A 144179-nucleotide genomic window follows, 5' to 3' on the forward strand; every position below is an offset into this window, starting at 1 on the left:
CCACGTGGTTTAGCTTTTGCTGGACACCGCATTGTGTTAATGCCATGTCTCTTCTCATCCCAGGGAACCTCAAGTGCTTTTGACTGGAGGTGGAATTCACAATTACGTGTTGCTGTGTACGATGTTCCTTCATAGCCAGTCCATAAACTACCACCTCTGTAATCAAGCTTATAGCGAGTTGCACCCACGTTGCGCTCCTAGCACCCAAGTGCAAACAGACACTGCATGTCAGGTAGTAGAGGAGCAAGTCTGCCATCATAGCAAGATGTGGTGTGGTCAATTATTCTTTACATCATTTGCAACTGTTGCTTCAATTCTGTGCTGGCATCCTCCCAGCAAATGTACAAAGCGTACAGAGCAGGACTTGCTCATCAGATGATTAACGTGCTGGCGGTAGGCGCTCTGCCCAGGCATCTTTTCCATGATACTTGTTCCGTACCAGTAATTGAAAATAAGCATGTGTGATTAAGTTAGATTCATCAGGTGATTCAATAGGATAGACTGGACCTTTCGTTTTTCATGTTAGGCTTTCTTTACTGTGTCATTTGCTTCTTTCAGGAAATTTGGGTTTAGGGGAAGGGCTTTATTGCTTGCTTGCTCAGCTCCAGTCATCGGCGCCATCACAACAGACGCTGGGTGAGCACATGCTGGAGATTTAAATGCCAGTGAGGTATTTACTCCCAGGCAGGACTTTCTCTCTATGGACTAATGCCTTTCCACATCTTTTTAGGCTTAAGATTTCAAATAGCCTAGTGAACACGCACACACACACTCCTCTGGTACTTGCATGGTGCGGCATCCCATTTTACTTGATGACCAAGTTGCTTATTGATGGGCAAGATCGCGGCTGCTTTGACTGCTGCAGTACCTCTTGTACAGAGCCTGGTCAGTGCGTGCTGCCCTCGTGGTTTTAAAACACTGCCACCAATTACTGACCGATAGAGAGGATATTTGAGGTAAGAAGCTATTTACCTTTCAATACAAGCCGGTATGGATTCACTGCTGCCTGCCAAATCCCTATCAGATAGGTTTCAGTCTGCTAAATGAGAAGAAATCTTTGGTTCTTTAAGTGATTCAAAGATAAATGCTGCCTGTCCTTACCTTTAGATTGAGAACTGCTGTCTGTGATGTTATCCTTGTACATTTATTTCATCAGCAAACTGCTTTTATGCTGGTATTCTTTGGAGTATATTTGTAAGAGAAAACTTAACAAATACAAGAACTAACTTGGGGCAAAGCCCAGGGGATGTGGAGTGGTGGCTCCTCTGATCTTTGACCTTGCCTCTAGGGCCTCTAGGTACTGCAGGAGTATGGTGACTACTGTCTAGCTCTTACTGCTACGTATTTATTATTTATGGATGCTGTAACAGTATGCAAGTAGTGTACTTGTTCATAAGTACATTCTGAAGTACTTTAAAAAAAATGCTCTCTTAAATTACAATAAAAAATAAAAATAAAAATAAGAGACTGCAATCTTTAACCACAAATGCTTGTGTTGGAAGTCATGACAAATGATAAATATTACTCTGGATTCTCTGATCAATAGTATTTTCAGAACTTCTGAAGACCTTAAAACAACACAAAGCTCTGAGAAGTTGAAAATTGCAGTGTAACTGCTGAAGAACAGTTTTGCAGAGCTCCTGTTATGGCTTGCTTGCTTTTCTATAAATGTCTTGAGTTACTCCAAAGTGGGGTGTACTTCACAGAAAGACTGTGTGATAGTTGCAAGTGAGTAAAATGTTACAATAGGTTCCAGGGTGTTGTATAGCCAAGGGATTCAAGTCCACAGCCTCACTTCATGCACTGCCTCCATCACTTGGGTGAGGGGAGCAGCACCTGGGTCCATCCAGCCCACTAGGAAGCCTGGTTTCTGCATATTTGGCAGAAGGGACAGCAGGAATCTTTGGGCCAAAGAGGAAATTCTGGCAGTTCTGCATTCTCTCAAGACACCAACTTTGGCAGGGGGTGTTTGAATATTTTCCACTGGCAACTTAAGAGAGTTTGAAGAAAATGAGGTTCTGGATTCAGTACTTGTGAAGTTTTTGGTTTTTTTTTTTCTTTTTTTTTTCTTCCAGTTCTTGGTTGCTTACATAAACCAAGAGTGTTGGAAATATTCCAGTTAAACAAACAAACAAAAAAATCCTCTCGTTGGATTTCTTCAGAAAACGAGGCTTTATGTAGCAGGTAGTTGCTGTACTGAAAGCTTCCCTTTTCCCCCCTTAGCTGTCTTGAACAACTGTGCATGCCTCTGTGCTGCTGCTGCGTGATTCTCTCACTGAATGAAGAATGCTGCATGTATTCAGGAAATAATTTCCTGCTGTGAGATGTCACTGGGGCATTTGAATTGATTTATCTTACAGTCTGACATGCCTAATAGCAGCCTAATAACTCTTAGCAGGCTCAGCAGTGGCAGTGCTTCACATATAATGCTCTCAAAGCATCGCTGCAAAACTGGATGTTCTGGTTACAGTAAGATGTGGAAGTTGTTTTCAGTATGCTGAAAGGATTAGCTCTCATTAACTTTTTCCTCCAGCTTAATAATAAAAATACAAGGAGAAACTCCAGTTTTGTATTTTATGATACATACAATGTGTACTGTGCACTCCTAACCAGAGCTTGTGGCTGTGAGAGATGGAGAATTTACTGTTATAAAATAACTTTGTTAGGTTTTATACTGAGCTATTCTTTTCTGTGACCAGAGTTTAATAATAAATAAATTAAAAAAAAAAATAAAAGGATTTTTATATAAATCTGGCTTTTGTTTTTTATTTCAAATTCAGGTAAGAAGTACAAATATTTTCTTGCACAAACAACAGTTTTTTCTAGGCACATTTTCCCTTAGTTCAGTGAGAATTTTCACTAGCTAAGGACACTCCCTGGGGTTACAGAGTCCTTAACAGTTCACTTACTGTGTAGACCTCACTTTGCACTTAGAAATTCAGAGAAGAATAGAAAAATCAGAGCTGAAAGCTTTCATTTTTTCTATACATATATATATATATTTTTAAAGACTTCGCAATAATGGTGTAATCACTTCAGTAAGACCCCAGGACACCTGATGGCAGTGTATTCTGAACTTGTGCAGTGTTGGCTGTGGCAGATTCCTTACTGAGCAAAAACCTGCTTTGTGCTGCAATGACTGCAAAGATTTTTATTTTATTTCTTGATTTCTACCATTTTATTAAATATGGTTTTGATAAGGGCTCAGATAGGAGATTGTATGTGCATGACTTGCAGCTCAGACTCTCTTCAATGGCTGTGGCTGCGCCAGACCTGCAGAATACAACTGCGGCACAGCAAGAAGAAACAGTCGGCATAAATCATCTGTCTCACAGGTCTCCAGCTCTTCTGGATCTGGAAGGCCTCATCTAAAGCCCACTGAGTGCTGGAGAGGTGCTGATGTATGAAAACCCTTGCACTGTCAGTAACTGAACCATTTGGACAACAGTTTGAATGCTAAATGGTGCAAGCCTGTATTTTTTATATTTAGACTCACGTTACCTTGCAACAGCAGGGTTAGATCATTTTTAGCACCTACTTCAGACAATTTCTCATCCTCTCAACACCTTGAGTCCTTGGCTTTTTGAGCGTGTGCTCTGTCCATCAGCTACCAGGGAGCAGCACTGGGATCTCGACCTTCATTGCAAATATCAACATGTCATTGCTCAATACACATTAAATAAAAGGAATTTGTTTACTTACTTGTAAGGTGTTCTGTCCAGTATTTTAGCAGCTGTCTGGGGCTTGTGTAGGTATTTTAATCTGCTGAAAATATTGCTTCTATTTTCTTCACATCGTATCTTGATGCATACTATCCATGGAGGGCAGGAGCTTGTGCTGAGTTGTGAACAGATGCACAAAGCAAGGATGCTGAAAATAATACATTGGTTTGGCCTGATAGATGACTTAGGGCTCTGATCTCGATTTAAATTTTGGTGTAGTAATTCTGGCAGCACAGCACCTTGAAGCAATGGGCTTCTTATTTTGTTTGTTAGTTTGTTAGTTTGTGTTGCACAGTGCCTTCCCTGCTGAGAAAAGCTCCATTTGTAAGCAGAGTGCTTGACACAAAAGTTACCCGGCAAAATTTATGCCCTGATAAGCAGTGCATTCTGGATCTGAATTCAGGATAAAACACAGCTCTTTCCTGTGGCCAAAGTTCTTGATTTAAAAGGTAATAATCACAAAAAGCAAAATATCATTACACTCAACACAACTGTGTCATCTCTTTCTTCAGTATTGAGGAACAAGGTAAGTCCATGAACTGTGTTCACTGAGCTTGGTACTTACTGTTTTCTTTATGCCCTCTGCTACTTTAGTAGCAGAAGTGGCCAAATAAAGAGATTTCTTAATTATTGCTCACTAATACTCTTTATTCTAAAAAAAACAGTGTCTTGGGTTTTAAAGCCCCAGATGGCACTTGTTTCTCTTTATTGTTTAGATAAAATACCCAGCAGAGTTGTCATTGTGTCCAGCAGAAGGTAAAAGAATTAAACATCATAAAAGTCTTTGACCTTGACCCACTTATAAAATGATGACATTCTCACCACTGGTCTCATCCTTAGGTCTAGCTACTTTTGGTCTTATTGGAATGACTGAACAACAATTTAAATAAGTGAATAAATAAAAATAACAGGTGCTGAATTTCCATTATGGGTGATTTCATAGGGAAAGAGAAAATCGCAACAGCTGGAGACTCAGTTGACTTGCAAAATATTTTCTAGGTGGCAGGTTTTGTACAGTCTGTGAACTATTAACAGATTGCACCATGTGGGGACAGACATATCTTAGTGGAGGTACACCCAGCTTGATGATGAATATCACTGCAGTGTTTTCTTAGGAAAATTTGGAGCCTTTCCCAACTGCTGGTGTTTTCTAAGGAAGAGCTAAATAATGTTCTGGCATCAACAGACAGGGCGTTTCTGCAGCTCCACCTCCTTGGCTTTAAAAATTTAACTGATGGGCAGCCTTAGGGTGACTTTTCTAGTGCCCACCTATCACGAAAAGCTTCTCTACATCAGTCGAAGACCTCTTTCAAGTGTTTGGTTTAGTTTGTTGTTTTGTTTTTCTTTGTTTTTACCTTAAGAGAAAGAAGACTGAAAGACAAGCCCTGTAGTTTATCTGGGGTGGCTATCGTGCTGTGTAGCAGCAGGAGCTGTGCGTGTTTTCCAGCAGCTACAGGCAAGGATGAGCGGACTGAACAAGTTTTGAGCAGACACCCTCTCTGCAGCGTAGTGTCATGTCTTAACAATAGCGTTATCCCTCTTGGCAGCTCTATAAAGTGAGGAGATTTATTAAACAATAAAAAGTGGGGTAGATAATTTGTGTTAGCTCTTCATTAAATTTTATTATAATTTAAAAAAAAACACCAACCATTTACAAAGTGGTTGAAATACTCGGTGTGCAACCAGAAATAAGACTTGCAAGGACTTGGGTGGCGATGACTCTGCCTTTTGATCTTGTTCCTTCTGCAGCCACAGAGAACAAACCCAGCACAGCATACCTGTGAAGCTCCATGGCTTGCACCGTTAAGGCTTTTGCAGTTTCTGCTCTTCAACAAGAGACCTAATCAGTTTCTGCAGCATGAAACAGGAATGTAACTGATTGAAAACCCCAAAGCCCACCATCTTGTTCATTATTAATAAAATCTTACAGGAAAAAGAAGAAAAAGAAAAAAAAAAGCTTTTTTAATTTGGGATGTAATTAGGTTGCATCATAAAAGTTTCTTGGTAAGCTTCTTCTAACAAACAGCTGAAGAGCAGTCGTGGAAATATTCAGAACTGCATGAAATAGAGCTAAAATGATTTTGCCCAAAAAGCTTTTAATTTACACTGCAGTTGGGTTGACCTTAAAATGAGAAGTGTTTACTTTCTTTATGTGTATCTATATATACACACCCAGACACTCACATTCTTGAAACTATTACATTGCACTTTTTGTTTTGCCAATCCTTTTGTTTTGAAACATACCACACTTTAGGGTGCATATATACAGGCTATTTTATGTATTTCTGATGTTAAAATGAACTTAATCTGCTGCTGTGTTGTTCCCGCATTGTTCTGCAGCTCCTGCGTTGTACAGAAACCAAAATCTTCCTGGTCTTACTGAGGAGCATTTCCAGATACATCACTTTAGTTATTGGTGTGTAGGCTGTGAAGCCTTTGTTGGCCACACAAAGATGACTCCTTGTTAGCTTTGACCATCTCTAAGCCATGCGAGGGAAATGTTCATACTGATGTGTGACTTCAAGGCACGTCAAGTCCGGCACTGGCCATCAGCTGTTTTTACAGGGGGGTTGCTTACTTGATTCCCAGATCCCAGCCTCATCCTCCACTCGCTCCCATTGCTTATGGAAGGGCTTGGCCAACCTGCAGGAAGACCTGCCAAAGCATCACCGAGCGACGAGGAAACACAAACAGATCTGGTCTTGGTGTCACACAGGTTCCCTCTGGAGAGCATCGTGCAACCCAGGCCGGCCCCTCACCTGCTGACAGATGAGCCTTATCTCCTCCACCATCCTTCCCATGTTCTAATTTTGCGTTGCTCCGCTGGTGACTCAGTCTATTAAATGGGCGTCGTATTTTATGACAAACCTGAGCTGATTAATTACATGCTGTTAGGCAAAAAAATGCAGGGCAGATGTGGAGGGGGGAGTGACGCAATGGAAGTACAAACAGAAAAGTTGTCACTTCTGGAAAGAGAGGAAAAGGAATGAAAGAGCCGTGACGTGAACTTAACCAGCAGAGCAGCTTCGCTGAATGCATCGGTGGCTTGAGGCGTCTGTGCTAACTTAAAAAAAAAAAAAAAAAAAAGGTAATGCTTTTTGGAGAAGAGCCTAAAGGTTCTCCAAAGGGTGAGTGACTGATTTGGCAGCAGGGAAGCAGCGTGGGAAGGCAGAGGGCATGGAAGATAGGTGTTCTGCAGCTCCCTGCATGGCCACGAAATGGGTGCCTACACCTGGAGGTCCTCCACGGCCGGGGTGGTAAATCTGCAGCCTGCCTTGGGAGCAGCGCTAAATCTTTGCATCCTAACTGGAAAACAGCAAAAGCGCCCGGGAAACTGACAGCTTGCTGAGGGCTGGGTGTCTCACCTCTCGCCCGTGGGGAGGGAGGACGTGACTCCAGCCCTCCGCAGGGAGCAGGCACCAGGAAAAGCCAGCCCGAGCGCGATGAGTAACGCCCGGGAGGAGGGCGACGTCCCGCTGCCAGCCCGACTGCTCGGGACATGGGGTGGCAACGCCTCTCTTTCGAAAGAAGGCTCCACAGATGCCCCCCACCCTCACCAAATAGCCCTTTTAAAGCAGTGGATCCAAGGCAAAGAGCGAGCGATACGCTATTAACAAGTCCGGCATGTCAGTAGACGAGAACGTGAGTCACTCGAGCAGCCTTTTGCAAAAGAAGGCGGCAGGTATCTCATGAAAATGACCTTGGGTGGTAGCTCACTCTCTTTGAAGTGCTGGCTAAGCCATTTTTTTTTTAATTAATTAATTTATTTTTGCTATAGTTGTTTGTGCTTGAGATCATGCAGAAATGAACATTTCTGCTTGTTCCATAAAGCAGACGGCCTGTCCATCACTGCAGCCGGCACATCCCTGTTAGTTGATGCCATGGGAAACTCTATGAAGTCTGTTGAGTAAGCAAAGGGGAAAAAAGTCCTCTGATCCACCAGAACCAGGGACTTGCTTGCTCTCTGGAGAGGCCACGCAAGAATCCTATAGTGTAGATAAATACTCCCAGAAGGTGTCTGAAAAGCCATGGCTATGTGTGAATTGGCTCACTAGGAAACCACTTTCAGCATTTGCTGACGGTTAGGAAAAGTCTTCCTGCAGTCCCACGCTGTCTTGTAGGTGTTTCCGAGCGCTGGCCAAAAACCATCCAGAAATGATCCAGATTTTGAACACATCATTAGTAAACTGAGGTGACTCATCACTTTTAAAATAGCAGTATTATCACTTCTTACTTCACCGGGGAGCTCAAGATCCTTTGTATCAAAGGGGCTAAGAAGGAAAGTCATCAGGCTACTCCTTGAGCAGTAGCACTGCAACGCGGCATTAATGGAGAAGCTTCTAAGCAGCTAGAAAATCCTTGGATTAGGGAATATAAGACTAAAACTGGTCACACACTTTCTGGAGACTTTTACTTTGGGAAATTAAATCTGTTCCTTGCAAGAGTAACTTCTATCACATATCCTCTCTCGCACCCATCTTTCAGCATTTTCTTTTTAAGTCCCCGTGTTCTAAGGTGAAACTTGCCCGTGCGCCCTGCCGTGGGAGCAAGAGCAGCACCCTGACTCGCGACAGGGGAGAGCAAGCCGTGGCACCACCCAGCTGGGCTTTTGCAACAAAGGAAAAAAAAACACATTATTTTTTGCAATAATATAATTATGTCTTGTATCTCATCCTGTAGCCCATTCTAGCCTCTTTTTCATACTTCCACCTATCTTCCCACTTAATATACCTAATTTTTGCACAGGGTCAGGGACGACTTGGCTCGAGAGGTCCTTCTGGAGCCTTCTGCTCAGATCGGGGCCGATTCCAAATGAAAGCAAAGCTCCTCAGATAACCCCTACCCATTTCTGAAGATGTGTCCTCACCTAATGCTCACCCCTGGGAAGCCTGGGCAAAGCAGGGACAGGGCCGGGGAGGCAGGAGGTGTGCCAGCTCCTGTTAGACAGGGCAGGCTGTGGAGGAGCAGAGGTAGGAGGTTACACAGAGGATCTGGGGCTCAACTGGCCCTTCTTGTACCTATAATGTATATTCAGTGTTGAATCATGATGGACAGTGAGCGGCTGGCAGGAAATACTGGTGATTCCCAGTGAAAGCAAAACCACTGTGTGATTCAGAAACTGAAGCTTCAGAGGTGACCAACGATTGGCATAAGAATAACGTCAGAGGTCCAGCCTCAGAAACCACAGCCAAAACCTCCCTAAGAAAAGACATCATTAAAAAGGGAGGTGAACCAGTGATATATGACCAGGAGGGATCCAGAAACCTCTTAAACCATCAGAGGCACTGTATCATTACTAAATATCCAGCAGGCCACCAAGTCCTGTACTCCAGGAGAGAAATGAGAATTTGCAAAAGGGCAAAATCTGATGGCCTTCCCCGAAAATCAGTGGGCAGCAGCCACAGGAACACCCTATGAAGGAGACGGAGGAGAAGAGGTAAAGAAAGGTAAATGTTTAAATGTTTCTGTAATATATTTAGAAAGAAGCAGGATGGTATATTCAATTCAAGCAAAATGAGAGAAAAATCATATATGTGACATAATAGAAATTTTTAGTGAAGATATTAAAACTATTTATCACATAAGCATGTTTAATTCTTGCTACATACTCAGGAGATCTGGAAGGTCTGCCTAGGAGATAATCGGCCCACTTATCTTCATTGAGAATACATCCAGGTGTACAAGGAAAATTCTTGAAGCCTTACAGAGTATTAACACCAGGCCACTGTTAAAAGGGCATAAAGATGAGCCTGGTAATTGTGAGACGTGTAGTCTGACATCAACCCGAGGCAAAATGATGAGACTGCTGATAGGGGGATTCGGCTCATAAATGGCAGGAACAGAAACGGATGCTGCTCGATGGGATGGAGAGGAGCAAGGCATGGGATTCTTGACTGCAGGTCTGCACTCGGTGTAGACAGATATTGGTTCTTCCACAAATCTGCTGGCTCAGCACCATGCAACACTTCAGCAAAAACATTATCGGTGAGGCATGTCAGAGATGGCTGCCTTAACGAGCCGGTGGCTGGCAGAGCTGAAGAAGTGGCTGTGTCAGGAGGGGTATCACTGGTGCAAGGCCCCTCCTCAGGTGTCTGCTAGTCGCTGCTGGTCACTGTTTCCTTCTGTGGCCTGGGAGAAAATCTGGAATCGCTGCTGACCCCGACGTCTGGGTGCTGGCAGTGCCACAGGGGCTACCCTGTGCTGCACACAGCTAGGCCCATCCACCAGGCTAGCGGCACCTCAGCAGCATCGTAATTAAGGAAGGGCAGAAAGCACTGGATGGGCAGAGGAGGATGGGAAGGGTGAGTAATAACGGAGGGAGAACCAAGGTCAGAGAAGGAGGAGGACGCTGGAAGGAAGAGGCATGTTGGGTGCTGCAGATACCCACTGCAGACTGTGTGTGTGCCCAGGGTTTTCCTGAAGGACGGCGTCCTGTGGGAGGGACCCCACGTGGAGCAGGGGCAGAGAGGGACCGTGAGGGAGCGGCGGAGACGAAGCATCAGGGATTGACCGCAGCCCCCATTCCCTGTTCCCCTGCGCTGCTCTGGGGGAAGATGAAGAGCACTTGGGAGTGAAGCTGAGTCTGGAAAACGGGGAAAGGAAAGTTGACGTTTTAATGTTTTAATGTCACTTCCTAAATCTATTTTAGGTGGTAAGAAATTATTTTTCCCCAGGTCAAGTCGGTTTTGCCTCTGATGGTGACTGGTAAGTTACCTTATCGCCCTGTCTTTCTCTTGACACAAGTGTTTTTTCATCCCGTTTTCACCCCCTGTCTTGCTGAGGAGGGGAAGCAAGGGAGCGGCTGGGAGGGAGCTGGGCTGTTTGTGAAGGCTCCCACGTACAGTTTGTGGGAGGCAAAGAGCTTGAATGCATTAGCTAATAAGAAAAAGAGGTGATTAATAACACCAATTTATAAAGAGTGAGGAGGATGTGTCCCTGCTCCTCCCAGGCGCCATAATTTCCAGCCTGTCCTTGGCAACTGTAAGTCAAGGGCCCAGTGCCAGCCCAAACTACTCCAAAACCTGAAGATGGATGCTAGTGGCAGACTGATCTTGCCTTACAGGTATTTTCCCCTTGTGTGTTACCATATCTACCAGTTCAAAAAACAAGCAGTTTCTCTCTAAGTATTGATTTTTAATCTTGTTTGCCCTTCATATTTGATTTCACTAAAGAGAAGGAGCTCTTGTCTTTGCAACTTTTAGTATGCGCTGTACTTACTGTAATCCATCCCCTGTGTATCTTAACTATAAATACAAGGTTTTCCAGAGAGCTGCTGCTAACTCTCGAGAGACCAATAAAGGGCTGAGATATATTTTCCAAAAATATCCACTAGAGGGTACTCAATGACCTTCCAGTGAAGAGAGGTTTGTATTCCAGCGGCTGCAGGAGGAGAGCCGAAAGAAAATGTCACTGACAGTTGCATTAACAATAGCAGGGAACAGCACGGTACCCGCAGGCAGGATCTGAGGTGACAGAAGTGTTGGACTATCTCAAATCCAGCACGAACATCTCTGTACCACCTCTCCAAGCCGACAGATGGAAACGGGACAATTTATATTCCCGGTGGGTTTTGGTGGCCCCTTCCCCAGAACAGGAGCTGGCGTTCAGTCCCGCTGCATGTCAGGGCTGGCCGGGGTTGGGGCCCCAAGTCATTCATGACAGACAGTACACCACTGTTTTTTTTTTTCCCCTTTTTTTCCCACTTTCACTGTCTGACCTTCAAGAGGAGAAGCTTTGGGGGTGACCTCAGTGCCAGCAGGTTTGACACAGCTAAGGTTTTCTAAAAACATGCATTTTTTATACTGCTGGCCATTGAGACGGTTGATATTGGAGTATAAGCAACCCTCTCATAAAACAACAGTGATCATTGTTCCATGGGCAATCTATTTTTATTGTGCTAATCATTCGTGATTATTTTAAATGGGCGGCTGATGAATGTCCTTTGTAGGCAGCTTAGAAAATGAGGTGATTTTAACATGCAGCTAAGTCACATACATCCACGGAGGCTTTATAAACCTGAAGAATTCCCTAGTCATGAATTTCTGTTCATATTATTATTCCAGGCTTTTATTTCCCCATTAAATGCTACAAAGGGCATGTAAAATGCTAGGAATGGTCTCGAAAAAGCTGTCCCTGAAAGGATATGCCATTCATCTTTTGCCTTCTACTTTCAAAAAATCAATAATAAGCATCTTATTTCAGGGTTGAAAGAGAAGATTTTTACTATCCAGCAGGACATCTGAGTTATTGACCTTGAACGCTAATCAGTATGTTTGAACGTTCTCACCAGGTTTAGAGCCGAAGCTACAAAAAACCTAATTAAATCAGCAGGGGGCACGATTTCTTCAAAATATCACAGGATTATCGGAGCCGTGTGCTGGGTTTTCTTTCTGTTACACAGCTCAGGGCTGCTCACCAATACTGTTTTTAAAGATCTAATGGCATTTTTCTCACTTAACCTGTTCTGTCCAATGCCTTGAAGTCAGGTCTCACGTTAGGGTCTGCTGTGGGGTTCCGAACAGCCTTTGGGGGCAGTGGTTTGCCACCTGGGCTGACAGGCCCTCCCTGAGTTGGCCCACGATGGGGAAACCTCAGGTGTTATGTGCTGTTCATGGTCCCGCAATGGGACCAGTAGGCCAGGCTTCAGGGCGAGGATGTCACTGTAGCCATCCTGGAGTCCTTTTTTTCTTGTTTCCCTGGATGTCCCCATTTCCCTGGAGTGGCTTGAGCCTTGTTGTCCTAGCCATTAACCCACAGTGTGCAGAAGAAGTGTGTGATCACATCTGCCCAAGACAGAGAACAGTGGGCACCATGACCAAAGGTCCTAGAGGATAGCAGGAAGCTTACTGGCACCCCAAAATCCTTTTTAGCAAGAAGTAAAAAGGAAGCCAAAAGTGAGATAAACACAAACTGGCATGCAACATCTAGGAAAAGAGGTGTCACATTTGGAGACTGCAAGAAGAAAATCTGAGGGTTATTGCAGCAACACAGGAACCGCCACACCACAGGGTGCCCTAGGAAAGACCAGTGGAAGGCCCACCTAGCTCAGAGCCCTGGAGACAGTTGCTCTGTAGGGAAGGTGTATCAAAGAGGGCATGCTGAGGTGTGGTGCTTTTACTCAGCTGAGCAGCAGAGCTCCACCACAACTGCTTTCACACTCCCCCTCCTCAATGGGAAAGGGGAAGAAAATACAATGGAAAGGGCTCAAGGGTTGAGATAAGGGCAGGGAGGTCACTCAATAATTATTGTGATGGGCAAAACAGACTCAGCATAGGGAGATTAGAGAAATTTATTACCTATTACTAACAAACTAGAGCAGTGAGAAACAAAACAAAAACAAACAAGCAAACAAAAGTAAAAACACCTTTCCCCCATCCGCCCTCTTCCACCTCCTCCCCCCGAGCAGCGCAGAGGAACAGGAATGGGGGCTGCGGTCAGTCCCTGATGCTTCATCTCCACCACTCCTTCACGGAGTGTCTTTTTAAATATTTTGGGTCACTACCCTCCCATTTGGGTCTAGCTTTGGCTTTCTATCTTGTACCAGATCTCAAACCTTGAAAAGCTCTTTTTTTTTTTTTTTTTTTTTTTTCCCCTAAAAACTTATCTTTAAGTGGTAGGCACTCAAGCAATCCAGCAACACCTGCTGTCCTGGGAGGCACTGGCACTCATACATCACCTGCCTAAAAGAGACCCTGCCTGAAGCTTATTCCTGCTCACAGGTAGGAGTTAACTCCTTGGTGAACCTAAGAGCTTAATGTGGAACTGCTAAATAGAATAAAAAAGCAGATAGGATTACAAGGATTTCCCCTGAAATTTCTCTAGGTCCCTCTCTCCTCTTAATCTCTGGCACCTTACTCAGGCTTTCGGCATAACACATACTGTTGGCTCTGGTAGCCTTTGCAGGCCACCAGGTATCTAGGCACAGCCAAACAGCCATTTCCAGTACATGGGCTATATTGTTGTTGGAGTCTCCTGCGAGGAGTACACCACTGGGGAGAACACATCAGAGGACTGGAGATAATGGTGGCAAAAATAACCAACATTGATTATGAGCACAGACAAGGGAGCACGATAAGTACTTGCTGCTAGAAGATGTGGTGTGGATCTTAAGGAGAGTTCTCAAACCCAAAAATGCTGACATTGAAGATCCTCCAGTAGCTTCTCTGGGAAGGCTTTTTATTTTTTCCATGTTTAGCTTGTTCCAAGTAATGTCCCATTACAAATGTCCTCCTCAAATATTCCTGCAGACTGGGTTCAAAAATACAGGATAAGGAACAGATTTGGTTAAGGGTAACTGCATGTGAAAATAATTTATTCCCTTTCAGTTTGGGATAATGCAGTTTTCCCACTTCTCTAATGCACCAGCTGGGTGAATTCACCATTCCTTCACCAGTTATACCATCTCCTTTTCTTGTTTTTCACCTATAGAACAGGCAGAATAAACGCAGTTATGTGCTGAAGGTGGCCCTTGGGATGGTGCTCTGAGGTGGGGAGCAGTCAGGTCTGAGTGTCCACAGTGCTATGGAGACAAGACAAAAGATCGGGATTTTTTTTTAATTATTATTATTATTTTTAATATGTTTAGTGTGTTACCTTATGTACCTGATCCAAAAGCTCAAGTTATTTTCATTCTGAATTTTTATTAAAGCTCCACCTCAGGTTCTTGGAAAGTTCAAGATTCCCTTCTGTCATTGATCATTAGAGAAGGGGATTTTCTCCTTGGCATCAATGATAGATCACAGATGTGGGGGCTAGATCCACTATGTTTGCTTTGTCTTGCTATAAAAGGTCCCAGTTAAACCACAACTGAGTAAGTAAATCAAAGTTCAGAGCGCAGCATAACTGCAAACACATGGTTCGTCATGGTTTATAAAACAGCATGTTGGTTATTTTAATAATTCCACAGTGTCTTTTTGTTTCAACCAAATCCCCTGCCTTCACTTCAGCACACTTTCTAGGCCTCTAATTAGGTGCCTTTGATCCAGCCACTAGTAACCTTTCATGTGCACCTGCCCCCTCCCAGCTTTTAGGTACTTCAGAAAACAAACTGGGAACGGGTCTGCTTGGGCTTCACTGCACAAGCACGAGTGACAATACGATATTCCAGCTTCTGCTGAGATGAAACCAGGAGGAGACCTGCACTCTAAAACAGACTTCCCAGAAGATAAGTGCTTTAGCTTTGCTGGTTCCCCAGTGAATATGCAGGTGTGGATTAAAGGCCACCCACCTTCTTCTGCTCTCCAGAATAAATTATGCACCCTGAAGTGGGTGCGTGTTACTATGGCTGCCAGTTGCTGGAAAACCTTGGCTGATGCATTTAAAAAGAGCTATTAAATGCTGAAAATAAAATAAAATAAAATAAAATAAAATAAAATAAAATAAAATAAAATAAAATAAAATAAAATAAAATAAAATAGGTAAATGATTATTTTCCAGATGAGAAATATTTTACAGCCATATTTAATGAAAAGACAAAGGTGATAGGATCCAGGCTGCAAATTTCTCTTTGTCGGATCCAACCTCCCCCACCATGCACATGCAAATCTCCTACTGCACACACACATGCTGAAGACTTCCTTGGTTTGGACACATAGGCCTCTGTGTCTCTGAATTCATGCATCTCAACCAGTGGCTATGAAACAAGGACTATGTAGTTGCTCTTGGTAGATTTTGGCCATTTTCTTGCACCCAGGGCATTGCGGTTTCTTCTCTGAGCTGGTTTCTACCAAAAGCTGAAAGCAGAGCCTTGCTGTCCCCGGCCACGGCGGCTCTGTGTTGGCGCCTCCCCCAGCAGACTGCCAGGGGGACAACGTACCTCTGCAATAGGATTGGCAGGTCCATTTGGGACTCGCAGCCCACCGCGACACAGGACAACTGTCTACAGCCTAGTTCAGTTGTTCTTTCGAGGAAAAACAAAAGGCCACAGCTGTGCTTGCAAACCTGCCTGGTACCTGGCTTTGACACACACACACACACACACACACATATATATATATACACATAGATACATATCATATAACCCAGCTACCCTCTGGAAGAGGGATGCTGTATCCAAGCTGTCTTCTGGGATCAGCAGGGATTAGCCAGGCCGTTTCCCAAGCAGTGTCCGTGCTACCTGGCCCAGGCTCCAACAAGCCTGTTGAGCTGGATCAAACTCCAGACTTCACTTGGCAGGGCTCACACATCTCTCTTCCGTCTTGAAATTAATTTGGGTCATCTTGCTTACATCTACTGCATGTCCATCCTTAATATTCAGGTAGAAGATGTCATGAGCCTTTTTCGCATTGTTTGTAGGCATCACCGCAGTCCATGATGGATGTGTCTGAGCCAACCATTCAGCACCTCAAGACAAGAGCTCTGAGAGGTGTGGGTGTTACCAGCACCTCTACTGCAGGATGGTGGCTTCCCTGAGTGCCCCGTGCACTCAGAGCAGGTCTAACAGCAGCTCTTCTCCACTTGTGTCCTGGTGCAAAGCTGCTGCTGGAGCTGGAAATGAGCAGGAGAGGCAGCAGGGCAAGCAGGGGAGCCGGAAGGGCCACGTCTCTCAGGGGCTCCCCTTTTGGTTTTGGTGAGCCGCAGGTGAACGCCATCCCCTCAGATACATTTTGTCCCATTGTTAAAAACTGAAGCCTGCTCAAATGGCACTCAACTTATCATATGCACCCTTTGGGCTGAATTTCTGAAGCAAAACAAGTGATATTACAGCAGGGATGGGTTTCTCGGTTTACTAGATTATGTCGTCATATTGATGTATGAACAGCCGGGAACGCATCTGTCTTGATTTACTCATTATGAGTGGGCAATACTCTCTTTGTTTTCCAACTTCTCAGCAATGCAGGCCGTTAATTAAAATGTATGGCTCTCCCAAGTGCTATTTTAATTGTATTTCAATTCCAACTTAAAAGGCCGACAAATAACAAAGCTGGGTATTATGTACACTTCGAAATGCTGAGACTCACAGGGGGAACAGACAGCTCCTGCAATCAGTTTGTTCTCCCACACTGCCCAGTTCCTGAGAGTGCCATTTGCTTGATTAACGAGTTTTATTTTTTTTTCTGTAAAAAATCAACAATTTTAATATAATTTTCTATCAGAATCTCTTTGTGGCTTACTTGTGAACTAAGGAGAAAGTTCCTCAGTCCCTGTCCCTCGTGCTGGTGGCACCAGAGTGCACAGCATGCTCGATCCATTTCACATCACTATATCGCATGCCCTTCTCCTCCTCCCACACAGACTCTCCTGGCTGTTTTTTCCCACCATCCTTTCTCCCTTCTCTCATCCTCGTCTGGTGTGCCACCTCTGCAGGGAGATGACTGGTGGGCCTTGGATGTCGCTGTCACCTCACATACCCTCTTCCAGTGGGACCCCATGCCCACCTGCTTGTCTCGTTCCCACTCTGCATTTATCTGACCTTCCTTCCTCAGTCAGGACCAGGGCTTTCTCTGGATAGAGAGGTAAGGCACTTATGCTCCATCCTGTTTCTGAAGGTCATAGAGGATGCAGGTACACGTGCATTCAAAGGTAGTTTCAAGTCAACATACGTGCCTGTATTTTCAGGAACTGTACTTATAGCAGAAGTTTCTTGTTCTGTATTCATATTCATACCTTCCCAAACATACCTTACATGTGCCGAGTGTAGCACACAACTGCCCACTGATATCACATCCATATATATGAAAATTAGAGTTCTTAAATTATCATTGTAGAGGAGATGTTTTCCTTTGTTCACTGTTAGCCTCAGAGTGGCCCATTTGGATGCAGTTCACTCTGCTCTCTCATAAATTTTATACTACTCCAAGGAATATATAGATTAGTCTTGTGTTTAAGAGTGCAGCTGGTATCAAAAAACTATGAGCAGATGAAGAGAGACCATTGACTTTGACAAGAAGAGTTTGCATTATTCACATGTGAGCAGCTGAAACAGGCTGTGTTTGATGCCTGCCGTAACATCCCATTACTGAACGTCAGACATGCTTATCACATATGAGCTGTGAGGTTAGTAGATTTCATGCCAAGACCCTGAAATTCTCACTCTGGGACTTCTCATTTCTGGCTGAACTTTCAAGTATTACCATTTTGGCAGACACGATTATTAATTTTTAAAAAATCCAATAGCAACAGTTGCTTCTTTAACTTACACTGCACAATAACTTTGCTGCCTATTTCATGACTTGTTTCATAATATTTGGTCCAATCTGACACCTGTGCCAAACACCAAACCTCATCTTCTTCAGTGGAGGACAGCACTCCCGATTTAGACAGCAGCAGACTTCTGATTTATTGAGATTTCCTCTCCCTCTTTTTAACCAAGATGAACAAGAGTTGGCTAGTACAGAGAAGAGCATATCTTTTCACTTACTAGGCAGTCTACATTTGCCTAATATTCTTTTAAATATTTTAATTAGATGAGTGGGAGGGGGAAACTTGGTCTCATTAATCGGTACACTGAAAATGTTCATGGATAAGCTCCTGAGGGAAGAATTGAGGGATATGGGTTATTTTAAGCAGCGCTTGTCAGTCTATGCAGCACTGAAAATGCTTCTGATCTACAACAGTTGACAAATAAAAATTTGAGCAATTATGTGAAGCCAAGGAAGTCTATTCTGTGCTGAATTACAAATCACCCTACATGGATAGGTGCAAGGGAGCAATTGCACTGGCAGTAAAAGTCCAAACAAGTCTACTCACATAACAACAACAAATCCAACTTTTTTTTTTTCTCCCCTCAGACCCACATCAATATGAGAAAAGGAAAATCTTGGAATGTTTAATTCATTATCATGCATTTAAAATGTATTAAACACCCTGGGAGCCCTAAGAACTTAAAACCCATGCTATTTTAAACAAATTAAAGATGGTTCTGAATAAATATTAATTTCCCTTTCACATATTGCCTCTTAGCTCAGTAACGTGTCATCCCAAACCCTTTACCCAGAATAAACGCCTAGTGAAGTGTGTGCCTGGGCAGACTTGGTTGTGTCAGTCAAATACTGACATGGGGTACGGTTGAGTTGCTTGAGCCTATAGTAAATAAATGCATAGGCTTGCCAAAAGCGCATTTTAGGGCAGCAATTACCCACAATTTATCAGCTGGTTTAATGAAGACACCAGATATACTACCCACCAGGTTACAATTTGACAAAGGTTCCCTTTGATGGCTCCCATCCTCCCCAGTCTCTCAGCAATCCCAGACCCATATCACCTCCTCAGTTCTGCCTCAACAGTTTATTATTTATTCAGACAATGACTACAGAGTTACCTATAACACCCTGGGATGCTGCTATTTGGCGCTTTCTGTATCCATGCCAGGGAATGTGCCTACATTTAAATGTGGTGGGCGATCACCTGCTAGCATTTGGTCCAATACTCTGGCTACATTTTTTTTCTACCACTATAGACATGTCCATTGAATTTCTGAGTGAAATAAATAAGAAATTAATTAAAAGATTGAAAGGAAGACTGAAAGTATAATTAAGGTCCAAGCCACAAGATGGGAGTATTGCAATCACCTCAATAAATGCAAAAATGCAAAAACGGTTTTCTGGTGGAATAACACAAGCTCTAGAAGGAGTCCAGACCCATTTCTAAGGATACCTGGTCTGTCACCGGGTCCTGGCGTCCTGGTGAGGTGGTCTCTGTGATACCCTCCCATTTACACTAGCACATTTGTGCTGGCCCTCACCGTTGGCTCTTCAGCACTTTGACCTCTTCCCTATTGTTCAAGTGATCCTCCAGATTCCAACCCACAGGAGTCCATGCTGGAGGTTTTCACAGCTGTAACTTCAAGACTGATTTAGAGCAACTCAGGAGAGGATATTTTGGATGTGTCTGTAGCAAGGAGCAAGTTTGGGCCAGCTTTTCTTCTGACTGAGATCAGGACACCCTGCTATTGCCAATTGGAAAGAGCTACCCATCTCTGTGGAGCTGATGGAGATGAGCCAGATCTGGGAGCCCCTGGGAAACTCTCCCTCTTTCCCACAGAAAGAGTGACCTGGAAACATGTGATCTCCAGCAGAATGTCTGCACTGCAACAGCACGCTGGGACCCCATCCCTGGAGGTGTTCAAGGCCAGGCTGGATGAGGCTTTGAGCAACCTGGTCTGGTTGGAGGTGTCCCTGCCCATGGCAGGGGGGTTGGAACTGGGTGGTCTTTAAGATCCTTTTCAACCCAAACCATACTGCAATTCTATGATTTTATGATTCTATGACCTGGACACTTTGGACCCAGGAGCGGAGCTCTGCCCTCCTCACACCTTGGGCAGGAGCCCCCTCCTCATCTGACATCAGTGCTGCGGGTAAGGGAGACCTCTTTTAAGGCTGTGGTGCTGTATTTTACCTGTTTGCTTCTTTTGAATATCCACACACCTCAGGTCCATAATGCAGCTATCAAAACATGTCGCTATACTGAAATGAGCTCCTCCAGGGAAAACAAATAATGACACTTTCAAAACAGTTGCTTAGATCTTTTCTCGAGACTAACCCATCTCTATTCCCAAAAGATTCTTGGGGAATCTTATTTTTTTAAGCTTCCAAAGCTTGTTATGCTTGCTTGGCAGTGATAAAATGGAGAATGAAACCACAGCTGAAATATTTGGTCAGATGAGTTTCTATGAACTACAGTTTTGATGACAAATGAGAAGGTTGATGCTTAATTTAAAATTCATGGATTTCAGCAAAGTGCTGCATTTCTACTTATATGGCAAGGATTTGTTACAAAGAAGTACTTGCAACCTCCAACAGCCTTGCCAAAAATCTCTGTCAGAGCCTATCTGTATGCACAGCTATTTTATTAATAAGGACATACGGGACAGGCGTGTTTAGGGACACCGGATTTGTGAGAGTTGCCGTACACATTGGACAAAAGATCCCTGCCCTTAGGACAAACTACGGACACTGGGGAGCTGAAGGTGACTGCGAGACAGTTTAAAGTGACAAGAAAAGGAGAAGCCATATTTTATGGCTGCAAATGGTGTAAACTCTGGATTTAGAGACATCCTGATACTGTAGTTGTGACCCTGAAATCAAGCTGAGGATTTGGAAGAGAATAACATGTTCGGAGAATGAGAGGATTTTGCAGGGTATGTTTTATTTATTTGAAGTTTCATTGCTCAGAGCTTATCCCCAAAGCAATCTAACATGCCATGGAGTAACAGTCCAAGAATGCTGATCTTTAACTCCATTGAAAATCACAATGTAGAGAACAGAGGTAACATCTTAAGGGGTATTTTGTTACTTTTATTCTAATGGATCCCCCAAAATGACATGAAAGATCTTAGAGAAGTTGCAACTATAATTCTCCAAGTTTACTTTAGCAGCTATACAAGCCAGGTTAGTGATATCACCTCAAAAGCCAACCAGCTTGACTCAGTGTTAAAATAGTGGCAATATATGTTCAGAAAAGAAGAAAAAAGAAAGAAAGGAAAAAAAGAAAACAAACACTAAAACATTTTAAAGGTATTGATTATGCAATGCAAGTTGTTTGTATATAAACTATGTTAAGGGAGAAAATTTGAAACACCTGGAAGGGACAAAGATGTAATTATTGTTGGTGGCAGCTACTGCATATCCTGAGAGAAGGCAAGAAGACAAAAAAAAAGTTAAATGAGATGCTGTGCTGTTCTATTGCTCTTTCTCCCAGCATGACAAACCCATATATATAAATAAGCAGCTGGTGACCCCCCCCCCCCATATCCCTTCCCCCCAAAAAACAAGTAAACAGATTTTTCCAACTAGCAGGAAGATGATGTGAAATAATTATAATGTCTGTAATCTAGGAATGAGCAAAAACACCAATTACCATAGCAAGACACTTCATATGCCATCTTTTGGGAAATATTGCATTTCTAAATAATGCCATCTAATTAGAATCTGACTGTAACTGAGCATCTATACACATAAAACTAAATATTTTAAAGAAATACAGTGGCTGGGGTCCAAATGTGCAAGGATACATAAAGTGAGGATGTGGGCACGATTCTGGTAAGCGGAGCTTTACAGGGCACTGCGGTTTTGCTGATTTCAGGGTTGCTGCTGTCCATTTGCAGTGTCCTTCCAGCTGCACCTCATGTGTACTCTGCTGACAGAGCAAAGGAGATCGTCTCTGATGGCTAATAAAACAAGATGAATCTTGTTCGGGATGAAGCAGATGTCGTCTCCTGCCACCAGCAATCTAATTCACTGCTCTGATGTTTGTGATTGTTGCAGGTAAGTGCTGCAGGAGCTACGAGGAGGATGGAGATGTCCCCATGGGTTTCGTTACAGTGCTGAGCCCCATGGTACCAAAACCAGTGCTCCCAGTCCAGACTGGAGAACACCCACCTAGAGCATCTTCCCCAGACTTGCATTAGCACAGGATCTTGCCAAAAGAGGTGATCCATAGCCTACATTTGCCTGAGCGAAGTTCACCAGAGCTTCCTCCTCGCTCCTCCTCCTCCCTGCCCTGTGACCGTGCCCAGGGCTGGCTGCTGGTGGGTGCCTGTTTGCCTTGGTCACGCTGGGCCCCAGGAGGGCCAGAAATGAGGGCAGTAGCACCTCTACGCTGCTGCAGGCATGTCGTGGAGATAAGTTAATTAGTGATTGTGCTGCAGACACATTATGAGATAACGACAGCCATGGGAGAAAAAAAGTATTAGGAAATTAGTATTTTGGCAGAGTGTTTGGTTAGCATGAAGTAAATAAAGCCTGGGGCAACACATTTGATGAGGAGGAGGTGCTGGAGGAGCACAGCAAGGTCCAGCGCTGGGATTTTCTGCATTCCCCATCACACCAGGGCCATGATGCAGTCTACGGAAATGAGAGGGGGAAATTTCAGACCTCTTCCTTTACCTATTGTTTGCTGAACAGGTTGAGGGTAGAAAGTCAGTGTAGAAATTTCAGCGTAGAAATGCATTTCTGTGACAAAGAGAGCTTGCGGTGAGCTACCAGCACACAAACACCTTCACCACCACCTCCAGCTGGACTTAAATGCAACAGATCAATGTGCACAAGGAGTGCTGAGAGTAATAACACAATCCCATCAGTATCCATACAGCCAGCTCGTGCTATCCATGATGGAAAATAAATAGCACCTGGGTATAAAAATCACCTCCTTGGCAGAATGGAGGTAAAATTTCCATTCATCACATTTCAAAACAGCCTAATCACACACTACGTACATAATATCCATAAAGGAAAGGCTTTCTCAACATAAAGATGATTAATAATAGGCAGGAATGTGTTATGTATTTTCCCACTGATGGGAAACAACTATTTAGGTGCAAACATAAATACTGCGGTCGTATAATGAAGTGTTTGCATTAATCTACCAAACAATTTCTTTTTATTCCAGCAGGGATTAGTGCCATTAAGACATAAAGGAAACACAGTTCTGCCTTATCCACCTGATGAATGGAAGAGAGGGAAGGAGCAGTACCTGCAGTGCAGGTGTTAATGCTGTCAGGGTCTGCAGCCTGGAGACCACAGGTCGTGGGGAGCCCTGAGCACCCCAAGGCCCTGCCCCAGGGGAGGGGGAAGCCCTCACCCACCCCTGCTTCCCCCTTCCCCACTCCTGGGGGAGCCTGGCACTGCTAAGCTGCTCAAGGCTTTATCTCCTGACTCATCCGCAGGAGGATTTTCAAACCCGGCATCTCCTGCCTGTTGTGCCGGCAAGGTCCAACTGACCCGAGAGCTTTTTTCAGAGCCTGTCTGCTGAGCCAAGCAGAAGGCCCAGGTGCTCACCCGAAGTACACAGGTATTTTTTTAAAACCCATGTCAATCTGAAAATCTTGTCCTTGAAAAATACCAGGTCCCCTGGGTCACTCACTGGGGTGCAGATCCCCATCCAGGGGTGCTCTGCCATGCACGAGTGACCACGGACACGAGAGGTGTCTGATGGGGGGCCAGCTGGGTGCCCCTGGCATCGTCATTCAGACTATCCCATGAGAGAGAAATTCTACGGTATACGTCCTCGCAAGTAAGGCAGCTTATGTACTTACCTTATCTCATCCCTCTCATTTACTACTTACGTTCTGCTTTGCAAGCAGCTGTGTTCTGGGATGCTCTTGGGGCTGTTTCCCGCCAAGGAGTCCGTGCACACGATGGGTGCAGCATGCCCCTGAAGGGCAGGGTGCTGGGGGGTGCGTGCCCCAGCTCCAGCACCTCCCCGTGGGCTTAGCCCTTACCCCTGGGAGCTGCCACTGGTCCTGGTCCAGAGGAGATACCTGGCAGAGGTGGTCCATTGGGTAGTTTAGAGGATAGTTTGAAGGCGTCATTTACATTTTCATATGCACATTTCTGGACAGAAATATTACCCCAAAGTAGGCAGCAGATGGCAGGGTTTAAGTGGGACTTTGAAGCTGTAGATGGGAAAATAAAATCAGTTAAGTCAGAGGCTCTTTTTTCCCCCATGTTAACTAATGATTCTCATAAGCAAGGGTCAGGGGATGGCAGAGACTGTGAGTATCACACAAGTCCAGATTGCTCACACAAACCACTGGGTATTATTTAAATAATGCTCAGGAACAGTACACAGTTGTTCCAAAATTCATGTCAGAAGTAAACAGCCTTTAATGTTGCTGTGCTGCCCTGGCAACTGGCTGTGGGAAGCGGCACCATCCTTAACCTATTCGACAGTGAAGCTTAGGGGCGCTGGCTCATAAGAACTGCTGTGACTTGCAATTCTGCCTTTTGCATCACCAAGCCTCCTGCTAATTCAAAGGGCTCAGCAGGACAAACAAGGCAGGTTGGTAAGGATATATGTAAAAATAGCAGCAAGCGTTGCCTACTCTTATTTCCAGCACTCCCCGTTCCCCTGTTTGACTCTCAGAAGAGGAAAGACACTGTGATGAAAAACGGCTGCTACCAGGCACCACACCTGCAGCTAAAATACATAGCACCTCACATTGCAACAACAGGGTTGTGTTGAGCCCCCAAACCCAGTGCTGCCCTCCAGGAAGCTCAAGGATGCACCTCGCTCTGCCACCGCATCCCTGAAGAGAGGATGGGACCATGGAGGCCACTGAGCCTCCCTCTGCTGCATCAGCCCCCACGTTGGTGTAGGAAGACCAGGGGACCCTGGAAGGGACAGGACTGTCCTGTAATTCCCAACCCCCCAAATTTTAAAAGTTACCTTATAATGCGGTTCACTGTTATGGAAACAAAAATAGTTCCAGGCCTGTTGCTTCTTTCACACAACCATGTCATCCAACACTTCTAATTTTCCATCAGCAGAAGGAAGGATGGGGTTAGTCCTGGTTATTAATTTTATGTTATATTTGTTGTACCAAAAACATATTTAAAGAAGAGCTTCTATAAAATGTCTATATGCAAAGAGCTCCATTTAACCGTGTCTGAAAAAACTGCTGAAAGAAAGCAATAAAAATACATTACAGTCTTTCAAGAGGTCAGCACTGTGACTGCCAGTGTTTTTGAGGAGTATAAGGATGTATAGCCAAAGTCTTACTTTCCAAAACCTCTCTGTGATCCAGAAACAGATTGTTCCTTCTAGCCTATTGGGTAGAAAGTGTTGACTATTTTGTTGATGTGGCTCGTGGAAGCACTAGAAGGATTGCCCTCCCATGGCCAGGGATTCCTTCAGCACTTTATAGGCACCTGTGCCTGTAACAGGTACTGTAGATGAGGGGGCTGGAAAAAGAAGATTTTGAGTATCAGAAGGTTCAGGTAAGAATGTTCCTGGATAGGTTTTATTATCAGTATAGTCTGTCAGAATAAACTTCACAAATGAAGGAGAGAAAGGGGTGTGAAGACAGCCCAAGACCCCTATTCCCCATGTCCTTGAAAGCATAGACATACCGGATATGATTTTCAACTCATCATGAATCAGTTTGGTACAAAACAGTATCTTTTGGTTTGGCACATAAACTTGTTCCTAACAAGGGCTCACATAAGCATTGCCTAACTACAAGTAGATGCAGCTTATTTATAGATATTGGCCCTTCAGACGATGAGCACACCTCTACCACCTGCTTTTGGGACACACTGATTTCTGTAGCATCGTCTTTGCTAATAACACCTAGCACCACTTCGGGGGTTCACCACTTTGATAATGGGAGAAAATGTTCACTATTTCACCCACCAGGCCTGTCCCAGAGGCATTTCACAGCACACCAGATGCTCTGAGCCCCTGAAAGAAACCACTGTAGGAGTGCCCAGTGTCCTGTAGGAGACCACCCTTCCTGAACTCAGTTCTCGTTGTTGTCCAAAGAGGACTTGAACCCACAGGGGTGCATTGGCTCCTTGGCAGATGCTCAGACCTGGAGGTTATTCCAAACTGGACTGCCCAAAACTATCATCCTAGCTGAATATTGCACACAGGGTCATAGCTTCCAGTGCTACCTCCAGAAGTATCTCCAACAGTAATTTAAGTGAGATATGAAACACAGATCCTCAGCATCTTGGCCACTCAGCTAAGGTATCATGCCTTATGTCTCCTCCTTAGCTAGAACAGATTTGCTAATCAAGGAAGAAGCAAACAGCTAATGTTTATCATGCAAACAAAATTGCACATGCTATTACACTGCTTTCCAAATCTGCTCTTATATGTATTTTGATTAATTCTGCTTCCCTGTAATTTGAAAATTAGAGCTGAGATATGGAACTTATCCAAAAGAAAGAGAAAAAAATATGGGCTATGCACAGAGGATGTAGTGTTATTACAGCTGAAGCCAAAGAATCTTCACCAATTCATTCACCAATGACAGGACGTGCAGAAATGGCACAAAGCTGCACCAGGGCAGGTTCATACTGGGCATTAGGAAAAAAATCTTTACTATGAGGGTGGTCAAACACTGAAAAAAGGCTTCCTACAGAGGTGAGTGATGCCCCGTGCCTGTCAGCGTTCAAGAGATGTTCAAATAATGCCCTCACTAATATGCTTTAACTTTTGGTTAGCCCTGAAATGGTCAGGCAGTTGGACTTGGTGATCTTTGTAGGTCCCTGCCAACTGAGCTATTCTAATTCTAAATTCGTTGGTAAATGCAGCAAGGTTTGGGTACATGTCTTCCAAGCTAAAGAAGGCTAACTGTTCTCTACAATTCTCTGATCTTAATTTTACTTCCCTGACTAGAAAAGAAAACAGGAGAATTCAAAAATGCATCTAAAATCACAGTGAAATGCGATACAGATTTCCTTTAGGGTTGATCAGGGAAAATAGCTGAAATAAAAGCATTTGGAATGGGAATGAAGATTGGTGTTGGAATAAGCACTGCAGAGTAAACTTTTTTTTGTACCTGCCTCAGAACTAAGACACTTTACTTGAAATAGCATACTTTTACGTTGTCTTTCAAGGAAAAGCAGGCTCCAGCATTGCCATTTCTTTGTGATTGTACTAAGAATCCCTCACAGGAGCAAATCACCCAGAGAAGCAAGGTAACTGTTTTCCAGCAGAGATAACGTGCTAATAGAGCAGAGCTTTCAGTGAAACGCTGAGCACAGGTTGTATCCTCTGGTTTTATGAAAGATACCTTTCAATCACGCAGCTTACTTTCATGCTGCTTTATCTGTAGCAGTCAACTAAAAATCATGCAAAATGGATTAGAAGAATGGCACAGGTTCCATCTGAGAAGTTACTTTTTGAGTTACTTGCCAAGAAATGGAAGATTGAAGAAACTGTAAATGATGATTGGATTTAAGATTTGTAAGCTGCAATTATAAAAGATGAATGCCCTTAGGAAAGTGGGTCACCAGGGGAGTAGGAGGGGTCTGTGCCACAGGCAGGTCTGTAAGTTACTGAGAAAAGGGTGGATTAGGCATGCTGGAGGGTGGGTTAAATAGTCTTCCAAGAGCAAATTTTTGTAGCTGTATATTCATAACCTTCCTCAATTGCAATAAATCTTAATATGTCACTGGAAATAAAAAGTAACAAAATATAATTTAATTTAGTCACCCAGGATCTGGTACCTGATCATTTAGGTATCTTTGGCACTCAGTTTTGAGAGACGGGACTGAGCCAAAACTTTTTTGCTTTGCAAGAGACTCACAGTAGCAGAAGCAGAGGTCCTGGAGGTCAGCCTGTGCTGGGACGTGGCCGTATTCTACCTCCATGCAGAGTGTAGGCCAGTCATTTCACCTCTGTGCTTCTCGGATGTAAGGTGGTCAAATATAAATTGTGAATAATATTGAAACATAATTCTTAAACACAGCTTTCCTGCTACATGCTGTGTTAAGCACGAAGTATCTTTTCCGTGCTGTTGAGGGGCAGAACTCACAATTCTCTTTCCCATCCAGCCATTATCACCTGAAGGAAGGAATTAGATGCCTAAACTCCCTCCACAGTGTGGTTTTTGTTTGTTTGTTTTTGTTTTAGGTGATATAAAGCAAGATATAAAGATGTCTTGCTTATAAGATATAAGATATAAAACACAGTATCATTTTTTTAGGTGATATAACAATGGTTATGGAGAACACGTGACAGAGAGGAGACAGAGGATTAGAAGAAACGCAAGGGTAGACGTAATAATATGAGCTCTCATTAGATAGTATTTCTGTTCTTGTGTGTCCACTGATTTAAATTTCTGCTGCAACTTTCTAAAATACATAATTTGGGCATCTGACTTCATGCATCTCCTACCGCAGTGCATGTTCTTGGCCAATCCCCTCTGGTAAACCATTTCGTGATCAACTTTCATCTACCATTCAGCTTTGAGTGACATTTTTATTCAGAAAATGAGATCTTAGGATATAAAACGTTTTATGGAATTTTCACTATCTTACATTTTGTATTAAATTGCTGTATTTTCTTAGCTAATTGAATAAATTGGGCAAGGCTAAATAAATTTCAACATTCTTTAAAGATGTCCAGATTGATTATCCTGTATCTACTTTAGAGTAATTAGTCTTCCACACTGTGCTATTAGCAGTTAATTCTTATCTTGATACAGAAAATCGATCCAACTCTAAAGTAAAGTTTGTTTAATTTAGAACTTGAAGTGAACAATCGTTTTTTAGAATATATATATAGTACAGAAACTCCTTTACGTTTTGAGAAAAGGTGTCAGACAGACCTGCTTTTCTACAGCATTCTCCATTTTGAAATGCAATCAGTGGCACCCACTTTTGGGATACTTTTGGCTTTAGTAAACAATAAAAACAAACAAAACAAAACAAAAAAAAACATGTTGAATGACATTTCTTCCTGATGCCAGGGAAGTGAAGTACAAGTATCTGAATCATAGAACCACAGAATGTTTTGGGTTGGAAGCGACCTTAGGGCCCACTTAGTTCCAACCCCCACTGCCATGGGCAGGAACACCTCCCACCAGACCAGGTTGCCCAAAGCTCCAAGGCCCATGGCCTTGAACACCTCCACGGATGGAGCATCCACAGCTTCTCTAAGCAACCTGTTCCACCACCCTCATAATGGAGAATTTATTCCTAGAATTTGATCTAAACCTATCCTTTTAAGTTACTGTTGCTCCTTATTCTGTCACTACACTCCCTGACAAAGAGTCCCTCCTCAGCTTTCCTGTAAGCCCCCTTTAAGTACTGGAAGGCCGCTGTAAGGTCTCCCTGGAGCCTTCTCTTCTCCAGGCTGAACCACCCCAACCCCCTCAGCCTCTCTTCACAGGAGAGATGCTCCAGCCCTTTTAACAGGCCCATGTCCCTCTTGTGCTGGTGGCCCTAGAGCTGAACGCAGCACTCCATGTGGGGTCTCATGAGAGTAGAGTAGAAGAGGAGAATCACTTCCCTCACCCTGCTGGCCACACTTCTTTTGATGCTGCCCAGGATACGGTTGGCCTTCTTTGCTGCAAGAGCACATTGCCAGCTCACGTCCAATTTTTCATCTACCAATATCCCGAAGTACTTCTCCACATGGCTGTTCTCCATGTATTCATCCCTCAGACTGTATTGACATTTTGGATTGCCCTGACTGAGGTACAGCACTTTGTACTTGGCCTTGTTTAACTTCATGAGGTTTACATGGGTGAAGATTAGTGAAATCAAGCTGGAAATATAAATTTGATAAACAGTCTCATGAATTCTAGAAAAGAAGTGAAAATACAAACATTACTGGAGAAATTATATTAAAAAATAAACATCTATTTACAGCTTTTTGGAGCAAAAAAATATTGAAATGAAGCTGTTAGCAGAATTCAAATGAACCAGCCTCATAGACAGACAATGCTTTCTTCTCAGTGGATATTTAGGAAGAACATTACTAAACAAGCCAAAACTGTGGGCTGTCTGCAAGCTAAGGCATATTTATCGCATCAGGACTTAGAAACCAGCATATCAGAATACTGGAACCTCTAGAGACAAAAATAAATGACTAAAAAGAACTAATCCATATGCTTCTGTTCAAGTGTGAATCTTAAACTAACTCTGGGTCAGTATACAGCTGGTAAAATCAGAGATTCCCATCATGCTGGGTAAAAGAAAATCTGTGACAAGTCTTAATGAGGACCCTCTGGGGATTGCGTGGAATACATACTTGTGATGTTTGGTCCATCACAGGCCCCTCACCAGAGAAGTACCAAAGGACTATGTGCCATCTCTCAGTGCCCAAAGAATAGTGACGGCACGATTTGTTTGCCCACATGGTAGTGCCTCGTATCACTCAAGATGTTGTAGGCTTTCTGAGATTCTGTGGGGTGCTGTTGGCAGTGGCCCAGGACATAGGCAGGTGGGTGCCTGGGGCATCCTATCACACCAGACACCTCTGTGTGAGCAACCAAGCCAAGGCCAAGCTGTCCCATCAAGCCAGAATACCACAAACTTGAGGAGAAATATAAAAATCTGTATTTTCAGAGAAGTGAGGATTCCTTAGGAGAAAACCTGGTAGGTGGTTTTAAAAAGGGGGTGTCTCAAAAGGCAGCAAGGCAGTCTTCTCTACTTTGCTTCTCAAAAGGTTTCTGTGTTTCTCTTGAGAAGCCACTGAAAGAATAGAGCCCAATGAAAGGAATGCAATTTTGGAATGGCCAGAGGCCTGTTTAAACATCAGAAATCATAGCAGATGGCTGGTCCCGCATACTGAGATGTATTGAATCTCTCTGATGGATGCATGTCTAGTTTTTCCTCGGGGAGACCTGTAAGGAGCTGTGCTCTGTGTCAATGTCTGGGCAAGTCATCAGAGAGGGAACAGATGAAGTTTGCTACTGGCATAAATAATTCAATCAATTTCCAAAGGTGAATGGATAAGACACAGGAATGTTTTTAAATTGGGAATGGAGTGCAATTCTTGAAAAACGAATAAATCTTGCCCAAATCTTTACCAAATCCAGCTTAAAAACAAACAGAAATTCAGGCATTCCTGGGTCCCAACATATGGAACTCTATCCTCGTTTTCCACTTCCCACGCATGCTGATTTCTTATTTCTGTGCGAGATGAGAAATGGAGTATGATTTCATTTCACAGGAGCATTATTATTTTTTTTTTCTTAAGATAAACTGAGAGATTTGGTAGGGTAAAGACTTAACAACAATCCTTCAAAATATAAGTTTTGTGGCTACTTCATCACCCTCTGAAGAAGTAGGTGACCTCCAAAGTCATAATTGCATAATAGACTGTCTTTATGCAAAGCTGGATTAAGTCATTCTTGCTTGAACCTAAAACCACTTGTCTGTGCCAATATTCCCTTTTTCCAATTCATGTTCTGTCCCCAGTTCTTCCATTATTCACTGAGGTCCAAATTGTAAATGTGAGATGAGGGAGAGCTAAAAATAAGCCTTATAGCAACACTGCTGAAGTGGCAACAAACTGTAGTGCCTGGGGGCTGGATGAATAAACCAAGGAGGTGAACAAATGGCCTCAGGCAAAGGCATTCGGGTGGGAATTTCTCAAGCTAGCATCACAGCAAAAATAAATGCATCTTGTACAAAACTCTGTGAGACAGCAAAAAACTCTAAAACTCCCTTCAAGAGCTGCAGCAATGTGGAGGTCATCATCACACGGTCAGGGCAACACAGGGACGCAAACATATCTGAGGGTTTTATTCTACTGATCTCCCTCAAGTGTGAAGTTCATGCCTCTGTAATAATGTGTGTCCACATAGAAAATGTATAACAAAGATAACTGCAAGAATATATTTATATTTACATTTTCACAGGGAAAACAAAGCAAACAAACAAAAAGCAACAAGACAAAACATCACTTCAAATCCAGAAAAAAAAAAAAAAGTTCAAGTAGGCAAATATTTCTGCTGAGTACTTCCTATCCATTCTGAGCAACTTCACAAAAAAATGAAGGTACACATGAAGGAAGAAATTCCAATTTTTCTCATCTTCTCTTTCTTTTCCCATAGGGAGAAAAAAAAAAGAAAAAAAAAGTATTAGGCATAAATGATGATAACATGAACTTGGAGCCTTTAAACTTGCAACAGCTTGCTTCTTCTGCAAAATCTTCTAAATGAGTGAGGAATCATCCCAAACAGTCATGTACAAATATCTGCCCACAGTACGGTGCCGACTTAAAATGTAATGTGGAGGATGTCAGTAACAGAAAAATGATTATAGAAAATGATGCAGAATTACTGAAAACAAGTAAAAGATTTTGATACCATTAAACGCAGGTGGTCTCTGTGGGAATACAATCCAGATGGAAAGGGAAGTGGTCAACTGAACCCTTCCAGCTCTGAATCTGGTGAGGGACATAACAAAAACCATAAATGGCTTTTTAAAGTGTATCAACAGCAAAAGCAATACTAGGGTAAATGCAGGCCTTCTGATGAGTGGGACAAGAGAGTTGGTGACAAAAGGCATGGAAAAAGCTGAGGTCAATGCCTTCTTTCCTTGGTCTTTATGGGTAAAACCAGCCTTTAGCAGTCCCATGTCCTTGAGACCATAGAGAAAGTCTGGAGCAGACCTCTGCGGAGGAGAATCAGGCTAGAGACTGGGCATGCACAGCTCCGTGGGACCTGATGGGATATACCCACCAGTGTTGAGGACATTGTTGAGGACATTGGCCAATGTCATGGCAATGCCACTCTTGATTATCTTTGGAAGGTTATGGCAACCGGAGAGTTTCCTGAGGACTGGAAGAGAACAAATATTACTCCTGTCTTTAAAAAGGGCAAGAAAGAGGGTCCAGGGAACTACAGGTCAGTCAGCCTCACCGCGATCCCTGAGAAGGTGATCGAAAAAGATAGGACACTCAATGTCTTCTCTTCCCTGAATTTTTCTGATAAAACAGGAATCCCTGGGATTGAATGTGGCTACCTCCTGGAAAAGGAAGTATGAAAGACCAGGTAAATTGTGCCAATAGCATACATATCTGAGGTATAAATAAATATTTAAAATAAGGAAACGAAAGATTGAATAGTGTCAGATTTCAGTGATAACTTGAACAAGTATACAATAATATCGTATCGCACTCCATTTTCAAGAGGTGTAAGTCTATACCCCCCACAAGCCAGCCAGTCCCCTTGAATCGGATCATACTCACATTGATATATATTTTTAAAGTCTAAATATAATATAAAGTGCATTTGTGCTTCAACACATTACGGGCTACGAAGATGGTGAAGGGCCTAGAGGGGAAGACGTACAAGGAGCGGCTGAGGTCCCTTGGCCTGTTCAGCCTGGAAAAGAGGAGGCTGAGGGGAGACCTCACCATGGTCTACAGCTTCCTCACGAGCGGGAGTGGAGGGGCAGGTGCTGACCTATTCTCTTTAGTGACCAGCAATAGGACCTGAGGGAATGGTGTCAAGCTGCGACAGGAGAGGTTCAGGCTGGACATCAGGAAGAGGTTCTTCACTGAGAGGGTTGTCACGCACTGGAACAGGCTCCCCAGGGACGTAGTCACAGCACAAAGGCTGCTGGAGTTCAAGAAGCATTTGGACTGTGCACTTAGTCATATGGTCTGAATATTTGGGTAGACCCGTGTGGTGGCAAGAGTTGGACTCGATGATCCTTGTCGGTCCCTTCCAACTTGGGACATTGTATGAGTCTATGATTAAATGAGAACCATGGAAAAGAAACTGAATTCAGTGTTATTAGTACTGCTGGAAAATGCACCTTTTTCCTGAAACAATGATTTGCTTTTAGCTGATTTTGTCAACCTCTTCAAGTTAACAGCAGATTACTATCATCTACTCAGATTTCCTCTCAGCTCTTACACAGGCAAAAGAACACCCGTATCCGGCTAATGCACCAGTAGCAGCTCTGAGCAGGGTCAGCATGCCTCCTTTGCATGGCGTGAGACCCTCCAAAAGTTGTGTGGACTGAAATGACCCCCGTGGCAAGGTCAGAAAGAACTCGTCTGCCTGATTCCAGACCAGCTTAACCAGTAAGAAGATTACAGGCGTGCTTGGAGAGTTTCTGATTGCTTAACCCAATGAGAGCCTTGCAGTATTTTGGGGTTGATGCACAAGACTGCAGAGACCTTTGCATTGCTGATAAGATGGTGTGGAGTGCCGAATCACTGTCTGCCGGAGCAGAAGGTAAATGGGAAACCATGCAGTGTTATTAGTTTACCAGCCAGCTCATAAACGATGAATTCTACTTTGTGAGTTTCTAAAAGCATCCATGTTTCACCATCATTCATCGTAAAGAGGAAAACCCAAGTTAACTATGTACCTCTTGACAAGTATTTCATCTTAACTGAACATGCATTAAGAAGTGCCTGTTGAATGAGAAGATGGCTTTTCAGCAACAAAAAGGACATTCAAAAACCTCATGCATTTTTTTTAATTTTTATTTTTAGAATAGGTGATGTTATATTTTTCTAGGATATTTACTTTTCAGACTGGGTGATAGCGCTATGATTTTCCAGTGACTGACTGCAGTTTTATTTATCTATTCAGGAGCCTGAAAGGTCTAATGTTATCTGGCAGATAACACAGTGGTCATTTCCATTCCAGCTTGCCCAAACACTTGAGACTCTCCTGCTTCCCCTCAGCAGCTCTGGTCTCCCTGTTCTCAGCTTTCTTTCAACTCTATGTCCCAGCCTCGTCTAACAGAAACTGCCTGCCTCCGTCCTGTTGATGACAAATGGCTCCTGCCCTGAAATAAAGAACTATATAACGTGGCTGTACTGCTGATCAGTTTGGTTTTTGTGGGGATGTTTTAACACTGGGCTGTGTGGCCTACCGCTGCCTCAAGGACCAACTCTCCCCATCAGGTCACTGGCTTGATTAACCATCACCATACTGATAAACCAATTACCTGACCAATAAACTAATTAAATAAGAGCACAGCACTTTTGACAATTTATGGTTCTATCATTCTTCACACTGGTACATATGATTTCCGAGCTAGAGTTTATCACCTTCATATTTGTTCTCTAAACACAACCACAATTGGATCCCAGCTCTGCCACCCCTCCCTGTGCCCTCCCATGCCATGGGTTCTGCCGTTCAGTCCCACCTCTCTACCCTCCCACACAAGTCTTTTGGACTTAGACCCGATGGAGAGTCCAGCAGATTATCCAAGGGGTTTCCTCCAGTGTCCCAATAGGCTTGGAATATGCCCGTCAGCTTCAGTGCTACCTGTAGGTGTCCATGATCGTATCATGAAACGTCCCCCTGTTTGTTGATCAATGGCTGATTTCATGTCTTTTTCTCCATTTTTTTCATTCCTTGTCTCTTTTTCACCTTTACTTTCCTTTCTCCACCCAGTCTCCTCCCCAAATATCAACACAGTTACCCCTATTTTGCTGTATCCATTTCTAAGTTCAGTATTTCTGATGTTATTACCTATGCAATCTCAACATTACATGGCATTAATGATCTGGTTTCCTAGTCACAGGTGCTCTTGCAAGGCTCCACTCCCCAAGAGAACCTCCAAATTCCCCTTAACTTATCTGGTTTCACACTGGTTACCTCGAATGCTTTCTGAGACACAGCACCCTACTTTAGCCTTGGTGCCTCTGCTTGGCTCCAGTCAAGTTCAAGCACTGTCTTTTCTCATATGCAAACCAGCTGTGTGACAAAGCTCACCCTGCAGCATGTTTTTCTCACTCTTGTGCTCACAGTGCATCCTGCTCTCCTGTAGCTGCTTCATCACAAACTATTGCCATGGACATGTTCTTGAGACACCACCCCGCTTCCTGCAGATGCGCCATGGTCCCCATCCATGGACATCGGCACAGGTGCTGCAGCACAGGTAGGGCAACGGGGTAGGTAGAACCTCCTGTTGATGGGAAACTACACAAAATGCCTCTGGGCCCTAGATCGGCCTGGAGGTAAGGCTGCTGGAGGGCTTTAACCTGCTCGGAGGTTTTCTGTTGTGTGGATGTTGCTTCATTTCAGGGAGCAAATGCAATTTGTGGAGGGTACACCTCTGAGAAGAACTGGCCAAATCTGGGGTTGGCTAAAGGGAGGAGTAAAAGACAAAACATTTTGCCTCATTACTTGCCATCTGATGGGGGCAATGTAATTTTGCTTTGTAAGGATCTGAAAAAAGTACTTGCTATTTGCAGTTATTTTCCTCAAATGTTGTAAATTATTCATTTTAGCAATTTCAGTAGGAGTACAAGCTTTGGGTGCCCTCCCTCATCCCTGCCGATGAACAATGGCCTTCTTAGAGGGGTGATGCCACTGACTGCAAATTTGAGACAAGCAGTTACATGAAGCTGAAAACAGCATGTTTTTGCCAGGATAGCCAATGGAAGAGCAGAGGAAAATGTAGAAGAAACCTGGGCTTCCTTGGAAATAAAAGTGTACTGAGAAAAACAAAAACAAAAACAAAACAAACAAACAAACAAAAAAAATCAGTGATATTGCATTTCCAGAATGTGGGCAGGCAAAATTTTGTTTGTCAGGTCTTGTGCTTAGGGAGAAGCTTTATTTCCATGCATCATCATTTATAAAACATTTTACAAGGGGAGTTGGCCAGTGGGAAAAGAGTCACTTGTTCTTTTTACTTGATCTTCCTTCCCAACAGTAAAACCAGGTGAAATGGCAGCTCAATAGTACAGCATGAGTGAGTAATGAATTATTTTTTTTTATTTATTCATTTATTTATTTATAATTTGGTATCAATAAAGACTTCATTATTTTCTTGCCTGATCTCCATTTCCATATAGGAAAGATTTTTAAAGGTTATCATTGCCAGTATCGATGTTATTTCTGCTTGCCTCTCCTGCTCTTTCCTTCCTGCTGCTGGTCCTGATGAAGAAGCAGCACCATCCCCAGTAATCTCATCAAAAAGAAGGTCATTCTGTATTGTTCCTAGTTCAGTAATTCACTGTGGTAACAAGACATGGACAATGGCAGTATTTGTAGAGATAGTTAGAAAAAGGAGATTAATTAAAGGTCATTTGAAAAGAAGATGGTCCCATTGCTTTGAAAATAAAATAAAGACCATGCAGCTGTAACCACTCTGGAAGGTTTGCTTCCACTTTTAAAGCAGATGTCTCTGATGTCATTTAATTATGAGTAAACTGGAATAGCTGGATGCTATGGGAAATCCGCTGTAAAGGCAGATGTCAGCCAAATTGTTTCAGTTCGTACAAAGCACTTGTAAACTCCAGAGGGTTATGGCCTCTTTTAGTTAAACCACACAGAGTCTGTAACATACACTGCTTGCTGTTCATTAAATGCTCTTTGTTAAAAGCAGCTTCTCAAGGAATGCTGACATCCGTCTGTTCCCTGGCTCTCTTGTCTTTCCCTCAAGAACATTTCAAGGATGTTCTGCTCTTTTTTGGTAGGTGAATTCAGGCACAACCACATTAGTACTTTACTAGAAACAAGTAGATGTTCAGTCAAACAGAAATTCAGCCTTGTGCAGAGGGATGCATTCATTATGTATTTTTTTGGTGCTGCATTAGGACTTAAAAGCTGGGAATTTTGCTGCTCACCACTGATGCCACAGCTCCTGTCTTGCTTGTGCTCATGCATCGTTTGTTCTGCTGTAAAGATGGTGAAAGTCAGTCATTCCCTGCATTATGGGGAAATATTTCTGCATCTGGCAACGGTGGATTTTGCTGCCCAATACGCTTCCTTCGGCCACCTATGTGTTTTACAGATATTTATTTGAAGAAGATAATGATGCACGGGGCCTATTTATGAATCACCTTTGAGATATAGTTACATCAGTAAAAATAAGTATAAAGTTAAATATTTTCTGAACTTTTTTATTTTTGAACTTCTTTATTTTTATTGACCAATTTTAGTTTGATTACTGTAATGTAAACCTACAGGTTCAGGGAGAATGTTCTGGAGCATACCTGGGACTTTCAGAGTTTAATAAAAGTTTAATAAAAGGCTTTGGCCTTTTATTTTATGATGAAGTAAGTTCTTTTCTCTAAAATATAACCGCTGCTAAACAACCTAAAGCAGACTTTTTCCCATTTACCTCAATCCTCCAAGACATCCCCTTCACAGTGACTGTATTAAAGTTTGGGTCAACTACAGTAGGATAAGAAGAAAGAAAATACTTCCCTGGAGGTCTGGAAACTATGATAGCTGGTACATCAGAGATGAACATGGGATAATGTACAGTAATTAGCTATTTTTCCCATGGAAGACAGGAAATGGGTCCAGGTTTAGGTACCTGAATTCAGGCAGCTGAACTGAGCCTTCCCTAGGACTCTGCTAGCTGTGATGGAACTTTGGTACCTTGCTCACACATAAGAACATGCATTTAGTTATCTTAATGTGGAGCTAAATTACATTCCTGCCTGTTTATCTGTTTTTTAAACTGAATTGAGAATATAAATAAATAAATAAATAAATAAATAAATAAATAAAATTAAAAAAAAACCACCACCACCAACAACAAACCAAGCCAAAACAAACAAACAAAAAAACACAATAAAGCCAAAGGATGCATTCAGTATATGGACTGTAACTAATATCAATAGAGTGGTGGTGTATTTATTCAGTGAGAAAGCCAACTGATGAGGTAGAGGGGTTGAGAAGATATTTACAGAATTGCTATGATCTTGATGACACTGCTAATTTTGAAGGGATGTAACTAATATTTAGATATTTAAATAATTGAAAATGGTGCTGTGGCTATGGTTTGCTTTAAAAAAACTTGTATTTTATGTGGCTTGGGTTGTAAGAAAGCACATTCTTGCTTTTCAGATATGTCCATTAGTTGGCCACTTTGTCCAGCCAAGCAAGTGTGCAAGGATACCACTGCAAGCAAGCTTATGCTGTCTGTGAGTTCTTTGAGTCCCTCGATAAGGAGGGATAACCTTACCCTTCACATTCTGGTGAACTCGTGTCACCCTGTATAATTTCAGTCTGACTGCTCAGAAACTCATCTAGCAGAGGCAACACCTTTTAATGGGCACCTGTCTAATCTCAGCCTAATTTGGTGTCTGACAACAGCTACTCTGAAATTCTCCAAGGGGTTTTTCCCATTTCTGTGTGCGTGTACAAGGAGAGGCAGCTCGTGCCTGCTCTTCCTCCTGTCAGGCGAATAAATAGCTGCTTCCCTGGAGAAACCTCTCCTAGGTACGCAGACACCTCTGTGAAGCATTGTCTCTTGTAAAACTTCTGAAAAACTACATTTATTATTAAAAAAAAAAAAGTGTGGTAAATATTTTGCTCTGAATATCATTGCTAATCTGCATTTTAGCCTTTCTTTAATCTATTTCTAGGCAAAGTAGGGATGAGAGTAAGGCTTTATATAACCCTCATGAAAGCATCTGTCAAGAAATGGGAAAGAAATAAGTACGAGAGACTTGTTAATAAAACAGTAAAAATATCCAGAGACAGAGCATTACAAGGAGGGAGCCTGGCATTCTAATTAAACCATCTGCTTTTCCAATTGATTTCCTGTAGCAACCCGCTTAAGCAACAGGGCGTCCTTGCGAGGCACTGAGCTCAGCTTCCCGGACTCGCGTTGCTCAACCTCCTCCTAAGCATGCAGCCTCCTGTCCGCCAGGCCCGATCGATCCGATGGTGCAAAACAGCCCCAAAACGGTGGCTCACCCTTCCCTGGGATCTCTCTGGAGAAGTGGCTCCTGTTCCAGCGAGCGCTGTCCCCCTGAGGTGGTGGCGCTTCTGCCTTGTCCCCACGTCCCCCTCAGCAGGGCTCGTGAAGCCGTACCCAGCAGCCACAAGTCTGGGGGAGTAGGAAGCAGGGCTGAAGTAACCTTCCTCTTCCATCCACTTCCAAAATATCCCTTGGTCTAAGGACAGCACCCACTGGCTGTTTCGTGCAGTAAAGCCATGTAAGATTTGGAGATTTTGTCCCAGGGCACAAAGGGAAGAATTATGCAATCTCAAAACCTTACGAGAAAGTGACTCCCTGTGCCATCCAGCTCTACAAAAACATCATCATGTGTCCACTCCCCAGTTTATTTTCTACATGTAACAAGCTTTCATTGTAGACAGTTTTATCACTTCTCCACTTGGGCTTGCCTGCAGTTCCCATCATGGTGTGCAGGGTAGGGGGACTGCCGTCATGTGCAACACCACAGGTGTGGGGACGGTGCTCACTGCTCCCGCGTCTCCTTCATCAATCCAACAAAATGCAATAAGCCCCTGGGCATGTCAGCCATTTGGGGCATCTTACAGGTCTTCGGAGGTGCTGCTTGCACAAGCAAGTCTCCAGGAGCCTCCCAGCTGCCAAGGGGGCAGCAGCGGAGGCGGCTGACGAGAGTGTTGCACAGCCGGCGGCACCCAGCATGTTACCTGCCCTCGCTGACCTCAGCCCCGTAAATCCAGAGGGCACAGCTGAAGGCATGGGAAACGCTAATTAAATGCAGAGTTCAATTACAGTCCCTCTAAAAATTTTTATTAGCTCTGTGCGAAACGGGTTACTCATCCTTTTACTATTCTGCTCATGCTCTCCTCATGAGGACACCCTTTTCACGAGTGCTGGAACACAAAGGCATAGGATAATCCACTGATCCCAACAAATCACCCCATTAGGTGCCAGTCTGGCATGACCTGAAGAGGGTGATGAGCTGCTGCACTCATATTCACACACCCTGAACGAAGAGCAGCTCCTTGGCTTCGCGTGACTTCTGATTTGTGTCCTGGTGCAAAGCAACCCTCCCAGCCCAAAGAACTGCAAATAGTCAAAAACGAGCCACCAAAGCTTTCCGGAAATTTCATGAAGTGCTGTTTCAGCCTCTTCGGTTGTTTCCTAATTCTGCAAAAGCTTGGTGCCGGCATAAAACCATGGAGAGGTAGTCTGTCTGTAATAACTTTCATCTTCATCTTAGCTGTGCCAGGAAGAGGAACCTACTGTGAAAATATGTCTCTAAAATTAAAATTAATTTCCCAGGAGCCTCCCTACTTATTTTCTTTAATTTAAAAAGCTGATTTACCTTCCATTAACGGGGGCTTCAGCAATGTGTTCTCTTAATTGTTACAGACATTGTATAGACAGGCGTAAAACACCCAATACAAATAGGCGATGGCAGGACCTCGTAACACCCCCAGCCACTGCTTGAACCAGAGGGACCTCTCCAGCCCCAGAGCCACCTGGTGGCACCATGCTCAACATGTGGTGCAAAGCTTTTTACCTGGATGGTCTTGGTGATGAAACTCACCCTTTGTGGCAGCATGGAAGCAGACAGTCTTTAAAACCAAGCTGAGGTGCAAATCTCCGAATTCATTTTTTGGGGAGACTGGTCGCTGATTTTCCTGTGGTTGATCAGTCATTTGTGACCAGTTTCTTGCTATGTGCTGGTAGGATCAGGTCATTCAAGCTAACAAGGAGTTGCTCTCCCAAAGCTCACTCCTACTCGGAGGTGCTTTCTGCAGCTCCTGACTCAAGATGCCTCTGCTCTGTAGGGTGTTGGCTAACGCTTAGTGAGAGGTGTTTTCTCATAGGTGGTGCTTTGAAATGGCAATTGATTATCCCAGGAAGAAGATAATCAAGGTGTTCCTTACATTTGCATCCACCAAATATCCCCAAACTAACTTCTCACCTACTTTTATTACCTCTCATCTGGTGACGCCAAGTGAATGTGAAGGGAGGTAAACAGGGTAGACCACCAGCACAGGGGTTGTATCTGAAGACACGACCAAGCGTGAAGCAAGGAGAGGCTGGAAAATCCACTAATAAATGTGCTGGAAGTTCACTTAGGGGATTCAGCCGTGACAAGGGAGGTCAGAACAAGCAGAACCAGAGCAATTTTGCAGCTAGCGCAGTGGCTTTGGCCTGACATGCGGGAAGACAGGACCGCACCAGGAGCTGGGGGAGAGGCAGCAGTGAGAGCTGGCAAAGGAGCGGGGAGGGGGAGAGCCTGAGCCCCGTGCAGCAAGAGCAGACGGGGTTTGGCTGCTGAAGGAAAGGAGACAGATTTTGAGGAAAGAGAAATAACTTTTAAAAAGATTGCTGGCTACTTAAGATCTTTCCAAGAGCTTTATTTTACTCCTGCAGCTGGTGTAAGTTCAAGGAGCGCATCCCCGTCTATCGATTTTTCTGACACCTTGAATTAATCAAAGGTTAAAGTGTGTCAAGAGAATGTTTAATTCATGTATTTAGCAAGTGCAGTCCTTTCATCTGCCCACACAATATGCCCAGGAAATATGCTAAATGGAAGCATTAGCGCAGTCAGAGCTAAAATAAGAAACTGTTAAATGACAAGGCTTCTGCCAAGATGCTGAAAGCAAATATCAACATCGTCTCTGTTTTTGTTTTATCTCCAATTTACGAATTCTGCTAGCTGAAGCAATTAAAGCGCTCATTCCGGAGTAGCTTCATGGTGCTACTATTGTATGGAGAAGAAATCCTCATCCCAGTGCTTTCCCCTGGACATCGGTGGTGCCCGCAGCCCTCCTGCAGGGCCGGATGCTGCCCATTTCCAAATGCCCCGGCACCTCTCAGCCTCCTCCACTTCCAGGAGATTTCCCACGTGCAGGATTCCTATCGGACCACTGATGAGTTTGGGCTGTGCTCATGTGTTTTCTGGCATTGGTGCCAGGGTGCAGGACATCCGGACCGAGCTGCCCACCAGAGGCAGTGAGGGTGGCTCATCTCTTCTAAACAAAAGAAGTGAATAGGAGGCAAGTTGGGTGAGCAGGAGGCGCACGGCTCCTTCCTCCTGCCAAGAGCAGAACTACCTGCGGGGAACCATACATACCCATGGCAGGTAACCCCATGGGTACTTGTGCCTGGTAAGGCACGGCACCGGGGTATCAGCTCCCCGCGGGGCGAGCCAGCGGGGGAAGCCATCCCCAGCCCCCTCGCACAGCCTCGCCGCGCCATCTGGGTGCCAGAAATAATCCCGAAGTCTTCTCCCGCTGCCGCCACCAATATTTAAATCCTTTCACAAAAAGCGCCCGCCTGCAGGTTGCCTTCTGCCAGCTCCGTTTCACGTCTCGGGCTGTGCCAGCCTGGGCATCCCCTCCTGCAGGGGGGTAAAGCCCCAGGGGGACTTCAAGAGCCAGCAGCGAGGCTCTGCCCTGGCGGCAGGCGATGCTAAAGGGCTCTGCAAAGCCAGCAGGGAGGGCCCGGCAGCGGTTGCACGAGGACAGTTTGGGTACATTGGCAGAGGTAGCTGAGTTAGAAAGAGCTGGATGCCTCTCCAGGTATAGCTTTAATTAGGGAGTTTATAATTAAATGATGAAAAATGTATATGTGGACACATCAGTATGCTGCTCGTGCCAGGCTTAAAATTAATTGAGCTTTATTAGTCCTCACATCTGAAAAGCTGATCGGTGCATCATCCGTCTCTGCCTCTTCACACCTACATTCCTCCCTCCCCCCCGTGAAGCACATAAAAAATACGATTGAGAAGAGCTAAAAGGAAAAGATTCAGACCGTTTTCTCTTTGAGGTCCGACCAGTCTTTTCCAACCTAAACGATGATTCTCCAGACACTGTGGCACGGCAGAGCTGTGAGCACCTGGCTGCAGGCCTGGGGGTGTGCAGGGACGGATGCTGCACATGGAGGGACAGGGGCTGGTGTTTGGGTGCTGTGCCATGCAAGTGTGTGGGAAGCGACAGGGCACTGCGCTCCTTGTGGATAAGAAAGAGGCACACGTGTTTACAGGGAGGGAGGAAAATCGGCTGCCCCTGAAGTTATCTTGGAAGCACACACAAAAGCCATCAGCCCTGATAATTACCCTTATCCCACCAGAAGGGTGTAAGCATGTAACTAAGGGAAGAGGAGGAGATGGCTGGCAGCTGCTGGAGGAGCAGGATGGACCAGAAAAGAGCTTCTACCTCCAGTAGACCCCATCTACTCCTGCCCCTTGCCCACAGCCTGTTTTTTCTCTCCTGCACCTGATCCCCCTCTGCGGGTTTCTCTTCCACCAGCACCGGTCTGCACCTTACTCCAGTCAGACAAATGTTGGGTTGGACAGGTGATGGCTGGACCAGATGGTCTCAAAGGTCTTTTCCAACCTTAATGACTCCATGAAAGCTCCAGGTAGGCCCAGGGAAATGAGGCCAAACCTGAGCTTCCATCCATTTGTTTTTTTTGGTTCCCAGGAGACCAACTTGGCCAAGTTTATTTACTGGAGGTCCAGTAATGTGGAGACATCTGGGCTCAGTCCTTGCTTCAGATTAGTTTTACACATCTCAACGTTCATCGATTGTGGTGGATGTGCAAAGAAAGAGTGAGTGCCATTTGGTGAGCATTTTATCTCTCACCACACTTGCTTGCATTCGTTTTGCATCTGAGTTCCTCTGGAGGGAAGAGGAACTATTTCTAAATATAATAAAATAAACTAAACTAACTGCATTATTTCTAAAACACGACTCCTTTGGCTTTTGAATATTGCACAGGGATTTAATGAATCATGACCGGGAGTTCGTGGTTTCCCTGGGAGGTAAGGGGCCTCTCTCAGACACGGATGTGTGCAGCTAGAACTGAAGGGAACGACCGGAAAACACTGCCCAAACACCCCACAGGATCCATCCTTTATTCCCACAGCATTTATCAACTCACCCAAGTACAAACACAGAAGACAAGAAGTCACACTTTTTTTTCTTCTCCCTTCCTGCTGATCCCCTGGGGAGGACCTAGACCCTAACTCCGCAGGTGCCCTGCAGGCCACAGCTCCTGCTAAGCCACCACAGACTGAAGCTGCTCAGCACCATACAGAGCCAGGCTCAGCCTCCGAGGTGCCTGGCTTTGAGGTGCTTTCATCTGCTGACGAACCGGGCTGGCACCAGAGGGAGCTGCAGCTAGAAGAAAGACCTGGATTTTGTCACCATTTCCTGTGGCACAAACAACACCGCCCGAATGTCTTCTCTGAGTAACGTTTTTTATTCGATGAACACGGCTTGAACACATAATTTAAGACTCCACGCGTACACAGTCTGGGATGCAGCGTGCTCCCTCCCCCGCCGAGATACGAAACATTGAGGCTGGGGAGGGGAACACCAGGTCTGCATCTGCCGCGTCACGGGGACATCAGGAATGGTTGGGAGAAGCTCTGAGCACAGGTCTACGCAGGACTGGACGAAGCACGTTAGGAAGAGGCAAAGAAGGGAGTGCGCTGGATCTGCCCGGGCTGAAGGGATGCTCCCAGGAAGCTGTTCTCTGTTTCCCCTCCCAGATCCCTTAGGGAGCGAAGGCCAGGCCGTGCTGCGGGGGGAGCGGTGTGATTTCACGTAAGATGCCACAAGCCAAAGGGCCGGTGTGAGGACCGCTGCTGAGGGTGCTGCAAACGAGACACTTAACCCTGTGTCTGCCACTCCTGCTCGCCGCACAGGGCGGGTACCCGGGGGTCCCTCCTCCTCGCGCCGTGCACGTGAGGATCCAGTGAAACCGGTGGACAAGTCCCCTAAGTCTGACGGGATTTGGCACTAGCTGGTGAAGACCCCGCTCTTACACTGCTGTGAAGCAGTTCTCGTGCCTCAAATCTCAGGCTCCTACTTCGGAAGCACGGTAGTCCAAGAATAACTGGACTCCCTGAATAAACGGCCTGACTGGGGGCAGGGGCAGGGAGGGATGACCAAGAAATCTGCTGAGAGCTTGGCAACTCCATTTCAGTGATGGCACTTGGGCCGCTCAACACCTGAATAAGATGGCTATTTTAAAGCATAAAGATGGATTTAGGGGCTTTTTACTCCATGTCCACTTCCTTGGAAGGTTTGATTATAAACAGTCAATAAAATAATAAAAGAGAGAAAGCCATACTAAGAAAAATCAAGAGTTTAGAAGACTCAGCAAAAACTGTTTCTGCCCTACAAAGCGCGTGTCTTTTGACTCACCAACATCAGTTTACTGCATTATTAAAAAAAATAGTAATAATAGAAACTACCTCTTTCTGAGTTCAAAGTCAAGCACATCTGAGAAGATCCTGCGCTAATCCTGCGCCAGTCCTCCTTCTGGCAAGGCACTATCCAGTGGTGTGTGGCACCAACAAGAACATCTCTGTCAAAGCCACTGGTACAGTGAGCGCGTGGGCGCACATAAGCCCAGGCAGCAACTTTAGCTAGGTACAAAGATTAAAATTTAATTCACACTGCTCTCCCTTCTAAAGAGCGGGGTATGTACAAATCTTAACTAAAAATTGGGATCATTTGGTTCTCAAGCACACCTTTATACCAAGTATTTTACACAACGTTAGGAATATGCTATTTCTTTCAATAAATGGCTCGTTTCCACAGAACTTTTCTGTTACCCGAACATTTCATTATTACAAAACTGGTTAAAAAATTCCAGATCATCTTGTGTAACAAACTAGAACTCTGCTTGGTTTCATTACAAAAATAAGGCTGTTCCACAACAGACACAATTCACGCTCAAGCAACATGTAGACTCTTTTTTTTAAGCTAGCCACGTACAATTCAAAAGCAAACACTCCGTCGGACTTCCACTGCCGATCCATGCGAGCAAGCAGGATGTGCTTGGAGCTAGTGCTGTCCTCCGCACGGCCAATGTCACCCACATGCATGCTCTGAAACACGTCACTGTTGCCCAACAGCTGCAGCAGAACTTGCTCTCCACTGAACTGGAGACTTCAATTTTACGACTATCAAAATTCAAGAGGAGTTTTGTGAAACTAATTTCATCCCTGGAGAAATCAGTGTGATTTTGCCTTCCGCATCAGTAAGCCTGGGATTCCACCCAGGATTACTCCAGCGGATACACTTACCCACTTATGTGAGTTTTTCGAAACTGGGACTTCAGGCAGTTTTCTAAGTTTACAACGTTATCAAGTACATGATAAATCCAGGATGGCTTCTCTGTAATTAACTGCATAATCATGTAAATTTGTATCTGTATTCTTTTTCAAAGTTAAATATTTTTCTTTAACTTTTTTTTTAGGAATATTATATATAACTTGTTAATGTACAGCTCCACCTCCTGTCACATTCCCTTCCTAGAGTGAGGTTCAAGTCTCATCAAAGTATGGGAATGGTGACAAGAATATCACAATAACTTACTACATACAACATACTTCCTAAAAATGCATATACATATACTTGTATACACATACATACACACATATATATGCACATTATCAACTCCCATTAAGGAGTCCTCTAGAGAAGGTGCTCTAACGAAGATTTTGACTAGTAAATGCAACCATGGACTTGAAATCTGTGCGTGCTCTTGCTCCATCTAGTTCCTTTAACTGAGCTGAGGAGGCACCAGAGGATCTGAAGGGAAATTGATCGGTGGATGGACATCTTTTAAAACTTAACATCTCCTTTTTCAAAGCTTTCTTGCCTTTATACTAAAGGGAAAATTCATATAGGTATTCCCTTTATACTAAAGAAAAAAGTCAACTAAGCAGCTTGTAGCTGAGACAACACCAACAGGAAGGTAACCTGTTCTTTACCCCAGAAACTAGTAGTCATGAACACTGCTCATGTCATACCTCTTAGTCTTGAGTCAGCTCTTGTCCAAAATCTGAGAGGCAACAGCTCACCTGTTGTTCAGCATCTTTGGTAGGGACTTGGACGGTGACCTAGCGTGTACCCTCAGCAAATCTGCGAACAAGGCTGAACTTGGGAGAGTGGTTGATAACAGCTGACAAAGCTTCAGTCCAGAGGATCTCAATAGCCATGAAGGCTGGGACAACAGAAACCTCATGAAGTTTGAAAAGGGCAAGTGCAAAGCTCTGTCCTTGGGGGTGGTGAGGCATCAGTAAAGGTTGGGAAGTGACTGACAGAGTAATACCCTTGCTGAAAGGGACTGGGGTTTTGGTGAAAGCCAGGCTGGTCATAAACCAGCAGTGCACTTGCTTCAAAGAGGGGGAAAATGCAGTGGACTATCTCAAGACAAGTGTGGCCTGCAGGCTGAGCAAAGTTGTTATCCCCCTCTACTCAGATGAGGCCACATCCAAAATACTGCGCCCACTTTGGGGACCTTTCTCCAGTTCAAGAGGGATGTGAGGAAACTGGAGAGAGTAGCCCTCTACCACACCAAAGCAGCCAGGTTCCTAAAGCAGAACCTACAAACAGAACTTAATGAAGCTATTCTTGTTTAGTCTGGCACAAGAAGGCTAAGAGGTGATCTAATAATACCCTACAACTATCTTGAGGGCACAAAAAGGATGGTGCCAAACTCTTCCTGTGAGTGACAGAAAATATAGGAAAGGCAACGGCCACAAATTACAACCTGGGAGTGCATGCTTGACACTAGGAGAGTACTGCAGCATCAGCACAGGTTACAAGATCTCCACCTCTGGATGTTTCTAACACACTGCTAAACAACCTCACAACTGACCTCAGCTAGTGTTGGTGTCAGCCCTGTTTTTGACAAGGCTGGACCAGATGATCTCCAGTTGTCCTTTCCAACTAACCTGACTAGGATGCCACGGTTACTCATTTTAATAGAACATGTGATTTGTTACACAGACAGGGCTGCTTTCTGACACTTTTTACAAGCAGCTGGGCTTCCTTCAAGCCACAGTCAGAGGCTTGGCATTGCAAAGAAGCTTTCCCACATAATTGGTTGTCCTTCTGACTTTCTTGTGTCTAATGGTGGAGCTGTGTTTTATTAAAAATTGACTCAAAGTTTTGGCAAAAATTCATTTTAAGACAGTCCAATTACAAAGTTCCAATTTTGGGCGTTAAGTCCTTCTCAGTAAAGAAATACCAATGTAATCTTTAGCTATAAGACCTCTTCTGACCTACCAAGTATAATTCCACCAAGTGTTTTCACCTGCCTTTCACCTTCATTTGGAAAAGGAACCATGTCAAAATATTTCACTTTGGCACCCCCTCCACAATAACAACTGTTTTCAAACAACCAGTTGGAATGTGCATCATGAGGCAAATCAAGGTTTCATGAAAAAGGTTAGCAACCCGTGTTTCTTACAATAAACATGATCTAGCATAAACATAACAATAAATAAATGTATAGCAAAAATACAGCAGTTATTGGCTTGGACTGAGATCTTAAGATCAACGTTTTTTTCCCTCTGAATGATAGCTAGCACAAAAATTCTAATAATCACCAGCACTTTAACTGTCATGACGAGCTAACTTCAACAACAGTAGCTGGAAGGATTAAAAAAGGTAAGGAACCTGACTGTGAGTATACCGATGAATGACAGAGCCCCACACTTCCACTTCGTATCTTTAAACATGTGTCTATTAGAATATCAGTGCCAGCTGCAAAAGCAATCCAAAGACAAAAGTGAAACACCAACAATGAATATTTTAAAAAGGAAGATCAGTAGCCCAGACTTAATCCTATTCCATATACATGTTATTAACTCCATATTGTTGGAGAGCACCGTCTCATGGCAAGCAGACTACTACTAAGGATGCGTGTTTGCTCTATCACAGTGATCCATAAGTGAAGCTGTCGTGTGCTGAAGAACAGGGTCATTCATCCAGAAGATGCGGTTGTTGATAGTTCAGATAGGTTTTTTAGGGTTACGACTCCTATTTAAAAGAAAAATAAGAATAAATAAAAAAAGATCATTAATGCTATGAATACATTTTCATCTTCTGCATCTGTGACTTTCACACATTCACATAGCAGCTAAGGACACATCCCTCTGCAAGAGTACCAGACTGGTGCAGCAACGTGGCCAAGTTTGTACAGACAACCCTCCAGGACTACAGCAGATTCTTTCCAAGGAACACAGATGCACAGAAGTTGCTACTTCTGACTGCAGCAGAACAGCACCTTTTTCTTAGGACTAATTGTTCAAGCACCAAAGCAAGGCAGACTGCAAAAATAACCTGTTTTTGTGGTTCCCTGCTGACTTTCCTTCCTACTCCTCTTCCCCAGGGGATCCAGAAATAAATGAATTGCTGGCAGAAGTAACTCTCTAGATAGCCAAGAACTACCATCTAGGCCTGAAACAGCACTGCTACCCAACATAGCTATACCTACAGTAGCAAAGGGAAAAAAATAATCTCCTACGTGTCTGATCTACTGCCCAAAGGGGCACCATACAGCCTCTTGAACAAGTGTCCAGGATCATTCAGGCTTCCATACGGCAATAAAAGCTCATCTATTTCACTGTCCTCGCAGAAAGATGTTAACTGGCTTAATTTCAAATTCTTTTCTGATTTGCATATATGTATTCTTTAAAATTTAATTCTTATCCAAAAAGTTGCTGCAACTCCTGTCTGCTCCATCATTTCAGCATTTAAAAAAATAATACTGCATAATGAACAAATGCTGTCCTGGTTGGGCCACTAAACCAGGCTGGTCCAGCATGATCGTATTTTGGTGACACAAACTCTGGATATTCCAGTGATTGAGACCCTAGCTCTGTCCTGTTAAGTATGTCAGTTGCTTTCAATTTACTATAATGTGCAGCAAAATGTACTCATTAAACATTATTTACCTGCAGTCTCAACTTACCTCATGTATATGCTTAGTGTCACTTTGCTTTACAAAATGCTTTACGTTGCAATTGTTTCAGTTACCTCATTAACATGATATTGATATGTACGGACAGCTATAGTGCATAGCTGGTCACAGTGAGTTCATTCAGTTCAAGGACAGCTCAGTCTCAATATTTCAAGAATCCCATGAAAAGCCTGCCATATGACACTGACCTTTGATGCTAAATTAGGTTTCAGTCCAAGAAAGGAGAAGACAGTGTTGCTCTCCTTTGATTCAAAAAAGCCATCATAATCCTAGAGGGGAAAAAAAAAAGATGAGAACATTTGTATTCAGGTTTTCCTGCTTGATCTTCCCACATCATGTGTCAGAGTAAAGGGTGATATGCAATAATGCTCAGGAAAATACTGGTACTTACCTGCATTGTCCTATGCAAACCTAACAGCTATTCTAAAAGGTAGTAATATCAGCAACTCTGATGGCAAAGTAAAACATGTAGATGCTTTAATTAAAACACCTTTCACTACTTTATTTGACAGAAAAATATAAACATGGATTTGCATGAACAAGAAATCTATTGTGGGAATATTTTAAAGGTAGTTAAGTGCCAAACAATGCAAGTAAGTTTCCAATGACGTTTTCAACTTGCATTTTAGCACACAAAATACTTACTAACATGGAAACCTCTAAGGAAAAATTCTAAGGCAACTGAACTCCATAGTTCTCCTGTGGTGGAACAGAAGACTTCATTACTACTCTATCCTTTGAAATCAGCAAGCATATCTCAGCCTTGGACAACCACATACTTAAATATAAAATATTACCATAAGGAATCTTGTTTTATAGATTTTTTTTTTTTTAAAAAAGCTTTATTATCACAATTGTCCCCTTTGTGTTTTAACTGCTTAAGAACAGGTTTTGATCTCAAAGTGTTACTACTACTTTTATCAATTTGTTTATTGCACTGGACACTTGCTACTCTTCTATCACCAGATGAGCTGACGGTTTTCGGTTTTGAAGGTGAAACGATGAAAACAGAGCACTGTTTAGCAAATGGATTTGGCACACAGTGAGAAGCCAGGAAGTTACGGATTCTCTTAGTGGTTTGGTAAATATTTCCTCTATGACCACCAGCAAACAATAAAGCACCCAGCTCAGATTCCTTTTCTCCTCCACATAACCATAAAGTGGAAATATTAATCCCTATTTAACCACTTCTGACATGTAAAATACTCTGTAAATGTCGGGAAATTTCAGGTGTGTTCACCATTACATAGCAATTATCCCTAAACATCTAAGATTAGTAGTTATGCTTAACTTAAAAGCATTCGACAAGAGATAATTCTTTAAATACGGACTATGCACATACATGCTTTCAATACAGAACAGTAACAGGTAGTCCCTGTGCCTCCACATACCTTCCACCTGCGTAACAGTTGTTCACAATGCCCCTGACCCCTAAAGTCAGCACTTCTTTGGCTCCTATCCTCTGATCTTGTTGCTTTTTGAGAGCTCATTTCTCATTGTTAAAGTGTAAGGTGCCTTCCCTGAAATTGGATCTCAATTTTCCCCTAGTAGCAACTGCTTTGCCCGCTTGTCTCCTTCCACTTCTGCTTTTGAAAGGAAAGTGTGTGCTTGCAGATAGAGACTTTACCTCCCTCCGTTCTCTATTTTTCCTTCCACCAACCTAAAATAAAAGATCATTCAGACAGAAAATACACAGTCACCATTGCAACTCCCACAAGATCCATTATCATCCCGCAGATGCACAGAATTTCTCTCAAAACCTTTATGGTGCACTAGCCAAAGCCACTTTCCTAGCACTTCCACACTGGCGTACTGTTCCACCGGTGTGAACGCCACTGTCCCAGCAAAGTGTCACTTTGCAGCTGCAGTCAGTCAAATACCTTGAGCCTAGAAAAAGCCATACTTCGTGCTACGTGCTTTCCCAGTCCAAAGTCTATATGAAAGCCATCTGCTCTCAAAGATGCAGAGAGGTCAGCAGAAGCCCGTGGTGTTCATAAGGCCTCAGATGTATTAGCTGACATAACCAGAAGGAGCAAACCTTAAGATGACTTTTTGCCATTGCCTTCTTAAAAGATGGCATGTTGCTTTGCTATACCCGGGTGGCAGGCCAGTATTCCAAGACTTCGTCTACTGCGCCCTTCAATATAGGCTGAGAGAGAGCACATGCACTTCTTCTGTCTGTTTTTCAGTTCCATGTTTTTTTCCAAGCGTGATGCCTAATTTCCAGTGAACGCCACCTACTCACTTTGCTTTACAGGAAGAGTTAAGTTTATTTGCTTTCACTGCCAGGGGAATGAAGCATTTGTAGGAATAAAGCCGCTCTGGAGCAAAGGAAGGTAGAATCTCCTGCAATGATCAGCTGCATGGACAGGAAAACAGGCTGTGCAGACAGATGCCGCTTATCATTATGAGCACAGAACTATCACTATTTCATTTTAAAATGCCAACATGTAAAGATATTAGATGCAGTTTTAAGCTCCCTCTTTGTTAATTTTAGGTGTGGTCCATTCTGCCTAGCTTTGAAATTAAACATACAATTAAACAGAGGAAACAGACATATTTACATCAATTAAAATCATTAAAGGTGATGAACTGATGCTAATTTCTAATTTAACATAAATTCACATATAAACTGAACATAATTAACATAAATTAATTGCCGCAAAGTAAATCCAAATAAAACAGGCAGGCCATAGCAAAAACTGAACCAGTACTGGAAGCAACCCAAACAATGTCATGGGGCTGAAAAGAGAACTACGTGCTCATTAAATACCTAAATGAGTAATAAATTCAGCAATGATGCAGTAGTAAATGAGTAGTAAATTCAGCAATACTGAAGCTCTGCCACAAGGTGTTCAATTAAGCCCTTGATCTCTAAGAACAAGACCTGAAAACTGCACGGCTGCTGTTAAATCTGAGGAAGATGCAGCCTGGCTTTGCTACAGCAGACGAAAAGCCATGAGGGACATGAGCTAGATAAGCAACCACATGTGAAGACAGCGCCTGATCTGAGAAATAACCTTGTTTTTCTCCACTGGGTTCATCTACAGGTGCGTCACACTATTGTGCAGCTGAAGGTAGGGCAGCACTGGACAAGTACAACCCACAGAAGACAGAGAAGAACCCTTCTAGTATCAGGGCAGGTTCAAATTGGTTTAAGCTGCTCATTACAACCCAGCAAACCATAAGCAGCCACCCAGGCAGCTATTGCAAGTATTTCTGCAGCAGCATGGCTCAAGACAGACATCATTTTCAATGCCCACCAAGAGCACCCTTTCCTCTGAAGAACACACGCAGTTCTCCTGAATCCCCTGTGACCTGTTTGTCCCAGCAGTGTCCGAGAGAAGACTCTGCTCGGGTGAGCCATCACCTCACATCACCGTTCTCAAGCTCTGTTTTGTTTCTTAATTAAGAAAAACAGGATAGGGACTCACAACTGGAAAATGGCATGCTAAGAAGCAGAGCTGCATTTCTTGCTCTGACAATGGCTTTGTGACTCTGCACCAGTATCTGTGAACATGTGCTTACCTTAACCTCCGTAAAGTAATCATTAAAAGCTTTCTGCAAGTGCTAGTTATATCAACTTTTACTTCCAGAAGTGCTCATAGTTTTTTTTTCCACATTTTTGCAGACAGGATCAAAGCTGGATTAACTTACTGAAAGAAACCTGAAGGTTAAACAATGAGCTTAACTAAGAGCATGATGGAAAGAGCACAAACCCCAAGCTATTCAGTCATTCCGAAATTCTAACAACCAGAAGAGATGATCAGCTAGAAGAAACTTCCCCCATGCTTTGAAATATCTGCATTACAAAACATACTAAAATGCTATTGACACTGTCATGCTTTAATGCGGGGTGGAGAGAAGCATCTTACTTTTAAATAAAGCAGCAGTAAAATTGCAAATCGAGTTTTCCTGTTAATCGCTGCAATGAAAACATATGATCCCAAAATATTCAAATATGAAAAAAAAAAAATTAAAATGTATAATAGCCCTATAAAATTTGAGGAAAATATACTTTAGTACGGTAGTTTCTTAAGAGATTTTTGAGAAACATGGATCTCTGGTACCACAACCACAAGGACTCATCAATCTTCCTTTGGTGTGTGGTAGGAGTTGGGCACCACTGTCTTTCTGGGTAACACATGCAAGGTGCCCGATGTCCCAAACACATCCCACCTTTGGCCTTACCTTTATAAGCAGAGAAGGTCTTCACAGATCCGGGCCACGTGCAAAGACACTAACTCAATGGGTGGGGATATGAAAATCCTCGTCTCACATAACAAACACCCTACTGCTGACAGAGTGCAGGGGCTGAGGAAGGCAAATGGTGCTGTGCTCAGAGGAAGCTGGGAGCTTCATACACAGGCAGGACCCCAGCCCACTTGCAAGCCAAGAGCTTCCCCTTGAAAAATCTCCACGGGGCACTGCCTCGCGCAGAGGAAGGCCACCACCAACCCCTGCTTATGGCAAGGCAGCGGTCCCCTGGTTCTGCACCAGGTTTCGCTGCCAGCAGCGAGTTACTGCAGTCCCCTTGCCACGGCACCAAGCAGCTCTACCAAGCCCGCAGGCGCTGGGGATTCGCTGGGCCCAGCAGAGCAGCGCCGTCTCGCCCCTGGAGGCGTTGAGAAAGCAGCTGTTAGCCTAAAAATACACGAGTGTGGCAAATTGCCACCCACTGCACCACTTCAAAAGGCAATCCTGCGCACAAACATCATTTTGACCGTGTCGCTTTAAATTATGATCCCTGGTGCCTTCCAGAGCTGCTAATTACACATTATTAACATATAAAATCCTGGCAAACTCGGTAGCTGATTAAGGCTAATAAAACAAAGGGGACAGTGGACATGAATCATCAGTGACGCAGGGATGCTCAATCCCTCTGGAGAAGTTGAAAAGCCACAAAAAAAAAATACAGGTGATAAATCACAAAGATGAAGGTATGAAAGGTTACAGAGAATGATAAATGCCAGTTAGGATAAAAAATACATCTCGGGATGGTTTGAGGGGACAGAGAAGCGACAGAACTATAAATAAGGTGAGTAAAAAGCTATTTCTAATTAGAAAATGCTTCTTAACAGGATACCAACCACCTGACTGCTTTAGACCTGGCTCCTCACCCTTAAAGGCAGCAGCAGCTTGATCACCACGCTGTCTGAGCAAGACACAGCCCCTGTTTTACCAGCAGAATGGTTACAGCATGAAAGGTGCTGTGAGAGCTGCTGGGAACAGCTTAGCTGACCTAAGGAGCTCTCATTTTATGGAAAATAAACACAGCTAACTACTGAAATTTCAACAGCTCACCTTCGGAGCCAAGCAAAATCTTGCTGGCCTTGCATAAAGCAACATAAAGTTCGTCTTTGCTTTCCCTGCTCCTGCTGAGTGGTTCTTAACCAGACCAGAGGCAGACCGTGGCTGAAAAGGTTTTCGGAAGCAAAGTCACCCCAGGTGGTAATGGGAGGAAGGCTGCAAAGCTCGCTGTGGCAGCAGGACGGTCGGAGCTAGATGCAGAGCTCAGTGGGCTCATTGCAGAAGCGTGCTAGGCATGCTAAATGTTTATGTGGCTTTACCAGAAGGCTGCGGTTCATGGAAGAGGAATGTAATAAGAATTATTAAATAAGCTGAAGTGATATACTTGCTTCAGAAAAATAGCTAGAGTCAGAGAGTACTCAATGGAAGTATTTTATATGCCTGACTTCTTTGTAGTCTGTTCTAGGCTCATGCTTATGGCCACTACCAGGACAGATCTGGGCTAGGTGGATCTTCAGCCTCACACAGTTACGGCTATGGGTGTTATCTTAAGTTGTATGTTAAACAAAGTTTTCTAACAATCAGCAAAGTCAAGTGATACTGTTCATTTCATTTTCTGGTAAAAGAAAAATGCATAGCAAGCCTCACACTTACATAGCTTTGTTTTCAAAATCTGAATCCTTGCAGTTTATCCTGAAAATCAAAGATGTGGTTGCTTTGCTCCTCTATACAACCAGATTAATCGAAAGCAGGAGAACTCTCTTAATATCTAGATCATGCAGAAATCCCAACAGCCATCCACTGCCCAAGTGCTACAGTGAGGTAAGAGCAGCTGAGTCTTTGAGATGGTGGACATACATTCTGGGAATCTGGATTTAATGCCTTATGACACAAATGCCTTATGCCATCCTGGCATTTACATGGGTTTTATGCCAATTTATCCAGTAGGAAGCTGCTGGTCCTTGGGAATCCTCCCTTCCTTGGAAATGCCACTTCCAAGGTAGCTCTCCTCCAGCAGCAAGTGCCAAGTTGTTCACAAAGATCAACTTGGCTCCAGTGGTAGCAGGAGCTTGACTGTGATGTGGAGTCTTTAAGTGTGCTGCATGCCTAGTGCTGGCCGACCAGATCGCTGTAGTGATGTGGTTGCAGGCATCGCCATAAATAATTTGGCTCACTGTTTTGTTAAGCAGGTACACTGAGACTTTAGTAAATAAACACTGGCAGTGCTGGGAGAAACTATTTGCTGCACACCAAAGTTAAAACTGCCAGTACTGCAGACCAGCATAAATAATTGTTTGTGCTTCAAGGATAATAACAGAGTGATGACACTGGGTCAAAGTAAACCATTAACACAAAGCAGATTTCATTTACCAGTTAGCAATTATACAGATACTGCCTGCACACTGCTGCAACTCGGAGTAGGAGCACATTTTACCTGATGACATTTCAGACAGTGACTGTGAGTAAAATTCCTCCCAGGAAGTTTCTTTAAAAGAGCAGGCTGGCTTTGTTGGTGTTTGCTTTTAACTCGTAAGAAGAGAAAGAGTGAGCTTGTTAAACATCTCAGACAAATCCTCATTGTTTATCAGGTGCTTGCCACACAAAGAAGCAGAAAAACAAGCAACCTGCCCAAATGCAGCTCGACTGCTTTTTATATAGATTTTAAAAAAAATGTACTAATTATCGTACAGCACTTAAAGAGAAATCTATTGCCATGCTTTTTTAATTTGTTTCTCTTCAGCAATCATTTTTAATGTATGATTACGATCTCTCCATTATTTTAAAAAGGGCAAGGTAATTGCTCTTACAAGAAATAATGGCGAACTCGTAATTTAAATGCACTGAACGAGCACTCTGCTGCTGCCTGAGTTAATGCTGGATGCCAATGAGAACGAGCTGTTAGCATCCTTCCTGAAAAGGGCAGTTGAGTTCGCTGGGACAGATGACATTCATTCACTGATCTGATTAGGATTACAATGGAAAGCCTTACTCAGCACAGCTCTCCTTGAAGAACGAGTGCGTGTGCATGGGTGCGAGCCTGTTTTAATATTACAGATACACAAAAATAAGAAGATCTCGTCTACACGACACAGGACGGCCAAAACATAACACAGCTTTCCATTAGCTAACCTTCTGATAAGATCTCTGGACAGGATTTTTAAAGAGCTTAGGTAATTCATTCCACAAAGCAACCTGCTACTCTTCTCCTAAGGGCTAGATGATTATTTCCCCTCTGTCTTCTGCATTCCTTGCTTGAGAAATGGCTTCATCAGGAAGACAAACAGCTCTATGCCACTGTCCCCACGTCACTCGCATTCAGCCTAGGGTCTGTGGATGCGCAACTGCAAAAGGTGACCAAGAACGATTTCAACAAACAACTTAAACTGACCATATGAGGAAATTCTAGCTCTAATGGAAAAATTAATTTATCAAGAAAGTTTCAGCATAATCACTCATTAATCTAAATAGACAGTATATGATCCTTGAGGAATTCACACTAACTTGTTTCTAGTGAGATTATCCCTCTTCTAAAGGCGGAGTGGGACCACCAAAATGCTGAGTGAGTTGGGTAAGACGTCTGCACAGGTGCAGGGAACCAAATGTAGGCTTGCTGGATACCAGGTTAGCCTCACAACCGCCCTGGCTCCTAAAGACACTACAGCAGGCATGCTATAGATGAATTATGCCATAGTGCTTGAGGATCTAAAGAGACAGAGTTCAAGCTCTGTGTACCTGTACAAGAAGTAAGACAAACTCCCCAACAACAGTCCAGGACAGAAATTCTGGGATGGTTTCTAACCAAGTTTTCTTAGATTCTCTCTTTTCTTTTTTCCTCTAAATGAGTGGTTACTCCTAATGGGTAGTTACTGAATTGCTATTTTACACACATAAAAAAGGAAGAAAAAATATATAGGATTTTTTTTCAAGGATCTTTAAAAAAATAGCAGAAGAGACTGATACTTAACAGTGCAGAGAAATCAGTGCCACAGTAATTCCCTGTGCACTGAACAGTTTCTCAAGAACACTGCACCCCCTTCAGCAGAGTATTTGATTTCTTTCTTGTCTATAGACCTTCACTGATTTGATGGAGTTGATACCCATGTATTACATTTCAGGGAAGGACAACAAATATGTGTCCCTGTCTCTGCTGCTGTGCCCACCAGGCACTCTATCAGTGCTTACTTACCCTAACACTCTAAACCATCTGAGCAGCTTCCAAGAACACAAAAATAAAGAAAGAAGAGTTAGCCTGCTATGTAAATATTTTCCCTTCAGCTCAAACTCCCACCTTAATTTTGGTTGGCCTAAATTTCAGGCAATCTCATATCAGTGGCAGATTTTGTGCATATAAAACTGTCACTGTTTCAGTGTGCTAACTTGAGCTTCGTAAGGTTAAAATTAGAGTGCAGCTTCATGGGGAAGTGGAGATTTTCTATCTTCTGAAAAGATCCAGGATTCACTTCTAGCCTAAGAAGGCTGTGTGTTCACTTGTGGGGATATCAGAGAGAACAGAAGGGGGAGGTGTGAAGTACAGGCCTAATTTCAGACACCACTTTTCCAGCATTTCTTGCTTGCTGCTTTAAGAACTCTCCATGCCCAATATTGGGGCTATTTTACATCCTGTTTGGATACATGCATCTGTGGCTCCTCACCAACCATATGAAGAAGCTAGAGCTCTACCAGGGGGCTGCAATTTCTACTCTCATTTCTACTCCAAAGCCACATACCCAAAATTTAGGCATGTCAGTGCTTGGCATCATGCTACACTCCCTCTGTGAACCTAGCCCTAATGTGCCAGTCCACAGTGACCTCTCCATCTGTCTGGACTTTCCAGAGTCTGTATAAAAAAGCACTTTTATCTTGCACTAAGCAAGATAATTACTTATCCCTTCGCTTTTTAGATAGTGTTTTTAACTTGCAGGACACTGACTAGTTAGTGTTATGGTGTATCCTATCAGCGATTCCTTAGAAAAAAGTCTGAGCAACTCACAAGCTAACTAACTGATCTGATTGTGTAAGATAAATATGCAATGGAAGGTAGAACATTTAGATTTTTTTTCCTGTAACCTTGAAAGCAAAGGATTTAATAGCGTAAACTTAGAAAATGAACGACAGTCTTCATCTTCTCATTTTTGTTGGATCTGGCCGGGACTCAGTTCATTTTTTTCACAGAAACCCCTATGGTGCTGTGTTTTGGATCTGTGACTAAAACAGCCTTGATAACACACCAGTGTTTTGGCTATTGCCCAACAGTGCTTGCACAGCATCAAGGCCTTGTCTGTTTTTTATTCTGCTCCCCAGCATGACCTGCAGTGAGGCTGGGAGGAATTCAGCTGGCCAGAGGGATATTCCACACATGTAACATCATGCTCAGCAATAAATATGTGGGGGGCAGGGGGTTGTCTTCCAAGGTAGCCATTGCTCAGAGACATGCTGGAGATGTCTGCTTTTGGGATGTGGTAAAGGGACCACCTCGCATTACTTGGTCATTTTTCCCCCCCTTACCTTCACTTACTAAAATGTTTCTCCTGACCCACCTGTTGTTCTCACTTCTGCTCTTCCTATTCTCTTCCCTGTCCTGCTTGGTGGTATGGTGTGAACAATGAGCTGTGTGGTTCCTTAGGCACCGACAGCAATCTGTTTTGGCTCCTGAACAGGGACTTCAGAGGTTTCAAGACAGTGAAAGATTTGATAAGTGTGTGCCAGACTGAACTTACAGCTGTTTACCTGTTACTTGCTGCTGGTGGCCACAATGTTGACTTCTCTGTTCTGGATATTGATTTATTTGTTCCCTCACTTGCTCCATTGCTTGCTCCCTTTCTTTCTGTACCTCAAACGCCAGGGGTTGTTAATGTTGCTGTGTGCTGTGTTATCATTTTGCTTTGCCTGGAAGAGCTATAATAAAAGTACTGGCCTTGAGCCTAATCTGGTATTTGGCCCCTGCACTGCTGCCATCCCAGTATTCTGCGAACCATTTTGTGGAGACAATCAGCAGTTAGTCCTTTCTGCTCTTCTCCAGGAGCCACTTTGTGGAGGAATGATGAAAGTCATCTTCTGCTTCCTCCCTTGTTGCGATGGCCCTCCAATTTCTTGAATAACCCTGGGTAACCATACTGCTTGTGTTTGTGCTGATTATGGCTCTTCATAAGGTTAACCAGCCAGCTGGGAATGTCACACAGGAATGTGCCGAGGCAACCAATTCCAGGGCAGCAAGGCGTGTGGGAGAATTTGAGCAGGTACTTAGAGCAGCTTTCACCTCTGATGGTCTGGGACTCCATGCCCAAACAGACATGGAATCCTGCTGAACGGGCAGACCGCGTGAAGGAAGGATGCCCTGATGCTACCAAAGAGACACATCTTCTAGCACTGTGTTGGAGCCTGACCTCTGCTTACCAAGCCACTGTCCAGACCCCTCAAAGAAGCAAGGTGATCTGTGGGTCTGAGGACACGCAAACAGACAAAGTGAGGGCCTGTGGATCTGCAGACACACAGACGCTGTAGCTAAATCAGAGATCTAATCCTCAACTTTAACAGTCACTCTTATAGTCAAGAAGAAACAATGGAAGGATAGGTTAGCTCAGTTAGCAAAGGACAAAACAGCTCCCAGGGAGCAGGAAGAAGACATCACAGACTGGCCAGAAGGCAGCGTTTTCAAAGCATCTACCCAGGGAGGCCAGAGGCCCCACTGTATGATAAATTAGCAAAAAAACTAAAAACAGTATGTTCTGTTTACTGAAGGGTCCTGTCATACTGTGGGAAAGCATCAGAGGTGGAAAGCTGCTGTGTGGAGTCCCACACAACGCATTACCAAAACCATGAAAAGAAAAGGTGAATTGAGTAAGTCTGCAGAAGTAAAAGCTATGCAGAGATTACTGAAAGGGAAAAGTGCCCAGCACTCTATCTCCATACTGACTGTTGGCTAGTGGTAAAAGCCCCGAGGGGCTGCCTGTGCATTGGAAACAGACTAACTGGCAGTGCAGAGGCAGATCCATCTGGGATGCTGCACTGTGGCAAGATATTGGGTGGAGAACCTTGTTGTAAAAGTACGTCATGTAGACAATGGCATGCCCGAGAGCCGTGCCGTGCCGAGGGGAGTTAATCAGGATATATCGGATAAGTGGGGCAAAAGGTATGAAATAAGCAGTGGAGATTTTACTGGCTCTGGCTGGCACAGAGTTAACTTTCATTTATGGCACACACAGGGTGCTGTGTTTTGGATCTGTGACTAAAAGAGTCTTGATAACACACCAGTGTTTTGGCTGTTGCCCAACAGCGCTTGCAGAGCATCAAAGTCTTGTCTGTTTCTCATTGTGCCCTGTTCTCACCCCCCACAACGAGTAGGGCTGGAGGTGGGCAAAGAGTTTGGAAGGGGGCACAGCTGAGAAAGCTGATCCAAACTGCCCAAAAAGATATTACATACCATATAACATCACGCTCAGCAATAAAAGCTGGGAGGGAATGTTCTTCTTTCAAGGTAGCTGTTGCTCAGAGACTGGGTTGGCACTGGTCTGCTTTTGGACACTGTGAGTGATTGCCTTTGCATCACCTGTTCTTTCTCCCCCCACCTTTCCTTCACCTACTAAACTCTCTTTATCTCAACTCACAATTTCTCTTGCTTTTTGCTCTTCGTATTCTCCCCCCAGTTCTGCTGGGTGAGGTAGGGGGGAAGGGGAGATGAGTGAGCAAGAAGCTGTGTGGGTGCTTAGCTGCTGGCAGGGGTCAATGCTCTGCCCTCCATTATTGTACACAAGGACTCCCGTGAAATTCATTTGAAAAATGATAGAGATGGACATTTAATGTAAGATTAAAATGTCAATCTACACTTTAGTAAGGGAGAGAATTAGAATCCTGCTGTCAAAAGGTCACATGATACCTTCTGGTGGAAGAAAAAACAAAGACAAAAAAGGAAAGAAAAGATTTTTAAAGCAATCATCATAGGCTTCTGGATAGACACAAGCTGAGAAATCTATAGTAAATGAGTGGCAGCAAGCCAACAGAACAATGCAACTCTTCAGGTCAGTGTCTCAGTAGTATAAATAGAGGTGAAAATAGACTAGCCTTCCTAACAAGCACTTTTTTCTCCAAATTAGAATAATGCCAATGTCTTAAGGAAAGGGGTTAAAGCTTGGCACATAGCAGAATCGCCAAATGTCACCCTAAAATGACTAAAATTTGATGAGTGCCTTCTTCAGTTCCAAGACTCGGGATTATCTGTGATTTCATTACATGATGAAACTGCTTTAGAAAGAGCTACCCAAAGAAGTATAAACTATTACATGAAACAAAATGTTAACTGAAGGTCTCATATATAGCACATCATTCGATCCCTACATCACCCCTGATTCAGGATTCCTGAATCAAAAACCTTTAGATTGCTAGTCAAACAAAAATTTATTCAGAGATCAAAATATTATCTAGCTCCCACTGAGAAAAATGGCTCTACTTGTCCAGTTTTTGTACCCCTTTCCAATGTATCTCAATTTTACTTTTTCTTAAGCAAAATGTGTGAGTTCCCTCTGTGAACATGCAATAGGCACTGACATTTTCTAACTATTGCATAGCACTAGCTAAAGCAAGAAGTAACTGCAGCAATCTCAGATTTACACTACTGTAAATTAAATGAGGTTCGTGTGTCCGATTTGACTGAAATGTAGACTCTTCTCAAACACTTACAAGGTTGCAGTAATGCCACTAAGATGAAACAACAGACTGTAAAGTCACAAAAGTATGTAAATTATCAGTGACATTGCTATGACATAACACTGGGTTATCAGTAAAGTGATTTGTGTTCTGTGTGCTCACAGCTCTTATCTAGTTTGTTCACATGAAATAAAAAATGGTTCTTGCTGAAAAACAATCCTTACTTTTTTCAAAATCCTATTAGCTAAGCTTGTTACCAAAAAACTGGGGACTGGATGTCAGAAGACTGAGAAAAGGAAAAGAAAGATTAATGATCATATCTGCAATTACATTAACTCAGGAAAATTTCAAGGTCTCGCTCACACTTCAAAACATGGAGTTTGTTAGTACCAGAAGGATCCCTCCTACTGTGGTACAAGAAACATTATTTTGTGAAAAAAAAGGTCATCGTTTTGTGCCTTTTTTCCCCTTATATCTAGTTATACATATTCAAATAGCCGACACCAAGCCTTTTTGGATAGTTACTGAAAACACTGAATACAAACTTCCTCTACAGTGCAGTTACATTCTGAAAATTCATTGTTTCAAATGGTGATGTCCTACCCAGAAAAATGAAGACAGAAGGAACTAAAAAAACCACACCCCAAACATTAATGCTTTTACTAACACAGAAGAAACAGTACGGCTGCAAGCATGACATGGAGGCAGGGCTCTTACATCACAATCTCAAGCATCTTTCTTGAAAGAGAATGAACAAAATAAAGAGTATACTTTGCTTTTGCTTGTCTAGCCCTCATACATTTAGGGAAACAGCAATAGATCTGACCAGACTGTATTGTAACTAATAACATGTAAGCCAAAATAAGTACCTAGGTAGTTTCCTGGTAGCGTGCTGAGACTGTAGAACTGGCAGGCAAAGAAACAGACAGTGTTTGTTAATAGAGCAAATTGGATTAGAAATTGCCTGGACACAGATCAGGCACAATAAGCTACAATTTTCACTAACTCAATGAACAGAAATCTTGGTGGCTATTTTTTAGTTTAAGTTATTTAATAGGGATTTTTTTTTTTAAATGTAGCCAGGATAAACATATGAAAACCTTCACTGTGGAAATCAAAATGGAGACATGATGTGCAATGTCTGCTGACTTCATCTAACTTCTGTGTGATATTCCAACCTCCTTTCCAGTACTTACCTCCTTTGTCTCCTGCCTAACGTTCTGCCTCCAATTTATTACCTGAGAACTTCATTAACTAATGCCGGCAGGTTAAACGGTGAATGTTGGAGATCTGGCACGTACTTTTTCCTTCATCCTAGAAAATACACAGTTTCTTTCAAAGCATGTTTGCTCATTAAAGGTGTTCATGCAGCCAGTGAGGTCTAGTAATAGGATTAACTCCGCTGAAAACAGCTATCAGCTGAGCAGACAGATTAACAAGATCATCTCACATGTTGCATGACATCTTCAGCCGTGCTAATGCCAAACAGCAATTTCTAAGACTAAGTTAAAACATACCATAAAGAAAAGCTGCAGAGATGCAGAAAGGATAAGAAACAACTGCTTAAAAAAATGTATTTCTCAGACAAACTAACATCATACTGAACAATGCAAATATTGTTATTTGCAAGTGAGGAAGCTGCTCCATAAGCGAGTGTTAAAATTCCTTCCATGTCCCAGACACTTTTCTTTAATGGACATTTCTTACCCTGAAGTAGGAAGATATGAATTAAATAACTGAGGTAGAAAGTACACAAGAAAGGCCAATACAAAATATATAGAGGGATGTTAAATATCTTGTTTCAGAAAGCTAATTAGCTGCTGCATCATACTCAATCTGTTTGTTGCAGAGGATCCTGGATCACTCCTTGTGCACTTCCTGCCTTAAGCTACCCACCGCAGTGCAGCTGACAGGTTCTCAGCTGATCTGAATCACCCAGCAGCCACAAGCAGCTTAGCTGCACTGCAGTGGAGTCGGGCAGGGGTAAGTTAGAACCTGCTTGGGTTTCTCTCCATCACGTTGCAGTCAGACACCTCCACAGTGCCCACATTTACTCTGGTCCAGCTACTGTGACCACAGACCCCGACTTCCCTATTTCAACCTCCTACCAAATTCACATACAAACCTTACAAAATTGCTTCCTGATGCATCCACCATGGCAAATCTGTCAACCTCACCAACCTGTCTAGCAGGCACCTCAAACCTGCCTCCTAAAGGATATACAAGTGACACAGCTGGAGCATGAAAGAATGTAGCAAGGCAGAGAGGACCCAGCTCTCATCTTCTGACAGCGTTTTGTTAGGAGTCTAACTTCTGGGAAGATTCTCCCACACTATAAGAGCGCCCAAAAATCAGGGCTGCTGGCTAAGTAGGGAAATAAAACATTCATATGGCACCGTTCTTAATGTATCAGTCAAAGACTACCACTGCAGCTTGCACTAGCAGATGGAGAAGTTATTGCAGCTTACACCATCAGACAAATCAGTCCACCCATCGATCTGCTGTCACATTTACAAGCTCTCAAGCTTACCAGTCTTTCAGCAGAAAAAGAGAAGCCTCAAGCTACTTTTCTTTAGGGAAAAATAAAACTATTCCAAAGTTCAAATAGCAAATAGGTTTTGTTTATCCTAGAGACTCCGGCTGCATAAAGGCTTTCAGAGCATAAATTAAATTTATGCTACAACAGCAACAGAGAGGGAGCTTAATTACAATGGCAATGTAACTCAATCTAGCCAGTGTTCTCATTTACTGTACCAAAAATTTCCTTCTGAATTTTTACACTTGGCCTAGACCCAAGTAGCAGCAAAACCAGAAATCCCCAGATTCCAGTGGCCTTACAAGGGACTTCACCATCAACAGGCTGTACACGAAGCACGTAATACTATGAATTCTTACATCCACAGAGGGAATCCACTAGCTAAAGACAACATACTCGTTTACAGATGATTTAAATTTTCAGTGCAAGATCCTCCTCCCCCAAACTGTCACCATTAACTCAGATACTGCTAAAGAAGCTCAACAGCAGGTTCTGCCTATCTAAGTGGCCAGCAGGGTACACCATGACAGCTACTTACTCCACAGTACCGATCATCGCTGAATATCTGTGGTGGCAGTGGATTGCCTTGTGCAGGCTGCCTGTCCTCAGGAATGTTTTTGTACATCCACTGTCTTTTCTCCTCTGACATTGTGATATCCACTTCTTCAAACTCTATGCGATTGGCTTCCAGAAACCTCACCACATCTTGTTGCCTCTTCTTTATCTAGATGAAGGAAAGAAAAAAGCAAAACAATACATCAGAGAAAGTCCACCATAACCAAGACACATTTACAAATCTGAGTGCATTCCTTCTTCCCTGTCCCATATCCACATGACAGAAAGTCACAAGCTCAGGAAGACAGAGGAGAAAATATTTTTTTCAGTTTTAAATTCACAGCAGTCAAACACTGCTGTTTCTCTACAAGTTGGCAAAGGTTATGCTTCCTTGCTTCATTTTTAGAAGGCTGTCTCTCTAGTTCTACTGTGGGAATACCAGCCTTTACTCTCTAGAAGCAGCTTTTTAAAAATAATCTGTATAGGGCTGTAACAAGTAGGAGGTAAAAGATGTAGCTGGTTTTCAAAATCATTAGGGGCTACATTTCTGAAGTATATAGGCAGCTAGAAATGCAAGGTGAGCAATCTGGCATGTCCCAGAAGAGTCTATGGGTGTCTATAGGAGTCTATCGGTGTCCATTGAGATGAATATGTTGGTACATCTGAGAGGGGAAAAAAAAAAGAAACACACACCACCCCAGCTGCACATATTTTTGTTTTCCTAGACATCTTTTAAAAATGCAGCTCCATGGTTTCCTAAAGAAGGCTCGTTGAATCTTTAATTAAGAGTGTCTGTCTGCATAATACACATGCCTAAAAATAAGCATGATCTCATCTCCTGAAAACTAAATTTGCTGCATGAAAAGGCATTAGGTATATACTAAACGTATGGGGTTTCTGCCCCTCAAAGAGATTATGCTCTTCATGCAAAAGCCCAACAGAAGCAGAAGGCTGGCAGTTTTTAGCTCATTGAAGTTAACTAATGTCAGCTCTTAACAGCTAGCTGGGCTCCAAGCAGATGCAGTCAGGTGAGGACTACATCTGCCTCAAAGAGGATTTTATACCAAGACAGCCACCTTGAAAAAATAAGTATGTGGGGCTGAGGAAAGCTGTACTCATTTGTCTCAATCTACTCTGCATTCACTTCAATCCGTGCTGTATTTTTTGTATCTACTTAATGAAACAAATTCCTTCAGAAAGAAGCTACAAATTACATGCTATACTTCTACAGCTATCATCAACAGCATTATTTGAAGAAAAAAATACAGCTTTAATATTTTTACAGTATTCCTGGAGTGTTGGATCCACACAGTTGCTGATTGGCATAAAGCCCAGGTGGATGAATCATGCCTGTGGGTATCATATGACCTAGATGCTGTTTGGAAATCAGAGGATTTTTAAAGTGCATGTTAGCTGTTCTTGTCGCACAGCCTGTTCTGTCTACCTAAATGCACCACGAAAATACACAACTTTTGGAGGTAATGGCGATGGAATCATTTTTTCCTTGAAAATAAGAGAGTAGCCATCTCAAGAAACTAGAAGGACAAAGGTCTTAACAGATTACTGCCTTTCTGAAGAAATGGGCTGCATAATCATTTTGTGTCTCAGAGGCTTTTTTTTCCTCCCCCCCCTTTTTTTTTTTTAAACATATACTGTATTGGATTTTAGGCATATTGTGAAAGGATCACTTTTTAATGCAGAAGGCTGCTCCTAAAGTTGTTTGCAAATGATACATTATCAACAACAGCAAAATGACTGCATCACCATCATCACTCCTGGTACCAAAACCAACATGACTTTTGCAGCTTCCTTACAAATTACAAACAGGAATTCTGTTGTCAGTGTAGAAATAAAGGACGAAAATATCTTACTCTCTTCTTTTCCAAACTACTACTACTACTACTACTGATAGTAATAATAATAATAATAAAGCTGCAAGAGAGGTCCAAAAGAGACCGTTTTTCTTCCAGTACTCTGTACTGTGGACACAAGTTTAAGTGCCACTCAGCTTTAACCAGATCCCTAATATCTTATCCTTCACACATGAGAATTCTCCCACAAACACATGTTTCTCAATCTCCCCCTTTATTTTTATAAAACTAATTAAGATGTTGAAGGGAAATAAATTGTTCAGGATTTTTTTTGGCCCCCCCCCCCCCCCCCCCTTTTTAGCCAGAAGCTTTGCAATTCTGCACATGACATCTGCATGAGTTATCAGCTGTGGGTGTGCCAGCTGCATAAATTTAAACAAAATGCCCTGAAAATTTTTAGCCAAAAAAGCAACATCTCCTCCTCCTCCCCCTAGTGATTTGATTGAAGTCTGTAAAATGAAGCGAGAGAATCATTTACATTAAAAAATCCTATTAAATTATGCCTTGTTGTTGAAGACTGATGCTCAGAGCATCTGCCACAACAGACGCCAGCTGATTTCTCCCCAAGAAAACCACAGGACCTTTGTCTTTCCATACAACTGGATCTGTGCCGCAGGAGTGCGTCAGCCTCACAATCGTGCCTGCAGCTCGCATTTGTGGTTACTCCGAGCTACAAAACTCCACCGCTCAGCCCAAGGAAACCCACAGCAAAGACGAGATGCTCCAAAGAGCAGTGTCACTTCTTCCCTCCTCACCACACTACACAGAGGACCTGAGCTCCTCTCAAGAGCCCAGTGAAGATCAGTGCATCCTCCTCTGGCAAACTACCAAGGGGGTTACTTTAGCCCTCTCTGTGAAACTTAGGTTTTTACCTTGCTGCTTGCCGGCTTTCCAGAGCTTGACGTAACTAAAAGGAACCTGAGAAGGGTATTCCTACAATCAGAGATACCACGTTCAGAAAAACTCATTTCATGGCTATTCACACATCAATTTGTGACAGCATTTGTATTCTTATATGATAGCCTGCTTTAGCATCAAATTAATTTGCTTTTATTACATCTCAGCATATCAGAAGATGCTGTAAGATAAACCATCAAAATATACATCCATTGTGAAGTCTGAGAGGAAAAAGCACTCCCACTTCATTTTGTATGCCATAACGAGACTGCAGCTTCCATACGCATCCTATTTATCTCATCTCAAGCAGGCCATTCAATGTTGATTTTTTTTTGAAATTTCCTTGTAGTCACGAAAGAATATTAGACATAAATACAAATAGGAATCGAAAATGTCATCTCTTTTTATTAAGCAGCCACACTGCCTAGAAAACAAACTCAGTATCTGCTTACCTGATATGATCCTAATCCATCTCTAACATGGTGAAGAAAACTGAGCTAACAGTCTACTCTTCTGATCCAATGTTTGTCTTCCACATTTTGAGCAGGCTGACTGTTTTCTGAACATCTGTTTTCATGGGTTTACTGTTTTCATTTGGTTTTACTTTTAGTCTGTATTTCTATCCAGAAAAATACGACAAGTAAAACATCCCCAGAGACATCTCCCTTTCATCACAGTACTCGGAGCTGGTTTCCTTATTAGGGTTAAAACCAGCAATAATTCTGATATACAGAACTGCTTAAATGAGTTAATCACTTACTCAGCTCAGGTGATAAAGAAAGTCCACCTCAGCTAAAGCATCCAGGCTTTCTCCCCTAGTTTTCATTTCTTTATCCTGATTGGCAACAGGTAACAGGAGAACACGCTCTCACTGACCACTTCGCAGAAATACTTCAAAGACATCCTCAGGCCAGGCCAGGCAGGACCACTGGGATTATCTGTTCTGACCTTCAGCATCCCTGAATCAATTTCTCTTAGGAGTAAGGAGTTTCCTTCAAATTGTTTTCCCCTAAGCTCCATTCTTTAACTGTTAATGACGGGGAACCTACCTGTCTTGGTAAATTGTTCCCATAGTCAATTAACTGCCCTCACTTACAAGCCCTTCCTGCTTCTACTCAGAATTCACCTCCCCTGCAGTTTTCAGCCACTTAGACTTCAATATCTTTGCCTGTTAGACTGGAAACTCTTCTGCTATAACAATTCTGTTTCCTACACAAATAATATGGGCTCAAGTCACTCCTTAACCATATCCCAGCTAACCTCAACAGTGATCCCTAGTAAAAAGACAATGGTCTTGTCAAAAGACAAAGAGATCCGCAGCTCCTTTATCAGCAGGATAACAAAATGGGGATGTTACCATCACAGATCATGACTACGGTGGACCAGAAATTCAGCAAAATTAGATCATGTCTAAAAATTCCTTGAAAGCTTCTCATCACTTCCAACAGGTTACTTTGCTTTCTTCTCTCTTCCCTCCCTATGATTCCTTAATGTTTTCAGATCTTATGTGCCAGAACTTGCCTAGTGACAGCCTTTGGTGAACCAGAGGAGCATATCGCATCATCTCTTCATTACTAAATGGCAGCAGTATTTCATTATCCTAACCTATTTATACCAAGGTATTCAAGACACTGTACAAATGTCACTAGTCCAGGATCTAATCCAGATGAGATAAATGAATATTACTTCTACCATACTACAGGCAAGGTGATTCAAGTAGCAGTATTAAGAGGAATTGTGCAATGGGCATGATTAAAGAGAACTTCTCTGCCTTGGTTGATTAGCCCAGTTAGTATGAAGGGGACACAGCAGACACGTCCTCAGTTTCACATCTCTTCATGGTGTCAGCAGGCACGTTGCTGAGTGCCTGGTGCCCACAAAGTGGATGGAGGAGGTTGGGCTTCTGCTCTGGGCTCTAACCCTCACCCTCTGGAGCTGAGGCATCCCCTGGGCTTTAGCTCTCCTCCCTGCAAGGCGGGGAACAGCAGCAGGTACTGTTCAGAGCAGGGGCTGGTGAGCAAGATGCGTGGCACTGGCTGTCCTATGGCCTCCTTAGCCTGGAGTTGGAGGGACTGAAAGCCTAACCCGATCTGTCCATTACAGACAGACCCCAAGAACGAATAGCTTTCCTTGTAATACAAAATCCCACCCCAAATAAATTCAGTCCACACACATGCTGAGAACAAGGTCGTACAATGAATGGCTAAGCTGGCTTGCGAGACCATGAACACACTTTAGAAGTCTGATGTTTTAAAAAATGGGTCCATCTAGATGTGTGCCTCTAAAGACAAAGGCAGACCTGCTGGTTCCCCTCCTGCTCTTTGATTCCAGTTACTCTTTTCTGACCCATGCCCTTCCTCCAGAACCACAGCAGTGCCCTCGCTGACTCAGCTGAAAACTGAACGCGTTGCATTTGGCAGGGGCGCCTTTAGGGCAGCGTGACAATGCAGCTATGCAGATCTCGCTGCTGGCTGCCACCGAGGTGGTGCGGCGCTGCTCCCTTCTGCCGAGCAGCTCCTGCAGCTTCCCTTGCACAAGCACAACGCGGGAACCAGGGGAACGAGGGGGAGCATCAGTAACGTCAGCACCCCTACCCGAGCAGTCTGTACCGACAGCAAAACCACACCCCAAGCAAATGGCTCGGCAGAAGCTGAAGCACGACCAGCTACAGGTATCTGAAACGTGAACTGCATAAACAGCATTTGTGTTAGACAAACACAGGCTCCAGCTCACTGCCGCAGCTGATAGCATCAGTTGTGGAGCCTTTGCCTTTTTAAGTCATGAAAATAAAACCAAAGGGATTGCTGCACTGTAAAATCAGATGTACTATAGTTACTGCAGAGGATTACTAATCTTAATTGCTCATATAGATGAGGCTTAACATTGCTCCCAGATACTACGCTGATGAAGAGACGCAAGCCTTCACCACATCAAATGAATACTTCTCTAAACAGCGTTAACTGCAAACCTACACCTACCTGTCTTAGAAAAACGAGGAAGCAACACCTCTTTCCAACACACTACGCAACACCTGCATTCTTTTGCTTGTTTCCACTGTGGTTTTGGTGCTTCTGTACGAAAGCAGAAAACAGTCTCACACACTCACCAGGACTGACACACAAATCCTCCTGGTCTGGTGATGTTTGCAACCTGTGGTGACACAGATGTTCTGCTGAATTTTCTTTCTTTACTTAGCTTAGGGAAGGAAAGCACAACTGAACCTTGACAGTTTTGACTGCAGAGAGGTGGTGGGGCTGTGACAGACTTTTACAAAGCTTCAGATGATTAATTCATTGTTCTGGGCACAGCAAAATACAACTCCACTATGTACACGGGGGGAAGGGAGATGAGAGGCTGTGATGAGGTGGAAAAAGGAAGAAGAGAAGAAAGAGGGAAAAAAATCTGCATTACATAACTATTCCCAACAGCAAAGTAAGTGGCTAGCTGCTGTAGCAAGTACTGCATTACACGTGATAGAAGAGGAATAGTCTGCTCGGAACAGACCTCCCCAGAGCTCACAACACATTCAGCACTTCATCCTGAAGAAAACCTATACATTCGTGTTTCGAAATCTTAAAACTTGACCACAGATCCTTTCAGTCTGAACAGAAATAAAACAGTCCCTGACCAGCAGCCACATGCAGCTTGCGCTGCCCTGGGCTGCAGCTAGCAGCAATCTGCCGCTTGCATACAGAGACATAATTAAGGACACGCCACATGAAATACTCCATCGAACTGGGAGGGCAATCTGTTCAGCTTGATGTGAAGTCAGTCTGCAGATTCCTGGGAACTGCTGAGATGCTGCTTTGCCAGGCAATTTTTACCTCTACCTCTGTGTGGGATACGTATGCTAACTTTGAAAGAGCCTCATATTTACAAAATGCAATTAGAGTTTGAGCCAGGTTTGTTTTTTTAAAGACTCCTCATCACAAGCAGTCAAAGGAAAACATGATTTAGTTTTTCTGTAAAGCCACAGAAGAGAGTGAACTTTGTTCCATACCCAAGGCCTGCTAGCCTCATATTTTCATTGCTAGATGTTGCACTGCAATAAAACACACTTAAATCTACTTCTGTGTATGTTTTTATTGCAAGTTGAAGCAGAAAGTTTGTTATTTAAGATGGTTTGTAAGAAACATTTGTTCTCTGTGCAAGTACCAAGGTAATGCTCAGAAACACGAAGGAGGCTTTAGCAAGTACAACTACACCTATCCCTGCTCAAAACCAGAACAGGTGGAAGTTTGCTTAGGTGGTCTTCTTACTTCAGTAAGCCTGTAATGGAAAACAGACAGACAGAGACTAAACAGAAAAAGGGGGAAGACCAGGACAAGAAGAGAAAGCTCTACAGACATATCAACTACCGGCAGTGCCATGCAGACCACCTTTAAGCTGCATGCAGCTGAGAAAGCCTCTCAAGCCAACTTCTTTTGATTTCTTCTGTGTTTCAGGAAACAAGACTTGCCAGTGATGCATGCAAATAAAGTAACTGATTCTATCATTTTCTTCTTGTAGTTGGAACCACGTCTTCCTGTAGCACTGAAAATCCACTTCACATGTGAGTCTCTGATGGACTGGATGAAGTTAGACGCCGTGAGGTCCAAATCTTGGCTTGTTACTTCTCATCAAAAGAGTAAGAAGCTGGATGTATCTTCTAATTAACAACATGATTCTGTGTTCCATTGCATCAATATGAAATCAAACAGCACTGACTGTAGAAATCAAAAACGACTAAAACAAAACATTGTTTGCTTGTTTTCAAATAATGTTGGGGATCCTAGTGGCTAGCACAAAATGAAAGACACCTTGAGCAGCCCACAAGGTTTTAAGGATTCACAAAGCCTATTCTCAGCAATCAAGAATTTCTCCTCCTGATGGAACCATCCTGCAGGACTAGAATAATTCATTTCAAAAGACTAACAATTCAAACGCGAGCTGGCAGCTAAAATTTTTCAATAGATAGATGTTTTTGTTTGTAGTTTACCATATGTTTCAGAGATTCCAGAGACTGGTTAAAAAGACAGTGTTATTTTCATGCATTTTTCCAACAGACATCTCTCAAAGTTGCCAGAGAATAATTTAAATCTCCTGTTTAGCATTCTACACTTAACTCCTCCTTGTTCTATTCTCTTTTGTCAAATTGGCATATTTATAGCAAGTATTCTGCATCATGAAAACACCCTTTCAACAAGCAATACCTATCTTCCTTTTCAAAATGTGTACATAAATACAAGTATGATAACGGCATTTTCAGCTTTATTCATTCACCTGCTCTTTACTGGTAGGAGAGTTTGACTCCTAACAAAATGCAAGTTTTTCTCTTATCTCCATTTTATTGATTTATATGCTTATTTCCCTTTATTTATGCAAGTTGTTTGATTCTGAAGAATATCCTTTCTTCCCAGTCAAGTCCCAGTTCAGCAAGGTAGTTAAAGTATTGGAAACTCAGTCCTTAGTCCTGCAGTGATGAACCAAAAATTGGTCTTTGAATGTCGCAGCGCCTCCTCCAGAGGCTGGAGAGCAGGGAGCAGTTTGGTGTCTTGCACACAAGTCCAGTACCACTGTGGCTGAAACTCTGCAGGGATTTAGAGGTGTCACTTTATTGATGCGAATCAAGCTTGCTTGGTAGAATTATGATTGGGTAGTGGGAAGAAAAACACAGTAACTACATTCTGTTTATTTTCTTAAAATACATTAAATATTTGGTAGCCAATTAAAGTTCACTGAAATAGCACTAAAGAGATCAGCTTTATAAGCAGGCTTGAGACAGTAAGCAAGTGTTATAACATTCAAATTCTGCAAAGAAAACTAAAAGTTTTGACTTAAAAAAAAAAGTCCCCTAACAAGAAATTCACATACTTCCTATTATGTAATATGTTTATCACCTATGCTTTTAAGATGAAAACACACAATTGTCTTTTTTTTGGTGACATGGTGAGTCAGCAGAGCACTGAAAGTGTTGTGAACTCGTTCTGCGTATTTATCACTCCCGTTGTTTTGTAACAATGAAGAAAGCATTCCCAGCTGTATTTTCAGTATGTACTGCAGACGAGATATAAAAGCAAACCTATTACCACTAAAAAAAATAGGTCATGTTTCTTCCTTCTCATTAGCTTTAAGCACCAAAACCCAGTGGTGCAGGAATATTTATCTATTAGAGCAGCTAAAACCACCCAGCAGCTCACAATAGGTAAAAAGTAATTAGTGTTTTGCCCAGGCAGGGTCTCAGCTCTGTGCACTCCTGGTGCGAGCCCTGCTGGACTCCTCCTGCCCTAGCCACGAGGCTTCTCCCCTGCACCTTGCAGAGGACTCTCTGCAGCACCCAGCTGGCTGTTTGCAACGGAGAGCCACAAGGAGCCACCACCAGAAGAGTGTCCTGACTGCCTGGTAGAGTTTCAGAGACCTTAAGGCAAGCTCCAAGACTATACAGACTTGCTCAGGCTAAAAAACTGCCTAGCCCAGCAGCGACATGCTGGGTTCATGCGGAACCCTGTCCCCACATAAATGCTAAGTCACATCCATTCTTCTTTCACACTGCCACCAACCCCCTTCTGTGAATTTGAGGGAACGATAAGAGCCCTTGGACACAAAAAACAGCCAGCCTTTCCCTACGGAGGATTATGCTCGCATTTATTTGCTTTCCGATCCTGATGGATGAAGGATCAGAGATATTAGGATCCCAAAGTGCTCTAAGTAATTTGAAAAACAAGTTTGTGCACTAAAGCTGTCAATACTTTCGCCCTTCTCTTCTGACAGCTACTATCCATGCAGCACAGATGTGTCATCCTGCCAGCTACAGACATGCATACCCCTGATAATGCACTTTACAGTGACAGCAGGAACAGCAGTACGAGTCACTGACAATTTGTTGTGCTAAGTTTTAAGGATGTTTACAGGTTTTTCCCAACAGTATATGAAATAGCAACAGAAAAATGCATTTGTAGCTTCAGATAAATGTCAGATTTCAGATAAAATTGGACTGTATTACTGCACAGTTCTACCCATATGTTTTTGTAAGACTAGGATGATGGATTTTGTTGATACCAGTCTCTAAACTAGGGCTGACTGCCACCGCTATTATTCAGATCAATAACAAAATTACCTTTGGTCCAACTGAGAGCAGAATGAGGCTTCTAACTTTATTAACAAATGTCAATGTTATTTCTCTTTCAACAAATACAGCTCCATCCTTGTAGCTTATGTCTTCTCACAGCTCCTGCACATTACCTTTGCTTTTATACTTCTGCAGACCCATTTCTGGACAGCCACCTGTATCCCCAAACACAGCTGCCATGTGATTATCATCCCATAAACTGCAGATACACCTCCTGTGAGGCCGACAGGAGTCACCTGCACACAGCTCAAGGTGTCGCTGCACACACCCACGGATTTTCAGGCTCCCCCAGGGCCCCATGCAGGGAACCTTTACTAGAGCACAGTCCTTGCCTCGGGCAAGGCAGCCTCACCGAGTAGGAGGGGACTGCTGGCACATCGGGGCCTCCGAGGCAGCTGCCTTCCCTGAGCAGAGACTGTTAGCTTCCTAGCAGGCTCCTACTGAACAATTTGATCCCATCTAAATCCTTCCAGTGCCACTCCTGTCTCTGCTTCTATATAAACAGATCACTCCAACGGAGATGTTTCGGGAAGATTGTTTGACCTTAGGAGATGCGGATCCAGATGAAAGGTTTAATGCATACTTGTTTTTTCTTTAGGCTAGACAGGGATGATAACTTCACTAGCCCTGCAGCCACATAATGACAGGTTTGAGTTGATGATGCTCTATTGTTCACCGGATCAAAGAAAGCTTTCCTTCAAATAAAAACACAAAACATCTTTTGCTGTTGTCTGAAAAACACAAACCCAATTCCATGATTAAGAAAGCAGTCTTTAATTGATTTGTAATGTTACTATTAAAGTGTTCCAAATAATCACTCAGATTTTAAAAGCACAGATAACACCCAACATCATACTCTGCAACATGTGAAAATATCAGGAAACAAAACAAACTAATTTGTGAACGTTGTGATGGAATTTCCACCATTATATCAGGACGGAATTTTTTTGTCACAATCTCTTGCTCCACGTGGGACCTATCCAGTGAATTCAGAGGACCCACACTACATAGCAGACTGATGAAAAGGATTACAGCCTGCTGTACCTCCTAGAATGTGAAGGTAAACAAAGCTCTGTCTTTGTTAAAGCAGGAAAACCAAAAGCCAACAGGAAGAACTTACCCCTGTGTGTGAAGGACACATACATAATCACAGGCTTCGGTTTGTATTTAACGTGTAGTATAACTTTGTGGTTTCAGGGCTCTGCCTACAAACATGAAGTCTGACAGTAACTCTGCTGGCAAAGTTTGCAGCAGAAGAATCCCATAAAATAGGATGTTCAGAAAGCCAGACACTGCGGCTGTTTAAGGTTTTACTGCAAGCAGCAGCTTGCCACTCCCTTCTTGCCAAAAGTTATCATTTACCCTGCAGCAGCGGCAAAACTGGACATGTCCTCCTGCTTCAGATGCTCGGTTTCACAGGCCAAAGTGTTGCTGGCCCACTTTCAACAGCCACAAAGGCAAACACACAAGGCTGCAACCAAGAGGTTAAAATGCAGGTACCTCTTCTTGAGAGAAGCTCTGCAACAGGAAAGCAGCTTCAGAGTTATCAGCAGTAAGGTCTTAAAGTGCCACTGCTAGCCCTGTTGGAGCTCTCAGATAAAATTCTTCCCAAGGCTGATTACACTGAGGTACCTCTTCCCTAGGTAGGAACAGAGATAGCTATGCCACTGCATGTCCCCGTTAGTCACTACAGTTACATTGGTGGATCGCTTATACAGGTGTGACTGTTTTAATATTTTGGAAACACCTCATAACCTGAAATAGTTTACCTAAACAAAGCCCCTAGGTGTAGACCAGGAATAACAGAGGGCTGAGCAACCATCACAGTCTTTGCATTCTAGTTTACATGGAAGCCAGACACCCATGGTTACTGTGCCATAAGGTCGGGCCATTCGAATAAAGCAGCAGTCATTTTTGACAGGGTTCAGCCAGATGCTGATGTATCTTGAGCTACCAACATGAGACACCCGGATGTTATTTTTTTTTTCTCTCCTGTGGATGCAAAAATTAGCATTTAGTTTTTACTGAGTGATAAGTAGCATCTATCAGCAACTCTGTGGTTAAAAACCATACACACACACAAACTTACATGCAGACATATGGACATACATGCTATATATATACATGCACACCACTACATATGTGTGCGTGCAAAAATACACATCCACATGTGTGTACTTGAATATGAGGCAGATTGATGTATCTGCAAAGGTCCCTCCCAGGCATTGACTTGTACAAGTTTGTTCCCTGCAGTAAACCAAGCAACGTCTTAGAGTTTCCCAAGTTCTCTTAGCAGGAGTGGTGGGGATTAGTTATCCTGAGGTAAAAACAGAACTGCCAACAAAAATCCTGGAACTCTTAACCGCCAGGACAAGCTCTGTCCTACTCAGGGGAGATGGGCGACAACCAAAGGGCATGTTGTTGTTGATGATTAACATGAGTCACTGAACAGCCTGCGTCTCCTAAGAGCTTCTCTTCATAAATTAACTAGCAAGACAGTTAATACCCTTTCTCTGCGTACTTCATAGTGGTGTACAATATTAAATGTAGGTTAAACATACTTGTTTACTAATCTAAAATCCAGTTGTGTTCCTCTTCCACCACTAAAAACAAGTTATTTCTTTCTTCTTGTAAGAAGGTTGCTCATCACTTAGCACCCCAAAAGTACAATATCTGCATGCTTTAGACTCAGCCCATTCTGACTGGTGATAAATAGCTCTTACAGTAGCACACCCGAATAGAAGAACTGCCACAGACTTGGAAGAGAAGAATTAAAAGATTTCATCTCAAGATACTTCAGAGATGGAGGTCTAAAGCCCACGAAAGACAAGGCAGCAGGCTTTGTATTCATGGTATCTCACTGTGAGACACACAGCATTGAGTTGCCTGCGCTATGCCTGTATCCCAGTCACACCTTCCTCCAGTCACAGCACCTGAAGTTCACCAGCAACTTTAAATCATTCCTAGAAACATCAGCCCACACTCTGCTCACCTACATGAGTCCCACCAGAATTAATCCAATGTTTGTTGTCAGACATGAGAGCCAACAGTAACTTACGTTCCTGAGTCAACTCCATCTGCCCATCTGATGGGCACTGACAAAACTACATACAAACCCCTGGAGAAAAGATAGTTTCTTCGATCCCATGGATACTGAGAAACTCAGCACTTCCAGGCTCTTGCAGTTAATTCGAAGCTGTTTCCACTGGCAGCCACGGGTAGGAAACGCTGCCACTGCCTCTACATCTCCCCTCACCCCACCAAGAAGGAAATCCACCAACTTCAGGGACTTGCAAAACATTAATCATCTTCTGTAAAACACATCTAAACGTTAAGCCGGTAAAAAATGCTGCCATACCGGAACATGACCATGGTTTTAGAGACACACAGTAGATTTCAAGTAAGAATAATGTCCAAGGATTACAGCGTTTTCTGTGTTCGTTACTCCTCTTACCAAGCTTTCACACTGAATGCAACGTAGAGATCGCAGTACTTCATCCTAGATTCCCTTCGGAGGCCGGCACTTGAGGTTGCAGCTGAGGAAACCGCTGCCCTTAGCGCATTTGCTAGCAAAGTGTCACAGCCTGGGTTAGCAGCTTAGCGACAATTCTGCACCTCCAACTCGCACTCAGATTGCTAAAGACAAAAGACATCCTGACTTTCTACAATAAAGACCTTCCTTAAACAAGTATTTTTTCCATAAACCCTAATTTATTTATATTCCCCTCTTTGGATAAATGCAAGTCTAAACTGTCTGAAATAATTAAATTGGAAGACACATTGTATAGAAGAGTATCAGCAAGAACCTAACAGACAGCAAGTGAACAATGTTGCATTCTAAACTTAATTTTTGCTTTGATTTTTTATTTTTGATTTTTTTTTGCTAAAATCAAAAGCATTCATATAACAAGCGAAACAGACTTACTCAGCAGTATACTTCATCTTTGACAAGACCACTAGAAACAGAATATTCAATACACCAATTAAATTACAGGGGATTTTTTTAAGCTCTTACAAGTACAAAGAAAGATAATTTACTTTGAATAAATATTGTGCCCTTACAATGGCAAGCTTTGTTTTCTGAGCTTTAGTAACATCAGGTAACTTCAGCTAGAACCCTTTCACATTTACTGGTACATCCCCGTTGTTTCTTGAATTTTACCTTCAGGTCTTGAAATTTTAAAAGTGGGAAAGGATTTGAGAACACAAAAGAGACATGACTTCACAAGAGCCACAGCTATTTGTTTCTGACCTCCCCGTCCTCCAGGACATGTGTTTCCCAGGAAATTAAGTTCTTATCTGGAGGGTGGCCTGTAAATCATGCGACCAGCACTTAGTGGCTGTGGTTTGCACAAGGACAGAGGCTCAGTGGCCCAACACAGCCCTTCCATCAACAACCTGGTTCTTTCAGCTTAACTAGAAGCTTATACCCCGAGGTTCATTTCTCCTTACTGCTAAGAGAGGACACTACGCTGTTTGCAGGCGGTATTAGAGCAAGTCAAAGCTGGAGCCAACGGCAGCATACAGTTTACACCATTTAGAACATTACACACCACTGAAGTCCTGAACTTTTCCACGCAGAAGATACCATTTAGGTTTAATGGTAAGTATGGAAGCCACCTGGCTCAGACAAAAGCTCAGTTGGTCAATGAAAACATTGTCATTAATCTCAACGAGCTTTGGATCATGTCTTACACAAATTTTATGTGCTAGACACCACAACCCAGTAAGTGACTGCAGACCACATGCTTCACACCAGTCCAGCAGTATTTTCCCCATGTAGGCTGTCTTCAAATAAAAGTCTAGACAAGAAGAAAGTATCTGACCTAGGTTTATAGAATAGCTGAAAAAAAAATAACGGGAAAGTAGTTCTGCAATGCCCAAAAGTGAGAGAATTCAGTTCATTGTCCCTTGGCTGAGTGGCCTTTGTAGTGACAAGAAGGCAGACACCCTGCCCGTGGTAAGCTGTGTATGGAAAGCCTGCAGCCTTCAATCTGAAGGTTTCTGGTACCTTTCTGGTACCAAGAGCTCCAATTCAGCCTCACAGAAACAAGCAGCTGCAGCGATCCAATGCGTTAACAGCACGAGAGCTGCCTGCCTTGTTCCTCTGCTGGGATGGGACTCTGCAGGAGCAGTGTTGGCAGAGAATAATGTGACGATGACAACTGTAAATGTGGCAGTTTATATGTCAGCGTACTAGCGCCAGACAACAAGACGAGGACGACTGCAGTATGGCATATGCTTCAGTCCCTGCCTTTCCCCCTTGGTTGTGTCTCCAGAAAACAGGTGAGTTAGGTGCACAAATTGATTTACAGTTCACAGAACAACTTGGAAAATAGAAATAATCTGAAAGCCATTTGTATCAGTAAATTGCATGTAAGTTAGTTGTATTTTTTTTTCTTTGTCTTTAAATTAATGTCATCAAATTCACTTATATGTGATCTCCTTTGATCCCTGGCACTATGACCAGGGTTAGGAAAATGTATTTCCAGGCTTTGATGATATGGCTGGAAGATTAAGGAGAGCACGTCCCCATCAGTGAAGTATGTCCATTCAGGGACTTGCACCCTGACAGTGACATTCTACAGGAAAAAAAATAAATATAAAAAAGGGGCGGAGGCGTTAAAATTACCAAGTTGCCTTTTATTACTCATTTTAGTCTTTCCTGTCCACTTGAGTATATTCAAAACAGAGGGCTAAGTCTGCAATGAGAAAGTCATTATAGTCATTATATAGCTGTCAGAGACATTGGATCAGATGCCTGTACAAAGCGGATCAGTATACAGAGAGTCAAAACCACACGCTCCAAGCAGTCCTCAGGAACCCACTCAGAACAATACTTCCTTTGAAGTTTTATTACAGCTACAATTGCAAACAAAGGTCAGTAACAGTCCTACTGCTGGTAACACTATGTATTCTAATGGGTGTTCTACAAGGTAGCATTGTTTCTGACATAATTTATCTGCCAAGAAGAAATGTAAATATTTGAGAAGCACTCGAGCACACAGGAGTGGTGCAACAGTTAGGTACTGAATACCACATACAGATGTTTGAATTCCACCTGTATTCTTGTGCCCAGGTTCTTGCCGGGCTACCTGCTGAACACACACATTCCTTAAGCTCTCCGAGCCGTTGTTTGGAGGCTCTCAGTTCTCAGGAGGGTGTACCTAGAATTCAGACTTTTCTGGAACACAGATTTGAGCTAGATCCGCAGGGCGTCTTTAGGGAGAAAAACAGCCAAAGCCTTCAGTGCTGACCTCCCTGTTGCAGAATTCAGCCATGACGGAGGCTCTCAGGCTCCCTTTGCTACATGAACCCTGCTGTCAGGACAGACAGAAGCCAGCAAAGCTGAACACGAGCCACTCAACAAGAGGAAAACCGAGGAACAATGCAGGAACTCGTTCTGTCGCTCAAGGGGACTAGACCCAGAAAGTCCCCTGCCCTCTGCTATGGGCGGGATATAACTGCTGAGGTCAAACCCACAGATCCCCAAAATCCCTGATGTATCCTGTAACCAAGCAAGAATGTGAAGGTGTCTATTTTTTCTTCTAGTATCACTGCTTTTGCTACAGCACTACTCTGCAGGTGCATAATCAAAAGCACCATCATTTTGATCATGTGAAGTGACACAGTACAATGGTCATGATCCATAAATCCGACCTTAGGATCCAATTCAACAGGTGTATTCAGAGCATGCTGACAGATGCGAGAAAACACTGTGGTTATACATTTAAAATATTGCTATTTCCCACATAAATATTGCAGGTTTGCTTCTAATTGTAAAGATTATGTTTCATTTCTGAAAAGCTAACTTACCTGCTGCTGTCATCTGGTTTTACAAACTTCTAATACTAAAAATTCATGATACGGTTTATAACTCGCAAAGTTTAATGTTTTATGTCATAGGTAGCTGAATTTCTGTAAGTCACATGCAACAAGGTGAAGAACCCTTCAAATGACTGCCAGAACCAATACAATTTTCACAAAAGGCATTTGTACAACTCAACCTAACCACTTCCAGTTTTGACTGTTGTTCTTTTGGGGTGCAGAGAGGCAAAAAAATCTGTTAGCTGGTGGATACTCTAGAACCAACATATTCTAAGTTAATTCTTCCGCACCCCTCAACAAGAAGCACATTCTTCCTGAGCAGTGCTGAGGAACACTGAGTTTCTCAAGACTGTACAAACAAAGGTGGGGATGAAAGTTGTCCTTATCGCTAGGAGACAAGGTTAGCCATAAAAACATTAGCATTTTATTTGTCTTCAATTACATTATCCAACCAAATAAACACGATTGTGATTGCTTTGGCATTCTGATGTTTTATACCATGGTTTAAAGTAATTCCAGGAAGCAAAAATTCCAACATGTTTGCACTTATACATTGACCTGCATAATATGCTTTAAAAAAAGCAGAACTTTAGTCTCATAAAACCAATATTTGCTATAGAAACAACCTCGCTATAGCTACACCCATCTTATCAAGCTTCCTAGAAAAAAAATAAAAATCCATTATTGTCTTCATTAGCAAGAGTCAATTCTCAACTTCTGATCTTTCAAAAGAAGCCTATTCTTTTCAGATTGATGCTGTTCCTTCCCAAACACATTCTCAAGAAGTCTATGTCTGAGCAATGCTTGCTCTTGTGCATTAAATTGAATTGATTTCAGTTACGTTTTTCACATCTTATGAACACGCAAAAATTTCCATGGGAAGGTTCTGCATCTCTCACAAGTCAGAGCAGATTCTACCCTCTGTTCCATCACTTCAGTAACTTCCCTATATACCTGTTCAGCTTAATCGAGGAAGCTCCAAGGCAATAAATTATTACTAGACAGGAAGAAAGTACAAGTGAAACAGTTGTTTAAAGTTTCTTTATTATCTGAAAGCTCTTCAACGATATTTCCTTTACCTGATCTTCAGTTCTCTGAGTGCAAGAGGTTAGAAGTCCCTCTGGTTAGGTATTTCCAGATAGCTGTAGGAATTCCAGCAAAAAGTTACTCAGCTAATACTACCAGCTTCCTGTCAAAGGTAAATCTAGCTTGAAAACAATGAAAACCATTTAATTGAGTCAATACATATTACAGCTGCACAAGGAAAAGAACAGATTTTTATTGATAGACTGGAAAACGTGAAGTGGATTGAATTACAGTCACCTTGGAATGATTTGGTGAAAAACAAAGACATAAACTATTTCCTGAAAACAGTGAAGCACTGTTGAGGGAGAAAAGTAAAGGCTAATTTTAAAGCAGCCTTTCTCCAGAGCACAAAAGAACACCGTTTGTCTTTATTAAGGAGGAGTAGCAAAGCCTGCCTCCCCAGCCTACAAAGTGCTTGGAATTTGAGACACAGCTTAGCAGCAACAAATAGAAATTCAGGTCAGAAAAAGTAGAAGATGGTAAGTAAGGCTTGTAAAAACATGCCTGGCTGCCTATTCAGAGGCTTCCCATTGTGATTCAATTGGATCTGTCTAATGCATGCTTAAAACAACATGATGTTATTTAGACATGTACACATAAACACAATGCCTCTCCTGACTCAGGAACTTGCCTACAGCATCCCTACAGCGTAAACCCACAGGCCAGCTCCAGTAAGCACTGAAGAGCAATGTTTCCACTCGAGCAATAACTAGGTTTCATTGCCATGGGCTCTTTTAAGCTCATGAGGCATTTATATTTACAAGTTTTATTAAAAATAAAGAATACTACTATTAACCTCTCAGTGGTCTACAAACCTTCGGAGGCGTGGAAGATGTTGCAAGGAAAAGTCTTACCCCAAATGGAAAGAAAGTTCACGTTGTTCTTGGCTGCTCCTTATCCAATATGCTAACTTCTTTTTCTCATTCTCCAGAATCACTCACAAAACACTTTATGTGCTGAACACTTTGAATTTTGTACGACTATCATGTATTTTGATATTTTTTAGTATAAAACAAATTGTACCAAGACACAGGAACAATAAATATTTTAGAAGTTGCCAGGAACAGTTATACTTACAGAAATTGAGGTCTTGGCTGACTATACAATCAGTGTATTTCTCAGGAATGTTACAGCTAGACAGAAGACAGAGTAGTACCTATGAGGGCTACTTATTTCTCTAGACAGGGAAATCATCCTGTCTCATGAACTGCATCCCAAAAAGTGTCTGATAATCTGATATTGTTGTACTGAAGCCTGAAGTAGAAGACAAGGAATTACACAATTCAATCACTTTTTATCTTCCTTCACTTAGTTATTCAGCTTAGTTATTGTTCTTATGCTCAGGAGGATGAAAATAAATTTAAAATTTTTCCTGTTTAGAGATGTGCAAATACATAACTGCCCTTTTCTCCAGACAAGGATTCACACATAACCCGCTGATAACAGTTTGTCATTTTCCTCAATTGCTTAGCCATGATCTATAGACGCAAAGCCCACAGAAAAAAAGCCCCTGTGATGCAACACTGAGCACAGCAGGAACTTAAGTCCATGATGAAGGTTCCTAAATGCTAAGATAACACAGATGAAGAAAAGCAGACAGAGAAGAGATGTCACAGCTCTGATACTGGGTAGCAGTACCTTCAGTCATTCAATTAACTGTTCTTCCCTGGCTAGATCGTACTCAGATGTACTGCTGACTATACAAAAAAATGTCAATTATCGCCAGTATGCAAACTGTTTTTCCTGTTATATATCATCTTCTTGTCAGACCCAGAAAAAAAAAGGCAGCAGATGAACCAGCATGCAAACTAAATTGCTTTTCAACCTCAGATTTGGTTTGTTGGGTTAATAGACAGTGAAGAAGGTTATAGTGCTGCTACTAACGGGGTATGTACCTTACAGGCAGAGACAGGGGAAGGAAAGGGCAGAATCAAAAACTCCAATCAATAACCTATTTGCAGGCTGGTCAGAACAGGAGATACGGTGAGCTAATTATGTGGCCCTTCTCCTCCACCTCCAAGAAAAACGAAATATAAAACTAAACAGTATTGTTTGAAACAGAAGCACGCCAAGCATGAAACAGAAACTAAACCTCGCAATACCAGAGTGCCACAACGAAACCAACTGCCAGTGCAGGGAAGGAGACGTTTCTGTGACGGCTGCTTGGTGCACATGGATTGCAGAGTTCTGAGGACGCTCGGTATTTACTCAGTTGGCTACTGAAATGGATAATTAATTTTTATTAGCTGTAACGCAGCTACTAAGCATCTTGAACACTTCATGCCAAAACATATCAGAGCACATACCTGTCACCATGCCGCTGAACTGAAAACAAATACCACGCAGTAAAGCACTAAAGGAAGCGAACACACATTAAACCTTTAGATGGGAAAAGTGCCACATCCTTCCACAATACAAAATACTGCTGCCTTCGCTGCTGAACCATAAAGAACAGCAATTATATCTAAATCCTTCTGACGTCTCTCATTAGAGAACAAATTTAGTTGAACGCTCATGCTCGGACTGCCTTCACGGAAACAAGAGCTGTCTATTTATATGAAAAATATGGAAACTCACAGGTCACACGCGAAATTAACGCACCAAGAGGAAGCTTGAGGAGGTTCAATTAAGCAGAGGGACACGGTGACGCTTTTCCAAACTGAGTTTGATGGGAGCTGTACCTTTTCCGGAGCTAATAGGAATTCAGTGAGGTGAAGCTCGTCTTCAGGTTCTTATTTATTTCATTTGCCTCTGCCCGCGCCGGGGTCCCCCAGATGCGGGGGAGCTCAGCCCAATTTTAAGGACTTAAAAACCCTTCAGACAGCCCCACGCTTGTCCGCAGGATGAGCCCTCTGCGGGGCTTGCCCCACGGCGATTTACGAACAACTTCGGCAGACCCTCGGGGATGGGGGTGAGCCTGTTTTTCCCCCTAAAATGCACTTACTTTTTCCCCCAAGCGCCCCCTCAACCCGGGGGCATCCAGCCCGGGTTCACAGCCGCCTGTTGACCCCCGGAGACGTTTCGGGGAGCCCGAGGAGCTGCGGGCAACCGCGGGGCAGCGACCCCGGACAGCCATGGGGCGGCATCACCTCAGCCCCCAGCCCCAGAGGCTGAGCCCTCGCCGGGGCAGCCCCACTCCCCTCCTCTCCTCTCCTCTCCTCCCTTCTCGCCCCCACTCACCGCCACCGAGCCCGAGGAGGAGGCGACGAAGACGCGGATCACCATCTTCACCTCATGAGCGGCCACCGCGGGGTCGGGACGAGGCTGCGGGGACGCCGCACCGGCCGAGTGGGGACGGGACGGGACGGGACGGGACAGCGGCTCCGCAGCCGCCCTGCCTCCTCGGGCTGCCGCGGCTCGCAGCCCCCCTGAGGCGAGCCGGCTCCGGCTCCTCGCTGCCCGGCGGCGGGCGGGAACGGCGAGAGGCGGGCAGGTGGCGGCGGCGCGCAGGGGCCGCCGGGCGCTGTAGTTCTGCTGCCCGGCGGTGTGTGGTGTTAGGGAAACGGGGCCGTGTCTGCCCTTTAGGCGGGTTTGATGAATGTCCCCGACACCCTAAGTGCCAAGTGCCGCCATCCGTGTGTGAAAGCCTGCCAAAGAGCTTGCACCGTGCCCCTGATGTGCTGCCTGCTTGTCCGCAGCACCACAGGTGCAAGGTGCATGGTGCACAAGATGCTTAAATTCACCCCTGTGTCAGACAGCCACACCATAATGGTCACCTCTCCATGCCAGGCCATCCCACCTAGCTGCTCCTGGTCCTCCTGCCCCACGTAGGGCTGTCCTCACTGGTCCGCCAAGCCCCACAGACCGCCATTTTCAGGATGAAGGGGCACAAAATGGCGGCTGGGCAAACAGGTGGCATGGCTGCCCTCCTGTCAGGGCAGGCGGCAGGGACAGGGCAGGGGGGGCAGGCCTGCTGGGCACTGCGGGCTCTCCTACACATTTCAGAAGTATTAAACACCATCATGTATTTTCACTCACTGTTATAGGCATACAGCTATCGAGTATTGACAGGGATTAGAACAGATGTTGTTAATCAACAGAATAACCCCAAATCGCCCTTTATCTGTCAGTTCTTCAGTAAGTGACAGAGAGGAATCCCTGCAGCCTTCGTTAGCTTTTGGGTCTGTAAGGGCACAGTTTCTTTTTTAAGTGCTCAAACCCCTATAACTGGTAGACTTCCACGAACTACAGTTGTAACCTTCATCCTCTTAATTCTTTACATATGGCCAGATGGTTACTCATTTCCTGTGATTAAGCTCTCTCCTCCCACGATTTTACCCCAATGGTGAAACTCTTCTAGACCTTTGCATTGTCACTGCATTCAGTAAATTTCCATTTTCCAAGCTAAGCATAGACCATGACTCTTGGCTTTTTGTTTCCTGATCAAACAACCTTGACTGCCAACTATGTTCTTAAAGCTTTATTTACGTTTTAATATTTATCATTTATTTCAGAATATGACATGTTTGTGGGAGTCATGGAATACACCTAACAAGAGCAATAAAGAATAATCAGGATGCTCAGTGTTCATTTTGAGCTTAATTTATATCTTGTAGAAGTCATTGGCAGGCTTTCCCCTGGCTTCACTGTCCTCTGGAACAGAGCTTGATATTGGCATTTAAAGTACAGTCCTGTAATGAGAATTCAGGGACCAATTTTGAAAAGGTTTATAACTATGCATTATTTGCTTTCATGGGAATACTTGCTGAAAACTGAATAAACTGAATCTGAGTAAACTTTGATTCAAAGGGTAACGTTTTCTGTATTGCAATGTAAGTCTTTTGCATTCTTTCTTGCACCATCTTAAGGCATTTAGATTAAATCTTTTCTTACTGTTTTGGTACCATTTTTCTGCTTGTATATTAATCCTACCATTAATTTTATATTTGAGGATTCTATTATTTGACTTCAGTGCCACTGTCTTAATTTGAGTCCAGCTCTCACATTGGCAACAACAAAACAGTGACAGTTAATTGGCAACAACAAAACAATTTACTGCTTAATTGCTGCTGAACAACCAGCAAAATTCTGCAATAGGTGAATCATTATAGGAGTTTTCTGGAAAATCACCATTTCTTTACTTAGTGGGTTTTTTTCCCACTGAAAGATTATTTCTGACAACACATTTTCCTGTCTTTAAGCATTTTTAAGAAGATGAAGTTGTTTACTTTCCACTTACTGCCCTATTTATTTCCTTACTAGAAAATATTATGTTTAATATTATAGTTGGCCACAGTGTTATTATGTGAAATAAATAGAATCAGGGCAACTCAGTACAGCAGGTTATATTTGATTCTGTTACAGCTTTAATATATAGCATCAATTTGTAATATTAGCAACTTCATACTTCTAATATATTTCTTACACATAGCAAAATGGGAATAAAAAAGATAGGGAAGTCTGATTCTGAAAGGTGCTGAACGTCTTTCACTCTGACTAAGCAGAAGAGGATGCTGCACATCTCTCACAGACAACCTTGACACAGTAACATAAACAAACCATGTGGCAAAGTCTGAAATAGAGTGCAATGGCACTAACTGGGAAAAGTACGACATGTAAACAAGAAAATTAAGAAATTCTACTGGGACTGTAAACACTGCAACTAAAGTACTTTTAAGGTTGTTTTCTCTTCCTCTAAGAGTTCTTTACTTTGGCAGCTCCAAAACCTACAAATACAGTTTCCTTTCCCACCTGGAAAAAAAATACCTTTCATTTCATTCTTCTTGAATGTATTACTGAGCTGCATAAGTTCTCAAAAGCTATGGGAAAGAAAAGGTGGTAGGAAAGGTAAAAACCAACACCTGTTAGAAAAATCCAAACCCACTAGTCCATTTCAAATGCCCTAAACTGATCCCCAGCTGGCCAAGCCAATACAAGTTTTCTAGAGTCTCCATTTTGTTCCTGCAGCTCTCAGGTAGATCGGAGATATACAAGTTGTATTCCAATGAATTCCCTTGTAATTCTTAATTTTTGTAGGTCAATTTCTAAAATTTTAGGCTAAAAAAATCTTGCAGATGTAATTTCTCAGGATCAAATTTAATGTGGCATGGGCTGGAAAGCACTGGGAATCCAGATAACTTTCTCATTTCTCTTTTGTTAGTGTTTCTGTATAGACCATACATGCTAAGAAGCTAGTTCTGCCATGGAACTAGTGCAGAAATGCAGACAGTTAGGAAAAAAAAAAAGTCTTACACTGAGAAGTTCAAAATTTCACAGCTTGTAGAGTGGCCTCTTAATTTACATGGGTCCTAAGAAGAAAGCTATTACTTTGTGGAGTGTAAAATGTATTAGACATCACCACATGATATTTTACACTTTCAGATGGTGAATGGGTTAAGGCTGGCTGTCAGGGTTCTGCAGCTGCTGTTGGTAAATGTCCTGAGGCCATAGCTCTAACTCCATTTCTACTGTACAATTCTAATGACTTGAAGACCAAATGGTACAAACATTTAGTTAATATAAGGAATGTGATAAATAAAAGTCATCATTAAAATGATTTATGAGCAGTTTTTCATGTTTACAGGAGGTGCAGAAACACTGCATTCTAAGACCGGAGTTGAAAATGTGAATTTATGAGGGGGTGCAGTTTCTAAAGCTTGTATGGTAAGAATGATTCATTGTTATGCCAGATTTTTATGGAAGATTAAACAGAACTTTACTGCTACTAAGGTAGCAAACAACACACTAAACCAAGGATTGCGGATATGTGAAAGATATGATAAAAGATTATTTGTATAACAAGATGCAACAAGCATAGGAGAGAAATACTGGAGATACTGAGCATTATATTCAGGCCAAAATAAGGGGATAAGAGGGCTTCATCTCTCACTTGGAAGAAACTGTCTGGGACATTTTAGAAGTTTCTGGTTTGTGGATTGTTGGTACTCATCATTTATTTCTGTTGGATCTATGAAAGGTTGTTAAAAATTAGTTCACATATGCTCTGCAATAATCCACATATTTGAAATTTCTAAAGAGGTCTTCAGCAGCTCTTAAAAATTCTAAGTATCACAATATATTGAAAATCACTGCTTTAGAGTGTCATTAAAAGCTTTGAGAATCCTGAGCAATCATCCTTGGTAGAAATGTGACCATCATACTAGGAAGCAGCCAAAGGAGAAGAGAAAGCAAAGTACTCCAGCTGCAATAGGGCTACAGAGTATCATTAGCGGATCTCACACTGCAAACCCCAAGAGAATGTGGATAACTTAAAGCCTCTAAAACATACAAAATGGCCAAGGGAATATGATGTAAGTACAGGATTGTTTCACTTGTCAAGTAACGGCAGCTAATGTGGTGGCTGATGGCCTCTAAATATCCTGGCTAGACACAGCTCCAAAGCATATAAGATGATGTAGCTTGGAGCCAGATTCTGCACATACTTCCTGGAAGCCACTGAATTTTTAAGGTATCAATTTAATCATATAATAAGTCTCCAGGGTACATTTTCTAAGTGGTGCATTAATGCCTGTAGTAGTGTATTGTGCATAATATTATGACTCTGCGTCTACATGTACAACAGGTCAAGCAACGCATAGTCAAGATCACCCTGTCCTTTGCAAAAATGGCTTTGCAGGTTTTGTAAATCACACCAAAGTCTCCCAATAGCAAACTCACACAGGACTCTGTGCTTTCCAGATCCTTAATCATGACCAGATGTTTACATTTGGAGCATTTCACAGCTTTATCCACAGTCAGATTTTAGAGATAATGTCAACAGAATTAAACAGTGTCCCAAGATAATTTTTGTTTTCTTTTGGCTTGAATTACTCTGAAGCTGTTTTTATCATCTAAAGCTACTACAAGGTACAGGTATTAAAGCAGGCACTTGGGAAGGGAGATAGAGCTGGAACAATTTTGAGAAAGGTTTCGATTCTCACTTTCACAAACTTGCGGCACGTTGAGGAAAGCAGAAAGGTATTGCTGTTCTGTTCTTGATTGTTTTTGTACCATCTCTTTATAACCTATAACAAATAACAAAAACAAATCACATAGCTTAGTAAGCCTTCCTTCATGCCATTTAAATCTAAATATACCTAGATAATTCCAAAGGTAAGAGTCCATTCTTTTCAGCTGCTGCCCTTTAGTTAAAGCATTACTAGTTGTTAGTATCTGTGGCTGCTTTGACACTCTGTGAATTCCTAATACTAAGGACCTTTGAAAACAAAACCATTTTCCTGTAAAGTCCATCATCCAGTGTAACTCAGTCGTCTGACTTGCAATAACTCAACCGGAAGGTTAAAACTTCTTCCATACTCTCAAGGTATTAAATCATTCATCATTCCTTAACCTTACAGCTGCATTGCCTGAAATGTAAGAAATGCCAGAGTTCGTTTTGCACTCATGCCTTTAAAGATCCCACTGTTTCTGGAGCTGTCGTCTCTGACAAAGAAGCAGGAGTCCAAGCAGGTGTCACTCAGCGTCCAGCCTTCCACTCCATAAACTCTTCCAGCCCAAGATATTGCAAATAAATCAACAATTTCAAGCCAAACAGGCTTGCAGTTCCTGGTGAAACCAAACTTTCTGAGCAGCTTTCTTTGTTTTCACAATTTAGTGAAAGGCTTTGTCATGATCTCTGCTAACCTGAGTAACCTTCAGTAATCAACGTTACTGCAGTGGTGAGGAATGAAAGCCCATACACGTCTCGATTCCTCATCTGCATTTCCTATAAAACTCAGCAAACACTCCAGGTGCAAAGTGCACTCAGGAAGCTGTCAGAGAGCATTACATTTCTGCGAGCCCTTTTCTGGGGGACCTTCTGCCAAGCTCTTGGAAAAGCTTTCTACCACTACAGTCATTTTGTCATTTTCTTCAGCTGCTTTTCCACAACTGCCCAGTTCCATTCTATCAGGGCAGTCTAGAAAATTCACTTCTTTCAGCATGCAGGAGAAGTGGGTCAGCAATAATATTTGTGTACCCAAGGACAAAGATTGAGTAATGTTGTGGAGAATAAGAAGCAACTGAAGACATGAATACTGGCAACTGTCCTAAAGTGTGTGCACGAAAGAAACTAAGAATAGTTATTATTTTTATAGTACTCAGGAGTTCTTTAGATACTTCACAAAATAGAGGGGAAAAATCCCTAACTTCAAAAGGAGGGATAAATTAGAGGATAAAGATTATGTGTGCACTGCATTTCAAGCATGGGTTCAAGCCTACAAGCGGAGCCGTGTTTGCCATCATGTTCACATCACGTGGACATGAAACTGTTCAGGCACAGGTCTGAGGTGACCTTTGGGAACCAGCAGGGAAGAGTCTTAGCCCACACTAATCATTAGCTCAGAGCCAAAGGCATCCTCATTTGCAGTGGGTGCACCAGGTTCAGGTGCAGCTGGGCACGCTGCAGATGTGTCCCATCTCTCTGGAGGCAATGTCGTGTGACTGGCAGAGATCTCTGGCTTTGTAAAGGCTGTGAATTTGACCCTAAAAGCAGCGCAGATGGCTGCAGCCCACCTACTGGCATCCTTCTGGACCCGGGGTGTGCTGCCCAGTCGGCATCACACATTTGGTGGCCTGGGACCGAAGAGAATGGTGATAGAGGCTGGGGTGGGATGGATACAACCTGTGCAACTGATGTGCTGAGGAAAGGAGCAGATAGGAGGCAATGAGCCACACTAAACAGCAGCTAAAGAAATGAGAAATCATACAGCTTCTCAAATCATGTATATACAAATCATTGCCCTTCTGTGTATCTTATTCATCTCAAACCAGGCTCTTCTGTGCTGTGGACCTGCCTGTCAAAGCAGATACACTTTTTACGTTATTTGGCAAAGTAACCCTGCAAAATTTGCTAGCTTTTATTTATTCCTTTCAGAGTTGTAGGTCTTCACCTCATAAAGTTTTTTGTGTTCTGCATTTCCACACTGCTGTATCCCTGTCCTGGTTTTGCACCGTGTTTTCTGAGATCAGAATGTCAGCACAGCTGTTGTTTAGTCTCAGAGCTGTATGAAATGTATTTTGTACTGCCGTAAAGGTACTGGGGAGGTAGTGGATAGCAAGTAGTGTTTTCCATAGAGGAATAATTAACCTATACCTGTTGTTCAGTTCTAAAACCTGAAGTGGTGAAAATGCTAAGTGGCTTTTTAGCACTTCCCAAAAGATGGCTACAAAACTCAGTACTGTTACCCCTCGTCACATTTGACCTTACCTGCTCTTCTTTGCAGAAAAATTGACATGCTTTGTGTCCATGCTTTTCCACTGGGAGAGCTGCTGGTTGACACAATAAGTATGTATTACTTTTGTCAGTGAAGGCACAGCTTAGGACAGCTTCCAGACTATTTAGAGCATGACTTGGATAGCAAGAACAAAGAACTAATTCAACACTTTTTTTTTCTTAATTAATTGGAAAAGGATGGTGAAAGGAGCACAACTGGTCTTCATCGGAAAACTGTAAAACAAACATGGCAAGCCAAATGAGAAGTTATGAGAGGTTAGCTGCATTAATCTCACTGCAAGAAATATTATTCCTTGACTCATCATCATGCACAGGCCAGACTTCTCAGGATACATGCTTTTTCTCTTTCACTAAGCAACAGACACATCATGCAGCCAGCAGGGTTGAGTCTGCTCTTGTAATAATGACATGGCAAGAGTAAGCATGTCAAAGCTGTTATTAATTTTTTTTTTTCTAAATGCAGCTGGACTGAACTAAAATTACTTTCAGAACAGCAGGTATAAAATAAGTCATTAAGTATGGACAAGCAAATATGTTACTAAACCCAGTAGCAAACTTTTGCTCTCAGATGCTTTCAGTGATGAGTTTGAGAGAAAAATCTGACCCTGGACTATGTAAAAAATGCTAAAGATTGGATTAAAATTTAAGAGAGAAAATGATTAAGGAGGTTGGGTAGCAAATAGAAAGACATCTCAAATCTTGAAGTTTACAAGATGAATGCATGAAAACTAGCCTGTTTTAGACAGCATACCTATCTAAATCATAACATATTTTAGCCTATAAAATAGCAATCAGCTATTTTAGCCCATAACCTATTCATCAGCATAGGCTGCTTCTAGGTAACTCCTGAAAGAGAAGCTACCATTTTTAAAAGACTCATTGATAGTTTTTCTTAGTTGCATAAAGCACTCTTTTAACCACAAATGGACAAATATGATACCACAGGTATTTCAGACCCTAAGTGGGTAAATATCTGTCATGCCCAATCTACTTTCTACACCTGAAAAACAAGCAAACAAACAAACAAAAAACACAACAACAACAACAACAACAACAACAACAAACATGAGATAACTTTGACTCAATATTAACTTCTAACATCGATGACTGCAGTCTGGGAAAGTCTGAGGTATGTTGGTCTCACCACAGTGGGTGTCTTGGTACCATAATCAGATGCAGCATTTCTTAAAGAAACCTAAATAAACTGCTGTAAAGTAGACCCTTTCTCAGAGTTTTTGGACTTCAAAATCAGCCGCACTGGAGGCAAGTGTCAGGGGTCTGTGAGGTCACTAGTGGGTCAAAGACCAGCAAGGTCAGGCAAAGGCTTCACAGGAGGGAAAAACACTGTTTCATATGCCCACAGAGCCAGTTCAGCTTCTTCATTTCAGTTCACTTGCCAGCCTCCTCATATTAAAGCCTGTATGTGCAGTCCTTACTCCCACTGAGTAGACCTGACTCGGGCAGGTAGCATCCAGTGAAACAAATGGGACTGTCAATGTGAACATGCGATGCCCAGAAACCTTGCAGATTCAGGGTGTGACATAGCAGCTGTGAACGATGTGAACTCAAACAGCAGACTTCTCTTTCGGGTATGACTGGTGAGGGCCTTACAAACCTACGAGCCAAGAAGCCTGTGGTGGTTCTGAGTTCTGCAGCTAACCTAGCGTGTAGCATCTTTCTAAAAGCATTTTCTAACAGTCTCTCTTTCAGTCATTCTTTTGGGATCTTTCCATTTTGCCACTCACTGGGATGCAGTCATTAATCCTGACAAGCAGTAGGTAATTGTTAATCATGGTTTTCACACCTACATACATCTCTACCTTGCTCAGATTCTGCTTAACCTGAGGCATCTTCACAGTATCTCCATGTTGCTGTCACTTCCAAGCCTGCGTCGTCTCACCTGCTTATCTGAAAGCTGCTTCTAGATGTTGAACCAACGAGAATGATTTCTATGGGACTTGAATTTAATGAAGATCGTGGCTGAAGATTTAGTTTTTCTTGTAGGCTGGAATTTGTGTATTAAGAATAAACCCCTTTGGGATACAGAGCAAATTTCTTGCGAGGCTGATCAAAAACAGTGCCATGAACTTCCCCAGGAACTAGGGGCTATTTATACCTCTTGGTAAAACTTGCATTAGCAAATAAATAAAACCAAGTGAACTGGGTTATATTTCTTCTATGTTTAGACTTCACAGAATTCCAACAGAGATAGGAACCTTTGTCAGTGAAGCAAATCTTTTTTGTCTTTCACATGGAAATTAATGTCTTGTGCTAATATGAGAAATTAAAGACTTCTCCCAGATGTTTTTAGTGCAACAGAGCTGGTCCTTGCACAAAAGCAACTCTCTTATAAAAAAAAAATATATTACTATGGACTTATTAAATTGGAATCACATCTGCCTACATAATACATTTTATGATATTTACATTCTCTAGGAATTTAGGAGACTAGAGGGGAAAACAAAAAGAACTGCATTCAGTCTTAATCTCAGCTCCCTACTTTTTGGTTCTTTCTCTGACATTGTAGTTTTGTTTTTTTTTTGTAGTATTGATTTATACCATTTCCTTACATACTGTTTTTGGGGGTTTGCTTTTGGTTTTGTTTTCCAAAAGGATTTGCTGTCCCGATTTTTGGAAACTATTTCATATTTGTTTATTTTAATGGGGAAAATATTTTTTTTAATTTTTTTTTTTAGTTATAATAAATGATTCATAGCTTTTGGGGATCATCCAGGGATTCCATTCATAGTTAATTATTAAAATGCAGTAATACAACATGCAATGTTTGAAAGCTAAAAGTGATGCCTCTGAAGGTAGATCTTTGACAGAAATTGCTGACAGCATCAGAAACTCTTCCTCTATAAATATACATTCAAACACTCTAATTTCTCTACTTATTTTTTCCCTTTTGCTTTCTCTCTCTTGCAGGTGTCTTCTATTTGTGCAATTTCGGGTCAATATTCCAGCAAGATGACAGTTTCTCTATAATTTAATTTACCATTTTTCTTAATTTACATTTTTACTCATTTTTAGCCTGCAGTGATTATTTGCATGGAAAGAAATTGTCTTCAAAGGATATATTTATTCTGATATACTGGATTAGAAAATGTAAGCCAATCACGCAATGAGGTTAATTTTAAAACCTGTGGAAATTGTATAACTCTATTCAGTTCCCTCACACTGGCACCCATCTTGTTTGAAGTCATATAACCTTTAACTCCAATGTCAAATGTAATTTGCCATCAAAAGGAGTACAAGAACTCCCCTTAAAATAGACTTCTGTGACATTTTAGCATTTTTACAGAGAAGCCTGAGCAGATCTTTTTTGAAGCGGATGAGCTGAGAATTGTGGTTGTGTTTAAAAATATGCAAAAAATGAATAGAAAGTCAAGCCAGAAATGGAGAAACTTGCGCTGTTCTCCTTTTCCTGCCACAAGCAATATACACTAATTCTTACTTCAGGGTAAAACAGCAATATTAGTAGACCCGCATTTTAGCTGATGCTGTATTTATTTTATTTAGACAATGTTGATATATAATACTATGTTTGAGTTTTACGTTTGCCTTAGCTGCTTCTTTCCACCTCAGTTTGTCCCCACTTCCCAAAGAAATTGGATATTTTTTTTAAAGAAATTTGTTGTTTTCTTGGCAGTGGCTGTCTAGGGATGACTATCACATTGATTATCCATATCAAATCTATTTATATCTATTGGTTAAAATTCAGCTTGTGATTACTGAGCTGCAGATGGAGCTCCCTGAACAGCAAAAGCAGTCCACGCATCCGTGCCAGTAACAGTGGGAGCCACGGTGGAGAGGTATATTAGAGGATCTGTCATTACAGAGTCTTTATCCCTTCAACCTCAGAGAGGAGTCAGAAAGAGGCAGTGACTGCTACCTCAACTGTGTATTAGCTGGGGCTTTGGGGCTTTCAGCAGACTGAAGAGAAATCAAATTATTCAAGGTGCCATTAATTTTACTAGTCATTAAAGAGGGAGTATAGACAGTAGATGCGATTGTCAAAATTCCAATGAACTATCAACAAAATACTAAAAGGATATATTTTTAATGTATTGAAAATGACAAGGGTAGGAGTTCTTTTTAAAATGTATTTTTCCATCTGAACTCATTAAACAAGACATCAAGGCAGTTCTGATATAACCTACAAACTTCTGGATGATTTGCTACAGGGATATTTTTGTTTTCTAGGGCATGGCCTCACTTGAATGTTTCATTTCCTACGTGCATGAACAGGAGCTGAAGAAAGTATTTTAGGCTAGAGGGAAGGACCAGGCAATTGGACAGTATATTCTCCTCCAAGGCCATGAGACACATGGCAGTGTCCCCAACTCTGTACAGAGCTGTGCAGATTTCTAAAGGGTTCCAGATGGACAGCAGGGTGCCTCTTCAGGGTGCCCTGCAGAATTAGGCTAAACTAAACATATTTAATATGTTTGTGAGCAGCTAAGCTGATTATCTCTGTGTCAGATAATACATCATACAGCTGAGTGGCTAATAGATTAAACAGAGAAAGGCTGACTGCATGGCATTTTCAGATGCTTTGGATTATATTCCCCCTGCAGGAATGATACCACGAACCTGGAAGACACAGGAAAAAATGTGGTTTCCCTGGGTCTCCAATAAACCTGCTTAAAAATATGTATGTAGTAAATACTGTCTTCTGTACACAGAAAATTGGGCAATCTTTATAGTCATCTTCTTCTATAAATCTTAATATGAAGGAACCTTAACACAAATGAAGGAATAAATAATTAGATATATATATTATTACAGAAAATCTGTTAAACATTATAAGAGCTGTTTAGTTTGGTTATGGAATACAAGTCTTCAGTTTCATAAAGGGTTTTGAATCTCCAAATTGTAAATGAAATACCACTACTAATAAGAAGTTATTTGCATAAAGGCGTGTGCAAAAGCCTTCAGCGATACCTGTCCAATAAGTATCCTGAGAAGATTTCAGATTTGTAACTATTGCCACAAATTAAATGAATGGAATGAACACAGTAACATTATTTGCATGAAAATAAAGCCGAGATTTTATTTTCCATGTTTATATTTTATTTCTCTATTTTTGAAAACCATGTTTATTCACTTAAACCATTCCAGAGTCCAGAACTCAGTCTCCTTCACAGTGAAATTTTAGCCATAGCCAGTGGCATGGCTTTCACCCTGGTCAGCTTGGACTCTCCCAAGCAATCCTTGTAGATAGTTTGGGAAGTAGCACAGGCTAGCACGCTAGCCGTTTGGAAACAGCCACACAATTTTAGAACCACAGACTGACAGAGAATACAGTTTGGAAGGGATTTCTGCAGGTCATTAGTCAGACTGGGTTTCAAGCAAGGACAACTGGACTGGGTTGCCCAAGACTGCGTGAAGTCAAGTTTTGACCATCTCTGAGGACAAAGGTTCCACAATCTCTCGGGGCAGCCTTTTCCTGGATTTGACCACTGTTGGAAACGAGCCACAAGGATCATAAGGTTCAACCCCTGGCTGTGCACAGGACCACCCGAAAATCAGACCATATGTCTGAGAGTGTTTTGGGTGTACTCGTTGGGGCATACTTGTAAGATACATGGTTGAGATAATCAAAATAGTTTAGAGGACTCGTACACGTACATCTTCTGTTAAGAAGCAGCGCCATGAAAACATCCTCCTTGCTTACTGGCTGGTTGCTATAAGTATACGAATTTTAGAAGAAGATAAACAGCACCAAGCAAAAATTTTTCCTCATTAATCAAGATGAAATGGAAACAGCCCAGCAATAAATCCAGGTGGGGAAAAAAAAAAAAAAAGAATTGGATGAAAAGTACAAAGAAGAACTTAAAGATGGGGCAGAGCTGGTTTAGATCCCTCCCCGTTGCCTTCAATGGCTGGTTTTCCTGCTGCAGTCCCGAGGAGGAGGAGGAAGAGGAGGAAAAGGAGGAAGATAAGAAAGGCCATGCATGTCTCCCGCTGGCTCCCGGCATGCGGTGCCTCCGCCAGTGTTGAAGCTCCACCTAGAGCATCGGCGCGCTACTGCTGCTCGCCTGCTGTCCCTGCCTCTGTCCCTAGCACCCTGGTGTCCTCGGGAGGAAAATCGAGGTGTACAGGCCCGAAGGACACTGGCCCCAACGCTGGGCAGGTGCCCACGCAGGACGAGTGGGGAAGGGAGGCTTCATCTCATGCCGGCATTTGGGTTGGGCGGACCTGCGGCACCCCGGGGTGGGCAGCACCTCCATCGCCAAGCATTTCGGCAAAGATGTTTCGATGGCCTCCAAGGGAATGGAAAAGCAGCTGAGAAACCGCAAACGAAATATTCTGGGTGGGAATTCTGTGGTTCTGTTGTCGGGTCACTTGGCGGTTGTACATCAATAACTTAAACATCAGACTTTTCATAGAAAAAGTTAATGCTGAACCCGTATTTTAATACAGTAAATGTAATTGTTTGGGTAGCTACAGGCAGCTTTAGCTAGCAAGTGATGTCAAGCAAACTAATAGAATTGCTGATATGGGATACTAATGAAAGAATTAACGGATTACAGATTTATTAGTATCAGTTGACATGGTTTCCCAGGAACTCAGACTGTCAAACAAATTTGATACTGTTTCAATGAGATTAAGCATTAAACTGATAATAATGAAGATTGTTGTTGAAATAGTGCTTTTACCAAACATATGATATAATCTTTAGTTAAAAAAAAATAAACAAAAATGATATTAACATATTTCATTTTTTTTTAACTGATCAACTACCAGGTCATAATAATATTCTATAACTGAAGTGTTTTAATTCCAAGGGGCTGCATGTTTTGTGAGCTCCTAGAGGGATCTGCTTTAGCATGAATCTTCTCAATATTTTTACCAGTGACCTTGATGAAAATACAGCATTACTGCACACAAAATTTGCATCATGACACTCAAATTGATAATGTGAAACATAACAAAGGCAATGCTTTTATTACCCAAACTGATTAGTCATTTGTTGAGATTTAAAAAAATGTCCAGTTTTGTTAAAACAAATGTTAACCCAAATACAAGCTTATGCATCAACATACAGAAAATACATAATCAAATTTCTAGATATGGGGCTGAGTGTTTAAGTGAAGTAAGACGTGGAGAAAGAACACCATCAGAAGAAATCCCAGCAGGTTAATCAACGGCACTTGGGTGCTGATGCCGCAGGGAAACGTCCTAATCAAAACATTGCATACATAAGAATTCCAGCTATGAAAGATCTTATTAGGACCACTGTCTTCAAAGATTGCTTCTCTCCTATGCAAGCACCTCACCCTATCCCCCACAAACAAGGCTAACTACAATGCCCAGATTTCTTTTACTTAGGCAGAAATACTGTTATTTGCTGACCAACCTGTATCACTAGAAGGAATCATCATCCAGCAACGTAAATTGTCAGCCCCAGCACTCCTCACACGTTATATACATCCTGGTATCACAGAATCGCAGCATGGCTGAGGTAGGAAGGCACCTCAGGACATCCCCTCCGCTCAAGCAGGCTCAGCCAGATCAAGGTGTGCAGGATGAGATCCCCCTGAGCCTCCTCTTCTCCAGGAGGAAGAGTCCCAGCCCTCAGCCTCTCCTCACAGAAGAGGCGCTCCAGTCCCTTCATCACCTTGGTGGCCCTTCACTGGACTCTCTCCAGCCTGTCCGTGTCTCTCATACTGTTGGGCCCAGACCTAGCCCCAGCACTTCAGGTGTGTCTCGCCAGTGCTGAGCAGAGGGGAAGGATCACTTCCCTCGGCCTGCTGCCATCATTCCCCCTGATAGCATGGCTGCCTTTGCCACAGTGGTGCACTGCTGGCTCACATCAATGCTTACATATCATGCATGGTATATCCTACTGTGAATTTTGTTATACGTTATGTTCAGCCAGTCAGTACCTAATTATCATCCTGGTATAGGTATGACTATCTTTGCCACACAGAGGCTAGTCAAGACTGGAAACAACCTTTGAGCTACCACCCAGTTAAAACCACCAAGTTAGCTAGTTGCAGCATCATCTTTTTGAGAACTACTCTAGCTTGTTTCATCGTTATTACTTCACCAAGTGGCACTTAGTGTCACTAAGTCAACTAGGATTTAGAGGTTGCCCTTACAGTGTTCTGACGACACAACCCCCCGTTTCTGGCAAAGAGTGCTATGGTGAGTTAGCATGTTACCTTTCCCACTTCCTCGGAACAGCAGCTTCAGTCAGCAATGCAGGTGAGCCTGACTTGCTCTGAAGTACCCGAGATACAGCCCCACACCTCCTTCTGTAGGCTCCCCGGAGAGCAGTAACCAGCAGCAGCAGGGCAGAGCAGACAGCTGGGGGCAGTCACGACCTACAGCTCCGCACCTCTTCTGCTCACTTCGTCTGAGTAAAAGCACTTCCCAGTTAAAAATGTGCACTTTCTTACTTTTAGCTCCAGCTTCTAACCACTAAGTTCCATTACGCCTTTTTACTGCTAGACTGAAAGCCATCTGGCATCAGATACACCGTAACTCACTATCCAATGACCTCTCAACCTTTCTTTTGTATTGAATCCTCTCTACGGTGCTGTTCCCTGTAGCGTGGAGTTTTATAGACCCCCAGTGGTTCTTGAAATGTGTTTGTGAAGCCTTTTTAGTTTTTCAACACCTTTCTTCAAGTGCAGACACCTGAAATGTGTACATGGCATTTGAGTTCATGGGTACCACCTGTGGCACATAAAGATGGGATGCCGCTTTCCTCTCCAGATGGATATTTCCTGGTAGTAGCCACGGAATAAACTAAAACAAATCCCCAATGAGCAATACTTTCTTATTATTATTATTACTTTAACTAAAATGGACTTAAAGCCCTGGTTACAAATTCGCCCTTTCCCCAGCTCTAAAGCTGCAGTAATATCATGACCCTGGAAGGCGCAGGAGAGAAGGAAAGGAAGAGAATCTGCTCTGTGGGACAGGGGAATCCTGCAGCCCTTTTCTTTAGCATCTTTTCTTCAGGAAGCATTCCCCACCACCCCCTCACCATCCTATGGTAGCCAGCTCATCACATTTAAGATGGTGCCTCCAGCAGGCAGACAGTTCATGTCGCTGTGTTGGGACGCTGAAAGGCTCCTTAAGTGGTCAACAGAAAGAGAGAAAGCAAATGAGCCAAAACCTACTTCACATGCTCTGTCTGGACTGGTCTCTCCCCCTTTTTGTTGGTATGGGTTCTCTAGAGGACTAGCCCCCTGAGCCTAACATTAGCCTTCGTAAGCATGCTGCACACAGTCCTAAAACGTGTCTGAGCAGGCCCCGGACTTTGCTTTAACTACCTGAGATATCCCTTCCCTGTTTGCTCAGCTGCATTCCAGTGTCAGCTCAGGCACTGTCCTTGCTTTTACTTCAGCTCCACACTGATTGATCTCATTATTTACTAGGTCTTAAGAGAGGACTGACAATTTCAGTTAGAAAAATGGAAAGGGAAAATGCATCCACAAAGCTGTCTTCATCAATCAAAGCATCCTTGAAACACAATATGGAGGCACAATATGAATAACAGAATATTCCTGCTCTTATTACCTCCCCCCCAAAAAAACTAAGTTACTCCAAATCCTGAAGAGACAAAAAGAATGTTGGTTTAATGGTATTTAATCCCACTAAAGAGAATTCAACTAAGCTGATGCATACATTGCAAGATATTATTTATTTCAAGCTGTAAAAGCTCAGATTTACCCTAAACAGGATTTTAACAAATTCAGGTAATTAAGTTAAGAGTGATGCCTCCAAATTGCTGTCCTAATCCAGTGCTGCCCGGAGTTCCCAAGGGACGTGTTTGCTCAGAAGCAGCTCAGCCTTCACAGCGATGGGCAGCTTGGGAAGCATCTCACAAATAACTCGCTTCTGTCTGTCTGCACCCCCGTAACAAGCTTGATGTGGGAGGTGCATCCAGAAATCTGAATTTCAACTCCCTTCTCTAACAGTGGGTACAAATCCCCACCTTTTACTTCCCCAAAGACTGTGGTAGATAATGCCGTGGGCTGAGATGTTGGTGCTTCTCCTCCCTCACTGGAAGCATTCCATTTTGCATGAAGAAAATAATACTACTATGATGATATGGTCAGGTGCCTACAAGTGGTGTGAGCTGACAAGAATAATCAGGATGTCTTTATATTTGGAGGAGAAAAAAAAAAAAAGAAAAGATGATTCTTCATAGTCTCAGTAGTATGCCTGTGTAACTGGGACAATACAAATGTTTTCAAAGCAGTCACTTTCAACACTGAGGCCAAATTTATTTTGATACAGCAGCCATTCTCTTTACTGGTATCAAAGATACATTTGACCTTATTTTTCTGCAACATAATTTATATCACTAAACCCTACAGAGACAGAACAAAATTAATTTGCTATCCTAGCAATAGAAATGAAGTTAAAAGTCAAAAGAGACGGATGTTCAGAAGCAACACACATTGCTTTTGATTAAAGAATGTGTCAAAGTTATTTGGCCACTGATTTTTTTTTTTTTTGTCAAAGATTAATATGCATGTTATGAATACGAAATTTTACGTTGTGCAAAAGCAGCAGAAACAAGTCCACAAATACCACGTTTGTCCTTCAAAAAGAGACTTTCTGCAAAAGCATTACTAAAGCTTACTAAGAATAAATGCAGTGTTTAATACAAAACTACCTGATCCTGAACAACCTGCATGAAATCTTCCTGCCAGTAGCATACGCCTTCTGAAGAAAGATGTCCCTAACTGGAATGTCTCCTTCAAATAATTTTTTCTAATCAAGCATTCAATACTTGTTTCTTCTCCACCTCTCCACAACTTAACGGTGTTTGTTGTTGGTGGTGGTTTTGTTTGTTTGTTTGTTTGTTTTGTTACTTAAATTGCTTGTCAAATACTTGCTGCTATCCCATAAGCAAAAATTATTTTGTTTTAATTTGCGACCTATAGCTACAGCACAAACAGTTAACGCTTCATACTGTAGAAATGAAGTATCTTATTTTATTATGTGGAAGTGTTCATTCATCAGATTGTAAATTACATTCTCATAATTCACAAACAACCACTTTTGTCTTTCACCTAATATTTCTCAACAAGGCAGTCGTGAGGTGAAAATCAAAGCAGGTATACCAAAACAATAATTTGGACAAATCAGTGAAATCTTTGAAATTAACTAGTGCTGTGAAGTATACAGAAATGTTTCCTTAATTGCACCATATTTTCCCCTTAATATTTCAGTATTTCACGGCCTTGGAAAATTGTATTGTTATAAATAATTCACCATGAACATTGCCAATTGTGCTTCTTTCATACATCCTCAAGTTCAGCTCAGTTCACGGAAGCCCATTCTCGGCTGCCTGTCAGAGCCACAAAAGGGCTGTCAGGAACACAGCGGCAGCTCCAATGCCATCGCGGGCAGAGAATGCTCAAGAAAACCCCGTCGAAGGGGGTTGCAACCAGTCATAGCAAGAGAACTGACACCAATAGAAATGCCTTAAAAGAATTGTGAAACTAAAGTGTAAAAGGTGAGCGGTCACTTTTCAGCAGATGACTCGGGACCACTTGAGAAAAGAAAGAGTGGAAAGATTTCACATCACTTCAGAGTCCAGGGCATGGGAGACAAGCTTTGAAAGTAATCTCGAGCTTTTCATTTCTCAGGATAGGTGAGCGCACAGTAAGAAAAGCATTTTGACAAGTGCATTAAGAAGTACAAGGAGACCACGATTATATACAGCATTGAAAGAAGACTGCCACTTTAATTTTGAAATATTTTGATGATAGGATTCCAGATAATTGTGAGCAGAGGGAAGTGTGTGCTGACACACAATGTACCTTGCAAGCAGGAAAATATTTCAACATATGTTAAAGAACTTCAGCTGGACCCTAACTACATCCATACGCATGCTCTAACAAAGAGATCTTAGTCGAAGTCGACCACCTTCATAGCAGCAGAGAAAGGGAGCAACAGCAGCCTGAACTGGTGCTCTTGGCTACCCAAACTTGAAGAACTGATTTGAGCCAAAATCTCTTCAGTATATGTTCCTGGATTTTGAACAAAGCTCTTCTGTAACAGTGTGGATGCGAGCTAATACGCCTGGTGCATATATGTGAGAGAGATGTGTGTAAACGTTTACACATCTGCTTCCAGTGTGCAAGGCAGTGTATCATAGCCAATACTGAGGGAAGGAGTCAGAAACTCTGAAGGCTGCAGGAGCCAAAAGGGACCTTTTCTGGCATTTCGTACTCAATCCAATGGTTTTCATTAGCCTTGGATCTTTTGTAGAAATCGGGTGTCTAAGTTTGAATCTCACAGCAAAGATCGACATTGTGCCTAACTCCCAGTTAAGGCAAGCAGCATGTCACTTCAGCTCCCTCATTTATATCACCATGCATTTATTAAGTCCCCACCTCATCACCATGTTATGGTATTCAAAGCACCACCACGAAGATTTTCCCTTTCCAAATTCAAGCACCATCTTTGTTCTCCCTTTTATCCGTCACATCAGATACAGTCATTATGATAGTTCCCACCCAGTATGCCACAGCCATTTCTACGGTGCAGTGGAAATCAATAGCATTTTTCCGTGCATCAGGGATTTCCCATCGATATGTACATGTAACGATTAAATGAGCAAGGGTTCTGCTGATCTGAATAAGCCTGGGGGCTTTACCCCTGTTGGTACCTCTGGGAATATCAAACTGTGTGACACTGTGACCTGATTTAGTTTTCGAAGGTTTCCACCCTTCTGTCAAAAGCAGCCCTCCTCTCACTTAAGCTGTGAGGTGATGCCCATTGCTTTCAAGCATACGAAAACAGCTTTCTACTTCCCCCGCCAACTCTTGAATGAAATACCCTGGTCCAACAACCTTCCCATCCAAGCAAGCAGTTACAGCATCAGTCTTGCTTTACAGAGACAGAAGAAAACTGCAAAACATTATTTCTTGCTCAGGTGATTCACACAGTTGTCCTGTCCAAGGGAATCTGAAATGTCACACCATTTATCTGTACTGCATCAACTGCTACATGGAGGACAGTGCCTTAAACACATTATTTGAAGGTTTTAGATTAACAGGTTCAAAACTTCCATCGATTAGCCCCTCTGCTGATATTGCACAATATCTGAGTTTATCCAGTTCAGCAGCTGATTTAAGAACATTAACCTTATCCTGGCTGGAGCAGCTGATGGAGAAGTCTGATTAGATTGTTCTGAACAAGAACCCGATGTTCAGTACAGGTACTGAATATATACAGTGCCTAAATTCAATTCCTTTATTACTTACATTCAGTAACTAATGATTAGTTAGCTGCTAACCAAATGGTTAGTCATGATAATTAGCCTATGAATTAACAAAACAACAACAAAAGTCTCTTCCTTATTTCTTAATGTTTCCTATTGTTTTTTAGTTGCTTTCTCTGCTTATAATTTTCTTATTATAATTTTCTTAGCTGGAGTAGGCATGGAGATGGATTATGAATCTCTTTCATCCCATTTGCAGCAGCAACAGCATTTCAGATTCTGGCCTGGCCTGCTGCCAGATACAAGCAATACATTTCCTCCAGTTGCAAGCAATAAAATTATTCTGTCTTTGTTATTCCACATTTCTCTGGATCTTTTTGAAGGACAGCAATGATTCTCCGCCAGCGCTGCTGTGATGAATTATATGCTTTAGCTGTTTAGCACAAGGGTGAGCTATACAAAGCCACAGGAGGCTGAATTTAAAAAATGATCCATGTGAGATTTTATTGTTTTTCAAATCATTTTCATAATAGTAATGCAAATACAGCAAAAATACTAAGTGCAATTAGGGAGACAATAAAAATTAGGAAATTCACAGACTGGTTGTTGTTTTTTGGCATGCCTGTTTTCTGTGATTTTAGAGTCAAAAAATTAAAAGCTCCGTTCAGCTTGGGAGACTCCGTGTCAGCTCTATGCCTCCCGAGTGCTTTGGTGCTTTTGAAAATATGTTTCCATTTCCTCCTCTTTTACTGGAGTTTCTGCCAACATGTTTACAATTGCATCCTAGCCTATTCATTAAGTTACATTTTCAAGAAACCTAATTATGCATATTCAGAGTTCTTGTACACAACCAATATGAATAAGACAGTTTGGAGGATCTTCTCAATTCTGACTTTCAGAATCATGTTTTTTTTTTTTTTCTTTTTCTATTGAAATGGGTAAAAATTTCTTCTCCTAAAACTTGTATTATGGAGGGATGGTAGTCATTTAATTCCAAGTGCATTGAAGCTGTACTTTGTCACAAATACGATTATATTTAATAGTGAATATGTTTGTATGGTTTTGGGGTGGGTTTTTTTTGTTTGTTTTGTTTTCGTTTGGATAGTTGTGGGTTTGTTTTCTTAAAAGGATTATATTCGTTAATAAATCTTATCCCATTTCCTTTTTTTTTTTTTAATTTTCATGTAGTGGTTAACAACGAGTGCTAATTTTTGAGTGTTTTGAACTCCAGAGACAGTGTTGTTTAGTGCAAATATTCAGTCTCCCTCTCCAGAGTATTCCACTTGTGCCTTTCTATGCAAATATGTTGTAACAACCTTTCTATGAAATGCTCTGTTTTAATTTATTCTATCTGAATTCCTATGCCATTCCATCACCGTCCTATGAGGACATATTCCACTAGGAAGTTAAATGACATGGTAAATAATGCTATTTGGTTCTTTTTCCCCTTTCTCTGCCCAGAAAGTAGTCTACTTGACTACATTCATTATCAAAGATTATCATTAGGAAAAAAGAAAAAAAACAAAACAGCAGTATCGTAAAGTAATAACAGTTGATGATCAGAAGCCTTCTTTGTGCAGTAAAATCCAACAGGGTCAGTAAATTAGGTCTGCCCTTGAATTCAAACTTACTTGCTAGGCTTACAGGACACTTTCACCCTTCTGTCAATGTACATGCCTTGCTGTGAGCTCCGGGGGTTACATGATCTGATGCCATCTCTTTTTCTTCCTCCTGCTTTAAGGGAGCTTTGCTTTCAAGCTGCATCACACCCATACACCGCACATACGTATAAATAACCATATCCACATAAAACCTGCCAGACACCCCACTCCAACACTGAAGTGAAAAAACGTTTTATTTCCGTTTTTCCTCTTCCCTGACGAGCTGCCCCTTCCCGGCGCAGCCCCGAGCCCCCCTTTCAAACCCCGGGCGAGGCCGGCGGAGGCGGCCCGAAGCCTCCCTCGCCCCCTTCTCCGCCGAGGCCGGGCGGCGGCCGGGCAGAGCAGGGCACAGAGGAGCGGCGCCGCCACCCACCGGCCGCCATCTCCGGCCCCACTCCCCGCGCCCCGTCCCTCACAAGCGCTGCGCCCCGAAGCCAAAATGGCGGCGCCTCCGTCCCGCGGCCGCCCTACGCGCGCCGCCTTCAGCGGCGCCCTTCCGTCCCGCCCCCCGTGCCGCGTCTAAACCAATCAGCACCCGAAGCTTTACCCCCCCTCCAATCGATCTCCAGGAAACTCTATACTGTCAGCGCGAACAGCCAATGGCCGAGGGGGAGAGCCCGCCTCCTCCCGTTCCCGGTTGCTGGGGCAGCGGCTGTCAATAGCCCCCGAGCGGCCCCTTTAAGCGTAGCGTGGCAACGGCGCCGCGTCCGCAGGTACCGGAGGCAGGGCCGGGCCCGGGCCTGGGCATGGGGCCGAGGGTGGACGGTGGGGACGGGGACGGGGACCGGGGACAAGGGACCGGGGCCGGGCAGGGTGTCCGGGGCCGCTCTCCTCGGCGGCCGGGTGCGCGGTTCCCCCCGGGAGCGGGGCCGCCATGATCTGATCTTGGTCCGTTGGGCTTCTAAAAGCATGTGTGGAGCTCCTGGTTGTGTTGGTGGGCTTGTCCTGTTCTGTGGTTGTTTTCTATCTATTTATTTATCTATTTATTTTTGTTTTTGTGTAACAGACTAACAACTAACCCATATTTTTTCCCTTCCCCCCCCCCAAATTATTAAATGTACTATGGCAAAACAGGTACCTCGGTGGATTTTCCTCAAGCAAGTTAAACTTCTTTTTTAATCAATCCAGGCTGCTTGGTAACGGCTGAAAAGTCAACGAGCCAAAGCATTTCATAATTAGACAGTCCTCAGGCTGACTGAAGTAAAGCTCGAATATCCCAGTGATTCATTTGCTCTAACGACAAACTGTGTTTTTTTATCTTAATCAAATTACACCGTAAACCCATGGAAAACTGAATCTTGCAAGACCTGACAGACTATGGTTTCCTGTTTTGTAAGTAAAAAAATGTGATAATATTACTAATTTACAAAACTGAAAACCATTTGGAGATTCAGGAAATGGTTTTAGAGATTCCTCAAGGGAGCTTTTATTGGTTCACCTTTCTCAATTTGTTTTCAGTCCCTTGATTTTTTCAAAATACTTCCAGAACGCATCAGAAATTGCTGTTCTTTGCTATCTGTCAAAATGATGCTTAACAAAATATTCTCAAAAGTGGGTAATATCCAGCGCAGAAGTGGATAATTCTAATCCTCCAGTTTTTACATTTTACTTTACAAAATACAATTTGTCTATTTTAAATACTGTTATGAAAAGCAGTCTTCCAAAAGATTATTGCCTTTTCAATGAGTACTTCTGGGACTATAAAATGACTGATCAGCTTTAAGTTAGTAAGTGAAAACGAGTGTTCTTGTTTTATGTATATAATTAGACATCTTGATAATTGAATTGTAGACATTTACATTTTTCCCTGAATGCAGTCCCACTTGTTTTCATTCACATATGCTTTTTTTCTCCAGAAAAAATCTGTGCATGAAGATTCCTTTGCGTCTTTCAGTATCCTACAGGCAGACAAAAGTAAAGTATATCTTGGCTACATCCACGCCGTTGGAGTTATTTGCCCCACACAGAAATCACTGCTGCCACACAGGTTAGCCCCACTTAGGTTAACACCTTTAGATGTGGTGCCTCTGCTGCTGCTGTGCCCACCCCAGGAGTCCAGGGCTCCTCTGGATGCCACATGTGCCCCAGTGGCCCAGAGACAGACCAGACTGCTTGAATACCACCAGGTTGTTTTATTCAGCACATTGCTCTCAGCAAAGAGAGGAACACAGATGCAGAGCCAGGAATTGATTGTTAATCTAATTAAAATCTTAATGGTTTAATCAAAGACTTAGTACTAGTCCAGATAATAAACACAGTTCAAGTTATGCACAGTTACAGTGATGCAGGTACAGCCTCCAGTACCAAGCATGTTTTCTGGTGTTAACTTCAGCCACATCTGGGACCTGAACGGATCTGACTGGCAGGGGGGAGTCTTTACAGCAAGTCACCTCTTCCCATGCCTCCCAGGGAAGGCTTTGGGATGGTGGATGCTAACAGTTTCTTCTTCTTCACCTTGGGTCCATGTGGGATCATTTTTTATGCTTGTTAATGCACTGTACACATTGCTCTTTCTTCACTGACTCACGGCTCCATCCGACTTTACTACAGTGGTGTGTTTGTTCTTTGTTCTGTGTGTTACCTGTAAAACTGGTTTTGCCTTTTTCCCAAGATTGCATCCTTCTGATGAGCAGTTACTGACCGATGCTGAGCTGTTACAGCGTGGGGCCCCAGTGTCATCCTGCATTTGTGCTTTCAGGCCCCTGCAATCCTCTCATGGCTGTGCTCCTCTCTGCTCCATTTTTCCGAGGGAAATAGATAGTTCACTCCCAGAGCGAGCTACTTGTTGCTATCTGTTAGTTATACATGTAACTATAGGTGCTTGAGCATATGGTTGTACAAAGCTAAGCAAAAAGCAAAAACGAATTAGATAAGCCACGTGGCTGTTAGCTAATTTTGCTGCAACTAAATAAACTATAGCAAAGCTCCAGGCATCCAAAATGAGTCCAGACAAAGTCTGACAAGTTGCGTGGCCCATTTTTGTTAGCTGAAAATACAGCCTGTGGCTTCTTACAAGCAATGACATCGCCTATATATAGCTTTTGTGGCTATAGCCTACAAACACAATTACAGTTTTCAATGTTTTTTCATTCCAGATGACTGAAATAATGTGAGGTCTATGTTACAGCCCTCCAGAGTATTATCTTTATATTTTCAGAAAGATAAAAGATAGAATTAGTTTTATGTTAGTTTATATTTTATTTTATATCTTCTGCATTCCCTGAGATTCTATCTTGTGGAGTCAGAACTGACGCAGCTTTACCTGTGCACCATGTAGAGAGCAGATTGTTCCCAAAACTGCATCTGTGTTTCAGCTTGGGAGCAAGGTAACAGAAATTCTGTGCAGATGATTGTGAGAGCAGTTAGGCGCGAATGTTGATCTGCTCGAGGGTAGGAGGGCTCTGCAGAGGGATCTGGATAGGCAGGACTGATGGGACAAAGCCAGCTGTATGAGGTTGAACAAGGCCAAGTGACGGGTCGTGCACTTGTGGCACAACAACCCCATGCAAAGCTAGGGGAAAAGTGGCTGGAGAGCTGCCCAGTGGAAAGGGGTCTGGGGGGCTGGTCAATAGCTGGCTGACTGTGAGCCAGCAGTGTGCTCAAGTGGCTAAGATGGCCAACGGCATCCTGGCTTGTGTCAGGAACAGTGTGGCCAGCAGGACCAGGGAGGTGATCATCCCCCTGTACTCAGCTCTGGTGAGGCCGCACCTCGAGTGCTGTGTTCAGCTTTGGGCCCCTCACTACAAGAAGGACATCAAGGCCCTGGCGCGTGTCCAGAGCAGGGCTACGAAGCTGGTGAAAGGCCTGGAGCACAAGTCCTGTGATGAGCGGCTGAGGGAACTGGGGTTGTTTAGTCTGGAGAAGAGGAGGCTGAGGGGAGACCTTATTGCTCCCTGCAACTACCTGAAAGGAAGGTGTGGGGAGCTGGGGGTCAGCCTCTTCTCACAGGTAACTAGTGATAGGACTAGAGGGAATGGCTTCAAGTTGCACCAGGGGAGGTTTAGGTTGGAAATGAGGAGAAATTTCTTCAGGGAAGGAGTTGTGTGGCACTGTAACAGGCTGCCCAGGGAAGTGGTTGAGTCACTGTCCTTGGAGGTCTTCAAAAAACGTGAAGATATGGTGCTTAGTGACATGATTTAGTGGTGGACTTGTCAGTACTAGGTTAGTGGTTGGACTTGATGATCTTAGAGGTCGTTTCCAACCTGAATGATTATATGATTCGATGACTTAGGAGTAGAGCTGTTTGGGAGGATGGTTGCACCTTGATAAATTCTAATATTCTTACTTGATCTTAGTCTTGCCGTCATTAATGCATGTGAGGGTCTTTATTGTATTTGGAGGCAAACAAGGTAATATGTTTATGGTTAGGTGTATACTTTTGAAATATAGCTCCATTAATTCAGAAGGAAAAAGAATACTCATTGCTGATCATTTGAATGTTCACAATCGCTGAACTCTCCGGCATGTGTTTAGCAATCTCTAGGACAAGTGATCTCAAGCGTAGCTTGTCTTCTTTCTCAGCTTTGTGGTGTAATTTCAGTTCTCATCTTTGATGTAAGTTTTAGGTATCTAATTTATTTGGACTTCATTGAAAATATTTAGGTACTAAACATTATTTTGGAGAGGTACTCCCCAAGTAAAGAAAAACACTCTCTTCCAAATAATTCAGTAACATTTTCCTAGGAGCTTCTTTGTTCAGAAATCTATGGGGATATTTATTCCTCTAATTCCTGCTGTATAGATTATGAGGGCAAATCCATCCTAGTCACTGGAGACAGAGTTGTGTGTGCTAACCACGAACTGGGCCAGAAAGCTTGAATTTGTAATGAAAACTTTCTTGGCAGCTGACATTTCTGTTCTGCTTGGCTATGCAATTCTGCATGTATAGGCAGTGGAACAGAAGGCTAAAAAAGCATGCTAAGTTTATTTTATTAGGAAAGCAAAGTGACCTAGTATAGTGAAATATCTACATCTTGTTTACAGGTATGTCATATGCCCTGTAGTGTAGAAGAGTTTTGATTGAAAGCAGCTCATTTTTTGTGTGTATGTAGTTTACTTAACCATTTAGAAATGGGTTAGGAGTTCATGTCATTCAACAGGCAGAACTGACGGGCTCTGGTGTGAGTCCTTTTTATTCACCCATTAGAGGCTTGATGTCTCGAAGTTGGAAAGAAGGGAGATGGGGGAGAAATAAGCTTGAAAACTGTGGTGAGAGACGTAAGACACAGGACGCTGCACATAGTTAAATACTTCATACATTGATGAGAAAATTCTTTTGACTGAGAAGGGTAAGGAAAATTTTGGATATATTTGCTCCATGATGTTCTTACCACGTGTCTCAAAAAATTGCAAAATAAGGTGGTTTTTACTTTGAGTTTGGAGGACATTTCAGTTTACATCAAAAGACCATCTGCAGGAGCAGCCCTTCTCTTTTATACCTGCTGCAGTAATATTTACCATATACCAGCAGCGTGGTCTCCTTCATCAGATACTTACAACCTTTAAAATATATATTTTTTTAAAGGCTACGTTTGCATTTTCATATAACGCACATGACACAAATATGCACTCCTTCCACCTCTTGAGGGCACGAAGCACTAGATGTTGTAGGATACAAGAGTACTTCCCAAGGCAAAGACCACACTAACACAGGTAGGGTCTCAGTAGTGGTTAAGGTTGGAACATGCTCCAGGCAAATGAGATAACTGATTTTTCAAGCACATTATTTAGCATCATTTGACTGTCAGAAATTGAGATATGGAAAACTTAGTCAAATTCTACAAATACTGTCTCAATTCTAGTCATAGGAATAAATTGTTAATTTATTGGGTAAAAAGTTTTTCAGTATGTTTAAGTTAGTTTCCTGAATAGCTTCAGACTTTTACTTGTCTTCTGTCTTGTTTTCCAAATTCTTCTTCTCCTCTCTCTAACCTGGCAGTAATTCCTTGTTCTAGATTTAGCTGTGGTACTTTTCTCATTCCTCTTCTGATGATGAAGTGCCTCAAACTACTGAGTATAGTACTAGCTCCGTTCCTAGAGTGGTGTCTGTCCCATGTAATATAAGTAATAAAGCTAATGTAGCAAAGCATGTGGCATAAAGTTATAGGAATTCTGAATAATTTTACAGTTCTTCTACCTTTCTTAAGAGCAAAATCACTCTCACTCTTCTCTCTCTCTCAGTTGTTACAGAAAAATGCATTCTGAATGGTAACTACTGCTTGCTGAACTGAACTACAAAGATCTCATGCTTTGGAGATGAAGATGATAAATACAAAGAAATAATCCAGCTGCTGTCATTGTGACTACTAAAAGGTCTTTTGTGTCAAAATGAACAGTCTTTGAGAAAAATCTGGAGAACAGCTAATTTAAAAAAAAAAATGGGAGAAAGAGTAAGAAGCCCAGATTCTGAACAAGACAGAAAATCAGATGGGGATAGAAATAGTGACTCCTATTATTCAGATGAAGATAATGTATCTCACTCATCTGGCCAGTCACCCACACTAAGCTATCCGTCTACAAGCCAAGAAAAGAGAGCTCACAAAACACAAACTTCAGACAGTCTTGTGCACTACCAAGGTAGGTAGATAGCAGAAATTGTTCCTTTGTAACTGCTCCAAAGAGTTAATTATGTTTGAAAGTTGAAATAAAAGTGGGAAATTAAGCATTGTAAGAATCTAGAAATAAGGTTCATGTGAATTATACTACAGATGGCACGTAGCTAGTGACTGTTCTGTGAAAAATGAAACTAACCTGTTCCTGCAAAAGGAAGATTTTAATGGTTTTCAGAATTACTCGTAATTTTTTAACAAGCAAGCACAGCTCCTAAACTAGCCTTTTGTTGAATTGTGCTGATGTTCTCTTTCAGTCTTTGGCAAAAAGACTCAAGGCAAGCCTGTACTATGCAGTCTGTAAGAGACAATTGTTATAATGTCTCTGACAATATACCCTAAAGATCTCCCTGTTGGGGAAGACTACTTGACTAAGCTTTACACTGCTATAATTGTGTACTTTTAAAACAAGCCAGAAAACAAGTGGCAATATGGCAAGAGAGAGTAAACGTGTTTGGTGAATGTTAGGTACATATGGAGTGGAAATTCAAAAGAAAGGGTTTTTTATAGGCCTTCCTTGAGAATAAAATATTTCCAATTTGAGATGTGATAGCTCCACTGAGCTCCCTCATACACACACCTCACATACATAAGCTGCTTTGTTGGTTGTAGAGAAAGTGAACATCCCTACAAAAAGGGAGAGAATGGCTATACAGGTCCTGGGCTGGGATGCCTCTCTGCCGTGTTTTGACAGCTTGTTCTAAATAGTTGTGAAAATCTTCTGATGAAGCAAGAACATCTTGTCTTGCTCAAGCAAATGCTGTTTCTTTTATAAGTGCTTGATACTGTAGGAACCATGTGGCTAACGGTATGATCTAGAGTGTGCCAAAAGATCTGACCTGAGGTTGCCCAGGGAAAATATCCTTGGTCCTGGTGCAACTGGTGTTTTGCTGAACATCTCTTTGTTCACAAGTGGCATCTCCTCCATAGCAGTCATGGATTAGGTGTCTGGGACACAAAAACCTCAGTTCCACTGTGCTACTTCATTTGGAGGGGGCAAAGAAATGACTAGTTCTTTGATGTTGCTAAAGCCAAGTATAATTATTACGTGGAGGCATGGTGAAAGCAGTGCTTTTGTGGGAAGACACTATTCCCCAATTTAACTATATGGTCAAAAGTGCAAACTTGGTATTGGAATTTTCTGTTCTGTCCTAAATGTGGGAGAAATTCTTGAAGGGGTTGGAAGTCTAGGCTGTGAGGTTCATGGGAATTTACTTAATTGGTGATAGGAGTGACATCATTCCTGCACTACCTGTGTTAGTTAATCTTCTCACACCTGAGTGTTATAAAAGTGTTCTTCATGTGGAGGGAAAAAAGGTTTTTTCCCTGTTTGTCCAAGCTGTGGAAAAAGTGAGCATAGAACAGAAAATGAATGAGTATATGTGCAAAATGTTCAGAGGAAACTATAAGATAATATTTTAAAGCTGTTATTTTTGCTGTCAAATACTCTCTGTAGATTAGAAGAAGTATGGTGAGCACCAAAGGGAAGGAAGAATTTGCAGTTGCTCACACCCAGTGTATGGGTTACTGCATTATTGTTGAATACAAGCTTTCAAACCTGTATGATATATAAGCTGGTGCTCAGCTTATTTATTCCAAACACTGTTGTCCCTTAATGAATATATACTCGCTGTATATTCAGTTGTTTTAAGATATATTTCAGTATATTATGTCCTTTATTCACTGAGTGTAGCTTGAGAGGCAAATAAGATAGAAACCTAACGTTTAGCTTTCATCTGTGGGGATGATAATAAAATAGTATCAAATAGAAATGTATGAGTGATGTGCACTAGTAATCAAATAAGGATACTTTGTGAAAAATAGCTTGTGATATGGAAATAAATTATTCAAGGGACAACTGAATTTTCATGGATTTATAATTTTTCTTTGGAGGCTTTTTGCATTGAGCCTTTAAAATTGCTGTTTTGTCTGTAAGCATGGCAGCTGGATTTGAAAACACTGTTTCATTTGTCTGAGAGAATGACATCTTGCATAATACATAACTAGCTAACACTCAGCTAATTGTTGCCGTTGTAAAAGCATTTGATAATATAGTATGCATAAGAGTACAGTATTTCTATCTTAAACTAATAAACATCATCAAATATTAATGAAACGTCTGTTATTTCTGATACAATTTGCAGATGATTACAATGCTTCTATATTGATGGCTGAAAATATTACCTCTTGCAGGAGATCGCAAACATAAATCTCCATTTTTTATCTATGAAAAGAAGCGTAAGCCTCTCACATATATGCTTTCTATTTTCTGGTTTGAAAGCTGCAGTCTCTGCTAAGTATTGTAAAATTGTTTCAGGCACAGCTTTATTCCAAAAAGGATGTCTGAATCGACAAATTGCATTGTCTTACAATAAATATGTTTTTTATTTTTCCTCTCTTAGCCACAAAGAAATCGGGTTCCAAATATGCACCAAGCAAAAGAGGGACACGGTGGGGTTTCCGTTCTCAGAGCCTCACTAGGGATTCTCCTGCGAAGGATATAGATCTCGTTACAAAAAGAGTTCTTTCTGCTAGGCTGCTGAAAATCAACGAGCTCCGAAATGAACTGACTGAACTCCACATCAAACTAGATGAGCTGCAGAAGGAAAACAGGGCGCTGAAGAGGCTTCAGCACAGGCAGGAGAAAGCCTTGAATAAGTTTGAAGATACAGAAAACGAAATCTCTCAGCTCCTTGCTCGACACAACAATGAGATTAGAATACTGAGGGAGCGCCTACGAAAATCTCAAGAGAGAGAACGTGCCACTGAGAGAAGGCTGAAAGATTCAGAAGACGAACTGTACAGAACAAAAACTGTCTTGCAGAAACTGAAAAAGCTGTCTGCAGATAAGCACCTTGCCGAAAGAGATGACCTGGCAAAGAAACTAGCCTATGCAGAGAGCAGACTTGAGGACAGTGAAAAAAGAATTAAGGTGAGATGACCTTTTTTTTTTTCTTTTGTAAGAAATTTTGGTTCAGGTATTTCTTACCAGAAAGAGCTTCATGTTGTTTTTATTTTTTCCACTGTGCTAGAGCAAATAGAAAATTATTCTTTTTTACATGTAAATAACATCAAGTAAATTATTTCCAAGGTAATTATATAGTTATATACTCAGTAGTCAAGCATTGAAATTGCTATTTACAAATTAAGTGTTACTTGTCAGTGTATACACAGTGAGCTTGTGCTTTTAAGTGCTTTTATAGCTAGTAATAATGTTTCAGAAATGCATGCAGCTATAATGTAACTTTACGCAGTCTAATTTATTCTCCTGAAAGTGAAGCATTTAGTAAAAATTTACTGGGTTTTCAGGGAATCATATACTAAAATTTTTCCTAAAAAAAAAATAAATCTTCACTCTTGTGAACTACATTCATACAGCGTTTGATTGTCCCCTATTCTGCACATCTGAGAGCTGAGCTGGAGGAAAGTACAGCAATCTTTTTCATACCAAAATGAGCTTTAGTACACTTTGTAGGTATCCATTTTAAGAATCTTGTGCAATATACTTTAATATTATTCAGCAAAAATATTTAAAAATATGTCTTAAAATCTCATCTTATTTAAAAATAATTGTGTTTGCAGTTTTAAACTGCTGGAAGTTGTATGCAATACTATTTTGACATTATATTGGTCATTAAAATGATGTTAAAGTTTGGTGACTATATTAGTACTTAAAGCTAAATTACATCACAGAGATAATAGATACTCGAAATTCAAAGGATTTTAGTGGAAACTAAGCTCCCATGAAATAAACCCAAAAATATCAAGATAGAAAATGCTGCTACTCAAATCACCTCACCCCGTAGTGTCACCATCTGGCACCTGTAGTTTTATGATCAGGTATTTCAGCATTTGTGGTAGTGGATAATGTTAAAATGAACCATGCCCTAGAAGTACAATTTTTTTCGTCTATTTTTTTCCTTCTCTCATCATCACAGGCTCACTTAAAACAGGTGAGAGTATCTAAATGCAACAACAGTCACAAATCTATTTTTCGTAGAAGAAGGTTAAAATTATTTCTTGTCTTCTTCCTTCTAATCCTGTACTTTTAGGGAGGTGTCCTGTTTTGAAACCATCAGGTCAAGATTGTCTTAGAATTTCAGAGGTGCACCCTTTGCATTGTGCCAAGAGCCTTGGGGAATTGATTAGCGTATCCCATGATGTCCTCAAATTGCCCCTCTGTATTCCAGAAAGATGAGCTGCAGCAGCTGTGCAGGTGCTCTCTTTGCCCCCTCAAAACTAGGGCTAGGGTTTATGCGTGTTTAGTGTTACAGTAACGGTGTAGCTGATCTCTGAATCCAAGGTGCTGGTTTTCTGTAATATTTTTAAGTACCTTGACCATAAAAAGAAAAAAAAAAAAAAGAAGAAAACAAAAAGTATCCCTGCTGATAAAAAAAAAATATTATTTTGTTGTTTTTATTAAAGGATCTGGAAAAAAATCTTGAATTAAGTGGTAGCAGTTTTCAGCGAGAGTTACAGTCAAAGAAAAAAAAGGTGCATGAAGCTCAAGAAGAAAACAGAGTTCTCCAAGAAGAGCTTCAACAACTTAGTCAGAAGCTGAAGGTAAAGTGTGAAGCAATGCAAGCTGGTATCCATGCTGTGGCATTTTATCTTTGGAAGTATCTATAATCGAGTTTGAATAGTTTACCAGTGATTGCACTTTCAGACATGTACTTGATTATATCACATGTGAGCTCTTTTCCTGCTTCAAATGAGAAAGTTCTGTGCTCTGACCCCACAGCCTGTTTATGAGCAGGAATGTCTCCATGTTAATTATTGTTAACACTAGTTAAGAAAAGCAAGATCAAGCACATAGCCAAGAATTGCCATTAAACCACAAGATCAATTGGAAAACTAGGTATTGAAGACTTGATTTTTAAAATCAGATCTGCAGGCATACGCAGCAATTTATGTTAGTAATGTATTTGCATTACAGTAGGTTTGTGTAAAGATTAATTGGATGTACTTGTGACACCCACATGTGTACCCTGTGACAAGTAATACTGCTGTCATTGAAATGTTTAACATGTTATAATACCGAAAATTTATTTGTGTGATCCATAAATACATCACAAGTCTTAGTCAAGGTTATGGAAGTACTGGCATTTAGTTGTATTTTTGCTGTAGGGTTGCAACATTTTTTCAGAGTATTTTGCTAATGATTTGGGGGGAGGGGAGGAGCTCTATCTGCATTTTTTTACAGCATAAGAAAAGTTAAGAATTTGATTGTTCTCCTCAAAACATTGAACAAGAACTAGTGATGCCCTTACTTTATAATTACAACAAGTATTTTCAATTTAATTTACAGCTTTGGTAATGACTAGTGAATGAAACATTAGTAACTCATTCTGCTACATCTCTTTGACTCACAGGAAAAAGAAAGAGAACTTGAAGCAAAAAATATATATGCTAATCGTATGTTGAAGCTATCACCAAGAAAGGACGTGGATATTTTACAAAGAAAGAAAGGTAACATGTAAAGCAACAAAGGCAAAAAGATTAGTACCGTCACTTTTAAGTTAGACTCTGCTAGGTTATTTCATGCATGCCATTAAGTGTTTGACCCCACTGCTGCTTGTCCAGGAAGGCTTACTTTTTTTGCACTGTTTTTAACACAGCAGTCATTACAAAGAAGGGCACAGTATGATGTTTTTGTGACTGCAGCAGAACTAGAGCCTAGAACTTCATCAGTGTTCTTAATTAATTTTCATATCAGAAGTTCCTGGGTGAAGGAGGAGAGGGAGATTGTTTAGTAAATTTTCTAGATTTCATAGATAACGTCTATATGACAATAAATTACAAAGGCTTTAAAAAAATAAAACCTCCCTGCTATATTTTGTGGATGTTTTTTATTTATTTTTCATCAATTCATATTTACTTTCTGTCAGATCAGCTGCAGTACTTTTTTCGTCAGAGTGCATATGTCACAGAACATAATCTTCTAAAAACATCAATGTAGTCATTTCTTCTGGTGTGACAAGGCAGCCTGAAGCCTTATGTTACCAGCATAAATATGTGTTTATATATGTCTGTCTGTACGTGTACTCAGACAATCTTCAATGGATCAGTAGAATCTACTCGTCAGAAGAAGCAGGAATTTCTGGGACTGTTTTAAATATTTATTGTGAGCGTTTCAGTTTATCTGTTGCTCATTTTAGGATAGGTATTGTACTATCACTCCATTTTAGGTTCAGGCTTTGATAATGTCATTTAACAGAGGTAGGTCTGTGTTTTAAAGATACAAGTTAAAATTAATTTAATGAATTTGTTTCTCTAAATGTACCCTCTGAGACAAGATGATGATTGGGATATTGTGTGGAAAATTAAAAAATATATATATTCAGTATACTATAATGATTTTATAAATAGCCTTTTTTTTCCCTATTTGTGTTTTGGTTTCAATGTAAGTTTTTACATGCAGTTTTTTTAGTTAGCATTTACAGATACTGAAAACAGTTACGTGAAACTTATCAACACTTTCCATTTCCATAGTTGCAGATACTTAAAAATGAGGGATAGATGCATAGTGTGATATTTTCAAGTGAAAATGTGACTTGATTTGTTTGTATTTTCTACAGCCAACAACCAAAATATTAAAAAAGGAGCACAGCTCACAAAAGGAGTACAGACCAGTGGATACTTCTCACCAGTAGAATTTCCTCCAGAATCAGAACTTGTTTGTGGTGACACAATAAATAAGAAAGAAGGGATTCTTCCCAGAATAGTGAGTTCCATAAAAAAAACTCAAGACTTTCTGCAAATAATTCACCTATAGGACTGCATATTTAATGCACAACTTGTATGTTAGAAAAAAATATATATCTAAATATACAGGAAATATAATTTAGAAAACATTCTGATCTTAAAGTGTTGTCTTTCCAGAAATACCATGTGCCATTTTTGTGATAGTTCACCATGTTCAACGTCTTACTGATAACCATTAGTTCAGTCTGTTTCTTTTTTTCTACCACTGCCATTTCTTTGAAATTTTTAGGACTTTTTTTTTTTAATTTATTTCTAATGCTAATTTGAGCAATCTGTTGTAACAGCGCTGGCTGCCTTCGTCTCTCTTTTTGTTTTGATCTTAGTTATGGTTTCTTTTACTTTCCAAATTTATTTCACAATCCATAAATCTAATGCTTCCTTTTATTGTCAGAGTAATGGCATTTCTTCTGTCATTTCTCCAGCTTTGTGAATGTGGCTGTGTTTTTTGATGTTACTTTTTTCTGTTTCCTTTTTTTTGTTATAAAATAGCACCATTAGAAGCATTTCTGATACTTCTGTGACCTCAGACTAAAATCAAAGAGATTTGTAAGGTAGAATTAGACTGATTTTAGTACAAATTTTATGTTTTTTCCTTATGTAAGTCTAGGGCTATTTGTAAGGAATTATGCTCTGATGATTGTCTTGACTGGCTTCCTGATAGGACTGAAGTTTTTTCGTGGCTGAAAGCTTGGTTTGTATGTTGTCTCTTCCAGAATCCTTTCTGTAAATATGGATTTAGGTTAATGTATGCATTCTTCCAGCACTTCAGTGTGTAAGTTATGTAACGGCACAGTTGGTGTAAGTGGAGCTGGTGGAATGTAAATTAAATTTGGGTAGTCTGTGCCTTCATAAGTTTTCTAAGTCAAGCATTTTAAATATTTGTTTGCCATCTCTTTGTAAAATTTATTTTTATAAAATCGTAATGATAGTCGTGTATATGAAGGGAAAATACTTGAAATTGTTTGGACAGCAAGTTCTATTTTCTTTGTTCATTAAGTAGTAACTGTTTCAATTATTTTAGAGCAAAAGAAACTTCTATATACAGTAAAATACACTTTTTAGGGAAATAAGCACAAGCTACAAAGTCAGTATCCACATGCTTTCACTTTACTTCATTGCCACTGATTTTCTGTTAGTGATTTTTATGCTGACATTAATATATTTTCTGCAGCTTCTTTCCCTTTAAATGTATATTTACTTACTAGCTGATTTTTCACCCACGAATGAGCCTTTCTCTTTCTCTGTTTACTTGATACTCCATGACATTAATTCCCACTGTGAAACTGTCTGAATCTGCAACCCACTCACTTCAGTAAAAAGATCAGATTGTGGTAACTAATTGCTTGCTTGTTAAAACAAAAAGGCGATGGGGTCTGGCTTCTATTAAAGTCCTGGAAAAGGCAATTACTGACTTCTAAAGAGAACCACCCTTAACACAGGGACAGTTTTGGTTTATGACATAGAAGCTGCAGTCTTCCTGACATGTAATAAGGAATAGAACTGATTATCTGTTCATTTGTTTCAGATACATAAAACTGTGTTAAAGATGATGAGATTTTAGGACCAAAATCCCTAGGTTGTCAGAGTTGGTTAGGTTTAGATGACTTGTTCATTTTTGGGTTCAGCAGTGAGAATATAATTTCAAATTGAAATAGAACTTCATATCATATTTTTCTTGTTGTTGTTCATTGCTTTATTTTACCCTATTAGTTTGTTTTGTATCAATTTATTTCAGGAAAAAGAGCCTCAAGACCTTGAATGGAAAGAACAAAGAGACCTCCTAAGACAAGACCAAGACAGGGAAAGGGAAGAGAAACTGAAACGTGCTCAGGAAATACAGTCTTTAGAGGAGAGATTTCAGAAACTACATGACGGTAAGAAAATGGGCAGCTGAAAGCTGGAAAATGCAATGTAGAATACTAATCAAGTGTGGCTGCTAGTTTTTTCTTTGTGTGTATATGTGTGTGTGTGTGTGTGTGAGAGAGAGAGAGAGAGAGAAGAGTGAAATGATTTTGCAGAGGTCACTACCGTGGAAAATTATTTTCAGTTATATTATGCAAAGAGAATCAGAAAGAAATAAAGAATATAGAGTAATTTGTATCCTTTATGCAGATGTGATTAAGTATGCAGCAGCAAAAACTGCTGTCCACTAAGAAATATTAAAATCTGAGAGACTTGGATTTACAAAATAAGGATGGCATAGAGATAAATCAGCATTTACCCGCTGACTTGCTAGATGTTATTAAGGTAGGCAGTAGATTTTTACTATTGTAGAACAAATCTGCTTTCCTTAATTTGACCTGTTTTTTCAGCAGAGATCTGCTTCACTTGTATCATTTGAAGTTGTAGTTTCTCTTTTCACTTGTGGTTATCTGAATCATTTGGTGTGGCTATTTGAGAAATGTTAATTTCTCTTGTTACATTTCAATATTGCTTTTTTATTCATTTGGTTTTCAAAGCATGCTAGCGACTTACATGAATAAATCTCTTAATATTTTGAGGTATTTTAGATGGACTGCGTCCTGTCATGTTAAAATATTCTTTCAGTGATTATAGTTAAGTAATGGAAGCAGTTACTGTAGATTACAAGGAAGAATTCTAAAAAGGTATATCTGCTTTCAGAAGTAAATTCTGTGTAAAATCCCCTACCTCCACTAACATTAGTGCATGATTTGTACAAGCCAAGAATTTTCTCTGTTATGTCTGTAAGTAAGATGATTCTGACCATGCTTCCCATCTTAATGTATAAGCTGATAGTTTCCCCATCTTATGTACAGAAAGATAGCTACTGTACATGGTATAATGATATGCTACTAAAAAAAAGATACATAAATTGATCCGTTCCAGTTATTTCTGTAAGTTTGATCAGTACAGTAGATACAGTACAGTAAATAACATGGAACTTTGTGAAAACAAAAATCAACAGTTTGAATGAAGAGTTCAAAGGGAAATGTCAATGTGTTGAATGAGGCAAGTAGTCATTCAGCTTTTGACCTAACGTGTCTATGGCATCTTGACAGAAAAATATTTTGATGACAGAAATACTGGAAGCTTCCTTTTTCTTTTATTTGCACTTGTTAGTAGCTAATTATTGTTTTGCACTTTTCACATCCCTTCATAGCTATGCAAATTGACATTTGGTATTAGCACAGGCATTATCATTGAGTTCATGTGGTGACACACAAGGCACTTGTGTGAAGCTGTCTATATGCAGCAGATGTAGTATGTTTTAAATCATTCACAACTTGAAGCAAATAATGACTTGCTATGACTATGTTGCCTGATAGCTTCACAGCAATAGTTCCCTTTATGGGGAAAAAAAAAAAGCATATGTCCCAGTGTCAGTGATGCTGACAAAGAAAAATAAAGTACCGTGCAAGTCAGAACTATTAAAATCAGTGATGCTATATGCTATATTCATTTTCATTCAAACACAGGAAATAAGGCAATTGGCAGAAATGAAATTCCTCTGAAGTTCTAAAACATGAATAATGTCCTAATCCCTTTATAAAAATGACAACATGCCTTTATATCTTAGCAGAGAACCTAGTATGAATTTAATTGTAATTTTTGAAGAATTTATTTTTACAGTAGGAAAACCACACTATGCATAGAAGAGCATATTAAAAACTGAATGGCTTTCTCTTAGATAATTTTCAAAATATTCTTATGAAGGCACTGTAAGACTAAATAATTCTAAATAATGTTTAAACATTTCCTGCAGAGTGGGAAGAATATGGTAAAATGAAAAAAGAAAGCAGCTTTTTATTGGATAAAGAAGATAAAATGAAGATGGAAACAGAAACACACAAACCTGAAATAGAGAGAGAAAGTACTGAAATGCTGGAAGAGCAACGAAAAAAAGAGTTTCTGCTTGCTAGAATGTATGAAATTGATAGAGAAACCCAAAATGTAATGAACATGAGACTTGCTTCTCAAACACCACTCCTAAATACAACAAGAAGATCCGATTCCCTGGAAATAAAAGAGAAAAATGATCAATACGTTGAAATTCCAGGGAAGTTTAGTAATGGCTTTGCCCAAGGTGACGGCCAGGATTGTGCCACAAAAGTACAAGGGCAGAAGCAGAAAAATCTAAGGACTGTAGATTTAAGTAAAGAGTTAACATTTGGCAGTTATGTACCTTCCTTTGGAAAAGGATCAGGGCGACCAAGTTGGCTTAATCAAAAAAGTGATTACCTAGATGAAAATATCAAGGAAAATGCAGATTTTACTAGTAAGAAAGAGAAGAAGTCCAATTTAATGGAACAACTCTTTGGAAGTAGTGCCAGTACCGCCTTCCCTTCTAAAAGTAAGGACATGACACATTTTGACATAGACTGGGAGTCTAGTAATACTCTTCTTGTCGATAAAAACAGTAAAGTCAAAGTGAAAGAAGACAGTGATCTTTTCAGTGAAGGAAGAAACCTAAACAGACACCGTCTGCAACAAACTGCACTCAAGCCAGGAGTTAAAACCCTTGGTTCTTTAGAAGATGACATTGAAGAAGTAATCTTACAGTGAACCTATTTTATATATTTCATATGTAAATACTGAAAAAATATTTTCATGTGATATTTATTAGGTACAGAATTAACACACTTCAGCTGGAGTGTAAATCCTTCTGAAGGAATCATTTGCTCAAAAGGGGGTTTGTATGGAGGAAAGATGCACTCTGATAGTACAGCCTCACCTATAGGCAGGAAAGTTCTTGTCAAAAGTAAGATGCAAATACAGCAGTGACTGTTTTGTCAGGAAGGCAGTGAAGTTGTCCTGAGGGACTTTGCTGATAGCTGAGTTAGCTGCTGGCTGGCCGCTTCAGCCAGAGAAGATGCTCTTGCCCCTTGTTGGGCTGCAGGCCTACGAAGCCTGTTGCCCCAGGGCACCACCAGACTTGTGCAGCTGTGGCTCAGGGTCCCAGAGGCTCCTTAGCACCGTGCCGGTAGGGATGCTGTGGGAAAGGAAGGACTGGCATAGGCTGACAGCTGTCCTGGTCCTTCTGAACCAAAACCCCTACACACTGTGGGAGGAGCTAAAGTCCCCATAGCACATGTAGGGAAGTGGATGCGGAAGGCGGTGTGGGTTGCTCCTGCCATGGGAAGAGGCAAACCCACTTGTGGGGTTGTCTTCACCCAGGGACCACGGTACACCTGGATATGTTTCCAGCCACCGAGTAGTTGCCCAGCTAGCTCAGTCAGTAGAGCATGAGACTTAATCTCAGGATCATGGGCTTGAGCCCCACATTGGGTGCCAAAAAGGACTGTAATGGTTTTACTTGGGTGGGCAGCCATGTTCCACCTCAGCTGCCTTCTCACTCCCAAAATATGACACAAAGAGCTCAAGGTTTTGAGCTCCCTTTTCCCTTTAATTAAATAATCCTTATCTCAAACCTTGAGCTCTTTGATGTCATGTTTTCTCTCTTTTCCTCTTTGAGGCTGTCAGACCTTCTGGTGTTAACTAGCCAAGTGGCTTCTGGTACATTCATGTCCCATTGTTTCCTCGTCCCAGCACCCAATGCTCATCCCAGCACCCAATGCTCGTAACATAATCTTTGTAACAGTTCATTGTACCTCTCAACCTTCCCAGAAGCTTGTGGGTGACAAGGGATGTGATACATCCACTCAATGCCATGCCTCTTGGCCCAGGAGGTGACAAGATTGTTTCAGGAGTGACTCCCCTTGTCAGACTCATGAAGGGATGAAAGACACGGACTCCTGATGGCTCTTGAACAGGAGACGTTTATTGCCCTTTTTCACTACTACATATACTTTCCCCATAGCCCCAAGCGCTGTCCACGCGCCCGAATCTGTCATACAATTGGTTAGAGACCCTCAGACGCGCGCCTCGAGCCAGCCAGCAATTGGCCACAGCCCAAAGCTCATCTTTAACACTGTAGCCAAGTTACTTTATCTTGACCTTGCTCAAGTTTTTGTTTCTACCGCTTGTTTCCTCATTATCTCTAATTCAGGGACGTGTGAAACAGCGCAAAGCCACCTGCAAATTCCTTTCCCACAGACTCAATTCTCTCTGGTGTACCATGTCGCCACAGCACTTGCCTTTCCAGGCCCAAGATAGTGTTTCGGTCAGTGGCATGGTGTACTGGATATGTTTCCAGCCACCCAGTAGGTGTCTGGCCAGATCAGTTGGTAGAGTATGAGACCCTTGATTTCAGGATCGCGGGTTTGAGCCCCACATTGGGTGCCAAAAAGGACTGTGGTGGTTTTACTCGTGTGGGCAGCCGAGTTCCACCTCAGACACTCTCTCAGTCCCCCTCCTCAAAGAGGAAGGGGGAGAAAATATGACACGAAGAGCTCAAGGTTTGAGATAAGGATGATTTAATTAAGGGGAAAAGGGAGAGGAAAAAGAAAAAAAAAAAAAAGGAAAGGCTGTGCGGAAGCACAGAGAGAGAAACGCAGTTACTCTACTTGCCGTCAATGAGCGATGTTCGGCCACGTCCGGGGAAGCAGGGCCTCACTACACGTACCGGTTGTTTGGAGGACAGAAGCTTCCACAACGAGAGTCCTCGGGCCGTTCCAGTGCTGTCTGGATCAGTCCATGGCAAACGGTAGGGCTGTGTTTCCACCCCTGGGGCAGTCGATTCCAAGGGTACTGGATGCCCCCTCCAACTGTGGCCTGCATGCTGCTGCCAGAGGGATGGAGAAAAATGCATTAGCAATATCAATTGTGGTGTACCACTAGAGCCTTTGACTCTAGTTCATATAGAAGTTCTAGCGTGTCTGGCACCGCAGCACTTCATTCAGGCCCTGAGAGTCCACCGTTAGCTTCCACTTGCCATTTGACTTTTGCACTGGCCATATAGGACTATTAAAGGGTGAGTGAGAGTGGTCAGATGTAGTCAATCTGCCAGGCCTCACTGTGTTGAAATCCAAGCCACCTCCCCCTCCTTCTTCACTGACCTTGGTGCCTGCAAGGCTTTTTCTCACTCTGCTCTCTCTCCCAGCTGCTTTTTTGCAGCAGTTTTTTTCCCCTGTCTTAAATCTGCTCTCACAGAGGCGCAAACAACATCACTTATTGGCCCAGCTCTGGCCAGCAGCAGGGCCCTTATCTAACATGGGGCAGCTTCTGAATTCTTCTCACAGAAACCACCCCTATGGCCCCCTGCTACCAAAATCTTGCCACGTAAACCCAGTACACCATCACTCTCTTTTGATTTTTGAGAATTACTTGACATACCATTATATATCAGTAAATTATACTTCTGACATTGGAGCATTATTATCTATTGCCGAATGAGTTGGCTAAGAAGACAGCAAGATTTTACGTGGCAGCACTGGCATTGGGGAAAGCTACTAGATGTGCATCTCTGGCTAGCCAGTGTGGGAAAGATTTTATTACCTGTAGGCTGTTCACAGTACGCTGCTTTCAGTTTGGAATACTTCTTTTAAGCTTCAGTTATTTTCTTTCTCAGACATCCAAAGAGCCTCTTAGCTGTGTCAGGAAAATGCATATGTAACATCAGTGTCATGAAATGGATAGAAGGGACTTAGCTACCGCAAAGCCACAGGTAGAAGGGAAATATTCTACCCTACAACCATGTTATCTCAGAACAACCTCAACAGAGACACAACTAACTCAGGAGAAGCTGCTCTCTTTTCTGCATAGGTTTTCTCTAGACGTTACTACCAAACTTATCCAACACTTCTCATATATTCAGGTTATATTTATTATATAATGCCATTTTTTGTAATTTCTGAATTTTCTATGTAAAAGTCCAATCATTACTAAGTTTTGTTTTAACAAAATGGTTTTATTAAAAGAGTTAAGTAAAGCTTGTGCGTTTAGATCATCTTTTACACAAAGTTCTGACTTTGTATATGATGGTTTTGTTACTGGAGATGGGGGGAGGGTTGGTAGCGACATTGCTAATCATGTAACTTGCTGCTTGGCGCATGTACGTAAATTGAAAATGTAGTCAATGAAGTATAAAGCAGAGGCATTCCAGAAAATAAGCTGAAGGTCATCATTCTTTGTTAGAGTGACAGATTTTTAAATGCCTCTCTGATGTGCTCCGTATGAGCCTGACTCAAAACATGCTGAAATACAGGGGATTCTCATGATTTCAAGACTTTTTGAATCAAGATTTCCGTGAAAAGAATAGCTTTTCTGAAAAGAAAGGCTGATGTTTGCGTCATGCAATAACTTTCTTTGCTCTCCCATTCAGAAAGAAAATTAGTCACAGACCCAGACCCAGGCTGTGGGACCATTCTCACTGATTGTCCTGCAGTGAAAAGCAATCCACGTTCACCTGCTTGCTTACAGTCCAAACCTGCTTATGTTGATTATAATATTACAGAATTTAGCTCATTCATTTTACTTAAAGAGGGTCAGAATATAAGTGAAATTCTGAGCAGAAGCAGTAAATTTAATTGTCTGTGTTACTTTTCCACAATGACTTGTTTTGGAGAATACAATGTTCCGAGAGGCAGGAGAAGTCTGCAGGTAAGCAGTGTAGGTGTATGTGAGTGGGTGGTTGTTTCTCTTAACTCTCTTGTCCTAATTGTGGATGAGTACTACCCTTCTAGACGAATGGGCTGTGTTCATGAAGATGTTGCTTGGGCTGTTTGTTTTTCTTTCCTGTGCCTGAGGATCATAAGACAGAAAACAACGATGTAGCCGTTGTGGTTATTAAGGATCATGTAGTGTATGGAGGGTTGATTTTCTTGTTGTTTCATTGCATGACGACCCATTAACATCTGGCAAATTCTAATTATCGTACTGAACTGATATGCCCTGCTGTTTCAATTATAAATGTATAGTTTCTACACTGTTTTGTATTATCAAATTCTTCTTAAATTCACAAATGTTCACATTGTGCTACCAGAATTTTCCTGAAGCAAATGTTGTGCTGCCTTGCACAAAAAGGTATATCTGCTTTAGGAAGGTGAAAATAAATTAATCTGCTAGGAACAGTCCCACAGGTATATTTTCAAATTTTCCCTGTCTGCTTTCTGTCTCTACAGGTTATTCATTTTTTTTCTTGCTATGCTTTACAGTTTTAGAATTAATTGTATGCAAATACAATTGCAGTTAGAAATATAAAGTAAGAACATAGAGCTTGAAGATGGACTCTTGTTGGGGCAGGGGCCAGAAGGCTGCATTTGTTGGTTCCTTCTAACATCTGCAAGCAGAGTTTCTGAGGTTGAGGAGGAACAGGTAGTTTTCTGCTGACTGGAAGCAACTTGTGCAAGGGTCTGTGGACCTTACGATTGGCCTCATTGATCTGCAGTGGTCCCCTTTACCCCTGGTCTCAGCCACACACCCAGGGAGTCTGCGCGTTGCTCTGGTGGTGTGAGTGCTTAAGAGCACGTGACTGATGGCAGGAGAATCCCCCTTTTGGGATGAAAAGCCAGTCACAAATGCAAGCTGTTTTGATGATGAGTTGGGATGATTTGATGTTTCTGTCCTGCTGTGGACTGTGTCTGTTAGGTGTTCACAATGTATGACTGTCACACGTGGTGTGTTTTTCTTTCCTCTGAAACCACAAAAGATGATGGGAGAACTTCCTGCCTTCTAGCATGGAAAGATTACTATAGCTGCATGAATTGTTTTAATGCGATACGCAGGGAGATGGTTCCTGTTGCAGGCAAACTGGTCTTCCACTTCTGGTCCCCAGGAGAGTGGTCATCAAACAAAATTCTCTGAGGAGCACCTGACAAAGATGGTCAGATGTCAGGACACACCTGACAGAGGAAACAGGAAAATTTAAGAGAAAAGATTTTTTCTCTCTTTGCGAAAGTACAGATGAGAAGTTTGAGGGGGGGTAGGGGGAGGGATGGGGAAGGGGGGGGGATCATAGTAGATAATCGGTAATGCAAGAGAAGAGATTTGAGTTGGAGGAGGAGAACTTGGGATGCCCTTCACAACTCTGAAGTGAAGCCTGAAGAAGACTACAGTAGTAAGAATAATGAACTGGGAAATGCTAGAAAAGATTTGACCGTTTTTCTCATATCTGTGGAGTCTTTGCCCTAGCTAAGGAGTAAAAAAAGTGATTTTTCAGAACCCTCATAAACGCTGTGCTTCTAATGATGCTTTGCTTGTTGCATATATACCTAAGGAGGGGAACTGCAAATCTATAATGCTTCCAGAATGGGGCTGCTTGGAGAGGATGTGCTTCGGCTACCTGGTAGCCTCAGGCTCATTGCTGGTGCTGAGGCAGAAGGTCTAATGCAGCCAGCCCAGAGCCCATTAGCTTTGCCAGGGGGCACGAAAGAATATCTGGTCTGGCATGGTAGGAGTAGGAATTTGATTAGGAAAATGCCTTGAGGCAAGCGGCTACAAGAGCCCCAGCAGGGCTTTCCTGGATACTTGTGCACCAGAGAGTGCTCAGGGTGAGCCTTCCCGATTCAAGGAGATTGTAATAAACTCCGCATAGTGCTCTAAAGCCAAGACTAGAAAGAATCGAGCTGCCGATTGCAGGAAGGGACGTTTTGTTCCCAGAACTACACGGCTTCACTAAGTGTGACCTGTTCTTGCTCTGACATGACAAATTTCAGCCTGAGAGACGCCCTGGGTGACCTAATCCAGTATCCCCTCATTTTAACGAGTGGTAATCACAAAACCTGGCAATAATTGTCCTGATTTTCTGAGGAGCATAGTATTGCAGTGCCCACTGATTTCAAAGTAAGATTAATCTTCCAGGGCAGCAGGTTGTTGTTATCCTGACATAATGGCAGCCTGTATATCAGACCTGCAGATTGGTACTTTGGAGATCCAGAGCTCTTCTCCTGACTGTGATTTTTACAGTTTTTCTTTCCAGACATGCCTTTGCCAAAGAAAGATGGTAGAAGACTGCTGAGATGCCTACGAATCACAGAATCACCGAATCACTGAATGTTAGGGATTGGAAGGGACCTTGAAAGATCGTCTGGTCCAATGCCCCTGCCGGAGCAGGAGCAGCTAGATCAGGTCACACAGGAACGCGTCCAGGCAGCTTTGGAATGCCTCTGGAGAAGGAAACTCCACATCCCCCCTGTGCAGCCTGTTCCGGTGTTCTGTCACCATCACCATAAAAAAGTTTTGTCTCACATTTAAGTGGAACCTCCTATGTTCCAGCACGCACCCAGTGCCCCCTGTCCTACTGTTAGATGTCGCTGAGAAGAGCCTGGCTCCGTCCTCCTGACACTCTCCCTTTACATATTTATAAACATTAAGAAGGTCACCCCTCAGTCTCCTCTTCTCCAACTAAAGAGACCCAGCTCCCTCAGCCTTTCCTCAAAAGGGAGACGCTCCACTCCCTTTATCACCCTTGTGGCTCTGTGCTGGACTCTCTCAAGCAGTTCCCTGTCCTTCTGGAACTGGGGGGCCCAGAACTGGACGCAATATTGCAGATGTGGTCTCACTAGGGCAGAGCAGAGGGGGAGGAGAACCTCTCTCGACCTACTAACCACAGCCCTGCTAATACACCCCAGGATGCCATTGGCCTTCTTGGCCACAAGGGCACAGTGCTGGCTCATGGTCAGCCAGCTCTCCGCCAGGACACCCACGTCCCTTCCCCCTTTGCTGCTCTCCAGCAGGGCAGTCCCCAACTTATCCTGGTGTCTGGGGTTGTTCTTGCCCCGATGCAGGGCTCTACACGTGCCCTCGTTATATTTCATGAAGTTTCTCCCCGCCTGATGCTCCAACCTGTTGAGACAGGCAGCAAAAGTTCAGACAAGTCTGTTAGTTTTGAGTCACTTCATCTCTTTATTGTCAACTTGTTGTGCATTACTGCACAACACAGAGACTGTGACGCTTGCGTCTTCGTTCTTCAGGCCGGATTCTGTTGTTTTGAACCCTTGCGCATCCTCCACCAGAAAAGCAGCCCCTTCCTGGTTTGGACGCCTTTGAGAATGGTGTAGGTTCCTGTGGATGTCGTTGATGGCCTTAATTCTGGAAGCCGCACGAGTGCTTCTGCTTTTGGGTTGTCTCAGTGGCTCCCTCATCTGCGGCTCCCCAGGCTTAGGGAGCTGCTCCTCTGAACAGATGTCGCCTTTGTGAACCTTTGGGATTTCTTGCTCACAGACACTTTGAACTGGCAGCCCAGCAGCTCCTTGGTGACGTGGCCGTCTTACAGAATGTGCATGGCTCTTGATGATCGCATTCATGGCTCTCATTCTGGCAAGAGCAGACGGCATGGTGCTTTTGGGCTGGTGCAGTGCTTCGCTCGGCAGTGCCAGTGGAATTGTCTGGTCCGGACAGCCCTCGACATTTTGACGCTTGTCTTCGTTTTTCCTCAAGTTGAGAGTTTCTGTGCATCTGAGGAACTGGTGACAGAAAACATAGCCTTTTAGAGACTGAAAGCAGGGAAAGAAGAGGCTGCCTTCATCAGAGAAGGAAAGGAAAAGCAGAAGCGTTTGAGTTCAACTTTCAGTTGTGTTTGTCATGTAATAGAAGTACTTGCTGAATTACAGGTTGTACTAAATACCACCTTGTGTGCCCGTCATTGCTAAGCTCCGTATATTCCTACTGCTTTCACAGGTTGCATTTTCAGTTGCAACTACATGGTAAAAATAGAAATTCAGACTGTATTTGACAGACTGATGTCTACTCTTACTATAAAGGCACAGACCTTGCCATCTGGTACAGATGTTGCAGTCTCTCTGTCTATGGGAACAGCGTTTTCCTCTGCTGTCCTTTCCGTCTGATGGTCACACACCTCTGTGGAAGTCTTTGGGACCTCCACATCCATAGCTGCATTGCTTACTGCAATGGAAAGAATAATAATTACTATTATTATTAAAAAAAAAAAAAAAAAAAGTAAATGAACAACGGACAATATGAAGAGAAGAAATATGTAGGAAATGGATGGAAGAAGTGTTGAGGGACACGTTATCTATGGCCTGCTGTTTTGCCATACCTGAATTGCCTGAATGTCAGGGCTCGCACAGGACTGAGGTCTTTGTGTTAACCGAGCGCGTGAATTCTAATACCAGGACTAGACCGCAGAAGCAGCGCCTCTACACCGTGCTCATGGTGTCCAGGCCTGTTCCGCCTGGCTATAAATTGAGCCTTTATCATCCACAGTTTCGGCTATACAGGGGCAAGGGTTTGCGTGTGTCTTCAGACATCTCTTAAAATGCCCCGCTCTTTCCAGCAGCTCAGCACAAATTGGAAGCTACCTCCTTCTGCCAAACTCCTCTCTGTGTACCAGCACGGAAAGCTGTTTCTTAGGTCCCACTGAGACCAATGAATGTGCTTAGCTGAGGAAGGAGGCACTGAACAACTTGGAGCAATGTCCTGTATCTGTATCCTAAAAGCAGCCCCACGTTTGTGCCAGTAAAGACAGTTGCCAAGAACTTGGTTTGTCGTGCTCCTTTGGGAGCCATTACTCTCAAGCCACTTCTTACCTGCTTCATCAGTATGCCGGGTGAGTGTAGAAGCCCCGTTTGTCTCTGGAGTCACTTGCTCCCCGAGAGAAACCTGTGCACAAAACCTTCACGTTACTGCGGGATTTAGTGCAACATGGAAGAATACTCCATATTTCGGCTGCTGTCTTTGAAACATCACAGAGAAGTCTGAGTGGGAAGCCCCATTCATTACCACATCCAAACAACCCTGTCTAGGACACTGTTTTAAAAACATACCTGCCAAATGGTATAATTGTTAATTGATAAACTTACCTCTTTGCTTGGAAAGGCTTCTAGTGGGGCTTCTTTGGAGCTCGTCGCACTGCACTCAGCTTCCCTGGTGCTGCTTGATAGTGGGAGCTGAGTGGTTCTTGAGGTCTCCTGAAAACAAATACAAAGAATCACGTAATTAACAGTAATCTGGATTTGTGTTTCTGCCTGTGAAGGGCTGTCACAAATCAGTTCTACTTTAACAGATGTTAAGCCCAAATGGTTCCTTTATGGCAGTGTACCGTGATGATTTAGGGGATTACGAGCACCACAAGGAACCCATGTGATGAGAAGTTTGAACCGTTAAAGTTAGGTGAGGCTCGAGGAGGGCGAGTTGAAAAGAAAATGGGGTGCAAATTTTTCCAGGGACACCGGGAATGGTGAATCCTGGAATCAAGCAAATAGCGTTATTTTCCTCTCGAGCTCTTTAACAGGGGAAACCTAATTTGTTAGTATTCAAAATGCCATTGTTACCTCTGCAGCTTTGTGCTGGTGCTGGGAGTGAGCAAAGGTGGTCATTGAAGGGGTCATCTGCCCATTCTCAAAGTGTTTCCTCACTGCAGCCAGGCCCCCGGGCACAGTGCAGGACTTGATTTCCTCTGAGGTCTAGAGGGATCAAATAAGGCCAGGTGTTTTCCATTTGCAGTAAGAACATACCATCCATTTCAACAAGTAAGGGCAAGGTGTTATAGGGTGGAAATGAAGCAGTTCATATGTTCTCAACACAGTTCGGTTGGGTCAGGCTTCCTCCAGTTCTTCCTTTTGGGGAGAGAGAGCTAACAGCACCATTGCTGGCAGCGTTGGGAGGAGGGAATTGGAACCTTCTTGGCCCAAAGAACTGCAGGAATCTGTTCCAAATACACAAGGGCAATTAGGAAATCAAGAAGCCAGTGGGCAGGAATTGCGTGGTTTGAAAACACCTGGACTCTGAAGGCGAGCGTGGCTGGTGGCTGCTTCCCTCAGGTGGCTTCTGGGCTACCTGAGCACCCATAGCAAAGCTGTTTTATCATGCGGTAATTTCAAATTCTTCAGTTCGAGCAGCAAGAGCTCTAAAGTCACTGTGCTCCTGAACAGGATTTTATTATTTGGCGATAGAGAATAGTTGTTGTGGTAAGGAAACTGTCTTGTTTTGTCATCACAGGATAACCGTGTTGCTGATCTCTCTCTCACCCATGATCCTCATACATGAAGTTCAGGCAAAGGTGGACTGAAAGGAAGAGCACGTCCACGAAATAACGGGGATTGTCCAAAAGACCAAAGGCATCTAGCGTGAGAAACCTCTTTTGGTAGAGAGAGAGACTGATGGATGACTATGTTTGCTCTATAGGTTTCCTAATTTGGGATTTAAATTTTCATCCACCCTATGATCCACCTGATAGCTTGCTTGTAGAAATAAAGATGGTTACGATCTGTCCCTGGGCAAAGCAAACGTAGAATTAAGAAGATATTGAGACATTGGTATCTTACATTGGCAAAGCGGTTGCTGTTCTCTGCCTTTGACACCGCAGCCTGATACAGAGCCATTTTGTCTTTCAAGGAGACATTCTCCTGGAATTCCGTCAGTGTATTGCCGGTGTTGGGAGGGCTCTCTTCTGGAAGTCCTCCTACAGCTTTGCAGCCACCCACTGCAACCACAAAGAGACGTCATAGTTGGGGAGAGGGAGATGGGTGCATGTGTTTCAAAGCTTGAAAGAAAAGCAGTAAGCAAAACAAACAGTATTGCCAACATTTTACCCACTGTGTCGTCGCACTTTTACTTTACAGCACATCAAGTACGGAGCATTTGATTTGTGGAAACCAGAATGCCTTTAACTAATAAAAGTTAACGCATCGTTACCAAAGCAACGCACTGCTAAATCCAAACTATCTTCACCAAAGAAGAAAATGAAGATACCACTTTTTTGTAATTGATGGATGCTGCCCATAGTTTTGATATCCTATTTGTAATTTGGGCTGTCTTCATCAAAAGTTATCTTCTCAAAACATAAGACACCATTCTGTTGTGTTTTGCTCAACAAGTATTTAATGGCATCAGGCACTGCTCCATAATGCAACAGACAAAATGGAGAAGGCTAGAAAGCTTGTTTTGCACTGAGAAGAACACCACGTTCTCTCCCTGGGCGGCCTGGGGGCTGCCCTGATGAGGTGAGTGTGCTTGCCCCTTGCCACCTCAGAGACGGAGCGCATTGAACTAAAGGGAGAAATCCGATCCAAGTGGTAAGGCTAACCTTCAGTGTTGGTGGTCTGTCCATTGCCTGAGGACATCTTCTCAAAGATTGCCCTCCCCCGTTTCACGCTGGACATTTCCATGAGAGAAATGTCTGTCTGGCTCCCAGGCTGAGTGGCCAGTGCTGGTGGCAGTGAGCTTTTGCCACTTTCCGCTTCCTGTTGGAAGACATGGAGGGGATGTGAGTTAGAAGCTACTGGGAGGAGCCAGGTAGGGCTTTCAGGGGGCAGAAAGGATATGAAGAGGCAGCAGATTGGAAGGGGGTGCTGTTCTGGCAGTAGTGTTCTCCGAGTCCTCAGTGAGAGCGCGGGAATCCTTTTCAGCTGCGGAACCTGCGTGCACTCACCTTCCTGCCACCCAGGGTCTCAAAGTGGCTCTGCAGCTCCTTGACAGAGATGGGGAAGGTCTCAGTCCGGCGAGGGCCACCCAGGGTGACGTCCGCCCTCCCGCTGTCTGCCGCGGCTTCGTCCACGGTGCTGCCTGGGCTGGCTTGCTCTGGTGCCAGGGACCGTGGGGCTGGCAGGCGTTGGAAGGCCGGGCTGGGTGCCAGAGCACTGGCGGACTCCCATCTCTTCGTGAGGAGCTTCACAGAGCTCTTCTGCACGGTCAAGTCGGGCAGCTCCATCGCGCCCTGCCAATGCAACGGGTACCTCATGACATAGCTTGTATTTCAGACTGAGCTTCCGTCTGCGTTGTTCGCTTGTGGGCACTTTACTTTTGCTCTCTTTGTTTTGGGACAAATCTTTAACCAGGGTTTGAGTGGTCTGCAGTATTTCACGGGGGAAGAAGAAGCACAGGAGAAGCGCTAGGTTTCTGCAACCCAAGGGTACTCATGAAGGAAATTCCCTTGGGGCATGTGCACTTGTCAGCAAAGAATTTGACTTTAGGCCTCAACCTGACTTTAAGTCACTTTTGCCACCTGCTCATGGCCGCTTAAATCACTACAGAATGCTGAGGGCAATTCATTCTTAAGTCAAATACTTGGTGAAGACTGCACGTCTGACACTGTCAGGGCCTTGAATTGTTTCCCAGGCTTCGCAGAACCTTCTTAGCCTTTATGAAAATGCAGGAAGAAAATTGGGGGAATACGAAAACCCAAAGAGGTACGGAGCTGGGCTAAAATGGCCTTTAGCATTTCACACCGCCTTTGCCGACTGTACTTCCTAACTTTTGCTGGCCACTTCTAAAGTTATCATGCTTAAAACATGCCAGAGGTAGGTACAAACTAAGGGCTTGGCTGCTTTTTGCTCGATGGCCATGCTGGGCAGGAAGGCAGAGGGATGCGAGAGAGAGAACCAGAAGCTGCTTCAGTTCTTCCCTCTGTCTGGTGACTAATATTCACTGGCCACGGTACTAGAGGATCTCTTCTCCACTAAAGACTCCCTGAAAGTGCACGTGAGAGCTAGCTGCACGCTTCTGACACTGTCACTGGAAGAGCTTGCAGTTTTTCTTCTGCAAGTAAGCAGAGCCACAAGTATCTGAAGCATTCTTTTTTTTTTTTTTTTTTTCATTTGCCCCCTCTCGCCCACTTATCACACAAACAGTATCAGGCTTTGCGCTAGACCACCTTCGTCCAAAACAGTGCATGAACTTGTGTATTCGTAAGGAGCTAATCTTACCGCTTGGCTCTTCTCAGTTGAATTTTCCTTCTGTGACTCTGCTGCACACATTGCGTGCCTGTTGAAAGGAAGGCAAATGTAAACATTCTCTTATTCACCGCTCTCATTTGACTAACGAATGTGAAGCTAGATCGACAGTTCACAGTATGCATTGGAGAAAAGCCTCGTCCTACCTCGTCCGTCACAATCTCACTTCCAAGAAGTGATGGCCGCAGGAAGAGGCGCCGCCTTTTAACCTGCGTGTCTTCACGGTGAGCACACAATCAGTCCACAGTGTCCAGGTTACCGTCTCCACGCGTGGGCATACGGAAACCAAGGCAACCAAGCCAGCCTCCTGGCTTTCCTTACCCCAAAATTCCGAGCAGAGACTCCCCGGGACAGAATCTGTTGTTGGTGCACAACCTCTCCCAGAAAGAACTTGGTGTCCTGAGGGACAAGTTCTTGGGCAGACCGTTGTGGTAGATAATAAAAGCCCTCAAACACAGAGAGCACTGGTTTTTCGTTTTTATTCTCCGCTACACAGCTAACTTCAAATTCTCTCTTAGAGCTAACTGGCAGAATTGTTTGACCAGCTCTAGCATGCCGTGCTTGGTTTTCTTTCACGTACGCATGTTGGTGGTTTTGGGGTGTGTTTGTTTCTTTTCTGGTAGCTAAGAGAAATACCAAAATGTTGGGTAATTTACCCTTGGGGGCGTTCTCTCTTCCCGTAGTATGGAGCAGACTTCTGACTTTCAGGCTACAGCTCCTTGGCCAACCAAACTTTTGAAGGACTCTCTAGTAGGCCAACCCGTTTAGTGAGCTAGTCCTTCTCTAGAGGCAGTTATGTATCTTCCTCTGGAAAAGGATCGGGTGGAACTCGGCTGCCCACCTGAGTAAAACCACCACATCTTTAGAAGGCGACACTGAAGAAGTAATCTTACAGTGATCCTATTTGATATCTTTCATATGTAAATACTGAAAAAATATTTTCATGTGCTCATTACTAGCCACAGATTTGACACACTTCAGCTGGAGTGTAAATCCTTCTGAAGGAATCATTTGCTCAAAAGGGGGTTTGTATGGAGGAAAGATGCACTCTGATAGTACAGCCTCACCTATAGGCAGGAAAGTTCTTGTCAAAAGTAAGATGCAAATACAGCAGTGACTGTTTTGTCAGGAAGGCAGTGAAGTTGTCCTGAGGGACTTTGCTGATAGCTGAGTTAGCTGCTGGCTGGCCGCTTCAGCCAGAGAAGATGCTCTCGCCCCTTGTTGGGCTGCAGGCCTACGAAGCCTGTTGCCCCAGGGCACCACTAGACTTGTGCAGCTGTGGCTCGGGGTCCCAGAGGCTCCTTAGCACCGTGCCGGTAGGGATGCTGTGGGAAAGGAAGGACTGGCAAAGGCTTACACTCACGCACAGCCTTCACTCACGCACGCTCACACACCATTTGTGCTCGCTCTCTTGCTGTCCTGTGCACCCACTCTTTCCAGGAGCTTTCCATTCTAGGTGGTTGTCCGTCTCCAGAGCTTGGAGATGGACTCTTGTTGGGGCAGAGGCCAGAAGGCTGCATTTGTTGGTTCCTTCTAACATCTGCAAGCAGAGTTTCTGAGGCTGAGGAGGAACAGGTAGTTTTCTGCTGACTGGAAGCAACTTGTGCAAGGGTCTGTGGACCTTACGATTGGCCTCATTGATCTGCAGTGGTCCCCTTTACCCCTGGTCTCAGCCACACACCCAGGGAGTCTGCGCGTTGCTCTGGTGGTGTGAGTGTTTAAGAGCACGTGACTGATGGCAGGAGAATCCCCCTTTTGGGATGAAAAGCCAGTCACAAATGCAAGCTGTTTTGATGATGAGTTGGGATGATTTGATGTTTCTGTCCTGCTGTGGACTGTGTCTGTTAGGTGTTCACAATGTATGACTGTCACACGTGGTGTGTTTTTCTTTCCTCTGAAACCACAAAAGATGATGGGAGAACTTCCTGCCTTCTAGCATGGAAAGATTACTATAGCTGCATGAATTGTTTTAATGTGATACGCAGGGAGATGGTTCCTGTTGCAGGCAAACTGGTCTTCCACTTCTGGTCCCCAGGAGAGTGGTCATCAAACAAAATTCTCTGAGGAGCACCTGACAAAGATGGTCAGGTGTCAGGACACACCTGACAGAGGAAACAGGAAAATTTAAGAGAAAAGATTTTTTCTCTCTTTGCGAAAGTACAGATGAGAAGTTTGAGGGGGGGTAGGGGGAGGGATGGGGAAGGGGGGGGATCATAGTAGATAATCGGTAATGCAAGAGAAGAGATTTGAGTTGGAGGAGGAGAACTTGGGATGCCCTTCACAACTCTGAAGTGAAGCCTGAAGAAGACTACAGTAGTAAGAATAATGAACTGGGAAATGCTAGAAAAGATTTGACCGTTTTTCTCATATCTGTGGAGTCTTTGCCCTAGCTAAGGAGTAAAAAAAGTGATTTTTCAGAACCCTCATAAACGCTGTGCTTCTAATGATGCTTTGCTTGTTGCATATATACCTAAGGAGGGGAACTGCAAATCTATAATGCTTCCAGAATGGGGCTGCTTGGAGAGGATGTGCTTCGGCTACCTGGTAGCCTCAGGCTCATTGCTGGTGCTGAGGCAGAAGGTCTAATGCAGCCAGCCCAGAGCCCATTAGCTTTGCCAGGGGGCACGAAAGAATATCTGGTCTGGCATGGTAGGAGTAGGAATTTGATTAGGAAAATGCCTTGAGGCAAGCGGCTACAAGAGCCCCAGCAGGGCTTTCCTGGATACTTGTGCACCAGAGAGTGCTCAGGGTGAGCCTTCCCGATTCCAGGAGATTGTAATAAACTCCGCATAGTGCTCTAAAGCCAAGACTAGAAAGAATCGAGCTGCCGATTGCAGGAAGGGACGTTTTGTTCCCAGAACTACACGGCTTCACTAAGTGTGACCTGTTCTTGCTCTGACATGACAAATTTCAGCCTGAGAGACGCCCTGGGTGACCTAATCCAGTATCCCCTCATTTTAACGAGTGGTAATCACAAAACCTGGCAATAATTGTCCTGATTTTCTGAGGAGCATAGTATTGCAGTGCCCACTGATTTCAAAGTAAGATTAATCTTCCAGGGCAGCAGGTTGTTGTTATCCTGACATAATGGCAGCCTGTATATCAGACCTGCAGATTGGTACTTTGGAGATCCAGAGCTCTTCTCCTGACTGTGATTTTTACAGTTTTTCTTTCCAGACATGCCTTTGCCAAAGAAAGATGGTAGAAGACTGCTGAGATGCCTACGAATCACAGAATCACCGAATCACTGAATGTTAGGGATTGGAAGGGACCTTGAAAGATCGTCTGGTCCAATGCCCCTGCCGGAGCAGGAGCAGCTAGATCAGGTCACACAGGAACGCGTCCAGGCAGCTTTGGAATGCCTCTGGAGAAGGAAACTGCACATCCCCCCTGTGCAGCCTGTTCCGGTGTTCTGTCACCATCACCATAAAAAAGTTTTGTCTCACATTTAAGTGGAACCTCCTATGTTCCAGCACGCACCCAGTGCCCCCTGTCCTACTGTTAGATGTCGCTGAGAAGAGCCTGGCTCCGTCCTCCTGACACTCTCCCTTTACATATTTATAAACATTAAGAAGGTCACCCCTCAGTCTCCTCTTCTCCAACTAAAGAGACCCAGCTCCCTCAGCCTTTCCTCAAAAGGGAGACGCTCCACTCCCTTTATCACCCTTGTGGCTCTGTGCTGGACTCTCTCAAGCAGTTCCCTGTCCTTCTGGAACTGGGGGGCCCAGAACTGGACGCAATATTGCAGATGTGGTCTCACTAGGGCAGAGCAGAGGGGGAGGAGAACCTCTCTCGACCTACTAACCACAGCCCTGCTAATACACCCCAGGATGCCATTGGCCTTCTTGGCCACAAGGGCACAGTGCTGGCTCATGGTCAGCCAGCTCTCCGCCAGGACACCCACGTCCCTTCCCCCTTTGCTGCTCTCCAGCAGGGCAGTCCCCAACTTATCCTGGTGTCTGGGGTTGTTCTTGCCCCGATGCAGGGCTCTACACGTGCCCTCGTTATATTTCATGAAGTTTCTCCCCGCCTGATGCTCCAACCTGTTGAGACAGGCAGCAAAAGTTCAGACAAGTCTGTTAGTTTTGAGTCACTTCATCTCTTTATTGTCAACTTGTTGTGCATTACTGCACAACACAGAGACTGTGACGCTTGCGTCTTCGTTCTTCAGGCCGGATTCTGTTGTTTTGAACCCTTGCGC

At 42.6% G+C, this 144179-nt stretch overlaps 2 protein-coding genes and 1 long non-coding RNA gene across 8 annotated transcripts; 1 reads left to right on the forward strand and 2 right to left on the reverse strand.

Annotated features, from left to right (window-relative positions):
- Positions 1-44763: 44763 nt before the first annotated feature.
- On the reverse strand, positions 44764-88666 carry SH3BGRL2 (SH3 domain binding glutamate rich protein like 2). Of its 2 annotated transcripts, none has more exons than XM_080583747.1 (4): positions 87258-88666; positions 66281-66456; positions 50494-50574; positions 44764-49362 (listed from the first exon to the last, which is right to left on the reverse strand). In XM_080583747.1, the coding sequence occupies exons 1-3, from the start codon at positions 87300-87302 to the stop codon at positions 50514-50516; spliced, it is 282 nt and encodes a 93-aa protein (XP_080439873.1). In that variant the 5' UTR covers positions 87303-88666; the 3' UTR covers positions 44764-49362; positions 50494-50513. The 2 variants fall into 2 exon arrangements, with proteins under 2 accessions (XP_080439873.1, XP_080439872.1); XM_080583746.1 differs by having other exon boundaries at positions 66271-66456; positions 87258-87961.
- On the reverse strand, positions 77247-87250 carry LOC308191406. Its single transcript, XR_013947959.1, has 2 exons — positions 85155-87250; positions 77247-84133 (listed from the first exon to the last, which is right to left on the reverse strand). It is a non-coding gene; the product is annotated as an uncharacterized lncRNA (long non-coding RNA).
- A 21030-nt stretch (positions 88667-109696) lies between the features above and the next one.
- On the forward strand, positions 109697-130278 carry LCA5 (lebercilin LCA5). 5 transcript variants are annotated; one of them, XM_080583740.1, is made up of 10 exons: positions 109794-109829; positions 110191-110448; positions 110973-111103; positions 115297-115692; positions 118127-118656; positions 120150-120287; positions 121097-121193; positions 122303-122448; positions 124225-124363; positions 126214-130278. In XM_080583740.1, exons 4-10 carry the CDS (start codon positions 115494-115496, stop codon positions 127011-127013), a joined length of 2049 nt encoding a protein of 682 aa, XP_080439866.1. In that variant the 5' UTR covers positions 109794-109829; positions 110191-110448; positions 110973-111103; positions 115297-115493; the 3' UTR covers positions 127014-130278. The 5 variants fall into 5 exon arrangements, with proteins under 5 accessions (XP_080439870.1, XP_080439869.1, XP_080439866.1 ...); XM_080583741.1 differs by lacking the exon at positions 109794-109829 and adding an exon at positions 109865-110004 and having other exon boundaries at positions 110245-110448; XM_080583743.1 differs by lacking the exon at positions 110191-110448 and having other exon boundaries at positions 109731-109829.
- The last annotated feature ends 13901 nt before the right edge of the window (positions 130279-144179 follow it).

The sequence above is a fragment of the Anser brachyrhynchus genome, assembly GCF_964034855.1.
Source record: "Anser brachyrhynchus genome assembly, chromosome: 3".
Classification (NCBI taxonomy): domain Eukaryota; kingdom Metazoa; phylum Chordata; class Aves; order Anseriformes; family Anatidae; genus Anser; species Anser brachyrhynchus.

Bases quoted from the DNA above. Each gene is read 5' to 3' on its own strand.
- SH3BGRL2 (XM_080583746.1), bottom strand. From the start codon at position 87,302: ATGGTGATCCGCGTCTTCGTCGCCTCCTCCTCGGGCTCGGTGGCG. The intron at 66,457-87,257 runs GTGAGTGGGGGC...TCCTTCATCTAG, and splicing joins CCTCCTCGGGCTCGGTGGCG to ATAAAGAAGAGGCAACAAGA. The intron at 50,575-66,270 runs GTAAGTAGCTGT...TTTCCCCTCTAG, and splicing joins GCGATGATCGGTACTGTGGA to GATTATGATGGCTTTTTTGA.
- LCA5 (XM_080583744.1), top strand. From the start codon at position 115,494: ATGGGAGAAAGAGTAAGAAGCCCAGATTCTGAACAAGACAGAAAATCA. The intron at 118,657-120,149 runs GTGAGATGACCT...TTTTTATTAAAG, and splicing joins ACAGTGAAAAAAGAATTAAG to GATCTGGAAAAAAATCTTGA. The intron at 124,364-126,213 runs GTAAGAAAATGG...CATTTCCTGCAG, and splicing joins ATTTCAGAAACTACATGACG to AGTGGGAAGAATATGGTAAA.